The 144,179-nt window shown below is 44.2% G+C and overlaps 1 protein-coding gene and 1 pseudogene across 7 annotated transcripts; one reads left to right on the top strand and one right to left on the bottom strand.

Moving 5' to 3' along the window:
- Positions 1–7,977: 7,977 nt before the first annotated feature.
- LOC147889422 (reticuline oxidase-like) lies at positions 7,978–9,054 on the top strand (annotated as a pseudogene).
- Positions 9,055–31,024: 21,970 nt separating this feature from the next.
- On the bottom strand, positions 31,025–134,819 carry STRS1 (DEA(D/H)-box RNA helicase family protein). Of its 7 annotated transcripts, none has more exons than XR_015542904.1 (14): positions 133,816–134,819; positions 89,427–89,548; positions 89,008–89,115; positions 79,508–79,588; positions 70,945–71,023; positions 66,799–66,884; positions 62,020–62,076; positions 61,828–61,895; positions 60,950–61,018; positions 53,086–53,179; positions 52,740–52,904; positions 52,122–52,214; positions 31,600–31,918; positions 31,025–31,506 (listed from the first exon to the last, which is right to left on the bottom strand). XR_015542904.1 is itself a non-coding variant. In XM_087391637.1 (14 exons), exons 1-14 carry the CDS (start codon positions 134,735–134,737, stop codon positions 31,742–31,744), a joined length of 2,034 nt encoding a protein of 677 aa, XP_087247763.1. In that variant the 5' UTR covers positions 134,738–134,819; the 3' UTR covers positions 31,025–31,741. The 7 variants fall into 7 exon arrangements, 2 of the variants coding, with proteins under 2 accessions (XP_087247763.1, XP_087247764.1); XR_015542906.1 differs by having other exon boundaries at positions 31,025–31,497; XR_015542907.1 differs by having other exon boundaries at positions 31,025–31,443.
- Between the last annotated feature and the right edge of the window lie 9,360 nt (positions 134,820–144,179).

Below are 144,179 nucleotides of genomic sequence, written 5' to 3'. Positions count from 1 at the left end.
CAGTGAACACTTGTGTATCTTTTCTAAAACTCATAAAGTAAATAAGAAATACGAATTGGGAAGAGCTCAAGGGATAGGGAAAAAGAGAGGAATAGATTCTTCTTGGACTGTGCACATCCAACTTGGATCTTTGATCATGCTCTCTCATGTCTTTAATGCCAAAGCTTGCCATGGTTAGATTGGCACTTGAGGGGAAGCTCATCCTACTCTAGGGGGTTCACCTCCAAAATTTTAGTGTACCACGTTAATTCAAAATGCGGGGTATTTTAAGTCCACTTTTGGAAAAAAATTAATAGGTTTATAATAATAGGAGGGGTTTTTAATTCACATCATAGGAAATCATGATGATTGTGAGAGCATTGCAACTGTGAAGACATGGGAGCGAGTTCAAGTTTTCCCTCTACGTTCAGATGGAGTGATAAACAATGGAGAGACAAATGACTCACCACATTTTGGGGAGAGTTTCGATGACCTCACTGACTGTCTGGAAGGGGGGGATAACTTCGCAGTTGTTGCAGCATCTGGTGAGAACGAGGAAGATGACCCATACTTTCTGTTGCAGTGCACAAAACCTATGCACAAGGTTGAGGAAACATTTAACGATAATTGGGGAACAACCTATGAGAAGTGGAATGTAGTAGTCGAATATTTTTTGTACAAAAAAACATCCAAGAGAGGCCGCAATTACTAACTGCTACATAAGAGTCCACAAGAATGTGTGTACTCTCATCTAGTAAGAGCTATTAAGTTCCACATACAACTTGTGCCATAACAAAATAAGGACAAGAGTGTGTTCAAATTGGATTTAGACACGCATGAGTACATCCTGGGGTGTCTTGGAGCGGTGGATGAGGATGACTGAGATAGTACTAAGAAAATGTATGTAGTCTCATTGCAAGGAAACAATATGTCCACTTATCCTAGAAAATGGAATTTGTATGTGAGACTATGCTTCTTTTTAGTATACCCCAAACAACCACCATGCTAGTTTTATTAAATTGTTTTTGTAAATCCCAAACGGTAAATCCCATGCTTGTTTTTAGTATATCCCAACAACCGCCATGTTGGTTTCCCATGATGAATCCACACATTCTACAAATCCATTCTTCTTGTAATAATAGAAGCAAACCACCACGCTAGTGGCTGTTAATATCCTAGTCCAACCAACCACCGCACTGGCAATAACTTATCCTGCACTACTACCATGCTATTCTAAAATTTGTTGAGTAATGCTATACTAAAATAGTGCCCTTTAGACTGTTTATCATTTCGTTAACCGTCAAATTTCATTCCATGCTTGTTTTTAGTATATCCCAACTATCACCACGCTAGTTGCCCATAATGAATTTACACATCCTACAAATCCATTCATCTTGTAATAATAGAAGCAAACCACCATGCTAGTGGTTAATGATATTCTAGTGCAACCAACCATCGTGCTGGCAATAACTTATCCTGCACTACTACTGTGCTATCCCTACACTATTGACATGCTATCTTGAAATTTGTTGCATAGTGCTATACTAAAATAATGCCCTTTAGAGTATTAATCATTTCATTAACCATCAAATTTTATCCCATGCTTGTTTTTAGTATATCCCAACAACCATCGTGCTGGTTTGGCATAACGAATCCACACATCCTACAAATCCATTCATCTTGAACAATAGAAGCAAATGACTTCGCTGGTGGATGTTAATGTCCTAGTACAACTAACCACCGCACTAGCAATAACTTATCCTACACTACCACCAAGCTATCCCTACACTACTGCCATGCTATCCTAAAATTTATTGTAGAGTAATACTAAAAGAGTACCCTTTAGACTCGTTATCATTAATCGTCAAATTTTAACCACCGAGCTACTTAAAACATTTAAGTACTAACATGGAAGCAGGTCAATACAAAATCAGGTTTTACGAGCACCATGAGAAAGTCCACAAGTCCAAGAAATATCTGCAAGATTTTTATTGTTTCAAAATACAATGACATTTTGCAGCTCAAGGAAATTCCAAACTCCCAACTATCTTAACATGGTTGTGTTCTACAATAAAAGAGCTTCAAATGTCTTTATACCTTGAAATTTGGGTAACACATGAAAAAGTTACATTAATTTGAAAGAAGATGGGTTTTCATATTTCAGTGTATTTTTTGTTTTACCCCCCTTCATCCAAAAGACCCCCCCCTTGGGCCTCACATATTATGAAAAATATGTACAAATCTTAAAATCTTGCATATTCTTCAAGGTATGTATCTTATATTTTGTGGGGAGGGGGACATGAAATTTTCATATTTCTCCCTTGCATATTTGAATTTTTTAAAGGAAAAAACCAGTGTAACATCTATTTCAGGTACGTAACATTAGTACCCATTTTAAGATTCCCTCAAAACCCGTGCCCTTTGTATTTTTATGAATTTAGTGAATTCACTCACAAACAAGGCAAAGTAACACTTCTACCTTGTTGCTCAAGTGTATCTCAGGTAAAGGTTGGAAGCAACTATATCTTTTTATGTGTGCTATTGATATGGTGCATAGTCTCCTTATTTGTCCTTTGCATTGTGCACAAACACAGAAGACTCGTTGATGGAGATTTTCTCTACTAGTCTCTTCTTCGGATTCCAATGAGCTTGAAGACATCTACAAAGGTTAGGCTTACTCATTACAACACTATGTTATTGCATTATTCATACATGATGACAAAACATACAAAAAATGGATCCTATCGATTATAATTTTTGGCAATGCTTTGTTTCGTTGATATTTCTCTCAAAAACTTCTGTGGAAATTTACCAAAGTCGATATTTCCATCAATAAATACGTTAATAAACTTTTCTATGGACAAGATTTTGTACAACGCATTTTGTGATCCAAAAAATGTTAAGGTGCCTCATAAAACCGATGAGAGCTCCTTATCATATACTAATAGAGTTTGAAGTAGATAGTGTAGCATTACGACATAGCATTATTGAGCATCGAGGTAGTTTTTTGTACACCCATGCATGATGCATGGTCACAAACATGGAAATATGGCCTCTTGACCATGCAAATGGTGATCGATGGTCATGATACCTTGTATTGTTCTTAAATTAGTTTTTTTTAAGGACCGTGATAAGTATCATGGACATTGGATCCCATTCGCATGCCTAGAAGACCATCGAGGCACTTTTTCATATGCCCATATGTGATACATGGGGAAAAGCATGGAAATATGGCTTCTTGACCATGGAGCTGGTACCCGATGGACATGATACTTTTCTTGAGTCTTGAAGTAGGTTATTTTAAGGACCTTGCAAAGTATCATGGCCATCGAGTCCCATTTGCATGCCTAGAATGCCATCAAGGCATTTTTTTGTACGCCCATGCATGATGCCTGGGCAAAAACAAGGAAATATAGCTTCTTGACCATGCAAATGGTATCTAGTATGGCCATGATACTTTTCATAGTCCTTAAAGTAGGTGATTTTAAGGCTCATGCAAAGTATCATGGCCATCAAGAACTATTTTTATGCTTAGAAGACCACTGAGGCCTTTTTTTCATGCACCTGCATGATACATTTTTTTCCTCCACTTGCATGATACATGGGCAAAAACATGGAAATATGCCTTCTTGACCATGAAAATGTTACACTATGGGCATGATAGTTTGAAAGGGACTTATAGTATTTGAGTGTAATTACCATGCAAAGTATCATTTCCATGGGGTCCCATTTGCATTCCTAGAAGACCACTGAGGCATTTTTCCCTGCATACATGTGTGATACATGGATAAAAACATGGAAATATAGCTTCTTGATCATGCAATGATACCCTATGGGCATAACACTTTGCACAGGCCTTAGAGTGGGTAAATTTGAGGCCCATAAAAGTATCATGTCCATTAGGTCCCACTTGCATGCCTAGAATACCTCCGAGGTATTTTTTTATATGCCCATGTGAGGCATGGGCAAAACCATGGAAATATGGCTTCTTGACCATGAAATGATACCCGACGGCCATGATAATTTGCATGGGCATTAAATTAGGTGATTTTGAGTATTATAAAAAGTATCATGGCCATTGGGTCCCATTTGCATGCCTAGAAGACCACCGAGGCATTTGTTTATACACACATGCGTGATGCATGGGAAAAAACATGCAAATATGGCTTCTTGACCATGCAAATGGTACCCTATGGGCATGATAATTTGAAAAAGACCTGAAGTAGGTGATTTTGAGGCCTATACAAAGTATCATGGCCATCAGAATCCATTTGCATGCCTAGAAGACCATCGAGGCATTTTTTGTATGCCCATGCATGATGCATGGGCAAAAACATTGAAATATGGCTCCTTGACCATGCAAATGGTACCCTATGGGCATGATACTTTGAAAGTGCCTTAGAGAATATGAGTTTGAGTCCAAGTAACATGGCCATCGGATCCCATTTGCATGCCTAGAATGCCATCAAGGCTTTTTTCCCCTGCACATGCGTGTTGCATGGTGAAAAAGAACCCTTTAAAAGATGTTTTTTTCCTACGCCAAATTCAACAATACTACTAGCACGAATATTTTTACCATCACGAATTAGAGCCCTACCAGATTTCATCACATTTTTCCCATGGCTGCCGAACATGGTCATGGAAAACCAACATCATGGACCCACATGTTCCCAATGCAATTAAAACGGGATATGGGCCGTAAAATAATGTTCCTAGGTTTTAAACCTTCACAATCCATCTCACGTTATCATCTTTTTAACTCTACCAATAATTGGAACAAGACAAGCATTAAAATTTTGGGCCCAAATTAAGAAACTTTCAAAATTAATGTATCAGATTTTTGACACTAATATCAACGCTTTTTTGGATGCTAATTTCGATGCTAATATCAATGTTGTGGGGAGCTAAAATCACAGTCTTGAATTGCATTGATTTCATTCATCTCTTGCAACCCCCCACAACCTTCAACCACCTCCATACCTCTCCACAACTTTGGAGCACCTTCAGACCTTGCAAGCACCTCTTCTTCAAACTTATATATATACATGATATGTCGCTTTTGTTTTGTTTTGTCAGGTTTTTCTTTCCTTTCCCCTTCCCCTTCCTCTTTCCCTTCTAGGCTTCCCCTTTTCTTCCCTTTTCCCCTTTCCCTTCCCTTTCCCTTTCCTTCCCCTTCCTTCCCTTTTCCCTTCCCCTTTCCTTTTTCCCCTTCTCCCTTCTCTTTTCTCCTTTTCCTTCTCCCTTCTCTGTTCTCTTTTCTCCAATTTCTTCTCTCCTCTCTTTTCTCCAATTTCTTCTCTCTTCTCTTTCCCTTCCCTTTCCCTTTCCTCCCCTTTCCCTTGCCCTTCCCATCCCCTCTGCCTTCCCTTTCCCTTTCCTTCCCTTGCCCTTTCCCTTTCCTTCCCCTTCCCATTCTTGTTCTCTTCTCTTTTCTCCCTTTCCTTTCCCCTTCTCCCTTCTCTTTTCTTCTTTCCCTTCTCCTTTCTCTCTTCTCTTTTCTCCAACTTCTTCTCCTTAGTTTTTCTCTTCTCCTTCTCCTTCCCTTCTCCCTCTCTTTTCCCCCTTCCATTTGCAATGCCTTAAGTATTTGCAATGCCTTAAGTATTTGCAAATGAGACTGGGTAGGTTGTATGCATTGTTTCTTCCTTCTACACAAAGCTTCATGATAAATCTCTATGCTTATGTTTTTCAAATAAAAGCTTGAAGCATATGCATAAAGCTTTAAATCTTTAAGCATATGCATATGCTCTAGGGGTCAATATTTATGATGAGAAGGAAACTTGTGTGCAAGTTTTTTTGGGGCAGGGGGAATGTTGCAGTGAACACTATGCTAAAGTGGGGGAGCCTTCACCATTGTGCTCCGTGGAACCTTTTCCCTGCATCGCACATGATATTTCATCTTGTTGTAGACATTGACCTTTAGAGCACAATAAGATGGAAACTTGTGTGCAGTTTTTATGGGGCAAGACTTCCAGGGAACACAATGTTGAAGTGGCCCGAGCCTTCACCATTGTGCTCCCTAGAATCTTTGCCCTAACAAAAAAATTATTGCTTACAAGTTGCCTTCCCATTATAAACCTCTACATCTACGCTCCTTTTTCCCTTCATGGCAAGCGGAGAATGTTTCCTTGTTTAAATAGAATGCATTCCAAATTTTAAATGTAATGTACCATTTGATTTCGTGAAGGATTGCTAGTGGAGGATCGAGTGAAGGGGTCATATCTCCAATACTACTACCTCATGCAATAGTATGCAGAAAGCTCACAGTTTTACTGGCGCAACTGTCTCCCAACCATAGAGTTAGACTTCTACCTGAGATTGAGGAGGAAAGATAGCAAGCTCATAGCAAGTGTTGGGCCTACTGGCCTCTATAGAAATCTCCCAAGCTAGCACTAGATCTAGGGAGAGACACAGTGAGCATCGGTGTACATGCTCTGCCTCTGGTATAGTCAATGCCAATGGGGGAAGACAAGCTGACTCCCAAGTTTCCACCACCCTCCACTATGAGGTTAATAGGGGAGTTTGAAACAATCATGGATTCTATAGGTACTCGCTATTGAATTCAAGAGGGTGGTAATGGACTTTTGCAAGCAGTCATAGAAGAAAAAGGATTATATCATTCAACATTGAAGGGGGAGTTCCTAAGAAGATCGAGTTTGACAATCACTGGATGACAAGTAATGTTAGGAAATGAAAATGGGCCGGGAGTGTAAGAATGAGGAGTATAGATATATGTGTATGATAATAGTACAGAAGCTCTGATGAACTTGCTCGTAAAGAGAGGGGAATTTATGCATTACCTTGAAGATGTCAGGAATTTGAAATTTTGTTTGTAAGAGTTTTACAGAGTTTGCCTCACTTTAAAGCTATAGGTAAATTTTAGGACTTTTTAAAGGGAACCCTAAAATTGGGTAACCTAATATGCAAGATTAATTGTAATATCTCTAAATGGTAGAAATAGGAAAACTATTTGGATCATGTTGTCCCTTCTAACATTGAAGCAAGGTTTCATTCCTCATGTATGAGACCTTTTAGATGGACTAGTGGGAAAATAACACAAACTTTTTGAAAACCATATACATGGTTTTCTTTTGCAAGTTTAAACTCTTTTCTTTTCATGGAGATGTGACTCAGACTTTTTGAGAAAGGGAAGATTTTTTAGAACAGCAAAAATAATCTTTTTGAGAAGACAAAAGGAGGTAGCATGAGAGAGAGATCCTAGGGAGGCCTTGAAAGATCCTATAGCCAAGCGCACCCATGAGCCATTTTTCTTTTTCGAAAAGATTGACTCATGATATTTTTGGATCGTAGTTAGGGTGACAATGTAGGCAACACGTAACCAGTGTAAGTCTCATGCCATTGATCATAAAGGTGTCATTGATTGATGTTTGACCTTGGATCTTCCTTGTATCTTCCATTGCTCTTCACCTATCTAGATGAAAAGGAACCTTCCAACGATGATCATAAAACCAAGATAGAGGGCCGAGTTTGTGTTTTAAACTTTGGATTATATGGTAAGGTTCACAAACATCCACCCATTTCTAGCTGTGTATTGGTTGTTCCAATAGCTTTCTGCCAAGTAGGAAAGGACACCTACTATGCCCTTCACAAGCACGCTTATGGGTGGCCTATGTGGCATCCTAGAGGCTGACAATTTTGTTCGTCTGACAATCTAGGGTCACCCAAGAAATAAAGATGAGCTATCTACCCATTTTCTGCCAATGAGCTAAGAGGATATGGCGGGAATCTTTGTAGAAGATATTGTTTGGGGTGGGTGTGAATGTGACATGCCCAAAAACGAGAGAAAGGGGTGTGAATTCGCCACGCCCAAAAGCCATAGAAAGTGAATCCAAGAACAAAGTGTCCTAGCCTAAGGCCAAATGTCAAGGAGATGGGTACACCTTATGGGCTACAAGGTTGCACTTTACAAAGGCAGCACTCGAAGGTTGATTGCATGCAACTCATCCTCATCCCTCACTCTTTTGGTTGCCTCCTATTCTTTTTGCTGTTTTGATGACCCTCACATTTCTCCTCCTCCATCCTCCCATGCTCTAATTCGCTAATCTCATTTACAGCTTTCCTATGACTCTCAACATGGCCTCTAATTCTCTTCTCATTGTCTTCCTCATTGTTTTGTTTTGTCTCGCCTCTACCTTTCACGTCGATGCAACTCCCACTACTGTAGACAACTTGTCCAGATGCCTGATCAAGAAGGGTGTCCTCAATTTCACCACCCTCAACTCCAACCCCGATGTTGCCTTCATCAGCCTGCTCAATTTCTCTTTGCAGAACTTGCGGTTCACTGAAGCTGGAGTCGCCAAGCCCGTTGCCATCGTCCTTCCAGGTTCAGCAACGACGGTGCAGCATGCTTGGTCATGCATCCCCAGAAATTGGGGCCTGCACGTGTGGAGTGGAGGCCACAGCTACGAAGGCTTGTCTTCTACTGCCAACGTACCGTTCATTATCCTTGACCTACTGTTTTTACATGCTATCACCATGGATTTGGCCACAAAAACAGCATGGGTGGAAGCAAGAGCGACGGTGGGCGAGATTTACTCCACCATATCCCAGGAAACATCTTCCTATGGATTTTGGCGGGAAGGTGCGCAACCATAAGGGTCAATGGTCATTTAAGCGACGGTGGTTATGGAGCGCTATCTCGAAAATATGGTGTTACTACAGATAATGTTATTGAGGCACACCTTTTGAATGCAAATGGCAGTCTGTTGAAGAGGGTGAGCGTCACAGATAAGGATCTCTTCTGGGCTCTCCGTGGAGGAGGTGCAGGAAGCTAGGGGATTATAGTGTCCTAGAAGATCAAACTTGTTCCAGTGCCCCCCACGGTGACCACATTCAGCCTGTCGAAATCTGGTAAACAGCTTATCATGGATCTCGTCTACCACTGGCAAAGTGTAGGTCCAATGGCTGCAGAGGGACTCTTCAGCGAGGTGTACATGGTGGCCGTTAATGAATCAGGAGTTAGAATCAGGAGTTATGGACATCGTAGCATCATTCGACGGGCAATTTTTACGAAGCAAAGCAGTCAATGACTATGGAAAGTTGCTCACAAAGTGAAATAGTGCATAATAGTGGCACAGGGTCCCTTGCATAGTTAGCAAGTTGCTCGAATGTGCATATGGAAAGCAGACAATGCAATAATGTGCCTCGTTTGAATCTATCCGTTAAGCATGGTTCAAATCCCACATTGGAAAAAATCCATGGCCTCTGTGGCCAAAGCTAGGATGGGTTTCACAATGCCTAATTATGATGCTATGCGTAATAGCATGCTGGATGCCTACTATAATGGGATGCCAGAGGAGAAGCAACAAGTTGTTTATGACGGCATTGAAAAAAATAGCTTACACCATCGCAACTGACGGATGGAAGAGTGTTAGCAAGAGGCCCTTGATCAATGTCATGGTTGTGATATTCAAAGGCAAGGCCTTCCATCAATCAATTAATATGAGCAGTGAAGCCAAGACCGAAGAATTCATTGCCGAGAAACTAAGCAAGTGTATTGAAGATATTGGCCCCAACAATGTCATTCAACTCATTATTGATAATGCCAAGAATTTCTAAAAGGCTAGAAAAATAATAAATCATAGATATCGGCATATTTGGGTATTGCCATGCTCGTGCCAGTGCCTCGATCTTGTCTTGGAGGATTGGTACAAAACACCTGAGACCTAGTTCTTAAAAGTCACTATGGATGAGGCTCGAAAAGCGGTGCTATACTTTCTTAACCATGAGCAATTACTTGGTATATTGGTAGAATGGGATATGTTGTTCTTACTAACTACCCTGTGGGAGAGTGTGGAGGCATGACTATCTTGGCTAGGAGTTTGGTATGCATGCAATGTGGGGGTTAAAGGTCACTGTGCCTTTACCCCGGTTATGTACAATACTCAAACACATATATAAATGAATGAAAAAGAAGATTAGGGTGGTTCTCTGCACCCACCAAAACTTGTGTGGCTCTCTGTCTCTCTCTCTCCTTCTTCCATTCTTGCTTCCGTTGAGAGCACTCTCAACTGGTATCAGAGCCCGGGTGATCTAGCTGAGCGTGCGTGAATGCTTGAAGCTCAGCAGCTCTGTGGGAGGAAGGAGAAGCTCGGTGGAAAGCTTTGGGGGTGACTTTACTTGCATCTGAGTGTGCAGAGACCTTGGAGGAACCTTTGGAAAAGTCACTTTGGCTTTGCGAAGTGGTTTTGAGAGCCTGTTAAGAGTTTTCAAAGAAAAAGTCGTTTTTTGAGCTTTTCCCTGTTCCGTTCGACGACAGAGACTCCATATTGACTTGTAGAGGCAACTATTGCTTGCTTTTGGTGTCCACTTCACTTTAGGAGCTTGGAAACACCTTCATTCTTGAATCTGGGATCATTTCATTCGATTTCTGACTCACTGTGTCAGTTTCTGCGTTTTTTGCCCAGGTGTTGGAACTCAAGTTTGGAGCAACCATTTGCAGATCTGTCAGTTCCGGTGGACTCAGGAGGTCCTAAAACTTCTATGTTGCTCATCATTCGCACTCCGGTGGAGTTTACAAACAGCTCTGTTTCCAAAAACGTTTTTCAGTCCGTGTGTTGGACCCAGTGATTGAGACCACGGTTTCTAAAACCGTCTGTCCCATTGCGTTCCGAACGCCCAAAAACCCCTACCTATCAGTTCTTGCGCAATTCGGTGGAGGATTTTCAGAGTTATAGATCTCTGTGTATTCGATTTCGTCTCTCTGTTATGCATTTTTCATTCTAAGGTTTTGAAACCTTAGATTTATGCCACATGGCAGTGGATAAGTATTGACTCCCATTTCTCACTCATCGGTTGGGATTTTGGAGTTCTGGCAGAAGAGAGATATTTGCAGATTTTCTTGCTGAGTCCGATTATGCAATGGCGCTCATGTTTTGAGGCATCTCAGGTTCTATTTTCAGTAGCGCTCATTACCGTGGGACTATGATTTCTTGAGCATATCTTATGCAGATCACTCTGGTTGCAGTTTGAGCAGTGTGCCCTCATTCGTGGTATGCATTGGGTTGCAGTGGATGATTTATAGGCCATTTGGATGCATTGCGGTCCTTGTTGGATGCGCTGATAGGCCCAAATTGCCTTGTGGGATGCTATTTTTTATGGACGCTTTGCACATGGATGCTATTTTATGCTGAGGGACAGCTTTGACACATTGCTGGTGATGCACTGATAGTGCTATGCTCTCTTGGATGAGATATTATTGATGCATATGCCAGTGGACGGTGTTTATGCTTGAGTCATTTGGCACTTATTGGCATTTTCTTTTGGGCCAGATTTGCTCATATGGATGCATAGTATATGCACATGAGTCAGATGCATCTTTTGATGCTTTGAGCTTTGAGTTTTGGTGACATTTCACTCTATTGTGGCATACACATTTGGGTGCACCTGGTATTTGGTGTGATTCTCTCTTGCAGGCACTAGCATTTGGGATTTTGTTTCATTTGCATCATGGCATCCTCTTCCATGTCTGAAAAGGAGTTTTTCAACATTAAAAAGTTTGATGGGACAAACTTTTCTTTGTGGAAAGAACAAATAAGGGATGTGCTTATTCAAAAGAAGCAGATTAAACCCTTGGCAGGGATTGAAGCTAAGCCTGCAAATATGTCTGAGGATGATTGGAATGAGTTGGATGCATTAGCAAAGTCTACTATTAGACTTCATCTTGCAGAGTCAGTTTATTTCACAGTAGTAAATGAGCAGACTACTGAAGATTTGTGGAAGAAACTGTGTGCCACTTATGAAAAGGAAACAGCCTCTAATAAAGTTTACCTCATGAAGAGGTTGTTTGAGCTGCAGATAAAGGAAGGGGTCTCCATTGCTTCTCACTTGAATGAATTCAATATTATTTTCAGCCAGCTTCAGGCTCAGAAGATGAATTTTGATGCGGAGACTAAGGCAATATTTCTCTTATGTTCATTGCCATCCTCAGGGGATACCTTTCGTACAGCTGTCAGTAACTCTGCACCTGGTGGAGTACTGAAATTTGATGATGTTGTGGGTAGCTTGTTGGCCGAGGAGATTAGACGGAAGTCTATGGACGGCAACAAGCAGGATGCAGCCTTAAATGTGCAAAGGGGTAGATCACAGTTCAGGGGGAAGTCACAAGAAAGAGGGAAGTCTCGTAGCAAATCCAGGGCACGGAACATTGAGTGTTACCATTGTGGCAAGAAGGGCCATATGAAAAAGGATTGCTACAAGCTGAAAAGAGAGCAAAAGGATAAGAAAAAGAATGCAAATTGGGGTGCAAATCAAAAGGAAGAGAGTCCAAGGAAGGACAAAGGAAAAGTGAAGATCGAGGAGATCAATGCAGTCACACATGATAGTGACAATGACGTTCTCTTCATGTCTAGTTTATCTGCAGAGTTGCTTACCACTTCAGATGATGCATATTCCCAGGATTGAATTTTGGATTCTGGTGCTTCATTCCATGTTACTCCCCATAGGGAATGGTTCTCCACTTATGATAATGGAAAGACAGGTTGTGTGCATCTTGGAAATGACTATGCATGTGACATAGTGGGAGCAGGTGACATAAAGTTTTCTTTTGCAAATGGGTCTGCATTTTTTTTGAAACATGTGAGACATGTGCCTAAGCTGACCAAGAGTCTTATTTCAGTGGGTCAGCTAGATGATGCTGGTTTTCACACCACTTTTGGCTTTCAAAGTTGGAAAATTCAGAAGGGCTCTATGCTTTTGGCCAGGGGTGCCAAGTGTGGGACTTTGTATCCCTTACATGTATCAGGGGTATTTGATCATGTTGTTGCAATAACCAAGCAGCCAAGCACTTCTTTGTGGCATTGCAGGTTGGGGCACATGAGCCAGAATGGAATGAAACTCTTATGCCGTTTGGGTTATGTACCGCATTTGAGTTTCTCTGATTTTGAATTCTGTGAGCATTGTCTCTATGGGAAGCAGACTAAATCAGCCCATAAAAGAAGGGGAAAGAAAGAGTTTGAAATGCTTGATTTGGTGCATTCAGACGTATGTGGTCCCATGCCTACACGGTCATTAGGCGGGGCTGAATACTATGTGACATTCATTGATGATGCAACTAGGAAAGTGTGGGCTTATGCTATAGCTCGGAAGAGTGATGTGTTCCAGGTATTTCAGAAATGGCTGGCCTTAGTTAAGAATCAGTCAGGTAGAACGCTTAAATGCCTACGGACTGACAATGATGGAGAGTATCTCTCTCATGACTTTCAGCATTTCTGTGATACACGTGGGATTAAGAGGGAGCTCACATCCCCTCGTACTCCAGAGCAAAATCCACTTGCAGAAAAGATGAACCGTACCATTCAAGAAAGATTGCAATGCATGCTTTCCAATGCAAGTCTTTCTAGTGGTTTTTGGGCTGAGGCAATGAAGACTGCAGTGCATGTGATCAATAAATCACCTAGTAAGAGTTTGGATGGTGGTATTCCTGAAGAGGCATGGAGTGGCAAGAAGCCCTCTTACTCTCATTTGCGTATATTTGGGTGTGAGGCATATGCACATGTGCCAAAAGAGCTTCAAAAGAAGCTAGATCCTAAGTCTAGGAAATCCATCTTTCTGGGTTATGGTGAAAGTGGAGAGATGGGCTATCGTCTCTGGGATCTAGAAGCAAAGAAGATCATACGCAGCCATGATGTGGTCTTCAATGAGAAGAAGATGCATAAGGCACCCATGAGGGATGTGGAAATGAGGAGAATCACTTTCCAGGATGTGAATCCACCTACATATGTTGATAGACAGCAAGCTGTCCATGCACCAAATATGCAAGAAATGGTACCACCAAGTACTCCCACAGGTATACAATCAAGGGTAGATGATGGATCATCTATTGGTGGAAATGATGAACCAAATGTGACTGATATGCAAATGGGACAGCAAGCTGAAATGCCCTTGAGAAGATCATCTAGAGTGTCTAGACCGCCTGATAGGTTTGTTCCAGGGGTAGACTATGTGATGCTTACTGATTGTGGGGAGCCTTCTTGCTATAGAGAGGCTATGATGCGTGAGGATCAACGCAAGTGGGAGTATGCTATGCAATCAGAGATGAGTTCACTTATGAAGAATAAGACTTGGGACTTGGTTTCTTTGCCACATGGAAAGAAAGCATTGCCATGTAAATGGGTCTACAAAATGAAGGTCACAGGTGATGATGTGCCTAGGTACAAGGCCCGTTTGGTTGCTAAAGGGTTCAAGCAAGAGAAGGGTGTGGACTTTGATGAGATATTCTCTCCGGTTGTGAAGATGACCACACTTAGATGCATGCTTGGACTAGTGGCAGCAGAGGATATGGAGCTTATGCAGATGGATGTCAAGACAGCTTTCTTGCATGGGGATTTGCATGAGGAAATTTACATGGTGCAGCCGGAAGGCTTTGAAGAAAAGGGCAAAGAGCATTTAGTTTGCAAGCTGAAGAAGAGTCTCTATGGTTTTAAGCAAGCGCCTAGAGAATGGTATCAGAAGTTTGATGCTTTCATTCGGTCCCAGGGTTTTAGAAGGAGTGAAATTGATCACTGCCTCTACACTAAAAGGGCTAAGGATAGTAGCCTGATAATCCTGGCACTATATGTGGATGATATGCTATTGGCTAGCAAGAATACTTATGAGCTAGATGCATTAAAGGCCAAGTTGCATGAGGCCTTTGATATGAAGGATTTGGGACTTACAGGTCATATTCTTGGTATGCGCATCACGCGTAATCGGAGTAGGAAACTCCTTTGGCTTTCACAAAAAGAGTATGTTACAAAAGTATTGCAGCGTTTCAATATGGAGGGAGGGAAGACAGTGAGTACTCCATTGCCTCCATATGTGAAACTGAGTCATACAGATAGTCCCAAATCAGATGAGGAAAGGGCCATGATGGCCAAGGTTCCTTATGCATCAGCGGTTGGGAGTCTTATGTATGCTATGATAGCTACTAGACCAGACATTGCATTTGCAGTGGGAGTTGTTAGCCGGTATATGGCTAATCCAGGAAAGAGGCATTGGGAGGCAGTTAAGTGCATCATGAGGTACATGAAGGGTACCAAGGAGATGTGCATTTGCTTTGGTAAAGGAGACATGCGTGTACTTGGGTACACAGATTCAGACTATGCAGGGCATGTGGATAGTAGGAGATCCACTTCTGGTTATGTGTTCACCTTTGCAGGTGGTGCAGTCTCGTGGATGTCTTGCGCACAGAAGTGCGTTGCTTTGTCTAGCACAGAGGCTGAGTATGTTGCAGCCACAGAGGGTTGCAAGGAGGCTATATGGCTTGATCGGCTAGTGGGAGATTTGGGGATTCATACAAGTGTACCGACATTGCATAGTGATTCCATGAGTGCTATTCAGCTAGCACGGAATCCGGTCTTTCATGCAAAGACTAAACACATTGAGGTCAGGTACCATTTCATCAGGGAGGTACTTGAGGACAAGCGCATAGAGCTTGTCAAGGTTCATACAGATGATAACCCTGCAGATATGCTGACAAAGAGTCTACCTAGTCAGCGGTTTGAGTCTTGTCGTATATTGATGGGCATTGGATAGTATGCTCACTGGTTGTTCTCCCTTAAAGGCACATTGTCCTTTAAGTGGGAGGTTGTGGGGGTTAAAGGTCACTGTGCCTTTACCCCGGTTATGTACAATACTCAAACACATATATAAATGAATGAAAAAGAAGATTAGGGTGGTTCTCTGCACCCACCAAAACTTGTGTGGCTCTCTGTCTCTCTCTCTCCTTCTTCCATTCTTGCTTCCGTTGAGAGCACTCTCATGCAAGAGGTGTTTCATAGTGTTGAGGGATGCTTTGTGGCCAATCCTATCAGCCTTTATGCTCCCAATGGAGCAAGGTCTCAAGGTCAATGTTGGGATGCTTTGAAAAAATCTATGTTTGATACCTTTTGGATAATTGGGGGTTTCTGGAATATGGTGGCAGACGAGGGAATAGGTCTCATGCATGCTCAAGGGTGATGGGAAGAGAAAAGGAGAGTGGGAGAGCCTATGTATGGATTGGGGCCTAATAGATTGCATAGAATTGGATAGATAATTTTTTTCTCATTTCTTCTAGAATAATAAGAGAAGAGGGGATCAATTCCGAGCTGCTAGAATCAATAGGTTCTACTGCTCCCATGAAGGATGGTGATTGAAAGCCCCGATGAGGGGTGAATATCTAAGGCCGACAGCCATCTTCGATCATGTTCCAATGCTTTGGTCGATTTTAATTCCATTATTGAGTGGGAGGTCTTTAGATATACCTTTCAAGGTGGATATCAAGTGGTCGTTGAATGAAGAGTTTGATAAGCATATTAAGCTTACATGGTGGAAATGCACTGGTTCGGTATAAAATCCTCATGCTAGGTGGGATGCAGGGGTCAGAGGAATCCATATCTTTGCCAAGAACTGGACTAAGCATGAAAATTCAAAGTCTTGTTGGGAGGAGGGACATTTAGAATGGGCTAGGGAATGCCTTAGCAAAGATATTCTGTGTGCCCCTAAGGACCCTTTTCTTTCAGTGTTGGTGGTCGAATGTGAGGAAGCTATGAAGGCGATGGAGTTGTTGAACGCTAGGAGAGCTCGAATTCTGAGTAGGCAGTGTTGGTCAAATGTGGGTGACTACCAGAGCAAAATTAATTCTCTTTCCAAGTAGTAAGAAGGAAATATGTTTGGGATAATATTGACAGGGTGCAAGATCAATAAAGAAATATTATCACTCACTTTTGGAAAACAGCCGATGTGTTTAAATGGGAATTCGTTGTGGTGGTAAGCTCTCCTTTTACTGAGGATATAGTGTGGAAGGGGAAGATGTCTCGGTCCCTAGCCTCTGTCAAGGTCATGGTTTCTTTAGAGGACAGGATGAGGATTGCAAGACCGTTCACTATGTCGAAATTCTAGGATGCATTACTACAGATGAAGAAGGATCGCTCTCCTAGCCCAGATGGCTTCATAGTTGAATTCTTTCTACACTTCTAGGACCTTACTAAATTTTATATCGTCAACATGGCTAATGAGGCTATGGAATTGGGTTCATTGACTGCTGATGTTAATTTCGGTTTGTTAAAGTTGTTTCCCAAGAGGCAAGTGAGGCTAAGGGTGGGTGATTGGCGGGCCAATCACCATATTGAACACTTCATATAAAACCAATTCAAAGGCCATAGCTATGAGGATTCAAGGTATATGCATGCAGTCGGTCGATAGCGAATAAAATGGCTTCATCAACAAATGCAAGGATATCTGCGAAAATATCATGAATGTTTCTACTTTACTAAATTATGCATGTACCTCAGGGCAAAAGTGCATTCTTTTTGGGTTCAGTTTTGACAAAGCATCTAATCATGTCTCTCGGGAGTTCATTTGTGTAATCTTGGATCACCTAGGGTTTGGTTCTACTTTTGTTAAAATGGTGCGTGCCCTCTTTGGGGAGGCTTTTGCAATCCTTTACCTTAATGGTGGTGTGGTGGGGTAATGTTTGCCTTTGTAGATGTGTTAGGCAAGGATGCCCATTGGCTACCCTTTTGTTCACTCTTTGTACTATGCCACTGATGTCCTTGATAAAGGAGGGGTTACAACAAGGTGTTTGCAAGGGGGTTGCTCCCCCCTCTGGGACCCAATTCAGCATGGGGATGTTTGTTGCTGATGATCTTGTGGTCTTCTATTTTGAGTCTAAAGAGTGTGGATGCCTGATTTTGGGCTATTCCATGTTACTGTGATATATTTGGCTCAGTTTGCAATTTAACCAAGACTTTTGCTATCAGGGTCACTTTGGACACTTTACCAAAGTGGGCTGTTGATTTGCCTGTTAAGTAGGTCACTCATGTTAGAAGGTATCATTAAGCACCTTGGGACCAACTCAAGTTGCCCAGGCTCCTGGGAGGTCTCTCTCTCCCTAACATTGGGATAAGGAATGCTTGCTTACAGTCGAAATGGCTTCCCAAGTTTTTCAAGGTCCGTCCCCTTGGATTGAAGTGGTCAGATACTTTGTAGAGAGGTGTGGGGGAAAAGGAATAGAACGTTGGAATGGTCTTTCTTGCCATGACAAGATTGTTTCATGGTCCCTTTGAAGATTTATGATTTTGATATAATCTCTAGATTGGTCTCTGTTTGGAAGCAATGTGTGGGTCTTCTCAATTGGAAGGGAAGATTGAGGCTCCATGGGGTGACTCCAGTCTACTAGTATACACATGTGGGGGTCTACCATTTTCTTTTAATGGCGAGCCCTTAGCTCTTTTGGACCTTAAACAGTCGAGATATCTTCACAAAAAAGGAGTTAGGTACATGAACCAAATTTGGGATATGAAGGAGGCTTTTTGGAAACCTCTCGAACAGGTCAAGCTGGAATATGGGTTGTCGGGCATGGATACCAAATTCTTATCAAGGGTGGTTGTTTTGGTGCCACAAAGCTGGTCGACCAACTCGATCCCCTCGACTCATTGGAAGGTGAATTGCAGGACTCTGTGTGTACCAACCTTTGCAAGCTCACTGCTGCAAGGCGAGCCTATATGGAGTTATTGAGGAAGAGGCTTGTTGGGCATGATTTAACTTGAGATGGAATTTGCATAGAGGAAATGGCTGGTGGAAGAAACACTTCGGGGAAATCTGGAAAAAGCACATGCCAAGTAAACTGAGCTTCTTATTATGGAAAACAATGCTTGGGCTGCCGGTGCACTGCCAGACTCTCTCAATGGATGTTGGTTAGTCCTATGTATGATGTTTGTGGTTCGGTGATAGAGAACATCAAGCATCTCTTTTGGTTATGCTCTCTTGTTAGGGAGGTTTAGAGGCAGGTGGAGCTGGTGGTGGTGGAGTGCTGGGTTGATGGGAGCATTCTCTCTTCATTCAAATTGGAAACTTGCTCTATTGGGGGAAGCTTGTAATTTGCCTTCTACACTAGTCAGCTGTTAGTCTGTTTGACGATGTAGTTTGACAAAAATACTTTGATTTTTAGGCGTATGACCCCAATTGGGGCCAGGGTTGATGCTATTCGAAGGGAACTCCGATTGATATTGCTCATGATGGCACACTATTGACGAGAAAGGATTCCTTGTTGGGATCCCAGTTTGATTTCAGTCCTTAAGGTTTTATAGGTCTCAGCGGTCAGCTGCTTTGATAATGTAGGCTACGGGTGGGTTGTCCTTATAGTTAGCAAGCCTTTTGTACACTAGTCTTTTTTCTTTTTGGGCTCGACAAACCTCGTTAATACAAGCCACTTTGTTTTGTTAACAAAACAAAAAAAGCTTTGCAAGTGGGTAAGAATCCCATCAATTTGAAATTAGTCAGATTTCATGCCCTCTCAACAACAATGGTTGAAGAGATGGAAAAGACCAAATGCTACCACTTCCAGAATATCAAACAACCCCCCCCCCCCTTTTTTGAGTCTCAATGAACCTAACCTATCGCTCTTAAATAATCCTCCCTCTCACCGCTTCCTTCACCTCCGCTCCACGCTCAGCTCTCCTTTGTCCCGCCTCTCCTCTCTGCTCAGCTCAACCCTCCCTCCCCCACTCAAATCTCCCTTCCTCCTCCACCCTCTTCCTCTCCTCATTCCTCCCCTAATCTCCCTCCATCCTCTCCCTCCGCTCAGCCCTCCACTGCACTCTCCCTCTCCCTCCCCCTCTCTCTCACTCCCTCCCTATGCTCACCCCTCCCCTCTCCCGCTCCCTCCCCCTCTCTACCTCTCTCTGCCTCCCCTCACCCCCTGCCTCATATACTCATTGAGGGTGGCACATCGAAGCTTCTGGAATCGAACATTTGTGATTTTCCCTTACGCTATTTTGCCGTTGCTGGCTTACATTAATCAATTAACTCAAATCTACCTTACTTTAATCAAATATTGCATCCCTCGCCACGACACAAATTAATTAATGCTACTTTTTACCAATTGGAAGGTCCTATTAAAAGACTATTCGCATGAGGGAGTTCACAACTGAAGCTTGTGGTGCTTTTGAGTAGCACAAAATAAATTATATGGATTTTTGAGTTTGTTTCCTTCAATCGATTCCACAACTATCTAGAAGGGATCAAATTGCTAAAAGCACCTCTCGTACGAGAAGTCGAGGATGGCAATCAAGCCTCTCACTCCTTCTAGCTCTTACGTTTCACCTTTGAGATATCTTTTTGATATTATTGAACTAATAGTCTTGACATTAATAGTCAATTAGCCATGAAGAGTTATCAAGGCAACGATAATGTGCCTAACCTATAGGTGTATCTATGTGAATTCTTGGTGGTTTGTGAGCAAGCTGCACAAAAGTTACCACTTTTCAACTATTGAGTTGTCAAAATAGGCAAGAACCAAAAGACTTGCCTCTTAGCATTCAAGAGATAGTGAAATGGCACATCACCTTGATTGTAAAGTCTTACCAATTTGGTGGTGGAACTCCTAAACCCTCTCATCAAAGAGAGTTTCATGAGTGAATCAATTTCTCTCTTGCAAAAACGTGTGAGGGTAGAATAGATTGTTAACGCTAGTGCGGCATCATGACGTCAGGAAAATTTTTGGTGAGAGTGCAGGTTTACGCAAAATTCAAAATTTTACTTAGGAGTGTGCCACGGTGTTCAGCTTGATTGAGTCACAAAAGCCTCTTACATTCCATGAGAGCATGGACCAATTCGATTTACTGGGCATGGATGTTTCTTCCCTAAAATACGTGCTATCCTTAAGAAAGTAATGGTGGGAAAATTGAGTTTTGCTCTCAAAACTTTAACAATTACTTTATGACGTGTTCAATAGAATCAAGGGTCTCCAATCCCCTACTGCAGTAGTAGCCTGGTTCTTGGGTTATTAGTCTCCTTGGTAAGACCATCTCAATCCCAAGCCTCATTGGCCATTGCAATAGAGTCATCTTTCAGCATGTCTTAGAATTCATGAATTCAAGGAGCCTATCCCGTTTCCATAGCCCTCATGCCCCATATCACCAGAACCCATTCACAAGGAGGCCTCGACATAGTATCTCATGATCCAACATGTAGAGAACAAGATCCTTGGCTCTTGACATAAACTCAACCATCCAGAAGTGTGTGCACTGAATTAATCCAAAATAGCCTTGGCCCTCTTATATAGGACATATCCCACTACAAACAGCATCCCATGCTAAATATAGCCAACTGGCCCTTTGCTATTGCCCAATTTCTCTAGACCCGTGTTAAGCCTGCTTTTCTTAATTTTAGATCCCCCTAACCTTGTTGAATTAAGTTTGCCAATACGAGGCTTAGTATCTAAGTACATAAGATACTTCTCGTCTATAGCCAATTGGCCTTTTGCTATTGCCCAAGTCATGTAGACCCACGTTAGCGTGCTTCTCTTAGTCTTAGGGCCCCCAAACCCTATTGGATTAAGTCTGTTAATCCAATGATTAGCATCCAAGCACACAACATACTGCTCCTAAAATGCCACTCAACCATTCCCACAACCAAACCCACACAAAAACAAAACTGTCCATCTGTCTCAGGGTGGTAAACAGTGCTAGGTATGAGGAGAGTACCCACGGCTGTGAATAACTCCTGCCAAAAGTGACCCATAAATTTTGCATCTCGGTCACTAACAATTTCCTAAGGGACTCCATGCTGCTTAAAAACATGCTCAATAAATTTCCAAGCAACCTGTGATGCTAAATACCAAGTCTTAGTGGATATGAAGTGAGCCTATTTTGTCATTCTATCCACCACTACATAAATGCTATCCCATCCCCCCTCCGTAGAAGGAGCCCCTGTGATGAAATCCATAGCTATGTAACTCCATTTGCCGTCTAGAATAGGTAATCGTTGTAAAAGACCTGGATGTAGCTGGTCGTCCACCTTATTCTGTTCACAAGTTAAGCATTCAGTGACATATTGAACCACATCCCACCACATGCCATCCCAACTGAACCTCTATTTGATCTTTTCATATGTCTTATTGATACCCACATGTCCTGCCATAGGAGATCAGTGAATTTCGTGCAAAGATAGCAATCTATACTTCAAGTCCAGCACAAGATAAATTATGTCCTTGTAGTACAACAAATCATTATGTAGCTTAAATCAAGCATGCCCTTGGCTTGAAGGCTCCTGTAACTCCAAATATATGGAAGCTGCCTTTGCATTCTGCATATATTCTTCTTGGATCCCATGAATCCACTCCTAATAGATGGTGGAAATGGCACATAAACTACAAGCCCACATTCTAGACAAGGCATTGGCAAGCACATTTTCTTTCCCCTTCTTATACTCAATGTCAAAATCATAGGTTTGAACTGCAACCAACCACCTCTTCTGCTTCATGGACAAATTGCACTGCGTAAAAAATTACTTGAGTGTCCTATGATCTCATTTAACTTTAATCTTTCCACCATATAGGTAGTGGTGCCATTTCTCGAAAGCATGTAGGATAGCCAACATTTCTTATCATAAACATGATAGTTCAATTCCTTGCCCTCAAACATGATAATTCATTTCTTATCATAAACATGATAGTTTAATTCCTTGGCCTCCAAATTTCTGCTCTCGAAAGCAATAACTCCATGCTCTTGTCTTAAAAGAGCCCCCAGGACTTGCATCTGTCTCTACAATGAAGGGTCGTGAGAAATTCGAGCATACAAGTATAGGTGTATTACTCAAGGCATCTTTGATGTGCTCACAACTAAGTTGTGCTTCTTGTGCCCACGTGAAAGTATCCTTTTTCATCAAGCCATTGAGAGGGGCTACCCTATTGGCAAAATGTTCAATAAATCTTCTATTAAAAGAAGCAAGACCCAAAAGGCCTCTGAGTTAGGTGAGATTATGTGGCTGTGGCCACTCCCTTATGCATTTGGTTAGATCCACCCAAATTCCATCCATGCTAACAATATGACTAAGCCACTCAACCTCTTCTGCCCTGAAAGTGCACTTGCTGGCTTTAGCATAAAGGTGATGCAACCTCAGAAGTTCCAACACCTACTTGACATGACTTAAGTGTTCTCACTTATCTTGGTTGTAAATGAGGATGTCATCCAAAAATACCAACACACATTTTTAAAGAAGGGGCTGCAAAATCTTGTTCATGAGTGCTTGGAGAGTAGCTAGTGCATTGGTCAATCCAAAAGGCATCACTTTAAACTCATATAAACCTCTCTCTGTGCGAAAGGATATATTGTGCTCATCTCCGTGTTTCATTATGACTTGATGGTAGCCTTAATCTCAAATCAATCTTAGTGAAAATTTGAGCACCGTTGAGTTCAACCAACAGGTCATCTATCCTAGGGATCAGAAACCTGTTCTTGATAGTAGCCTTATTCAAGTGTCTGTAGTCAATGCACATGCGATATGAGCCATCTTTTTTCTTTACTAAGACTACTGGGGATACAAAAGGAGAAGTGCTATGAGAGATAAAATTCTTGTCTAGCAATTCTCGCACATTTGTTGCCACTTCTTCTCATTCTATCTTAGAAAGACAGTACGGGGCCTTATTAATTGGCTTGCTACCCCGCTCCAAGACTATGGCATGAGGGGCAACAGTGAAGGCATATCAACAAACACATCAACAAATTCTGAGAGCAACTTCTGCATATCACAATCCTCAACACGAGGAAATATGCCCTCCTTATATATTGACACCTTCAACGCATAGATGGCACACTTCCTCTTGAGCTCTCTGGCCAACGGCCTTGCTGAAATAACCTGTAATTTAGGATTGCAATACCATGCAATACCAACTTACTCAGTTCGTGGCAACCACAGATGGCACAAATTTTAAAATTCATGATGTACTTTATGTACCTGAAATCAAGAAGAATTTTCTTTCAATGTCATCTCTCAATAAAAATGGATTTCAGATTGTCTTTGAAGATGACAAGTGTGCAATTCGAGATAGGTAAGATGATTATGCCTTGAGAATATCTGGCACGCTGTTTCGGGGTCTTTTTCAACCTGATGTTTTTTAGAAATGATCAAATGATGCACTTACAATGCCCACACCCACTACTGCTATGCACAATGCGGAGTTATGGCATGCTAAATATGGCATATGAGTTATGGCAAATTTGATGTGGATGCTTTGCCTCCTTTGGAGTCACCTCCTCCTCATGCCTATGAAGGGTGCATACTTGTGAAGATGCGCAAGATGATGCAGTACAAGCTATTCGAAAATTATAGCTTATTCATAGTGATGTATATGATCCCATGAGAACTCTTGCATTGGGTGGTTCTCTCTATTATGTCACATTTAGTGATGACTAGTAAATTATACTTGGGTCTATGGTTAAAAGAAAAAATCATATGTGTTTAAGCATTTTCGATACTTAGTGGCAAAGGTTGAGAATAAAACAAGCCTCATGGTTCAAATTCTACGCACAGATAGAGGGAGGGAGTATATGTCTCATGAATAAGGCTTATTTGAAAGAGAACCGCATCACATAGGCTTATAGTGAGGCTTACCCCTAAAATGGCAAAGCTTAGCGAAAGAATAAAACTCTTATGGAGATGGATAGATGCATGCTCACAAGTAAAAAATTACTTCACCGATTTTGGCTTGAGGGTCTCATGTGTGCCAACTACATTTTGAATCGGGCTCCCGCTAAGGCTTTGAAAACAAAGACTCCTTATGAAGTTTGGCATCGAAGAAAGCCTTCACTGGAACATTTTCATATCTTTGGATGTGTTACATATGCCCAGGTATCTATTGAGTTTCGACATAAGCTGTCAAACAAGGCAATTAAATGCATATTTGTTGGATATAGTGCAAAGAGCAAAGGTTACTGTCTCTACAATCCTGCTTTACGCAAAATTTTTATCAACAGAGATGTAATCTTTTCAAATAATTCAACACATACACAAGCTGAATTTAATGTGCCCACTTCTTCTACATCGGATGATGTTTTTGAGGGATTAATACCCATTGCCTTGGGTTCTACTTTCAATATCCCCACTGAAAATCAGAATTTACAACAAGCTCCTCATGTTCCACATGCCCCGATTCAACCACCCGGTGATTTAGTTCGTGCACATATAGTGAAAGATGCTGTCGGGCAAGAGATGCTGTCGGCGAAATCAATTCTCAATTGGTTGTTCCAAACTCTCAGGGAGAGTAAGCTTGATGCTCCTTTACCTAGCAGAACTCCTAGTGCAGCAAGGCACGAAAGAGAGGGGACTTTCTGTTGAATCATCTTATTCAAGTACTCTTCTTAATGACGAAGAGCCTGATACTTTTGGAAAAGCTAAGGATAATGTGCATCAAATGAATGACATGCAAGATAGTTGCAGTCCGTTGAGAAAAATCAGACCTAGAATCTTGTGGATTTGCCACCAAGAAAGAATGCCGTAGGTACCAAATGGATTTTCAAAGTAAAAAGAAAGTCAAATGGGTCCATTGACATGTACAAGGCACGACTGGTTGCAAAAGGCTATGCTCAAAAGGGCACTAATTATGAAGAGACATTTGCTTCTACTACCAACTAAAACCAGATCCAAGCATACTCACCGGTACAATACTGAACAGATGCATACCCATACGTCGGCCCATCATAGATGACTCAGCATGCGTAGAAGCAAAAAACCATGGGCCATAAGGTAGCCAAATATCCATCAAGAAAGTGCGCTTTGGCACAAAAAGGCATCACCCAAATCAATATAATCCCCACGCTATGGCGCATGCAAGCGTCCAAAAAATGGGTGTTCATATGCTGACGTGCATTAGCCATAAACCCTTTGCGGAGGCCCAAAAACTCACCATGGCGAATTCTAGGCATCGTTGACGATGGAGCACCACTCAAAATTCTCTCTTACAAATGGCACTGAGTGTGCTGAAGGTACGTGCGAATGAAGCTTGAGAGGCAACACTTGAAGACGCAATCTGTAGGCGTTTGTGAAACAGGCTTGAGAAAGGGCTCTGATACCAATGCAATGAAGGGAGTAGAATTGGTCAACGGCCAGAGATGGCAGAAAAGGGGAAGAGAGAAGAAAGAGAGAGGAGGGAAAGGGGTAGAGGGAGAAGACGAGAGAAAAAGGGGAGTGAGGGGAAGAGAGAGAAAGAGAGATTGGGAGAGAGTGTACGCAGCACGTAGGAGAGAGATAGAAGTAGATAGGATTAGATGTCACATCCAAAAGCATACAATAAAGCGTGGATGGGGACTTATATAGTCCCTCCACATTTTCCACCTAAAAGGCCTCTAAAAGGCCTCTAAATTGCCCCTTCATTATAATTAACAGCTCTGCAGCACACATGACATATGATCCCCTTACATTTCAGGACATGATAGACCAGTCGACTTTACCAACCATCCATGGGACAGGGTAAGCCGACTTATTTCTGTGATAACAAGGAAATATACTCTATGCAATATATAATAGGACGAGGTACTATGTGTCCCAATAAATATGATAAACATATGCAAATAGCATGTATGAACTAAGTAAACATCTCTTCCAACTTGAGACTTTATACAGACCAAAGAAGCCCTTCCAATCAATGTTTACACCAGCATGTATTGTGATTGGATCATTTTAAACTATCGCCAGATTTTGTTGAACAAACCATTTTTACTGCATTTGTGTGCAGTAGGATTTCATCCTTCCACGCAAATAACCAAAAGGTATAAAATAATATTTCATAAGCAGAAACAACATAGGAATACAAAATCAGTAAGAAAACAATACGTCTGTGCTCAACAGATAATAGCATCTCGTACGCAAGAGAAAAGCAGATAGTATGGAGAATCAAAATTTTGATTACTATAAAACTGATACAATAGATGACGCTGCCTCCCAGCTGTGCGCTCCTATGAGAGAAGATTCGATGGCGTGCTGAAAACAATAGAGGACAAACTGGATGCTAAGGAATCAAGGTTGCTGTAGCTAGTGATGAAATGGGCTTCACGGGCTTGCTCTTATATAGCCACCAGTCGTAGTCGATTAGACCCATCTGGGTAACCAATTCAGACCATCCAAAATGACCGACTGAGGGTCGGTCCCGAAATAGGCCACCAACCACACAATAGAACCGGTGCACAAAATAGATCAACAAACCTACGATTACTGTTCGGCTCAAAGCCATCCAAGATCATCTGAGGCTCCAAACGAGCCCCGCAACCCAAGAGTGGGCTATCCCGAGAAATGCTCCGCTTACCCTCAGTGCGGTCAGTCATGGGATGCCTTCCCGCACTTGCATGTACCCTAGTTGGCAATGTGCCAACCCTATCTGAAATCGTCCAACTATCAGGTCACACATGGCCCCCATCTGGTGTCCAAACCAAGACCTACCGGATAACCGAGCTACTCAAAATGCCTTCTCCTCATATGAGAGGCTTACAAGTAGAGTTACCTGGTTCCCGCGTAGTTACACGAGAGTGAAGCATTGATATCTAACACCCCCCTCAATGTCCACCCGCAAGTGAACTTACTTTTTCGGCCCAATGTCAAGTCGATGAAGATGCCTCTCCAACAAGTCTCTTCCAAGAGCCTTCGTGAAGATGTCCGCACCATTCTCTGTAATCGGACAGTACACCAAGTCGACCTCTCCATCCATGATGAGCTCGCGTACAAAGTGATATTGAATCTCAATGTGTTTTGTGCGAGCGTGAAACACAGGGTTCTTTGCAATCGCCATGCAACTCTGATTGTCACATGATAACTGCGTAGGCTTTTGTTCTGCACTGCACCCATGTCCCTTAAAATCCTCCTCAACCACACTATCTCGCAAGAAGCAAAGCATACTGATTTGTACTCAACCTCGATATAAGAAAGTAACTGTGGGTTGCTTCTTGTTGACCCATGACACAGCTCCAGAATCAAGTGAGAAACAATAACCTATCACTGATATCCTGCTGTCCACGTCTCCTGCCCGATCTGAGTCACAGAATCCGGTCAAGATTTTATCCTTGGTATAGGTGATGCCATAATCAAGTGTGCCTTTGATGTATTTCAGCACCCGCATTCCTACCCTCCAATGATTCTCCCGAGACTTATTGAAAAACTTACTTAGTACACCAGTCGTAAAGTTGATGTCCGACCACATGTTGCACAAGTAAATTAAACTGCCCACAAGCCTTCTGTACTTCGCTTCGTCCACCAATGGTGTTTGAGAGCTTCACGTTAACCTCCATAGGGGTGCCAACTGTCTTGCACTCAACCATGCTAAATGCCTTCAGTATCTTCCCAGCATACTTCAGCTGTGAGATGATCTATTTTGACTCTTGCCAAACTTCAATCCCCAAACAGAAATGCATCAATCCAAGGTCTGTCATTTCAAACTCTCTTCCTAGCAAATGCTTTGTCTGCGAGATCTTCTCTTCATGGTTCCCTGTTATGACAAGGTCGTCCACATAAAGGACCACGATCATACACCTGCCTCCTCCTCTAAAGATATACAAATTTGCATCAGATGGGCTCCTCCTAAACCCGTTTTATAGAAAGTAGGCATCAATTCGCTCGTACCACGCTCGTGAGACCTATTTCAGTCCGTAAAGTGCCTTCTTCAGTTTATAGACTTTACCTTCTGAACCGAGGATTACAAAACTTGGTGGTTTCACATATATCTCGTCCTTAAGATCTCCATTCAAAAAGGCGAATTTTACATCCATTTGAAACCCGGACCAACTTCCTTAGGCAGCGAAAGCCAAAACACTACAAATTGTGGTTAGTCAAGCTGTGGGAGCAAAAGTATCATGATAATCAAAACCATGTACCTGTGTGAATCCTTTTGCCACGAGCCGAGCCTTGTACTTCTCCGTGTTGTCAGACTTGTACTTAGTCTTGTACACCCACTTGGTGCCGATTACCTTGTGTTTTCGTGATCGATCCACAAGGTCCCAAGTGTTGATCTTCATTATGAAACCATACTCCGACTGCATAGCCTCCATCCACCTATCATCATGTGTCTCTTCAAGACACTTGGGTTCATCAGCACGAATCATCTCTGTCATCAAAGCATAGTTGACCAAGTGTTCCTACGTCCTTTGCTCCTGTAATCTCTTGGACCCGCAGTGTTCGGATGGTTTCTCCTCAATGGCTGGAGGTTCTCTGTCATCCAAAAGTTGCTTTACCCACTTCGGGAATGACCGTTGCCGTTGTGGTTCTGCATGCTCTTCTTCCTTTTCTTTATCTTGAATCCTCCCAAGCACCGTTGAGGGAGTTCGGTCTGCTGTTGGTGGTTGTACTAGATGGATATCCTGATCCTGGTTGTCTAAAAAGGAAGCATCCTCCTCCAATTGATGCGGATGTTCTGAGAAGACCACATCGCGACTTACTATTACCTTCTTGGTAACAGGGTTATAGAGACGATAACCCTTCGCCTCTTCACTGTAGCCCAAGAAAATACATTTTCGGTTCTTCGGTTCCCATTTGGTCCTGTTAGCATCGGAGACATGCACAAAAGTCACCTCCAAAAACTCTGAAATGTGCAACTGAAGACAAAGTCCTGCAGTGCAGTCATCTCATTCATAGCCTTCGTGTAGCTACGATTCAGAATATAAACTGCCGTGTTATGCTTCAGCCTAGAAAGTCTTTGGCAAATCTTTTCCTTTCATCATACTCCTGCCCATTTCACAGAGGACGTGCACCTTGCGCTCTACTACTCTATTTTGCTGTGATGTATGTAGCGGGGGTTTCTGCCTCTTGATCCCGTGACTTTTGCGGTAACTTTCGAATTCACTTGATGTGAACTCTCCACCTCTGTCTGATCTCAACTTCTTCACCTTCCTCCCTGATTCTTTCTCGACCATTACATGCCATTCTTTAAACTTACTAAAAGCCTCATCTTTAGTCTTCACGAAGTATCCATATCCTTCTACTGTAGTCGTCGATCATAGTAGAAACCACCCAAAGCTTCCGTCTCCATCTTTTCGTAAAAGTCCATGTGAACGAGCTCTAGAGGAGCCTTTGCCTTGCTGACCTCTTTAGAAAAGAGCTACCAATGCTGCCTGCCCATCATGCAAGCTTCACATACATCGGACAGATCTGCCATCATTCCACTTTTATGCATCTCCTTTAAAGAACTAAGGTTTAGATGACCAAACCTCTCATGCCACAGCTTAGTGTTCTTCACATCGGCTCGAGCACTGAAAGCTGAGAGTTCGTAGATATTGCACCGTGTACCTTTACAAACGACCTTCCCTTGGCGATCCAAAATCTGTGCGCCATTCTTATCGAATTGAACTTTGAGGTCCCGATCCGTGATCGCAGAAACGGACAACAAGTTCCTCTTGATATCTGACACATAAAGAGCATCGGACAACTGTTTTACAACTCCATCTGATTTAACAGATTCTCGTACGCAAGAGAGAAAAGCAGATAGTATGGAGAATCAAAATTTTGATTACTGTAAAACTAATACAATAGATGACGCTACCTCCCAACCGTGCGCTCCTGTGAGAGAAGCTTTGATGGCGTGCTAGAAACAGTAGAGGACGGATACTGGATGCTAAGGAATCAAGGTTGCTGTAGCCAGTCATGAAATGGGCTTCACGGGCTTGCTCTTATATAGCCACCAGTCGTAGTCGGTTAGACTCAATTGGGTGATCGACCCAGTCCGCCCAAAACGACCGACTGGGGATCGGTCTTGAAAATGGCTACCGACCACACGATAGAACCAGTGCGCAAAATAGAGCAACTAACCTACGGTTACCATTCATCCCAGAGCCATCCGGAATCATCTGAGGCTCCAAACGGGCCCCGCAACCCAAGAGTGGGTTGCCCCGAGAAATGCTTCGTCTACCCTCACTGCGGTCAATCATGGGATGCCTTCCCGCACTTGCATGTAGCCTAGTTGGCGGTGTGCCAACTCTATCTGAAGCCGTCCAGCCATCATGTCACACATGGCCCCCATCTGGCATCCAAACCAGGACCTACCGGATAACCGAGCTACTCAAAATGCCTTCTCCTCATATGGGGGGCTTACAAGTAGAGTTAGCTGGTTCTCGCGTAGTTACACGAGAGTGGAGCATTGATATCTAACAAAATCTTCAACCCATTTTACATTAAGATTAGAAGATAAAGATGCCTATAGATCAGGATGAACCTCCTACTGCATCTGATCTAGTAATACAAACACAAAAGGAAGTCTCTATTCATGTAAGACACGCATTCTCCAACCCACAAAATTAATGGAGCATGACAATTAAAATTACTTGGCATAAACAGTATGTATCTTGTTGTTGACTGCCAATCTTGTAACACATTGTAAAATTCAAAAGGTTACCCAGAAATCTGGTCATGCATGTCTGTAGAACAATAGCACAAAACATTTAAAACAGGATAAAATCTTACTAGGCTGACGACCATACACAGACGTAAATATACAAGCGATATGCTTGAGGGGGGCTAGTCTCCAATATTCCCGGTTGCAAATGGATACAAAGGACAAAAATGTTTAAAGTCATTCATACAGCATCCATTTCACATTCTGAGAATAAACCTGTCTTTTATCAAGGATAGGTCTTGAAGATATGCCACCAAACCTGGAACTCTCTCTAACCAATGGAAACTAGACAAATATCATTATAAATACCTTGACTTTAAGGGTCAAAGAATTAGCTCCTGCATTGTACAGTTCGCCACAATGAATCTAACCAATGAAGACCGAACTTGAGGCTGCAAACACTGCAATAAATTATAATTACAAAACTTTAGGTTGATAAGGAAGGAGATATGAGGGCTCGAGCAATCATTGAGGTTTCCCGAAGCATCTACTACCTTTATAAATACCTCGACTTTAAAGGGGAAAGAATTAGCTCCCGCGATGTACAGTTCATGTGAGTTCTCCATTTCCTACATGTAAAAGAAAGTCTGGCAGCAGGGCCCCTGGCTCAGCACACTATCAAGGCACAAGCATTGTTTACTCATTGTCCGAGTCAAAAGTGATCTTGGTTGCCTTAGGAGCATCAGCCCCTGGCTCAGCACACTATCAAGGCACAAGCATTGTTTACTCATTGTCCGAGTCAAAAGTGATCTTGGTTGCCTTAGGAGCATCAGCTGCAACCTCCTTGAAGTGAGCTCCATAAAGTTTAGATTCCTGGAGAACCATAACACAATAATAATAGATTTCAAGCATCCCTCAAAATTTAACATGACAACCTCAGATAGTCAATGCATTGTACTTTGCAATCTTCATAAGATGGATAAAAGATTGACTATACAAGTGTCTTCATTTAATAACTGTCTGAAATTAAATAACAAGGCTCTCCTTTTCTGAGTGAACCAGAGCCAAAGGAAAAACATCAATTATCACATGTTTGAGAGATCAAGATGATGGAGGGAGCACTGAATGCCTTCATCTATTTGCATGCAATGAATGCCCAAATAATAATGTAACAACCCCCAATCTGACATCTCAAATGAAGCTTCGAAACCATTCTTGAATTCTGCAATTTCAATTCACTTGTGCCTGTGAGCAGCATATTATCCACATACTAGATGACTATCAGCAAATACTTCTTGACATAAAGCACTATTCTATAGACCTTGACTGGTCAAATATGTATGAATTTTCTCATAATACTTGTTTTCAGCCAAAAAAGTGCCTTATGCAGCTTGCAAACTGTGTCTTCTTGACCAGGCATCTAAAAACCAATAGGTTTTTCGTTTTTTTCCAATGAAGAGCCTTCTATTAAGTATGAAAGAAACCTCGAGCAAAGCTCACATCATGCAAGACATGAGAAACAAAACACCTTAAGTGGGCGAAAAACATGCTCATCATAGAGCGCTAGAGAAGCACCAAGGTTGAGGCTGAAAGTGCCACCTCGACCCTATGGTGGACTCCGAGAAAAGCGGGGAGCCACTCCACTACTTAACAAAACTATACTCATGGTAGAAGCTGCCCGAGAAGGCCCCTACATGCTCACCCAAATGGCCATCAAGGTGTGTACAGTATTTGACCAAATACTAGCCAAATCAAGGTGTGTAGAAGCTGCCCGAGAAGGCCCCTACATGCTCACCCAAATGGCCATCAAGGTGTGTACAATAACGGGTGTATCTGAGAGCGATGTTGTTGTCCTACCCTATCTTCTCTCTCTGCCATGATTGCTATCCATGTAAAAGAAATAAACAATATTAGATCATTAATATGTTTTTAGCAATTCAAGACCATGTCATCGATATGTCTTCAAAAAACAATGTACGTGCACTAGGCCTCGAGACAGAGCAACCATCCAATCGTCTTGCTTCCTGTTGACATAATTGGATGGTTATAGACATGGCAATCTACCTATGGAAACATGCATGGGATGGTAAGTTGCCATTTCCCATGTCCCGCTCTCTCCCGAGTAAGCATCTATCTACACTATGACCATTTGCGACATCATGCTTTGTACGTGAATGCCCGTATTTCACACACACTAGTGGAGACGTCTACCTGACATAAGTTTAGACATACCTAATATATCTAACCAAGGTTTAGTTAATTATTATGAAAATAAAGTATTACAATCTACAATGCAATGCAGGTTATAATATGCCATGAATTGTGTCTTATTAGTAACTAAAAAAGTGTGGTCCATAATAATCTCTTGCATGTAATTTGCGGGTTGATACAAGCTGGCAATTGCAAGCTACATCACAATCGGCTAGACTTTCAACGGGTTGTTATCAGCTAGCAAAATCGAGCCATAACCGACCAAAGTCAAGTAATTCTCTTTTCCTAATAAATAATTACAAATGATAATATATTGTCTAATATTTTACATCCATGTGTGAGTAGTTATAGGTCATCGTATGCGGACCATCCACAGGCATATGTGACATAGATATTTTGTATACATATGCGATTAGCTACGAGTCGGCATACACGGCCTCCCCACTGGCATGTAGATACTTTCTTTCAAAAACATCTACATTTGTTACTATTTTTAAAAACTATATAGCTTATGACTACACTAAACATATGATTTTTACAACAAGTTTATGAATACTAAAAACTATACAGTTTGTGGCTATCAAAAATATAATGGCGATCAGCTACAATGTGGTGGGCAAACTGTGAGGATTGTTGAACAGATTGCCAGGATCAACTCGGCCTTTGATCTTCACAAGTCGGTCGAAGTTGTGCACAAAATAGTTGGGGCCTGCATTGGCTCATCGCCAAGATCAAGATCGATATAGTTCACCTAGGCAGCCCTGGGAGCCTGCGAGATGTAATCGATCATGTAGCTATACAATCCCCTCAACCATGAAATCAATGCTGCATCGGGCGACCCTGTATCATTGCTCCAAGAGGCTTGGTATTGAATCCCAAACAGATTGCCAGCTCTGTGAGGAAACGTGATTGCATCTGAGCTTATGCTGTTCATCACCCCTCCATAGGCGTCAAAGATTATCCATCCCCTCGTGTTCTGCTCCAAGATCGGGAATGCTCCTGCTAGAGCTTGCTTGGACATCGCTGCTTTCACGTAGTCTGATTTTGCTTTCACGTAGTTTTTGCCCCCCTGTCTCCTGTTTGTCAGGGCGCTAGGACTCAACACGCCGGCCATATTCGCTGTGGTTTGTATCCACGTCCCCCCCTTGCAATCTGCAATAGTTAAGCCCATCTCTGGATATATTTCTTTCAATAGGGCATGTCTAGGTCTGTAAGCAAGGCCAGGAACATCATCCAAAGAGCATAAATGTCGTCAAAACAGAAAGAGCCCAAGAAGCGTCATGGTTCTCATGAAAGACCTAAGGCCCCCAAAAAGAGAGAGCCAAGCCACAAAACCCCAAGTCATGAAGAAGAGACAAGGAACAAAAGTATTCAAAATAGAAGAATCTTTTCACGGTTCCTGTCCTAGCAAAAAAGGTCTCCTGACCGCCAGCTTGCACAACAAGACCCTGCCCTGCAAGTCTAGCTCAATGATATTGAGGACCCGTTCCCATCTGGGGAAGATGGAAGTCTCCCAAGCCACCCTTGCTTTGGTGTCTCACAAAATGGCATTTTTGATGTCCCAAGAAATAAAAGAGAGAACATATTAAGTTCTGACTTCGGTCAAAGGCTCTTGGCTTCAGTCAAAGAGTATTCGCTGCAGTCAAGAAGAGTAAACTGTTTACCCATGTGCAGGATGGGGACACCCCCAGTGGAGTACGATTAGTCAAGCGCAAAAGTATGCATGTTTTTTGCTAACAAATAATAGCTAGACATGTTTTAATTGTGACAAGGGATTGGAGAGTGGTAGACTTCTTCTTGTTTTAAGGGGAAAAGCACAAAAAGTAGAGAAAAGCAGATATGGAGTGCCCATCTTTGGGGGGGAAGCACATGTCAAGGGGGCGAGCAGCCTAAAAGAGGGGCCACGAGGCTAAAAGCACAGAGATTGCCTACTTGGTGAAGAAAGCTATTGCTTTCTACGAAAAGTTGTCTGGTTTTCGCTAAGAGTTGGCTCCAACTTTTTGGGCAAGCCTAGCTTTTTGGTTGTGTCAAGCTTATAAATTAGAGAGCAATCATGCTCCTTGTATTCATGCGACGAGGAGCGTAGGCAGCGGTGTAGAGACAGAGACGTGATGGCTGCAGTTTACAGAGATGGCAAGCTGATCATTCGAGAGAGGGCAGCAAAAGGAGAACGAGATGCAGGAGAAGGGGACAGCACATGACGGTGTCTAAACAACAATGGGGCGAGTATGCAAAACAAATTGAGGATGGCAGTGTGGAATTGTAATGGCAACCTCTGGTCTGTTGACCCAAGGGGGTTCTTGGAGACATACAATAACACATATGTGATCCTCTACACCGAGACACATGAGAGCCCAGAGAGAGGGCTACCCACACTGACAGGATACACATGGGAGTCTACCCATAGGAGAGAGCTGAGGAGGGATAGTGGGATACGAGGATCCGGAGGTGTGGCTGTTCTCTTCAGATCAAATCTGAGGCCACTCCTCTCTGTGATACGAAGGGAGAAGCATGCACGGCACATGTGGATTCATGTTCAGTTACCAGACACATGGCCGACCTTCATTGCAGTGTGTTACTTTCCCCCAGACACGGTATCTTATGCGCAAGAGGTCACCACTGACTGGCAGAGCTAGGGATCGTGAGGCACTCGGCAGATGAAGATGCACCAGTGACAACATACGGGGGCTATACATGACTTGATCATATATAGCGGTCTCCGAAGATGGCCATCTTCAGCGGGCTCACCTGTTTCCCACATGGAGGGGGGAGTAGTACGGTAGACTACCTGCTCGGTCCACTAGCCTTTGCCCCTCGAATACATGATTTATTGTGCCACCCCACTCATATCTTACCTTCTGTATAGCGGTCGCCACGCCAACCATGAGGAGGGCCACCCCACCACCCACTCGCGTTCAGATCCATTTTGACCGTGCTCGACCTGGTGTACGTGACCCACCTGGCTTCTAAGCTTCCAATACTACTTGGAGATGGGATAGACCTCGCACATGCAGCACACACCCTTATATCGGTGATACAGGATGTTACCACCATATCCTTTCCCATGACACGCTCTACACGTGTTCAAGATGGGAAGATGCCCCAAAACCATATCATCCTCAGCAAAGGGAAAGCAGAAACATCTAGAGGCTTTGGAGATGTTCTGCAGAGAGAGACACTTGACAGTTAACCTTGGGAAGACCAAGGTTATGATCTTCAACACCTCGCGAGCACTGTCCCGTCACCATAGTTTTACATACCATGGCGAGCCTGTGGAGATATTGCAATCTTACACATATTTGGGGATAGAGTTCACCGGACCATGTTTCACGATGATCCATGCGGGTATGGCACGACTCACACGAGGACGGAGTGCTCTAGCCCAACTAGAGAGGCAATGCTTCCAAGCACACTTCCAAGACCCCCCGACGAAGGGTTGGCTTTTTGACACGCTAGTGAGACCGACTGCCATGTATGCAACACCTTTCTGGGGGAGTGACTCTTCAGCGACAGAGTGGAAGAGATTTGAGGGCTTCACCATGACCCCTCTCCGGGTCGATGCCATCTTTCAAACGGTGGCATTCCTCCACAGAGTCTGAGCCTTACCCCAGTGGAGACCACTGAGGTTAGCAGAGTCCTCCAGGAGAATAGCAGAGAGCGGTATTGATACAGCATGGTACGCACAGATATCCACATGGTTTGGTGGTCACGACATTCAGATGGACAAAATTTCCCTCTTTCAATACAATCTAGACGCACCACCCGAGATTATACAACGAGATGAGATCAACGGTAGTTCTCTAGCAAGATCCAGTTCTACCATGACTACTTCCTGAGGATCTCAAAGCACATCCTTGTCATCAGACCTCAGTATCTCGAGGACAAAAAGTCTCACATGCACTGAGGATTGCCATTGGTCACTGTTACGAGTCTCATCACATCAATTAAGGATTGAGGCAAGGAGAGTTGCAAGCATACCCAGAGAGGAAAGGACTTGCACCAAGCATACCCAGAGAGGAAAGGACTTGCACACTATGCAAGATGGAGGAGATCAAGATGAAGGAGCATTTTCTGTGTCTGCCCAGTCTATTATGAAATCCAGGGACAATATCACTGCCTCTTTCAGGAGGGACATGGCTTCCGTCCTTTCACACGGCTCATGCATTTTCACGATCACGTCTGTGTTGGGCTCTACCTGATTGAGATGCGTCGACAGAGAGACACATTGATGCGACAAACCACAGAGCAGCATGGACTGATGCCACAGGTCACCGAGATTGACAGATCAAAGACTTTTGTTACAAACCTCTATGCATCTGACTCAGCTGCCGGTGTGACTGAGGGAGAGGAGCTTGATGAGACGAGAGCATCATGGATTAGCAGTAGGATTGTCCACCATGATGCTATCAAACGAGGGACACACACCCCACGTGCGACACGGAGAGAGACCAAAGCATGCACGATCAAGGCCCAGTCTATCTCAGCCCTTCTCAGAGTTGACCGCCAGAGACGAGGCATCACCCTTGACATAGCCCACCGGATCCAGAGATCGAGGAGACCACGCCCTCCCCCACGTCGTAAGATAGCTCGACAAACACAGATACAGGAGCTCCTCACATCTCATCAGAGAGCCACAAGGTGACCTGGATATGTGGAACCTGAGCATGTACAAGGAGTGCTAGCCCTGAGCACCTGACACTCTTCTGTTATTTTGCTACTCTAGTATTTTGTTCACTAGTTTAGCACTTTAGCTTTCAGTTTTCAGCAAGGGTCTTAGTGAACCCTTTGCTGCAGCCCTCATTGTCTTGTATGAGTTACCTTTTGGTTTTGCACTTTGTCTCATAGGCCCGCGAGGCCTCTTGCAGACGTTAATACATCTCTCTCTCTCTCTCTCTCTCTCTCTCTCTCTCTCTCATTCGAGTGCTTTTTCTACCTTTCAAGCCATTTCTCTTCCATCGCCTGAATTTCAGTTTCAACTAGAGTGTACACTAACAAATCGAATTGGCCATAGCAAGTGTGAATTATAGAATATCAGCAAGTTTTCAGTTCCGCAGAGTTATAGTCTCTGTCGAACCATCTAGACCACTCCATTAAAAATTCCTTATAGGCCTTTTCAGTCGAGTTACGCAAGGCCTTTTAAGCCGAGTGATGCAATCCCTAGAGTGGCACTGATGAGCAAATAGACCATGCTCTGGCAAGCAGCACCCACTTAACAACCACCACCATCGAAGCGAGGCCAAGTTTGATTAAACTTCAAAATAGGAGTTTTCTCCTTAGACTCTCCAGCGCAAGACCAAATTGCTGCGAAGGAGAGATCCCCACACCAACCTAGCAGCCCAAGCACTTGACAAAGATAATCCATGTGAAACCAAAATCAGCCCCCAATATGAAGTGTCCTCATCGTGAATGTGTTAGAATTATTATCATATTCTAGGCAGTGGCCAATGTAATGTAATAGTTGGGTTAGGGGCACTTTTCCCTTTTCCCCCTAACCATAGTCTAATCCCTAACTACGGTTAGTGATTAGATAGGGTTTTGTCACCTTAGACAAAACCAGCTCACTCTCTCTTGCTCACTCTTGCTCTCTCATTGTTTTCTCACATTTGGTATCAGAGCAGCTCTCCTTGCCGAACCTGCTCCTTGCTTCCGTACTTGCTCTCTGCTCCCTGCACTAAGCTCCCGTCCGTATAACTCCAGCCCACAACCTTCTATCCGTACAGTCCGTATGATTGTACGGATCCGTACTGCATGCCCCGTACCAGCCTGCGCCCCCACCCCATACAAGTTCTGGTGCAGCATTCGTCTGTACACTTCGACGTCCGTACGACATACGGACTGACAGTCCGTACTAATCCATCGTACTACGCCTGTACAACTCTTGCACCACCATTCCGTACAACGCCGTCCGCATTCCATACAACTTCTGTTGGAGCGCCATACAATCCATACCTGGACGTCGTTTGTACTGTCAATGTACCTGCATCCTGTACAGGCCGCCGTACAACAGCTAACAGCTCATCCGTACTTCAAGGCAGTAATTTTCTGTACAAGTGTACGGATTCCATCTGTACAGGCGGTACTGCCCGTACAGCTGTACTTCACCATACTGACAGTTCTGTACTGTCAGTCCGTACAACTTGGAGGCATTAGTACCTTGAGCAGCTTTCTTTTGCAGGGGCATTTTGAAAGGCGCTTTTGTCACGCATTTGTGCATTTGAGCCATTTTTTGGCTATAAAATTTGGGGCATTTTGAATTTTTGGGCAGACATTGCAATTGGTTTGCAGGTGTTGAACAAATTTGGGGCTTTTGCAATTACACTGGATGCAGGCAGAGTGCAAATTGTGCAACATTTGGGGCTTTCAGACCTTTTGTCCTCTTTTGTATGCAATTTCCCACAAGAAATTGGAGCTTTTGCATTTGGGTCGCAATTTTGCAGGTAAAAGAGCATTTTGAAAGTTTGCAAGCAGTTCTGGACTCAATACGAGTCAATTTGCAGACTTTTTGCAGATTCTATTTGCAGATTTTTGAGCATTCGGCAGAGCATTGTGGTGCATTTTGAGCCTTTGATAGGCTGTGACAGTATTTGTCACTGTGGGCAGATTTTCTCTGGCAGATTTTACTTGTGCATTTTGCATCCCAGGAAGGGGTTTTACTTATTCAATTTGCTATATTTTTTATTTTATCTGGCAAAAATGGCTCAAAACAACCCCAATGAGGTGTTCGGAGTCCTCACACACGAGAATAAGTTGGATGGCACCAACTACTCCTTGTGGAGTTTTATGGTTCGCAACATCTTGGTTGGCAGACATCTTTGGGATTAGGTCAATGGAGATGAAGCAAGACCAAATATAGTGGCCACACCTGTCACTCCTACAGCTGGAGGCAAGGGTAGAGGTCAAAATGCAGCACAAGTAGTTGGAGCTGCCGCTCCAGGAGCTCCCACAGCAGAGCATAAAAGATGGGATTCTAGAGATGCACAAGCTCTATCAGTGATTTCTCTCTCTCTCAAGAGGTTCATTATACCTCACATTCGGTCATGCAAGACATCAAAGGCAGCTTGGGAGATATTAGAGAGTATGTTTGCAGCAAGAAATGATGCCAGAGTTTCCTTTCTAAAGCGAGAGCTTTCTCATACGCATATGGATAAGCAAGATTCCATGAATACTCACCTCACAAAGCTTCAAGATTTGAGGGAGCAACTGCTGAATATTGATGAAGTCATTCCGGATTTAGAGATGATTACCACCACTCTGAATTCTCTTCCTGAATCCTATCTTGGTTTCCACACCTCGCTGAATTTGTCATTGAGGGGGGGCAGCAATCCTCTCTCCTTTCACAAGTTGGTAGGACTTTTGTTGTAGGAGGAGCAAACACGAAGAAATATGGCAACCCAAGCTCGCGAGCATGCCATGCTTTCCAAGTTTAAGCCCAAAGGAAAAGGGCAGCAAAAGCAACATGCCAATCAACCCACACATCAGCATAAAACTGATTCAGGACAGCCCTCTTATAAGGCTAAGGGTGATGCAGATAAGCAGAAAAAGAAGGGCATTTGCCACTACTGCAAGAAGCCAGCTCATTATATTGGAGAATGCAAGAAGCGCATAGCTAAAGAGAAGAAAAGGGATTCGGGTATGGATGTGTCAGATGCATCAGCTCCTCATTCACATGATGGGGGATATGTTACAGCCAACTTTGTGGAAGAGCACTATGCCTTTCTGTCTTGCACTTCAGATTTTTCAGTGGGTAGTTTAGATGCTACAGCCACTAATGATGATGATCCCTATGCTTTCTTGACTTGCAGTTATGATCCTTCAAAGGATGCATGCTCTTTCAGTGTCAATGAGACACTGAATACTTGGTATTTTAACAGTGGTGCTTCAAAGCACATCACTTCTAAGAAGAGCCTGTTTGCATCTCTGCATCCTCCACCTACTGAAAAGAAGGTGACTTGTTGAAATAATTCTTCTTATTCAGTGTGTGGAGTAGGGGACATTATTCTCACATCCACTGATAGCACAGATTTCAGAATTTCATATGTTCTCTATGTGCCAGGCATAAAGAAGGATTTGCTTTCAGTGTCCTCTCTTAATAGAGGAGGATTTCAGGTTGTAATTCATGATGCTAAGTGTGTAGTCAAAGACAAAGAGAATGACTATGCTTTGATGTTGTCTGGCACTTTGTATCGGGGTCTTTTTTAGCTTGATTTATATGAGAAAAGATACGATCTTGCATTATCAGTGAGCACTCCCACTGCTGCGATGCAGAATGCAAAGTTATGGCATGCCAGGTATGGGCACATGAGCTATGGCAGCTTAATGACACTTTAGAAGCATGCTATGGTTGATGCATTGCCTCCGTTGGAGTCACCTCCTCCTCATGCATTTGAGGGTTGCCTCCTTGGCAAGATGCATAGATTTTCTTTCAAGAAGGATGGCGCAGTGAAAGCTACACGTAAATTACAGTTTATTCACAGTGATGTCTGCGGTCCCATGAGGACACTTGCTTTTGAGGGTTATCTTTATCATGTTACATTCATAGATGACTTCACCAACTACACTTGGGTCTATGGTCTTAAGGCAAAATCAGAAGTGTTTATGCATTTCAAACACTTTGTGGCTATGGTTGAGAATGAGATAGGACTCAAGGTACAGACACTTCACAAAGATAGAGGGGGGGAGTACATGTCTCATGAGTTTGAGGCATTTCTGAAGGAGAAAGGCATTACACATCAGCTTACAGTGAGGCTTACACCTCAACACAATGGCAAATCTGAGCGCAAGAATCGCACTCTTATGAAAATGGATAGATGCATGCTTACCAGTAAAAAGTTGCCTCACAGGTTTTGGCTTGAAGGCCTCATCTGTGCCAACTATGTTTTGAATCGGGCTCCCACAAAGGCTTTAAAGATAATCACTCCCTATGAGGTATGGCATATTGTCAAATAAGGCACTTAATGCATTTTTGTGGGGTATAGTTCACAAAGCAAAGGCTATCGTCTCTACAATCCTGCTTCACGCAAGATTTTTGTGAGTAGAGATGTTATTTTCTCTGAAAATTCAGCACATACACATGCTGAATTTCAGATTCCAACTTCTTCAGATGATGTTTTTGAGGGGATGCTTCCAATAGCATTTGGTTCCCTGGCTGAGGTTCATGCTGAAAATCAGAATTTACAGCAACCTCCCCCTGATCCACATGCCCCGATTTAACCACAGGTTGATTTTGTACCTCCACAGGGTGTGGATGAAGTTGTCAAGCAAGAAATTCAAGAGATACATGCAGCCAAAACAGTTCCGAATTGGTTGCTACAGACTCTCAGAGAGAGTAGGCTGGAGGCCCCATTGCCCCATTGCACGCAGGGGGGGGCTCTTTTAGTTGAGACAGCTTATGCAAGGACTCTTCTTGATGAAGAGGAGCCTGACTCTTTTGAAGAAGCAAAGGATAATGTGCATTGGATGTATGCCATGCACAATGAGTTACAGTCCATTGAGAAAAATCAGACTTGGGATGTTGTGGATTTGCCACTAGGTAAGCATGCCATTGGTACCAAGTGGGTTTTCAAGGTGAAAAGGAAGCCAGATGGGTCCATTGATAGGTACAAGGCAAGGCTGGTTGCCAAAGGCTATGCACAGAAGAAAGGCATAGATTATGAGGAGACTTTTGCTCCTACATCCCGAATGACCACCATACGGTCAATTATTGAAATGGCTGCAAATTTTGTTTGGAATGTCCATCAGTTCGACATAAAAACAGCTTTCCTTAATAGGGACTTGCAGGAAGAGGTTTATGTCAAACAACCTACTGGATTTGAACTTTCTAGCAATGCACTTCAGCTTTGCAAGCTTAACAAAGCTTTATATGGGCTGAAACAAGCCCCACGTGCATGGTATGCCAAGATTGATGCATTCCTGGCAAGCAAGGGGTTACATAATAGTCCCACGGAAAGCACCCTTTACATCAAGAAGGATGGGGGGGATATTTTGGTTATCATTCTTTAGGTAGATGACATGCTGCTCACAGGGTCCAATGAGGATATAATTGCAAATTTCAAAGTTGAGTTGAAAGCTGAATTTGACATAACAGATTTAGGCATGTTAAATTTTTATTTGGGGAGCCAATTTATACAAGACAAGCGTGGCATCGTTATGTCTCAATCCAAGCATGTGCAGAAGCTCTTGAATAGGTTCAACATGCATGATTGTAAGCCTATAGCCACTCCCATGGAGCCGGGGCTGAAGCTTACTATGTATGATGCAAGTGAATCAATGGATCTCACACTTTACAGCTAGGCTGTTGGATGCCTCATCTACTTGTGCAATACACGGCCCGATATTCAGTATGCAATATCTCAGGTGAGCAGATATATGTACAACCCAAAGACAACACATTGGCAGGCTGTAAAACGCATCTTCCGTTATTTGCAAGGCACGTAGTCTTTTGGCTTGATGTTCCCCAGGGGGGGTGACTTGCAGATGCATGCTTACAATGATTCAAATTGGGCTGGAGACTATGATACCATGCACTCCACTAGTGGTAATTGTTTCTTTTTGCGCAAAGCTTGCATTTCTTAGCTGAGCAAGAAGCAATCTACAGTGACTACTTCCTCATGTGAAGCTGAGTACAGGGCAGCTTTCACAGCAACAGTTGAGTGTGTATGGGTGCGACGTTTGTTCGCTGATCTTCGTCTCTTATTGGAGGGTCCTTCTCCAATTCTCAATGATAGTCAGAGTGCTATAGCAGTGGCAAAGAATCATGTGTTTCATGCTCACACGAAGCACATTGAGGTTCATTATCATTATGTCAGAGAGAAGTTGCATGCAGGGGAGATCAGTATGATCTATGTGTCAACACATGACAATGTTGCAGACATCTTCACCAAAGCACTTCCACGTGAGAACTTTGAGGAATTTCACAGTGCCCTAAACTTACCTCCTTTTGGTGATTGATCACTACCTTGTACACCACATTGGCAATGCAGGGGGGTGTTTGAATTATTATCATATTCTAGGCAGTAACCAATGTAATGTAATAAGTGGGTTAGGAGCACTTTTCCCTCTTAGAGGTTTTTCCCCCTAACCACAGTGTAATCCCTAACTCTGGTTAGTGATTAGATAGGGTTTTCTCACTTAGACAAAACCCCTCATCTCTTTCTTGTACTTTACTTCATTCAAGGGTTGCCAGGGCTTCTTTTCTTGGGCTGATCAAAGATGTTCTTGTCATTGAGTCTAGTCTCAGAAGTCCGGAAGTCTAAAGTCATCAAAAAGGTTTTGGCCAAAGTTTTGATTGCACTAAGCATCAATCGATAAATACAGCTGGCTTGCCAGTTGGGGGGTGCACCTTATTCACACCCAATCGGTTGTCGTGTACTCTCTTCCTTTATTTCTCGTTTATCATGTGTGCACATGGACCTATGTATGGTTGATGTTATAATTGAAATTGTGACATTTGTACCTAGGGTGGACTACCTTAGGCTGTTTGGCTATAGAGCCTATGCATATATGCTAGTCAGTTGAGAAGCAGGCTAGTCTCTAGATGATAAGTGAATTTTTGCTGTCTACAGCAGTGAGGGCAGAGCTTACCGCCGTCATAACTTTTGGTCTCCTGCTTTGGGCACTAGGGGAGAAACTTGCATTTCAGGTTCAAATTCCTTGTGGTTGGACATGGTATCATCTCACCTGAGTCACAATTTTCAAGGCCTTGATTGGGCGTCTGTTCTTAATTTGTGCTACATGCACTGTTGTCTCCATCCAAAATCTGTGTGGCAACCTTCTCCCTTTGATCATGCATTTGTCTATTTCCATCAAAGACCTATTTTTCATCTCAGCAACACCATTTTCGTAAGGTGTATATGGGGCTATACATTGATACATAATCCCTCTCTCCCTCAAGAAATCTCTGAAAGCATTTGACATAATTCCCCCCCTATCTCTCCTCAATGTCTACACTTTGCACCTAGACTCATTTTCAGCCATAGCCACAAACTCCTTAAAGCACTGAGAGACATCTAGTTTTCTTCTAAGGCATATACCCATGAGGAGCTCAAAAAATCATTCTATGAAGGCAACAAAATACAAATGATGACCAAAACATGGTGTCCTCATAAGACGCACACATCATTGTGCATGAGCTGCAATTCTTCAGCTCTAGCAGGTCCCATCATTCCTTGCATCTTCCTGCAATAATGGCTTTTACCTTTATTTTGGGTTGACCTGCATTTCTAAACTTTCTTTGATGGTTTAGCTGAATCAAGTCTTGAACTGAGAGCCACCACAATCAAGCCTTTAGCCAAGGTTCGATCCCCATCATGCACATCAGCATACATTTTCCCTTGTCTGTACTTCCTTAAACATCCAACAACTCTCAGTCTTTACCAGTGAGACAGGCTGGAACCCACCAAGGTTGAGGTGCGATAGGATCCCCAATCTCCACAATAAAGAAGATACATGGTGTAACTTATGAAAACAGTCTGACCCAAATATCAGGATTTTGTTCTAAGGGAAACTCTAAAAGTCAAAGGGGAAGAATGATCTTGGGAGAAGAAGCTTAGAGATTTTATCTCCAAACTTGTAATATGTGACACGATGATTGGCATGGCTACCCACCGAATATTTCATCTACTAAATCCTTCAAGACCAAAGTCTGCAATAATTCTACCTTTGGGAGAAAGGATGCACCCAGCTGACAGTATATATGGTTGATCCCAGTGCGCGCACCTTAAGTGTGATTCAAAGCGTACAAGGCGTTTTGGAACACTTCAAATCAAAGGGTGCACTCTTATGTTTTCCCTCTCTCTTTAAATAAGAACTTTTTTTTTTTGCTTATTGCTTTCTGGGTGTTGCGGTTTTTTGTACCTCTGGTGGGTTTTTCCTTGAAACTGGAGTATTCCTTCCACCCTCCGCTCTGCTGGAGATCTCAAGTCTTGCCTCTCTCACAACTCTGTCAGCCACTTGTCTCTCAGCCCTTAGTCATCCCCCTCCCACAACTCCTTGCACCCTCTCATGCTACATTTCAGGAGTGTCCTGAAATCCTGGATGCTTATGAGGAAGCATTTCAGTTGCGGACAACCGAATGAAAGACGGAGGGAATGTCATCCTGCTTCAACATGTATCCACTTGCTTGGTACTATTTCTTTTTGTTTTTCAATAGTATGCTTATTATGTTTTCCTTCTGTTCAGTTACGGACAATGGGGACTAGGTCTAGCATTTGAGGGTGGACCCCCTTGCTTGGGGTTATGGGCATTAGTGACCCACAAGAGTGATGGCCTCTCTTTGAGAGGGACATCTAGAAACCACACCCCACCTGAGTACCCAAACATGGGACCAATCAAATGCACAGATTGCATACCGACCTAGGAACCATTCAAGATAATGTTCCCTGAGCTTTGGGTGTGGGCCTGGCAGCATGCCAGGAGTAATGGAGATACAAGATAAGACGACAAACAAATGACCTCAGTATGGCTCAATTATGACCTTAGAGTACGTCAAAAGATAGTCTAAGCTGTTAGGAACCCGTGGGTGCGATCAGAATTAAATTCTGACAACTTTAAAATTTTAGGGTTTTTGGGAGTGACGTGGCAGCTGACACGTGGCAGACTGCCACATGGAATCTGAGCTGGCAGGTCAGTCCACCTGTCCCACACATGTGGCAGCATGCATGGCAAGTGGCAGGGCATGCAGGCCAAGTGTTTGGCCCCAAATCTGGTAGATTTGGGGCAGGTGGTGGGCTGTCCTCTTTGGGACTGCAGCCCACCAAAAATCTGGGACAAGTGTCCACCTTCCACTCTAGGCCTAGGGGGGGGGCTGAGCCTATAAAAGAAGGCCTCTCCCCTTCATTCCACACATGAAAATTTCGTCACTTTTCTTCTCCCTCCTTTTGGATGATGCAACAGAACCTCTCCAGCTCCTTGGGTGCAGCCAGCTTCTCCTCAGGCCATTCTCTCACCTCAGCAGCACTTTCTCTCTCTACAACAGCACATTCTCTCTCTACAGTTCCAGCCCCTCCTCTCCAGAAATCTGCCCCCTCTCAGCTCTTCTGGAACAGCAGCAGAATCCTCTCTCCTTCACCTAGCCTGGAGCAGCCACAGCCCCTTTCTCTCTCCTGCTGCAGTCTTTCTCTCTCTACTGCAGAATTTCTCTCTCTACTGTTCCAGCCCATTTCCCTTGCAGAAATATGCCTTTCTGTGCACCTCTGGAACAGCAGCAGCTCCTCTCTTACATCTCCTCCCTTGGGATCAGCATTGGTACTCTCTCTCTACAGCTATCACTCCATAAAAGCTTTCTCTCTCTAGCCTACAGCCTGTTTTTCTAAGCTGTTCTCATTCCAGCCCCATTTCCACACTCTCCTCACCCAAGGTAGCTTCAGAGGCATCAAGGACTTCATCTACAAAAGGGTCAAGTCACGAAGGGAGCCTGTATTGTCAAGTTTATCTCATTTACAGCACTATTTCATGTTGTTTCTACTATCTTTCTAGAAACTAGTGTTTGTCTCTAATGTTGGATGTAAGTGGTGATTGTTGCAGGCTTCTTCCTTGTGGATTGGGCAAGCCAAGAGCTGAAACTTGAGCTTGGAGTCCTCCTTTTTGTTGTCTACCTTGTACATATGCTCTTGAGTCTTGTATCTAGGTCCTAGGTTTTCACTGAGTTCATCAGTTTGGAAGGTGCATTGCACCTTGGTCTTGTATCTCCATTTTCAAGAATAAAGTGAGCCTGGATAAGGGGGGGGGGCCGTCTTGGCCCCTCAATCATATTGCATTTTCCAATTATGTCACTTTGTGTTTAAGCTGTATAAGTCTTAATTCCAGCTTAATTGCAAACTCTTAAGTTCAAGTATATGTGTTTGGCAACTCGCAATCATCTCATTCAGATGCCTCTGCAAAATCCGTTGTCTGAATTGATAGAAAGCACCGAGTAGTTTACATTGGTATCAGAGCTTAGGCAGTGGTCCTGTACTCTGTGCTTTCTCTTGTTGAGTCTCTCCTTCATTGAGTCATCTTGTCATCATGGCAGCCAATGGACCTGACCCTCCTCCTAACCTGCATGAGTTGAGTGCTCTCTTGGCAAACATTGCTCAACAGGTTCAAGTGTTGGAAAGCAACCAAGCAGAAATTCATGACATAGGGCCCCAATCCCAAGGAAGAAGCCGTGCGGACAACACCAACTCCAACAAGGAGGGAAGATCATCCTCTTCTTCCCCTCCTCGAGGTAGACGGCGTCATCGGAGTCCATCTCCTTCGAGACGTCCACGGAGACAAAGGTATGCAAAGCATAAGGTACCTCTTGGAGATAAGCTCTTCAAGTTTACCAAGTACAAGGGAGAGGACAAGCCCGAGGTCTTGCTGGCCTGGATCCGAGACCTCGAGTATTTCTTTGAGGGGGACAACTACGAAGACAAGGCGAAGATCCGGTTTGCCGTCCTACACATGCAAGACCGTGCTTCACTCTGGTGGGCAGCTATGGTCAACACTGGAAAAGCTCCTTTCGAAATTGTATATGGTAGATCTTTACCAACTCCACTCATGCAAACAAAAGAGAATCTTTGCCGCTGATCAATTCGTGGAGGATTATGACTCTGCTTATGCCATAGTTCGAGCAGCCATTCAAAAGGCACAGGAGAAACAAAGAGCAGCTGCAAATAAAAGACGGAGGGCGTGTGCAGTGAAAGAAGGCCAATGGGTCTTATTGAAATTTGAGAAAGCCCGATTAAAAACCAAAGTGGGCAAAAAGCGCATCTACTTCAAGCTATCCTTTCGATATTATGGTCCTTTTCAGGTGTTGCAGGTAATAAATGATGTCTCAGTCCGATTGAGACTTCCAGAGCATTGGAAGATCCACAATGTCTTCCACGTAAGCTTGGTGAAACCCTTCATTGGGGAACCACCTCAAGAGCCCACACTGGACGATGCACCTGAAGTAGAGGACACTGAGATCTTGTTGATCCCCGAGCAAATTATTTTGCATAACTTCACTACGGGACGTCGAGGCACGACTCGCAAAATGTACCTTTTGAAGTTCAGAGGGCTCCCATCCACCGATGCCCAATGGGTGGACAGAGCTACATTTCAGGAGTGTCCTGAAATCCTGGATGCTTATGAGGAAGCATTTCAGTTGCGGACAACCGAATGAAAGACGGAGGGAATGTCATCCTGCTTCAACATGTATCCACTTGCTTGGTACTATTTCTTTTTGTTTTTCAATAGTATGCTTATTATGTTTTCCTTCTGTTCAGTTACGGACAATGGGGACTAGGTCTAGCATTTGAGGGTGGACCCCCTTGCTTGGGGTTATGGGCATTAGTGACCCACAAGAGTGATGGCCTCTCTTTGAGAGGGACATCTAGAAACCACACCCCACCTGAGTACCCAAACATGGGACCAATCAAATGCACAGATTGCATACCGACCTAGGAACCATTCAAGATAATGTTCCCTGAGCTTTGGGTGTGGGCCTGGCAGCATGCCAAGAGTAATGGAGATACAAGATAAGACGACAAACAAATGAGCTCAGTATGGCTCAATTATGACCTTAGAGTACGTCAAAAGATAGTCTAAGCTGTTAGGAACCCGTGGGTGCGATCAGAATTAAATTCTGACAACTTTAAAATTTTAGGGTTTTTGGGAGTGACGTGGCAGCTGACACGTGGCAGACTGCCACATGGAATCTGAGCTGGCAGGTCAGTCCACCTGTCCCACACATGTGGCAGCATGCATGGCAAGTGGCAGGGCATGCAGGCCAAGTGTTTGGCCCCAAATCTGGTAGATTTGGGGCAGGTGGTGGGCTGTCCTCTTTGGGACTGCAGCCCACTAAAAATCTGGGACAAGTGTCCACCTTCCACTCTAGGCCTAGGGGGGGGGCTGAGCCTATAAAAGAAGGCCTCTCCCCTTCATTCCACACATGAAAATTTCGTCACTTTTCTTCTCCCTCCTTTTGGATGATGCAGCAGAACCTCTCCAGCTGCTTGGGTGCAGCCAGCTTCTCCCCAGGCCATTCTCTCACCTCAGCAGCACTTTCTCTCTCTACAACAGCACATTCTCTCTCTACAATTCCAGCCCCTCCTCTCCAAAAATCTGCCCCCTCTCAGCTCTTCTGGAACAGCAGCAGCATCCTCTCTCCTTCACCTAGCCTGGAGCAGCCACAGCCGCTTTTTCTCTCCTGCTGCAGTCTTTCTCTCTCTACTGCAGAATTTCTCTCTCTACTGTTCCAGCCCATTTCCCTTGCAGAAATATGCCTTTCTGTGCACCTCTGGAACAGCAGCAGCTCCTCTCTTACATCTCCTCCCTTGGGATCAGCATTGGTACTCTCTCTCTACAGCTATCACTCCATAAAAGCTTTCTCTCTCTAGCCTACAGCCTGTTTTTCTAAGCTGTTCTCATTCCAGCCCCATTTCCACACTCTCCTCACCCAAGGTAGCTTCAGAGGCATCAAGGACTTCATCTACAAAAGGGTCAAGTCACGAAGGGAGCCTGTATTGTCAAGTTTATCTCATTTACAGCACTATTTCATGTTGTTTCTACTATCTTTCTAGAAACTAGTGTTTGTCTCTAATGTTGGATGTAAGTGGTGATTGTTGCAGGCTTCTTCCTTGTGGATTGGGCAAGCCAAGAGCTGAAACTTGAGCTTGGAGTCCTCCTTTTTGTTGTCTACCTTGTACATATGCTCTTGAGTCTTGTATCTAGGTCCTAGGTTTTCACTGAGTTCATCAGTTTGGAAGGTGCATTGCACCTTGGTCTTGTATCTCCATTTTCAAGAATAAAGTGAGCCTGGATAAGGGGGGGGGGCCGTCTTGGCCCCTCAATCATATTGCATTTTCCAATTATGTCACTTTGTGTTTAAGCTGTATAAGTCTTAATTCCAGCTTAATTGCAAACTCTTAAGTTCAAGTATATGTGTTTGGCAACTCGCAATCATCTCATTCAAATGCCTCTGCAAAATCCGTTGTCTGAATTGATAGAAAGCACCGAGTAGTTTACAAAAATTCTGAAAAAGAAATCTTCCAAAGCTCACACCTAACAAGCCTTGTATGCTACACACCTAGAGACTTGTACAACTATGATACAACAGACAACTTAAATAATCGCATAGATCCTCCCTGATATTTATCTCAAAGTGTGGAGAAATCAATCAATGCTCGGAACAAGAAATTGTGATACTTCGAAAAACCTCATAGCAATCATGGCTATGCCTTGTAGATTCAGGTGAAAAATGCCAAAAGTTTTTCACTAAACCTGTGAAAGACAAATTCCAAGTTCAATGAAGTGCAGCCATCCCAATCCACTTGGGACTTAGGAATGAATTACTAACAAAAGTCTTACAATGCTTTGAATATGTGAGCTTGTACATGATATTGTTTAGGAAAGGTATCCTCTGAGTCAAGGAAACTTCATCAGATTGTCTGAAAGGGGAACCATGCTACAGACAAAATGCTTATGCTTTACCTTGTCGAAGTTTTATGGACACCTATCTAATCATAAGGGGAAAAGTGTTACGGTCCCAAGCCTCCTCCTAGCCACCCTCGGAGTTCCTTATTCCCCAAGTAATATATGAGGCCCCTCCCCATAGAAAGCATTATAAACCTTCTCACTTCGACAGCCCACTTGTATATGAGATAAACTCATGTGGCCCGTTAGCCAATTGTCACCCCTTAAAGCTGAGGGTCGTTTGTCCCTTTCACAAGTTCAAAATACATTAGATAAAAAAGTGAAATCATTTGTAAATAAAGTAAACTAAGTTCTAACGCTTCCACAAACAAAAAGAGGCAAGCTGCAGATGTTCTACAAACACTGATTAAACAAATACCTTCTTTTTAACTGAGGATAAACAAAAAGAGGCAAGTTGCATATGTTCTACAAACACTGATTAAACAAATACCTTCTTTTTAACTGAGGTTCCAAACTTTGAAAGCTCATGGGGCACAGTCTGTCCTGCTTCCTTTAACACATTCACAAGCTCTCCAGCCCTGGCCTGTGATCAGAAATGAAGAAAAACATCACATCCTCATTTGGGAATCCGGATGGTCTTGTAAATCAATCACCTTAGAGCCTAACCATAAATATGTGCTCATTTTTGTTAAGAATCCTGTTTTGTAACATTCACTAGAGTGGGAAAATGGTGAGTGGGGGTAGAGACACATGGGCACATGGGTCTTATGAGATGGTTGACATGGCTTCTCTTTGGAATCCTTCTTTGACTGCCTGCATGTGCGGGATCTTGATTATCCTACTTTTTTGTTATATAATGAGATCTTTTGACATTGTAGCTACATGGCCCTTTCTTGGGGACTAATCTTTATAATGTAATGACAAATAGGTTTCATCCAAAAAAAAATGAGCATGCGCGATCATGCGTGATTTTCTTCCTCAACTAGGGGCTTATCTTCGTGCTTGTTTTCCCGGGATCTTTATGTCCCAAATCTGAAATAATTAGAATCATGCAGTATGTATCCCTCAAACACTAGAACATTGAGTAAGAAATTGTTAGCTTCAAGACCTTGTCTGCCTGAGTGAAGAAAGTATGTGCAATTCCACTCTTTCCTGCACGACCTGTCCGTCCAATACGGTGCACATAATCCTCTGTGGTCAAGGGGAAACTGTAGTTGATTACATATTCTACATCCGGAATATCCAGGCCTCTTGCTGCTACATCTGTAGCGATCTACAGCCACAAAAGACATTTCAGAGCGTATTGTATCTAAAAATTTATGGCAAGTAACCAGTAAATATTTAAAGTCATGTCAAAGAAAAAAACTGCAACATTTACTGTTTCACCCTGAATCATGCACTAATATTATTTTTTAAGGCTTGGGTCTAATTTAAAGCTGGAATAAAGAAACTACCAGAAGAGGGCAGCTTCCATCTTTGAATGATGTCACTGCTTTAGTGCGATCAAATTGCCCCTTGTCTCCATGGACAGCGCAAACCTTCCACCCTCTGCATAATCACACATGTTAGTACATTGCTGTTTTATAGCCTTCTGAATAGCACAAAAATAATGATTTAAAAGACTTCACACCCAGACAGCAATGAATATATGAGGGACTTAACCTATAAACCAAGAACAATCTGGAAATGGAGGTCGCCAATTCAGGAAAATATGGTATCAGACTGAGAAGCCAGTAAAAAACACAGCCAACTAAAGAAAGAGACGTTCAATCTGTTCAATTTATTCAAAAGAATATTTCATTTCAACCTCCTAAGAAGCCCCTTAGGACATCACTTACAGCTAAGTTAAAAGCACCCTTATATTCAACCTTCTCAACAACCTAAACTTGGGATCAGCAAACATTTCATTGAAACCTGTGAGGAAGACCGTTTGTGAGAAGTTCATTGAAACATTTCATCCATCATGTTCTATTGCACCAGCTCCTTTATTGCTAGTACAAGGGCCTTTTCAAGGTTAGGAAGACCATTTGTGAGAAGTTCTTGAATCTAAGGCTTCTTATTTCTTTATAGTGTGAGAAAAGCACAGGGTAGATAGCCTTGAGTTGTAAAAGTGAGCTTAAGCTTCTCTCTTGATTTCTTAGTGCATTTACAAGCAACTGCCATTGTGGCTTCATCAATTTCGTGAATCACAACCAACCTGCACACATTATATGAGAGACACTTTTAAGTGCAAAAAAAAAATAAGGTCCTGTTTGGTACTAGGGGATTGATTTGTGGCTTGCCTTGATGTCCTATTTCTTAGTTGTGGCCGGGATCAAATCTTGGGTATGGAGTAGTGGGCAACCAGCTTCCATGCAACATCATGCTGTGATCTTAGCTCCCTGAGGATTACACACTCTCCCATGCCATTGGGATTCTAATTTCAAGGAGTCCCTAATTCCTAGCTCATATTTTTCAGAGTATTAAGTTTGGCACTTCTCTTAGGTATTTCCTTTCACATTTCAAATTTTGGAAAGAGGTGAAGCTACGAAATGTTCAGCTGATCCCAATTTTAGTTTATGTAGTGGAAAACATAGGTGCTGCAACCTAGGTATAAGTGATAACGATTTTAGTTTTGCTAGGATTACAGACTCTTGTCATGCCCTTGGGATTCTAATTTCAAGAGCAATCCCAAACTTTTAGGTTTTATTCTTTGAGAGTATGAGTTTGGACTTCCATTTCCTTCTCCCTTGCTTCATTTTGCTTCTTCAAGAAGCATAAATGTGGTTTCCGTTCAAATGGTTGGCAGACTCATGCCGTGAAATTGTTTCCTAAGCCTTGTGAAGGTTGCTTTCTCCCTCCTTGGCGTTGATTGTGGAATTTGGATGTTTTGAAAGAGAGAGTACTTCTCATGGTGTAATCAAGCTAGAATATCTTATAAACTGAAAGAGGAAATGGCCTTCTATAGCAAGGAGTTTAACCCCTTCATTGTTGAAAAAGATCAAAACCACCTCCAAGATGGAATCATGATGTGCGAAAGGCAGCACAATATCAGTTAGTTTCATAATCCAAAAGTGGGACACTTCTAGTGAAGACGTAAAAGCCAAAAGAGCACCTTCAAGCTTGCAGCAGTTACAAGCACTTAAGCACATCAGCAAGGACTCTCTCTCTCTCTCTCTCTCTCTCTCTCTCTCTCTCTCTCTCTCTCTCTCGGAGCATTTCATATTCAGATGTCCTGGTTACTATGAGATCCGAGGGCGTTTCTACTGCCTCTTCAGAGATAGTTATGGGGTTTTGGCCCGTTTCCTCTCCTACCCAAACCAGCGATGTTTGGCTGGTTTCATTCATGAGGTGCTCAGACACCGCGCTAGGATACTCCGAGCACAGAGACAGGAGCAGACTTCTCCCTCGACTGATACTTCTCAGAGCTCTATCACAGAGTTCTTTCAGCCAGATCACATAGACCCCCACGAGGCGAGACCTCGACATGACCATGACCAGCCTGTGACCTGACAACTCAGACAGAAGGTTGACTCACAGATCATACTTGGGGACATCCCCTCCTTGTTTAGCGTCAGAGCCCAACCGACGGGAGTCACAGTGGCCCTGGTTAAACGCATAGCTACGACCAAGAGACGTACCAGGACTGCTCCCTTCGGGAGGCAATAGCGCTCTATTGCTGACTTCATGCCTCCACTTCCTCAGCCTCATCCATCCTGATGTCTTGCTGCTAATGATGATGATGATGATGATGATGGTTATGATGATGTCGACGATGATGCTGAGATTCATTGATATATACAGTCGAGATATGACTATGTTGTACTTAGGATTTAGTACTGCCATTTCGCATTTTTTGCATTATGCATTGGTGTGAATGCTCGTTTAGTAGCTCCACTACCACAACTCATTGTATCAGGTTTTTCACAATCTCATAGACCCATCGGTCTTCTGAAGACTTTAATAAACTCTCTCTCTCTCTCTCTCTCTCTCTCTCTCTCTCTCTCTATATATATATATATATATATATATATATTGTTTTGTGGATTTCCGCAAGGCGTTTGACACAATGCCAAGGGCCCAACTCATCAAACGTCTACAGGAGTTGGGATATGACTAGGAGATCACTTGTGCAATCAAGGCACTTTATGAGAGTCTCACGTCAGGTCCGAATAGGTGCGGGTGGACAAACGAGATCCTGAGCACCATCGGGGTCAAACAAGGTTGTCCGTTATCACCAACCACGTTCAGCCTCTACATGGATGAGCCAGATCATCCGAGAGAATCTCCTACAGCTACACACATTTAGGACTTGGTTAGCACCCCGGGAGCTTCCAATCAAGCTCAGCTTCTACAAAGACCTATACCTGCGGATCACAATGAGGGCTTCATTGATCCACCACAAGATGCACACCGATCCACCTTGAGGATATCGATCGGACGGGTCCATGTCTCATCGCACCGCTTTCCCATTGAGAGAGGTCGAGCACAGGGCATACCAAGAGAGGGCTGCATCTACACTCTATGTGATCACCCGGAGATCGAGTCAGAGGAGCACTCAACTTTCAAATGCCCCGTGTACTATGAGATCAAAGGTCGCTATCATTGCCTCTTCAGGGATGGTTAATGAGTCCATAGTGTATCTCTCAATAGAACCCTTGCCTTACATGAATATTCTCCATTGTTGCTCTCGTTTTTCGAGGCCCTGCATTGTTCGCTCCTCCCCAAGGCCTTCAATGCAGTCAGGTCCACAGCTCTAGCCGTTTGTCTTCTAGACACTTTTTTGGAAGGCACTGCTACTTCCAATTCTCTGCCCTCCTTGTCTATGTTCGCTTTCCTCAAAGAGTGGGAGGGGACTAGTAGGTAGGTATTCAATGCCCTTTTCATCCCACCCTCTAGATTTTGGGCTCGAGGTCCTGTGTCCTGGAGCCGTGCCAAACCCCAGATCAAAGATGCTTGGCAGCTTTCATTCACGAGAGGTCATCCGACACAAGGAGCCATTGCTCCGAACACGTAGACGAGATCAGGGTACGCAGTCTCAGAGCGTGATTACTAAGTTTTTCCAGCCAAATGGGACCGACAACAAGATCTACAAAGACGGCAGATGCAAGGACCCGAGCTAAAGATATGACAGAGTCACTAACAGACTGAGGCACAAATCTTATTAGGATACCTCCCCTCCATGCTCACTATACTAGAGACACGACCCACAGAGATGACAATGGCGCTTGTTCGCCACCACAAAGCCATTGCCAAAGAGACCACGGCGGGCCATGCATGCCGACAACCGCTAGTGTCCAATCACAGGTTTTATGCCACCACAGCAAGCTCACAGGGCGACGCCGGAGCTTTTCTCCTTATGTATTGGAGCCATTATGATCATGATTATTTCTTTTTGTACTCATCATGGGTGTTAATGCCTACCACCACTCAGATCATTGTATCAGGTTACTTTTTAGTCTCATAGACCCTTTGGTCTTCCGAAGACTTCTAATAAACTTTCTTTCTTTCTTGTTGTATTTAAGATTTAGTACTGACATTCTGCACATTTTGCATTTGCATTGGTGTGGATGCTCGTTTAGTAGCTCCACCACCACAGCTCGTTTGTACCAGGTTTTTCAAGGTCTCATAGACCCATCTGTCTTCCGAAGCCCATCTGTCTTCCGAAGACTTTAATTAACTTTCTTTCTTTCTCCCTCTCTCATTCGAGACAGGCCCACGCACAGCTCAGGTTACTCACATGACATAGAACACATGACATAGAGTTTTTCATCAATAGTTCCCTCATGGGGAGTGTGATAGACAAGGTTGCCCACGTTTGACGTACGGAACGGTCTATACGGTCCGTACGACCTCGTACGGTCGACTATTTTTGGCCTGCCATATATGGAGGCCTAAGTAAAGCCGATGGCATTTGAGAAAGCTCTTTTTTATTAGGGATTGGCGCCACGTGGAGCCACATCAACGCTTCAAATCCTCTCTCTCTTTCTCCCTCTCTCATTGCTAATTTCTTCCGATTCTTCCCTTCAAATCCTCTCTCTCTCTCCCTCTTTCTCCCTCTCTCCCTCTTTCTCTCTCTCACAGCTTTCTACCCCCTTTTCCATGCTGCACATTCAATTCGTCTTCTTTTTCGATCTCGGGCAGGCCTTATGAATGATATTCATCTTGTTTTAGGAATTTGGGCTGATTAGGGTTTGTGAATATGAACGTTTTTGGGGAATTTGGGCTGATTAGGGTTTGCGAATATGACCGTTTTTTGCCCATTTTCTGCCCGTTTTTTGACCCGTTAGGACCAATCTCTCCACCAAAATTTAGGGTGATTTAAGCTTGTGTTGGGATTGTATCTCTTCTCGGTATGTTTGCAAACATGACTGTGTTCCGAGCTAAAGGAATTTCCAAGCAGCTCTGCCGGTTTCATCACGTTTCTTGTGCCTCCAAGGAGGATGGCTGGACCTTCAATTCACAAGACAGGAATCATTGGTATTGATCATTAGAAATCATGACTCAGGACTTCCCGTTGTTTCATGGCACGCCGGGCGAGGACACCGAAAATTTCATGAAACAGTTGGAAATTACTTGTTTAATCAAGAATCGGCAAGACTCAGCATTCATGCTATGGATTTTTACATATCGTGTGCAAGATGAAGCTAGGATATGGTTTCATGCATATGAAGCCACCCAAGCGGGAAATAACCCACCAGTAGAGGTAACATTTGAATTGACAAGGAGGGTAGAAGATCCGAATACGTTGTGGCATGAAATACAGAATTTCATGCAAAAAGGTATTCATACATCATGAGTTCAGTCATTGATGGGATCGATGGTGCATGTCACTAGGGAATGAGCGGCCACCAATGCAAGGCCATGGCCAAGAGACCACAGCGGGCCACGCATACTAGCATCTATCAGTGTTCCATCACAGGTTTTATGCCACCATAGCAGCCTCACACGATGTCGCCTCCTTCTCGGGATTGATGCCTCATCTTGGAGAGCTTTCCTCTCTATGTATTGATGTTGTTTATGATCATGATTATGGACTTTTTCTTTTTTGTATTCATCATGGGTGTTGATGTCCGCCTAACAGCTCCACCCCTCAGATCATTGTATCAAGTTTCTTTTAGTCTCATAGAACCTTTGGTCTTACAAAGACTTGAAATACTCTCTCTCTCTCTCTCTCTCTCTCTCTCTCTCTCTCTCTCTACATGTGTGTGTATATATTTATATATTTATATATATTTATTTATTTATATTTATTTATATCTATATATGCATCTGAGTCATCTACCGGGGAGGCTGAGGGAGAGGAGCTTGATGAGATGAGAGCATCATTGGATTAGCAATGAGAGTCTCCACCACGATACTGCCAAACGCAAGGCATACACTCCACATGCTACACAGAGAGTGACCAGAGCACGCACGATTGAGGTCCGGTCTATTTCAGCCCTCCTCAGAGGAGCCCACCAGAGACGAGGCGTCACCCTTGACGTAGCCCATCGGATGCAGAGATCGAGGAGACCACGCCCTCCACTGCATCGAGAGACAACTCGACAGACACAGATATGAGAGCTCACATCCCATCAGAGGGCCACCAAGATACCTAGATATATGCAACTTGGGTGTGTACTAGAAGCGTTAGCTCTGAGCACCTGATACTCTTGCTATTTTGCTACTCTGCTAATTTGCTCACTAGTTTAGCACTTAAGCTTTCAGCAAGGGCCTTAGTGAGCCCTTTGCGTCAGCCCATAGCGGCTTGTATGAGCTACTTTTTGGTTTTGTACTTTGTCTCATAGGCCCACAAGGCCTCTTGGAGACGTTGATATATCTTTCTTTCTTTCTTTCTTTTCTCTCATTCGGCCTGTTTAAGTCACAACTTGCTAAGATCTAAACGAGCTCTCATTCCTACATCTTGAGACACCCTTTGTCTTCCCTTCTACTTCATCATGGCCTCATCTACACCTTCTGATGGTACTAAAGTACCCGCCAACAAAGATAGTCTAATGCTCATATACTTCCTTCTGCCAAAAGACTAAAGAAGACCTAAATGCTATAACTATTCTTCGTCAAAAATTAGCGTGGCATCTTGATCTTATGCAGGACATTGCCTTGGACCATCTAAGTACTATCTCAATGCCATCGATGCTAAGAACCATCGATTATAAAACAATGATAGCCCTCAAAAAAATTCATTGCCTATGCTTAGAGATAGAATAAATAGGCTTAATACATTATACGATTAAGACTGGCATAGACTAAGAAAGTTTTCCACAATTTTGTCTCTAATTACGTTCAAATGAAAGACAACAATTGCCCACTGCTTTATTAGAATTGATGAGGTAGACATCGGATTCTATGCTATCTTAAAAGCTAAAGCCTAAAAACAAATATATTGTTGAAGAGAAAAGGAAAAAACAAACTCCAAACTATACCATACCTCCTAGTACATTTCTTTAAGTGTGTGAAGGCTATTGTGCACCACCTACTAAATTTTGGGGCTTTTAAGGAACAACATTCAAACATAACTAACACAATTCTCAAATCACTATCCTAGTTCAATATATTTTCATGTCATGCAATGTACATGCGTGTATCTAGAATGCACAATTGTTGACTTATCGCATAGGAATCAAATGGCAATAATTTAAGTATACCAAAAAATCAGCATTCAATTTTTAAAAGTCATCAAATAGAGAAAAATGCATGTCCATCGAAAAAATTCACCGTGGTTCAATTCCCAATAGTCATGTATAGCAATAAAACCTGATAGCGGGACGCTTTTGACAAAATGACAACAGACTTGAGCAGAATGTGAATTCACTCATTACACTAATTACACTATGATTATGTGGCATTGACAAAGTTAAAACAGACTTGAGCAGAATGTAAATTCACTCATATTACACTTATTACACTCTGATTATGTAATACTGTCAATTGAAGACAGATAATCCATGTTTCTTACTCGAGAAAGACAATGCGCTAGAGAATTGAAGCTTTTCAATGGATTTTATGCAACGAAGACAATTGAGAGGGAATGTGGTTTGAAGGTCCAATGTTTTGAATCTTTTATCTTGTGTATTATCGAGCCCATACCCTAATCAATCTCTAGAGAATAACATAAGAGGAAATTCCAAGAGCTTGCATGAAGCAGAAAGACCCTAGATACATTCATCGTAGACCAAATTTAAATAAAAGTATGCAAAATCGGTGGTCTTTTATTTAGCATGATAGAATATTTGCAACAGCCAAGTAAAACATTGTGCTCAAGCTCACAACAAAACCCACATTCTCTGCTTTCCGTGATGTACCTTTGGAAACATTCCCAAAGCCTTAATTACTCACTTCTTTTGCAGCATATTCTCGACACGCACCGCCTCCTTTTTATATAAGACAAAAACAAGGACCCGATTCCTACAAAATCACTTTTAGGTCAGAAAAAACAATAAAACAAAAAATTACTCTTCATGTACAGCTATTGATGATATAGAACTTGCACAAGTTCAGACCTGGATTTGTACAACTTATCCCTTTCATTTCTGACCTTAAATTCGAAGACTATATAACACTGAAATTTTCATGTTCATTTCTGACCAAATGATTAACACAATCGCACAGAATTTAGACATCAGGAGCAGAAGCTGTACAGTGACAAACTTATGAGTAGAGGAGCAGACTCAAATATTTTGAGCAGAGATTGTCAATGTAACCACCAAAAGAGGACAAAAAGATATTTCCCCTTAATCTTCCCTCACCTTTTTCAATTTGCAGATTCGAAAGATCCTTGTAACATAATCTATTTCTGACCTTAAATTCGAAGACTATAACACTGAAATTTTCATGTTCATTTCTGACCATATGATTAACACAATCGCACAGAATTTAGACATCAGGAGCAGAAGCTGTACAATGAAAAACTCTGCCCTCACCTTTTTCAATTTGCAGATTTGAAAAATCCCTGTAACATAATCTATTATGTCCTCCCTTTCACAACCTCAAGTGCGATGCTGAGTTGTTTCACAATTGCTTAGCATGGCGATTTGCTAATGTTTCCTTTACCGTGTTGAAATAGTTCATAAAAATTCATTCTAAAGCTATTCTGACTTTCTTGCGTTGAAGGATCAAAGAGGCCGCAGTAGCTATAAGTCTACCACACTCCCTGCCTAAGCATTCCTACAGTTATGTGGGATTTCTTTTTTTGAAGAAGAAGAATAAGAACACACCTTTCAGACTTATGGTACTGTTTTAGTAAATCCACAAGCCGTGCATCCCGTGCTGTATGTTCTATAACCTGCACATACAAAGGGATACTAATTTCAGTCACACTGCTTCTTTCAGCTGATCTCCTTTGTTTCATGTGAAACATATAACTGCCCCTCCAAACCATATTCAAAAGCATAGACAAAAAGACTGACCTCTATTATTTGAGTTACCGCATGATTTGCAGCCAAATCTTGTGAACCCACAACTACCTGCAAGTTTGTCGCAGGGAAACAAGAACCAATCAGCTCCTTTGCACCTTTCAGCCTTCCAAAAGCACTTGAAATCATAAGAGCAGATTTCGAGCTTGGTATTACCCGTACCCTACGAAACCTAACCCTGTTACTCTTATATTACTAATGTTTATTTGGTCTACTTAATTTTTAAAATTTTTAAAGTTCCCCTCCAACCCCCTCTGTTCCTTTTTTTCTCCTTTTTCCCCCTTTGTTAATTAAATTTCTTCATTATTCACCTATTTCTCACTAATTGTTGTCTCTCTCTTTTACATTTTTCTCTAAATCCTCCAAGCAATTTTATTCAGTTACTTGGAATTCTCATAGTAATTTTTACCTCTAAATTCTCATAGTGCTACTAGCTACCACAAAAAAACCCCCCTACATGTGCAAACCCCTACGAAATATAGTAATGAGAACAAGCACAGGCCCAATTACAACATTCAGTCTTGTAACCCTTATATATCATTGGTCTCAAGCATTCTTCCAGCCATGCCAATTCAGTTCGTACATCTGGCTCTCAACGGAAAGGATGTTCATATATTGACCTTTTCTAAGGAAAAATGTCAAAATCTTCGAGATCAGGATGGTTTCATGCTGGGACAGCGGTTCTGGCCTGCACAAGTATGGCGCTTGGAAGGGGGGGGGGGGGGGGGGGGGGGCTGCTTCTTGTACACGACACGCATTGGGCGTCATCTTCGATTGGAGGTTACAGCCTGGACTCCCTTCCAGATTTCGGTCACGCTTATGGACCAGTCATAGACCACAGAAGATTTCATACTTCTTCAAGATGGTGGCCTATGGAGGTTTGCCCATTGGTCCGTGACTGGAGCAAATGCGCGTAGATTGTAATGCCTCTACCGGCATGAATAGAGATATGGAGACAATCCCGCATTGTCTTTGGAGCTACCCCGCAGCACAAAGGATTTGGATGAGTGCCTTCCGGATTGTTGCTAAGACATAGAGTATGCAGCAGTCCGTCACTTGGGGGATGGCTGCTTGCATTAAGGAGGGTGGTCACGCCTTCTCCATCGATCCAACATCTTCACTAACAGGATCCAAGGGAAGTGGGTCTTTAGAGTGGAAGCACATGACGCAGCATCTCCCTCCCAATAGCACCATACACCACATCACCAGAGGATAGATTATGGGAGACGGTGTCCAGCATCACTACTTGAAACATCTGGGTCACATGCTACAATTTTGTGATGGGAGGCCACTATATTCCCCCATCAACCAACCTAGCTGCCAACTAGCAGGACATTATCTACACTGTTGGTGCCATCTAAGAGCGTGGGATGTCAAGATCTTGAACGGCAGCTCAAGGTGAGTGCATTGGCCTGCATGCACCTACTATTTACAAAGTGATACATTCACTGGATGTATAGTCATCCACCCTGGATGCTAGCCCCTTTTTCAAAGATTCCCTACCCAATGAGCTCGGTTCCTTGAAAACAGGCTACTTGACAACCACTTGTTTTTCTAGCATTTCTTCCACGATCAGCAACCCACGGATGCTTGATTTGTATGGTTCGTTTTTTTTCAAGCATTAATAGAAGTTATTTCCTGTTTTTCCTCTTTTTCTTTCTCTGTAGGGTGGGGGGGGGGGGGGGGCCTTGAATTCTTTGAAACCTTAGAAGAGGGACCCCCTTGAATTCTTTGAAACCTTACCTCTAAGCATGAATGTTATCTCCTGGATAGGCGGAATAACGGCTCTACTGGGAGCAACAACATCCAATCACACTAAAGTGCTCAAGGTGTATTTGGCAAGCATGTCACTTCTTGAACATCAAATCCTCAAGCAAAATCAAGAACAAAAATATCATATCATATCATATGCTATCTACTATCTGGAGCAAGCTGATAGCTGGAACTGGAACTGTGGTGGCTCGTCTATGAGCCAAACCCAAACCCGGCACTGTGGTGGCTCGTCTATGAGCAGTGACAAGGCCACCCATTGTCAAGGCAACTATTTGCCAGGGAATCTGACACAACCGATGAATCTGAGTCTGTCTGGCTGCCTCATACTGCGGTGTCGGAGGGGGGTGTGGTCTCCTCGATCTTTGAACCTGCTGAGCTATGTTCAGAGTGACCCCTCGTCTCGGGCGGTCTCCTCTGAGCAAAGCTGTGATAGGGCAAACCTCAATCGAGTGTGCTCTCGATGCTCTTTGTGTCGTGGGTGGCCTTTGCAATCCTCTCTCGGTAATCCAGACTACCCACATAGCAGCTAGCTCATCCTCCTCCATCCACTGTGTCCTGGAGCTATGTGGCGTGCCGCTATGTGTGGCCAACCTCTACATCTTGTAGTGTGATCGCCTCCTGCTCCTCTCTGACCTGTCGTAGCACGGTCTCCTTGTGTTGACACATCTCAAGCAGATAGAACCCAATGCAGACCTGGTCGTGGAAATGGATTGATCATGATATTGGGCCGAAGCCACTCCCATCCTGATAGAGACAGTGGTATCCTCCCCGGATCTCGTAATAGGCTGGGCAGGTCCAAAGAAAGTGTTCCTTTAGAAACATTCTCTCTCCAATTTGGCCGCAGCACCTTGTCCCCATGTGAGTCGTGCCTAGGCTGCATGTGTCATAGTAAAAAGGGGTCCTGTGCAGATTGCTCCGAAATATGTGTATGAATACACTATCTCCACTGGCTCAGTTCGATAAGTAAAACTGAGTCGTCGGATTACTGCATGTGAGGTGTTGAAGACCATAGGCGATATGGAAGGCCAAGTATGAGTGATCAGCTCCGAGTGGGGGGGGAAAGGGAAGGGGGGGGGGGCTATGGAGAAGTCATGTATCCGTGAGACAAAGTCTAGTGGGCCTAGTAGATAGTCCACTGTACTAGATCCACCACATGTGGGATTCAAGTGAGTCTCCTAGAAGATGGCCATCTGTGAAGGCCATTAAAGATGATCAGGTCGTGGATTGCCCTCAACTCAAGCAGATGTTATCCATATCATGTCAACTGTGGGGCATTCCGGGACTATGTGTGCGTCTCTATCATCATCTGAGAAGTCAAGTAGGCCCACCTGTCTATTTCATGTCCGTGCATTAAAGTCCCCGAGCAGGAGAGTGTCTCCCTCTCTGGAAAACTCCGTAATGTCATCATGGATCGTCTCATATGGGCTGTGTCCATCTATAGTGCCCTCTCGTGCATAGGATGACCTGTCTGGAGGAAAGTAGCACACTGCAATGAAGATGGGCCGAGTATCTGGGAGCTGAACTCATATCCACATGTGTCGTGCACGCTCCTCTCTCTGAACCATTGATATGAGTGGTCTCAATTGTGATCTTAAAAGGACAGCCACTCCACTGGAGCCTCGAACTCTGCTATCTCTTCTCTGAGCTGATTCCCATGTGTATCCAATCACTCTGGGCAGCCCTCGCTCCGGACTCTCGTGTGTTTCGGTGTAGAAAATCGCATCTCTATCATTATATGTCTCCAAGAACCCCCTGGGTCAGACCATATATGCCATTACAAGCAAGCTGAAAAGGTGGAGCTACCTAAACGAGCATCAACACCCGTGCAAAATGCTATATAGTCATATCAGAATCATCATCTACAGCATCACTATCATCCTCATCATCAAATCATCTATCATCTGAATACAAAGTGAAAGATGCTCTAGTATCACAGCTAAGGTCCCCATCTCCCCCCCGTCAAGGGTGATGAGGGAGTAAGGAGCATGAAATCAGAAATAGAATGCTGCCGGTTACCTGTGGGTGCGGCCTTGTGCCGTGTCCTAGTCATGGTTCTACGTCTAGCAAGGGCTACAGTGACCCATGTCGATCACGTTCCAACTTTGAACAAGGAGGGAATGTCCCCAAGTGTAATATGTGCGTCAACCCTCTGCTTGAGCTGTCATGTCATTGGCTTTGGGTCATACTCGTGTCGGAGGCCCACGGGGTGGGAGTCTATATGGCCCAGCTGGAAAAACTCAGTGATCATGCTCTGAGGAGAGTCTACCAAGGTGTGGGAGGATCCTCTCATATTCCAAATCTAGTTTACATATTAAAAACCAAATCCAAATAGCAATCTCAACTTGTGAAACCTATACGTTCAATTACTAATCCCTTGACATTGTGAAAGAAAGGCATTTGAAGATCATGATCAAAAAGACATTTTATGATTAGCTTGGTGTGACAATAAGTTTCTGTAGTAAGGAACTTCGTAACAGGTTTCATGAAAAACCTTCATTAAAGGATCAATAATGTCCTAGCACAAGATATCCTATTTGAAATCTCAAAGGAACCAAAAATGAATTTTAGCAAAAATCATAGTACAAACTTAGTGTCTTGTGAGAAAGTACGAATTTCACATATAATCTCAATCATTACATTGTCCAAAGGCCATAAGCATAATCAAGCCAACCATCACCTAAGTAAATATTTATTTGCAAATTCTGACACTATAAGAACTCGCACCACAATGATCCTACATACTCCTTGGAGTGTTAATGTAGATGGAGCACCACATGCATTCAAGGCCACACAAATAATGCATCAAAACCCACTAAATGATTTCAAAAGCAATACATGAATATGACTTCGATTATAAAAGGCTTTAATTGTTTCTCTAAGAACTAGGAATATCGCTATCAAAACGAAGGATTGAGTAAGCATTAAATCAATGCTTACTCTCGAGACTTTTACTTCAAACCAAAGCAGACAATGCCACGTTCAGATAAGCAAACAACACACCTTGATAGGATTGTCTCGCATAAATTCTTTGGACAAATCGTGAACTATTGAAGGCCATGTTGCACTAAACATGATCATTTGTCGACCTGTGCAAGAACAAATAATCATCAACACACACACATAATGGTAGCCGATTTCAATGAACAAAACAAGAAGGTTGTATAGGAGCCAAAACATTACAAGCAACAAGGAGTTTACCCTCGCCCCAGCTTGGTGAGAGAAAAGAATTATTTCACATAGCCACAAGCCATTTCGAAAGTATTTGCAATTTTCCCACTTTAAAAATACTCACACACATATTTGAAACCCAAACTCCTTGACTTTTCAATTGATCCTTCCAACTTATTCCTTGCCCCCAAGATATAGTCATCCTAGAGACCAAAGAAGGCTATCAACACCTCAAAATACAAAAGGATTATTGCCTATACAATCCAAACTACCAAAACATAAGCTAATCCCCTTCGGTGCAGCAGCTCTCTGTCGCTCTTTGCCTCTCCCTTAGCTCCGCCAAGAGAAGGCTGCCTGAGGCAGCCAATAAGGGACGGATAGGAAGGAGAGGCTGGAGGGGTCTGCGACGCAGCCTAGAGGGCTGTGAAATTGCTAGGGGAGGAGGCGGTAGAGGGGGAGGGGGGGCGGGCAGGGGGAGGAGGGAGGAGCTGAGGGAGAGGGAGAGGGAAGGGATGCGGCATTGCACCTCTACCCTCTGCTAGCTGCCCGGTGCAGCTTTAGGCTGCTCGGTAGCTCTCTCCTCCTCTACTGCATTGCACAGCCTTCTAAGCTGCTACGCGGCCCCCCTCCTCTTCTTGGCTGCTTTTCGCAGCCTCTACATGCTTCCACGCAGCCCCCTTCCTCCTTCCTTTGAGCTCCCTCCTCCCTTGCTGTATTTTGCAGCCTATTCAGGCTGCTAGGCAGCTCTCCTCAGCTCTTGGGAAGCCTCTAGCTCTTGTTAAGCAACTAGCAATCCCCAATTTCTGGGGCAAACATACCAGCTTGCAGGCCAGCCAAAAGGTCAGCCAGCAGGGCCAAACAAGTGGCCAGAAAGGCCAGAAATGGCCGAGCAAAATCAGGCCAACCAGCTGGTCTGGCCGACCAGAACTGGCCGGCCCAGCTGGCAGGCCCACCGACCAGCTGGCCGACCAGCTAGGTCAGGCCTATAAAGGCACTAGCCCCCCACACTCTCAGGACAGGACAGGACCTGCAGCTGCTCCTCATCTCCTCCATCCTTTGCTGCAGCCCTGCCTGCTCCAGTTCTGCTTTCTGCCCCCTCCTGCTCCAGATCTGCTCCTCTGCCCTCCTGCTCCAGATCTGCTCCTCTGCTCTCCTGCTCCAGATCTGCCCCTTCTGCTCCAGATCTGCTCTTCTGCTCCAAATCTGCTCCTTTTTCTTCATCATGTTGCTATTCCAGATAGCCTGAAGGTTCCTTCCTCAAAGCATGCTGGTTTTCAGCCATTTCCTAGGGCAACTCCAGCCCTTCTTCATCTTCGTCATCATCGAGCTACACAGAGGACTGCATTTTACTCCCTCTGCTGCTATCTTTTCTATTGTTTCTCTACATGGAATCATCTTTCTAATTCACCTCAGCCACGGTCCTTGAGACACGATGGCTTGAGGTTCTTGTATTCAGTTTTTCATATTACCGACAGGCACTATGTTTTCTGAGTTCCGTTCTTCAGTTGTGTCTGAGTATTGTCTATTTTTTGATCACTCCACTGCAAACCCTATCGTTTCTCTATAGCTCTCTCCCTCTTACCCTTCCTAAACTTCTCTTTTCTCCCCTCTGCATAGCGACGGACAGATCTTGGTTGGTGTTCGAGTCGGCCTTTCACATTCGATTATCAAATGGAACCCCATTCAGGAAATCTTCATCTGCTTCCACCAGCCGCTATTTTTTCAAAAGATGAGCTACTACAACCCAAAAGAGATGTGGAGTTTGAGAGCGCTACTACTCTATTCGCACGCATCCATGGGTCCCACCCATCTAGATCTCAAGCTAGGGACTGGACGCTTGCTGCTCTTCACCCAAACCTTATTCCAGGCCTCTCAGATGTTCGACCTTTGGGGCGAGGTTTTTTCTAGGTGGCTTTTGATTCTCCAAAGGCTGCGAGTTCTGTGCTGAGCGCTAATCACCAACAAGGCGCAATTCCCTGCAACTCGAGAAATCCATGATGTCCAGATGTAGGGCTACGTAGGGTGAGGTCTCAACCTCGTCATCGTAGCAGGTTTGTAGCAAGGTGTGAGGTCTTAATAGGGAAAATAACAAGCAACGATGAGGAGGTCATGTGGAGAGGTACGTCGGATTCTAATCCAAAGAAATCTGAATGTGCACAGAGAACATCCCAATGAGAGATGACCTATACGACATTGTCACTCCTCCTGCCCAACAAACTCCACTTGTCTCCCTTAGTTGCAGGAAACGTCCAAAAAAGTGAGGAAACCCCGTTTCCTAACGTTTCCAAAATTGCGGCGTTTCCGAAACTTGGAAACTTTTTGGAAATGCCTAATCTACAAGTGAACCAGAAGAAAGCCGACAAGGACAAGTATTAACATGAGATGATGGCAGGCTCTTGCATTATCATGGTGGGTGCATAGCGAAGGCTTTAGTAACACAAGACTAATCCATCAATGCACAATACAAATCGCATCTTCAAGGATCATCTGCTCCATGCCCTCCAAGAATCCAATTGCTCACCTTGCGCACACGTCTAGCTTATATGTTGCATGTTTTGTTTTCACAAATGTTTCAAAACTACCACATTTCCTGCATGGAAACGTTTCATGCAACATAGTTATCTCCTGAGTCTTGTCTCAATATGTTGTCTCTCATGTGTATCCACAAACTACAGATCAAGGGCGCTCTGGGCTCTGATGAATCTTGGTGTAGAAAACTATAGCTCATCCATGATATGACTCCGAGAAACATTCATGGGTCTAACTGCAACATACCATGACAATTCCAAACCGTGCTAGCCAGGGTCTCGATGCTTTGAATCCATAGACCCCATCCCCCTATGCAGGTGGGACTCCCCATATACTTGTTGGCAACCTATCAAAAGCCGCCAATCTTGAACCACTGCCATTTACCCTATGAGATCCCATATTTCTAGGAAGGTATGCCTCTCCTCTACCTACAAGTTCGTGAGGTCCTCATCCATATGGATCTCGGGGGGTCCCATAGAACTGTTTACCTACGCAATGATATAGGCTTGCATGTCTCTAGTCGAATGACAAGAGGCTTCTCCTAAGTGGAGTAACCCCCCTATGCATCATGTGCCATCAATCCCATGCTCTAGCACTCCCAGATGGAAGCCACGAAGCTGGACACATCATCGATGGCATTAGTGGAGTTATGCCTGCCTCAAGAATGGTGACCGAAACAATGGCTTCGTAGGCTCCCGTTTCACAGTCGATTGCATGGTGGCTATCTGCACATCTGCTACCGGCCCACTGGTCGCAGTTATCACCAATTGATGAGATACGCCAGCAGGCTGAAAGCTCGTTGCAGAGCTATCACAGTCCTAACCAAGGCTGTGGATATATTTGTCTTGCCTAACCTCTCCTGCACGGAGGCAGCAAATATCCTTGAGAACCTATTCTTAGACCTCCATGGGGGGTGGAATATGTTGTGGCTGATAAGGATAGAGTAGGGAAGCTGATGGCTCATAGTGAGGAGGTGGGAACTTAGCGGTGGGCAGAGAGGGCATGATGAGGGGCTGCGTGAGGGCAATAGGAGATAGAGGCAAAGGAGTGCAGATGACAGGACTGGGCCGGGTGAGGAGACAGGCTGAGGTGAACCTGACAATATAGGCGCGAAAGGGTGGCTGACTAAGGGGTACAGGCAATGAGAAAGTAAGGGGAACAAAAGGGGGCAAGGGAAACATTTCTCTTATGCAGTGGCTTCTTGAGTAAATTCCGCAAGCAATCAATAACAACTCAAAGAAGATATACCTATAATAAACCCTAATTAATATATAGCCCCTTTTTTCATGCAATAAAATCAGCCAGCATCACTCAATGACAAGGGCAAGTTTATGGATTGATAGAACTTCAATCAAAACTCAAGAAACTGCATCTCAAAACACTCCAATCATTGCCATGCTGTTTCTTGCAAAGATAAGGCATAGATACCAAGAAAAATTTAGATCATACTTTTTGATGTTTGACCAACAAGTGCTCGAACTACATGTTCAAAGCCAAGGTCAAGCATTCGATCTGCTTCATCCAATACCTGTAAAAAGAGTTTTCACATGAAAGAATGTAATCATCAGTTTATAGCATAATTCAAGCACCAGAAACCAAGTAACGCTACGTTGCATATTCACGTCTCTTCTCCCTCGCCTGGACATTTAAATTGTTTAAACAAAAATCTAAAGTGAGTGCAGCCACTTTGAAGAATTTCAGTGCCTACAGAATAATTAGACTTGGTAATCAAAAGAATAAATGATACTTCTTTATAAGCAGTGCGACGTGGTTGATGCATCTTATATCACCAAAATCACCATCATATTAATATACCAAACCAGTTCACGTGTCACCTATATGTTTACAAAATATAGTGAAGTAAAAGGTGACTTCCATGTGAGAGTGTTAAATGTTTACACTTGACAGTAGCAGCAACGAATATATTTCTCAATGAAAGCCATGCATCTATATGCTTTTTCTTAGCTCTATGTTGCGTGTGCTGCGTCTCCTTCTCTGCATCTGTTCATCTCTCTCGTAGCCTCTCGTAGCCTCTCCGCCCCCCTCCCGTAGCCTCTCTGCCACGCTCCCCCTCCCGTAGCCTCCCCGCCCCCCCTCCGATAGCCTCTCCGCCACCCCTCTCGTAGCCTCTCCGCTCCCTCCTTCGTAGCCTCTCTCTGCGCTCCCCCTCCCGTAGCCTCTCTGCGCCCCCCCCCCCCTTCCTGTAGTCTCTCCGCCCCTTCTCCCGTAGTCTCTCCTAGCTGGGCTGAACCCCCAGCCCAACTAGGGGGTTAGCTCAGCCAAGGGATAACAGGAGATATGGCCAGCAAAGCATGGCCCAGCCTACCTTCCTCCTCTTCACATTCTCTCTAACCCCGAGTTGAGCTAAACCCCCAACCCAACTATGGATTGGCCTACCCTCTCCTCCAAGTCCCCCTCAACCCCCTCAACTCCTTCAACATCCATCAAGACTCGGTACTCTACAGTTGCAGCCATGACATCCTCTCCATACGCATGGAATTACCAACAAGAAGGCTCAAAACGGCCCATCCTCTGGCAATAGGATCAGATTTTTTATCTGCAGCAGGCAGTGAGAGAGCTACGATTGGAGCTAGCAGAAGTAAAGGCCCGACTTCACATCTTGGAAGGGCCTGGTAAGCAAGCAGTAATTGATGAGGCTGTAAAATCTTGTAAGGATTCCCCCCCTACCCCGCAGCTAGTCTCTACAGTCAAAGATCTTGTTCACACGGAAGTACAAACTCCTAGGAAGGAAGTGTTTGTGGAATAGGGGGGCTCCCAAAAGATTGGTACAAAGAGGAGGATACATATAGTGAAAGATTGACAAAGATCAAATCAAGTTTGCCCAACATCGAATGGGTGAATGATGATGAGCAGGATGATGACGACTCCAAGCCAGCTTCTATTTTGCACTATAGAGGTCAATCCTTACACTGAAGTCAAAAGATAGGTGGATCAAGCTTCTTCGACAATCTTACAAGCTGAAGGGCACCAAAGTATGGATAGCAGAGGAGCTTACACAAAATCAACTCAAGATTAAGGCAACTGAATTAGCTAAAGTCAGGGCTGCCAGAAAGGATGGAAAATGGGCAGTTTACCATGAAGGGGTAGCACTAATCAAAGATTTTAAATCAAAACCAAAAGACTCTCAGTCTTAAACTGATGTATGGCTGTTTACTCTCCAGAATATCATGTAGGTACTCTAAATAATTGGGGTTGCTTTTTGCACTCCTTGGGAGCTGCCATGTGCCCTCCCTAAAGCAAATGTACTAGAGGGTTTCTTGCTGTCCCATAGACCTTTTGGTCTCCAGTGGACGTTAATAGACTTTTTTTCTAGCATAGTACTAAAGCTGAGGAAGAGCAGTTTTGCAATATAAATGTGTGAAATTGTTGTAAATACATACCATTTCTTGTCCTCAAGTGCAATACGCAGCAAGTATTAGCACACCATATGCTTATACGTTTGTACATATGATCATAGAGGTACATGAATATATACGGCACTTTTGGGCCAGCCCTAGGGCACAGATTTCAAAAATCACAGCCCCGATTCACATGTTTTGTAGAAACACTTTGGCCAAAAACATTTCCAAACTTTCTATTGCAAAAAACATTCTTTGACATGAATATGCTTGGAAACTATTGCTTTTACAATGGTCCTCATGACCTGCCTACGAAACACAATTATGCTTTCTTTGAGAATCGACCTAAAAGGCATGTACAACATTGCCATTTTTGTATGAAGCAAACTGTACTCGCAAACAAGGCTGCTTTGGCCTGCAAATTTCACAATGAAAGGCATCAAAATTTTCATCTTCTGTCAAAAATTTCAAGCATGTATAGCAATGCAATTTCTCCATAAAATTTGGTCGTATCTCGAACAAAGGCTGCTCTAGTGTGTAAATGTCACACGCCTTGTTTCCTTTGAAACTTGTTTCGAGAAACGATTTTGGTGATTATGTTTCTTAGATGTGCACAAATTAGTATGTAGATAGTGGAAACTGCAACAAACATGACAGCAATAGCGTATGGGTGGGGCTTTTTGAATCCCCTTTGTAAAGATTCATAAAAAACTCGACAATGTAGCAGGCACATGATCAGGTTGCACAGCTGTGAACGCTCTGGCTTCGCTACGTCATGTTGAGGTGACCAAGAGCTGAGGATAGAGGTCAGCTAAAGCGTGTGAAAGTTCCTTGGCTCTAGGCAAATCAGTTTTGGAGCTTCTAGCAGCCCTGGCAGCTCTCAAAAATCCCGCGGACTCCTCTAGTGGTCAAAATCCAGCAAGGCAATTTGTTAGAACAAACCTGGGGCACCTTCCCAGCTTGTGACTTGCCTCCCTCTGTCTTCCTATGGTCCCAAAAACTCTTCCTGCCCTGGAATCGTCTCTGTCCCAGCTCTTTCCAAGCCCCAAAACATTATCGACCTCAGCTTGCAGGTGTCCGTACATTCTGTACACAGTGCTGACATCATCCGCCATCAGTTCCGTACTGTTCCTTGCTAGAGATGCTGCACAATTATGCCTTCTCTGTCCGTGGTTAGCCTCTGGACCTTGCTGCCTCAGATCTGCCCACATGGAGAAGCTTCCTTTGCCATGTCCACTCCTCCTTCTGCTGCCCACATGGCAGCCCATGTGCTGCCCATGTGGCAGCCCCATGTCTCAATCTGGTATCCTAAGGTCCAACGCCCCCCCCTCCCCCCCAAACCCCCGATGCACTCCTTATTTGTGGGTTCACAAGTGAGGAGGTGCCTTTGGAGATGTGAGACTCGCCCATAATAATGCTTAATACTTAGGGGAAGAATAAATGCTAGTGGTAAGAGAGTAAGAACTATAGCTACAAAGACAACGGGCTCGGTCGAATGCTCCAAGCGAAGAATGAGAAATGAGGAATGAGGGATGCTTGGGGGCCTTATATAGGCTGTTTTTCTCTCAAAGTGTATCAATCCGGGCTGGTCAAAGTCGCTTGTTAACCAGGTCAGTCGAAAGTCAAAGCTTTGAATTTATACGCAAGAGTCAACTTTGCATATATGACATCCTCACGAGTATCCTAGAGTCTAAATTCGTGCTGTAAGCTCTAGGCTACAGCCTTCTTGATTTCTAGTGAATACACAGCATACAACATAGGCTAATAATAAACAAGTATACATAAAAGCTAGATAACTTTAGATCATACATGGCTCACTTTCAGATCGTAAATGTCCGTTTATCTGCGCCTGCATGCATGCGCGCGCACACGTATATACATATGCAGAAACAAATATAGTTGTCTATATATGTATATGTATATATGTAGGTGGCTCTCTCTCTCTCTCTCAGTGCTTACTCCACCTACCACGATATACGCTTTGATCGGGATCACTCACCTTCTTACTCTGGCCGTCTGTACATACTTCTCGCTTATATTGACTTCATACCCCTTTTAGAGGATCATGCTGCCCTTGTCACCCGCTCACTACACGACGCTGCCATTCACGCTTTTCCCCACACCACCCGCTCCACCCGCCCACCACCCCTGGAACCGTACCTTGTAATAGTTGGTACGATGATGAGTGTAAGGCCTCACGCCGTCAACTCAGATTCGAAACCAAAAATAGTCTTCCGAGCGCACCAGATACGCTACGTGAATACCGTAGACTGGTATATGGATGAAGAAACTAGACTTCGTTCGTCGAAACGAGGAGGAGCTACTGAACATTTTGTTTAGTAACAACTCTAAGGACTTCTGGCAAAGATTTCTAGAAGGACGGTCCCCTCCGCCACTCACTGACACCCAGATCTGGTTTGATTATGCATGCACACTTTATGACATCCCAAATCAGCCAGTCCCTAGCCTCTCACACATGCCTCGTCCCACATCCTACACCCTCTTCACTAGAGGAGGGGTAAAGGATGCTATAATGAAACTTCATAATGGCCGAGCGAAGGATCATGAGGGACTATGTATGCACTGCGTTCATTGCATATGGGATTAACCTCCTAGCCCCGATCTTAGCAAAGCTTTTTAATGAAGCGGTTTGTTGGGGATTTCCACACACTTGGACCATTAACACTATCTCACCCATCCACAAGGCAGGGGATCCCATGAGCCCGGAGAACTACTGGACCATTATGATTGGACATGTCATGTCCAAGATTTATGCATCAATACTTGACTCCGAGGTTAGCAGACTTGCAGAGTGTCGAGGACTCAGAGCAGCAAGACAGGCCGGATTCCGACGTGATCATGGAACCATGGATCACATTCTAACGCTCAGATGTATCATCGAGGAGGCGAGGTCACGAAAGCAGAGGGTTTATTGTTGCTTTGTGGATTTTCGCAAGGCATTTGACACAGTCCCGAGAGCCCGCCTCATACGGCGCCTACAGGACTTGGGTTATGACCAAGAGATCGTTTGGGCTATCATGGCACTTTACGAGAGAGTTTCTGGCAGAGTTCGAGTAGGATCCGGATGGACAGACGAGATCATGAGTACCATTGGGGTCAAACAAGGGTGTCCTTTATCGCCTACCTTGTTTGGCCTCTACATTGACGAGCTTGAGACAGTGATGCAGACACAGGGGGGTGTAGGTTGCTCTCTTGCGGGCACGCTGATCCAGATTTTGCTCTATGCAGATGACATGGCTCTCTTGTCTTCCTCAGCAGAGGGGCTTCAGAGACACCTAGACGCACTACACTCCTTTTGTGAGTCTCATGATTTGAAGGTCAACCTGGGGAAAACCAAGGTCATGATCTTCAATACATCTCGAGCCATCATGCGTCAGGAGCAATTCACATTTGCGGGGTCATCTGTTCAGATAGTTTCATCATACACTTATCTTGGGGTTATCTTCTCCGGACCAAGCTTCACTATGAGACCCGCGATGCAGGCACGCTTGAGTAGAGGGTATGCCTCATTGGCCAGGCTAGAGAGGCAGTGCTTCCGCTCACACTTTTAGGATCCACGCACCAAGGGGTTGCTTTTTGACTCCTTGGCTCGCCCAGTGGGGATGTACGGCAGTCCTTGTTGGGGGCCAGACTTGTCGGATACAGAGTGGGCCCGTGTGGAGCGGCTACAGGTTCTCATGCTATCACAGATGATTCATGGTAAGTCATCTATTCCTCACCAGATCATTCAGGCTGAGTTTGGGTCACCCCCTTTACAGCTAGATGATGCATTTCAGGTCATCACATATCTGTACCGAGTTAGGGAATATGGGGATTATACCTCGGGGCGTAGCAGGCTACCATGGATAGCTCTATCCTCTTCTATGGCACTTGCAACAGGAGGAGATCAGAGGTGCTGGTATGCACGTATAGAGAGATGGTTTGAGCGACTGGGGCTCCACATGGATAGACTACCTCCCTTCCAGTATAGCATGGATGCTCCGTTCTCTCCCCTCTTATCACACGAGGTCAACCAAGTTATCCGTGAGGATCTACTACAACTACACACTTTTCGGACCTGGTTGGAACCGAGTGAACTCCCAGTGAAGCTTAGCTTCTACAGAGATCACTTCTTACATATCACAGCGGAGGGTTTCATTGACCCACCAGGATACACACAGATTCACCTACCCCACTCGATGAGGATCTCTCTTGGGCAGTTCCAGAACTCTTCACACAGACTTCGCATCGACAGCGGCAGAGCAGAGCGACTACCCAGGGAGCGGCGCATATGCACACTATGTGACATACAGGAGGTTGAGACAGAGGAGCATTTCATCTTCAGGTGTCCTGTGTACTATGAGATCCGAAGACATTTCCACTACCTCTTCAAAGATAGTTATGGGATTTTAGCCCATTTCCTCTCCTACCCAGACCAGCGGTGTTTGGCAGGTTTCATTCATGAGGCACTTAGACACCGCGAGAGAATACTCCGAGCACGGAGACAGGAGCAGACTTCTTCCTCGATTGATCCCTCTCGGAGCTCTATCATGGAGTTCTTTCAGCTAGATCACATGGACCCCAACGAGACGAGGCCTCAACATGACTGTGACCCGGAGCCCGTGACCCAACAGCTCAGACAGAGGGTCGACACACAGATCACACTTAGAGACATCCCCTCCTTGTTTAGAGTTGGAGCCCGACCGACGAGGGTCACAGTAGCCCTGGTTAGACGCAGAGCTACGACCTGGAGACGTGCCAGGACCGCACCTCTGAGTGGCCGACAGCACTCTATTGCCAACTTCATGCCTCCACAGCCTCATCCATCCTGATATCTTGCTGTTGCTGGGGATTATGATGATATTGATGATGATGCTGAGATTGATATATAGTCGACCATCGACATGACTATGTTGTACTTAGGACTTAGTACTACCATTCTGCATTTTTTGCATTTTGCATTTTGCATTGGTATGGACGCTCGTTTAGTAGCTCCACTACCACAGCTCGTTGTATCAGGATTTTCGCAGTCTCATAGACCCATCGGTCTTCCGAAGACTCTAATAAACTTTCTTTCTTTCTTTCTCTCTCTCTCTCTCTCTCTCTCTCTCTCTCTCTCTCATGATTGCAGGCACACCGACACTAGGAACTAGAAAATTCGAAATGTATTGTTTGATGCATATGTAGTGCAGACAGTATTATATGGAGTGGAAGTATGGGGAGGCAGCATTTCAGCCTCTACATGGAATGATATTGAGAAAATGCAAAAAGCTTTCTTAAGGAGACACCTTGGTGTCAAACCCACTACTCCATACTCAATACTTCTGTTGGAAACGGGAAGGAGACCGATTGAATTTCATGCATTGATCAGAGTTATGCAATACCTAATAGAGGTGCAGCAAATGCAACCTAATAGGCTGCCTCATAAAGCATGGAATGCCAACACAAAGCTTCAAAAGAACTACAAAAGTAAGGTCATGTGCGCAACCGACATAAGAAAATGGTTCAGCAGATGGAAAGTGGAAGCATATTTGACCATGCCGCCTGAAAAGGTCAACATGCAAGAGTTTCAACTGTCTTTACTGAGCACTTTGCGGAATCACTGGTTGACAAGTGAAAAGAGGGTAAAGCTGGAATATTACCGAGACAACATAAATCCCACATGTTGGTCTACATACATGTCCATAGAGACTCATGCTCAGTCTTATATTAGCACACCTATCCCCCTTCTATATCGCAGAAACATCCACAGGTTCTGTACCAGATCTCATACATTTGCCATTGAGCAGGGAGCTTGGATACACCAGCCCAGACATGCTAGAGTCTGTACCCTTTGTGACATGCAGACAGTTGAGACGGAAGCACATGTAGCTCTACAGTGCCCCCGATATGCACATATCAGGGAGGACTACCAGCAGATACTGGGGGACTCCGCTCAGTTGACATCAGTTCTCTTCATTGCCTCTCCGGCAGCATTGGGATCTTTTGTCACTCGTCTTTTTACCTGTCGTCAGGAACTCATAGACTCCTGACCCCTCTCCTTGAGGAGACTCTTTTTACATTGTATCGAGACGGGTCCGATGGGTGATTTTTTGGCCCCCCGAGGACGCTAATAAATTCTACTTCTACTTCTCTCTCTCTCTCTCTCTCTCTCTCTCTCTCTCTCTCTCTCTCTCTCTCTCTATGCACACACATATGCATGCATGTCATTCTTCTTCCTTCCCAAAATTACTGCTTCACAAGTGCTTCTGAAAAAGAGAAGCGTTTGTTCTTGTTACACGAGTCAAAGTTTAAGATCTACTAAGGCACATGTCACTGCTTGGTGGTTACAGGAAGTGGGAATTATGTGAGTTTGCAAGAGGCAAGGGGGGGGAACGCACACACACACACACACACAAGCATAAAAAAGCCATTCTAAGATATATTAAGAGGGGAGAGTGGCAATTAGGTAGCAAATATTACTAACAAAACTAAGGAATCTATCTCACATCCATATTGTAACGGCACATTAACGATTAGCCTATCTGTTTTACTACAATATTAGATTAGGGCATTTTGCAGAACTGTCCACGAATAAATTTTTGGCAGAGAACATGGCAAAGCTTTACTATACTTGCATAACTCAAATGGCATATAAACTTCAGATATCTTACCACATAGGAAACATTCTGGAGGGAGCAGAGACCCTCTTCCATCAGGTCTTGCAGACGGCCTGGAGTAGCCACAACCACTGCCTGTCCAAAAACTTGCCATTTGGTCATCCTCAACCAGAGAAAACATTGTAATCAAATTGTTTTAAGCAGGATCACAATGTCAGCTAGAATCTGTCAACTACATGAATGGACTTCAAACTAAAACCAGCTCTGCAAGTGATTTATGTTGTAATCCTTTGCTGACCAAAACGGCGAGATAAACTCGTTAAGAAAAACTCTGTATCTTTTTCAATAAACATGAAGAACGCCATTATATTGTGAAAACATTACAGGAGCAAGCTGGATTCCAAGAGTGAAAAGTGCATTATTGTTAGTATGCAAAAGAACCCAAGCCTCTACAATCCTGCAACTCACAAAATGCTTGCCTCCCATGATGTGGTGTTGGGTTAAGAAGGAAAGCATGCAACATGCTATTTTGGTCATGAATAGTTAAATGAAAAGACAGTTGGGTTTGCACTTATATCAAATGGAAGTCAACTCTGTCTTCTTGAATGGTGATGTACGGTAAGAAGTTTACATAAAGCAGCTAGAAGGGTTCATGCAGAGAAACCTGAATATTTCTACTGCCATTTGCTAAAAGCAATAATAAGTTCTCAAGCAAGCCCCAAAGGCTTAAAATAGCAAGATTGACATGTATTTCAGGCAACAAGGTTTCACAAAGAGTTAGCTTAATCATGGAGTGTATGTAAGGAGGAACGCACGCTTATTACAATCTATGTAGCAGCCTCATCATGGCTAGCAACAGCAATACGTTAATCAAAGATATCAAAGTCAATCTATGCAAGTAGACTGAGATGCATGATCTCAGTTTACTGCACTATATTTTGTGTGTTGGATTGAGCTTAATGACAATAGGACTGAGATGCATGATCTCAGTTTACTGCACTATATTTTGTGTGTTGGATTGAGCTTAATGACTGAGAGGGAAAGGTAGAGGGAGTGGAACGATGAAGACAGAGAGAGAGAGGGGGAGACACAAAAGTGTGGGTGTGAAGTGTTGAGCCACACCACAAACTCATAGGTTTTATTAGGATTAGGCTTTCACCCTATGACTGTCTTAAGGCAGTCATAGGTGTCATAACTTTAACAAAAGGGTGGCAATGTGCCTTTACCCCAACAACCTCCCACCTAAAGGCCAATGTGCCTAAAGGGGAGAAAAGAATAAAAAATTACAGCAATATACAGTTACTGTATACAAGACCATAAAATAAGAGTGGTCTCATCCTAATCCCATGATGTGGCGACAATGTGCAAACCGCTCTGTAGGCAAGCTCTTAGTGAGCAAATCTGCAGGATTATCATCAGTATGCACCTTCACAAGCTCAAGTTGCTTGTCTTCCAGTACCTCCCTGATGAAATGATATTTCACATCTATGTGCTTGGTCTTTTGATGAAAGACCGGATTCTTTGCCAACATGATAGCACTCTGACTATCACAATGCAAAACTGGCATATCTCCTGTAATGCCCAAATCTCCCACCAGCCGAGTAAGCCATATTGCTTCCTTGCAAGCCTCAGTGGCTGCAACATATTCAGCTTCAGTGGTTGACAGTGCAACGCATTTCTGCAACCGAGACACCCATGATATAGCACCTCCTGCAAATGTGAAAATATAACCGGTAGTAGACTTCCGGTTATCTGCATTCCCTGCATAGTCTGAATCTATAAAACCATGCACCAATGCATCCTGCCTACCATAGCATATGCACAAGTCTTTGGTACCCTTGAGATACCTCAAGACACCTTTCACTGCTTCCCAGTGCCGCTTGCCTGGATTTGCCATATACCTACTGATGACTCCCACCGCAAAAGCAATATCCGGACGAGTGGCAACCATGGCATACATCAAAGAACCAACTGCAGATGCATACGGAACCTTGGCCATTTCAGCCTTATCATCATCTGATCTGGGGCTGTCCTTACTGCTGAGTTTTAAATGTGGAGGCAACGGGGTACTAATAGACTTCCCCCCCTCCATTTTAAACCTCTGCGGTACTTTGTCAATGTACTCCTTCTGTGACAGAAACAAAAGTCCCTTGGACCTGTCACGAATAATCCGCATGCCAAGAATATGGTTTGCATCACCCAAGTCTTTCATGTCAAAAGACTTATGCAGTTGTTTCTTCAAAGCACTAATCTCCTGCTGAGATTTGCTGGCAATCAGCATGTCATCCACATATAGAATGAGTAGCATCAAACTGCCATCCTTTGCCCGTTTGGTGTACAAGCAATGATCGGTTTCACACCTATGATATCCTTGGGACTGCATGAAGGCATCAAACTTCTTGTACCATTCTCTTGGCGCCTGCTTGAGTCCATACAAGCTCCTCTTGAGCTTACACACAAGCTGCTCTTTCCCTTTAACAGCATATCCCTCTGGCTGACTCAAGTAGATCTCATCATGGAGATCTCCGTGAAGAAAAGCAGTCTTCACATCCATCTGACATAAATCCATGTCCTCATGAGCAACAAGAGCTAACACTGCTTTCAAAGTAGTCATCTTGACGACAGGGGAAAAGATCTCATCAAAGTCAATGCCCTTCTCCTGCTTAAATCCCTTGGCAACCAATCTGGCCTTATACCTCGGTAAAGCATTTGAATCCACTTTGACTTTGTAAACCCATTTGCATGGCAAAACCTTTCTGCCTGCAGGTAGCTGCACCAAGTCCCATGTATCATTTTGAAGTAGGGAGTCCATTTCTGACTGCATGGCTTTCTCCCACTTCCTTTTCTCTGTTCTTCCCATAGCTTCCTTGAAGCTAGAAGGCTCACCACAATCTGTCAGCATGATAAAATCAGCCACACTATTGGCTCCTGGAACAAACCTGTCAGGAGGCCGTTGTACACAGGTGCTCCTCCTAACAAAATGTTCCGGATTAGGCTGCTGTCTAGCCTGTTCGTCATGCATGACGGGTGGCTGTACCACCATATTTGGCTGTTCTACAGCCCCATTTGCTGGCATATCCAGTGGTGCATCATTGGCAAAATTGTCTGGCTGATTTTCAGCCTGTATACCTTCTTGAACAGGGTTATCTACAGCAGCCTGCTGCTGCATATTAATGGGCATTCTTTGCTGTCCGACATCATCATAAACAACCCTCCTGTATTCCACAGGTTGCACGGGTTCTTTGTGTACACTATCCTCTTTAAAGATGACATCATCGCTGCGTATAATCTTCCGTTTGACGGGATCCCATAACCTGTACCCCATTTCACCTTCGTCACCATAACCCATAAAGATGCATCTGAAAGACTTTGGCTCCAGTTTGGTGCGTAGTTCTTTGCGTATATGAGCAAAGCACTCGCAGCCAAACACACGTAAGTGCTTTATATGAAGGTGGCTTGCCAGACCACACCTCCTCTGGCACTTTCAACTCCAAAGCCTTGTTCGGCGACCTGTTAATTATGTGAACTGCTGTTTGCACGGCTTCTGCCCAAAAGCCATGGGGCAATGCAGCATAAGACAACATACATCGAACCTTCTCCTGAATAGTTCGATTCATCCGCTCACTCACACCATTTTGAGATGCATTATGAGGGGCTGTGAGTTCCTGTTTAATGCCCTTAGCTTCGCAAAACTGTACAAAAGCATGTGACACATACTCACCCCCATTATCGGATCTGAGGCATTTCAGCCTGCGACCTGTCCAATTCTCAACCTGAGCGACAAACTTCTTGAAAGCATCTAAGGCATCGCTCTTATGCTTCAAGAAATAGACCCACACTTTGCGTGTGGCATCATCAATAAAAGTAATGAAATACTTTGCACCCCCTAGTGATAGCTGTGGCATCTCACACAAATCAGTGTGCACTAGATCAAGTGGTGCTCTATTTTTTAAAGTTCTCCTCTTATGAGGAGTCATAGAATGCTTGCCAAATATGCAATGATCACAAGTAGGAAAATCTGAAAATGAAAGAGACGGCAGATAACCCAAACGTGACAGTTCTTGCATTCCTTTAACGGACATGTGTCCCAACCGGCTATGCCACAATGAAACCTTTGGCAGCTCGGTTATGGCAACAACATGATTACCTACACTGGAAACATAAAGAGGGTACAAGGTATCACTCTTATAACCCTCAACCACTACACCCCGGCCATCAGTCATCACCCATTTGGAATCCCCAAATGTGGTGTGGTAACCACTGTCATCCAACAAGCCAGTGCTAATCAGATTTTTCTTGATTTGTGGCACATGGCGAACACCATCAAGCATAAATATGCGTCCATACACATGATTAATATTTTGGTCACCTGTTGCGTGGGCAGCATCTTCTTGAGGGTGGTTGATGCTTCACATGCCGGCCTGCACATCACCGAAGAGCGGATGATGTCTGCACATCAATTGCCAATTTGGAGGACAGACATTGTGTGCCTGGAGCTTCATGTAGAGATGTCGACGATGGTGGTGGCTATCCCTGCGAAATGCCCAAGAGATGCAATGCAAAAAATGCAGAGAAGGTCACAAGAGGAGTGCCCTTGCAAGGGAATTGTTCACTTCCTCAAGTGCCTGAATTACAAGTATGATCAGCAGAAGTAAGAACACTGTGAAGCTCGAGAGAATAAGCCACCCCCTCTCACCGCCGAAAGGTGGAGGAAAAACAAAGGTAAAGAACAAATATCTCCAGCATCTCGATTCTTCCAAAGGAAGAGGTCATAGCTGAACAGTGAGCCAGTGTGTGCCCAATCTTGGACCTCAGGAGAGAGGAGTCTATCCCCGCCTCCATGAATGTAGAAGATTCGAAACAACAGTCATCAAGACACATCTGAACAGAAAGGGTCCCTCCTAGGGAGAACTTGTAGATCCTGGAAGTCGATGCCAATGGAGATCTGGTAGAGGTGAAGGATCATGACCTCCTTGTTCGAAGGAATGGGGAGTGTCAAGCCTGAAACCGAAAAGGGAGGGAGGGATGGGAGTAGAAGATGGAGGTTGGAAAGGGAGGGATGGGAGTAGAAGATGGAGTTTAGAAAGGGAGGGAGGGATGGGAGTAGAAGATGGAGTTCTCTCCCGTAGTGCGCAGCGGAATGAAGAGGAAACTGATATGTTCATAGGAATGATGCTCCCCGTACCTATGGCCTCCATGAAGAAGCAGGATCTTTAGATCACCAGAGATCTGGGGTCTTTAGATCACCAGAGATCTGGGGTCTTTAGATCACCATGGCTCTGATACCATATAGAGAAACGATAGGGTTTGCAGTGGAGCGATCAAAAATAGACGATACTCAGACACAACTGAAGAACGGAACTCAGAAAACATAGTGCATGTTTGGTAATATGAAAAACTGAATACAAGAACCTCAAGCTGTCGTGTCTCAAGGACCGTGGCTAAGGCGAATCAGAAAGATGATTCCATGTAGAGGAACTGTAGAAAAGATAGCAGCAGAGGGAGCGAAACGCAGTCCTCCGTGAAGCTCGATGATGACAAAGATGATGAAGAAAAGGAGCTCATCTCGCTGTAGATTTGGAGGTGTATGAGCAGCAGAGGATGAGGAGATGTGGAAGCTTGTCAGGAAGCAGTCAGGAGCAGATCTGGAGCAGCAGCTGAAGGTCCAGGGCTAGATCTAGAGGAGAGGAATAGAGAGACAGAGGAGTTGGGGCAGAACTGGAGCAGAGGAGACAGAGAATGAGTTGGGGCAGGCTTAATAGCCAGTTCTGGAGCAGGAGGGGCTGCAGCAAAGGATGGAGGTGGTGAGGAGCAGCTGCAGGTCCTGTCACTGAGAGTGAGGGGATAGGAAGTCTTTTATAGGCCTGACCCAGGAGGTCGGCCAACTGGTCGGCCAGTTCCTAGGTCGGTGGGCTGGCCAGCTGGTCGGCCAGTTCTGGTCGGCCAATTCTGGTCGGCCAGTTATGGTCGGCCATTTTTGGCCTTTCTGGCCACTTGTTTGGCCCTGCTGGCTCTCCTTTTGGCTGGCCTGTTTGGTGCCTTTTGTGCCTTTGGCTGGCCTTAATGCCCCTAAATTGGGGATTGTAGTTGCTTAACAAGTCATCTCCGACAATGGCTCCAATTGCAAGAGAATGGGAAGTCTCCTTGAGGAGTAGTATCCCACGATTGTATGGACTCCTTATGCTTCACGCTACCTTGACTTGATGATGGAGGGTATTGGAAAGCTGCCTTGAGTGTCTGTTGTGGTCGAAAAAGCAATGCAATTAGTGACTTACATCACTTGTGAGCCACATGCACTGGCCCTATTTAGAAGAGAGTGCAAGTGGGAGCTTGTGAGACCCTCGAAGACACGCTTTGGCTATATTTTCTTGGTTCTTAGCAAGTATGTAATTCTCTCTTGAAAATTATTTCCTAGCTCTTATATTCGTTTGTAATTCTCTCTTGAAAATTTCTTCGTCACCAAGGGCTTACAAGGGGGTTTATTTTAATAGGCTGGTTAAGACCAAAGAGAGCCTTCGTCAAATGATGGCCGATTCAGATTGGCTGGACTGGAATGATTCGAGATAACCTGCTGGACAGAATGTAGAGGGGACTATCTTCGACAATCAATTTTGGCAGGAAGCCCTTTCCATTCAAATGTCCTTTGAGCCCTGTGGATCCCCCACCGAGACTGGCTACCTGGGATAGAAGACACCTTGAATGTGCTGCTTCGACTCCCTACCCCTTGCTGAACCTCACAATCTCAAGGAAATTGTTTTTTTTACAAGTCCTGGTGCCTAGAATACTCTCTGAATAACTACATCCATCCTAGCTACTGAGTACAGAAGCAAGAAATGTTGGCTCTAGAGATGGTGGGCATGCATAAAAGACATCACATCATGGATACCCATCGTTATGCTAACTACTATCTTTACTCTTTGTGTTAGGGCCTTGCAATCACCAAAATACCCCCTTGTACAAGTGTCAATCCTCAATAAAGAAGGCAAACGTCTTACTCCTCACTGAAGGGCTAGGTTGAGGCTATGAAACTGTACATGGCTGAGGTTGTACAGTCTGCTTTGAGTCTTAGGCTAACGAGCCCATGAGAAGAGAAGTTATGGGGACTACATGGGCTGTTGCTGAAGGACTGACTGCTACTAGTGGTCCATGGCTTGTGGCTACCCCTAGAGCTATGGGGACTGTTGTGACTGAAGTTGCTAGAGCTGCTAAGGCTCCTAGAACTGCTGCTTGGCTGGCTGGTACTGATGCATCTACGAGAGCCGATGGAGCTGCTGCAGGAGACGTGCTGCTGACCTATTCCTTACATGATGCCAGCATCCAGTTTTGCACGCATACCACTAGATCCACCCGCCCACCACCCATTGGATCAATCCCCTTAAATAGCTGGTATGATGATAAGAGTAAGACCTGCTGCTGGAACTGGAGGTGAAGCTAATGTTGGAGCTGCTGCTGAAATGGGCTGGAGATGCCCCTTTATTAGAACCAGGGCTACTGCTAGGCTGACTCAATCTGTGGCCTGCAGAGTGCTACAGACTGACCCAATTATCTGTCAGGCTGTCAACCCTGCCAAATATGTGACCCGAAGGAGTCTGCAGGGCCCTGACCAACCCCGACCTGCCACATGGCAGGCAAGTACCTACTTGACAGAGGCAGGGGGCACGTTCTGCAGCGATCAGCCGCCGTACAGGCTAACATCAGCCTCTCCCTGTCCTATATGACCTGCTGTTATGGGCTGCCTGGCTGCAGGGCTTCCATGTGGGCAGCCATGCATGAGCTCCACATGCCCATGATACAGCTGCAAGCATGGACTTTGATGACCTAAGCTCCCTTGTCCTAGAGGAGGAATTTGTTCTTATCTCTAAGGGGAAGGTCAAGATTCCTTCAGGTGCCACTACAGGTGCTTCTTCAGGTGGAGGAGAAGCCTGCGACAGTGCACAAGAAGAAGCCGACCAAGTATTACAAATGCAATAAACGAGGCATTTGGCTAGAGATTGCAAGTCCAAGAAGAAATCTAAGGGTCGGGACTCAGAGTCGGATTCCTCTTCTCAGTCTGGAGCTTCCAAGGCAGCTATTGCCAAGACTACCCAGGTCCTGCCACGGGTTACAGGCAAGGAGGACTTGTGGGAGGTGTGTGGGCTGTTTCTGGTCCTAATCAGTTGAATCCTAGCAGGCAACGTAATAGGGTCGAGCTATGGGTCAGATGAGTTCAAGGTTCATTGCTTTGTGGCACAAAGACTACGGATCTGGTGAGTACTGACGTTCAAAGTCTGGAGTTCCATTCGTGATGAGTTCACTGGAGGATATAGGTCGTCGTGTGTACAACAGACCATTATACCCCACTGAAAATTCAGTGCGACTGGCAGCTGGCTTGGGAAATCACAATTGAAGTAGATTCCTTCTCTGTTCGAGGTGGCATTCTGGTTCGAGGATCCAGGTTATTTGGTGCTATCACCGAGGTGAATCCAGTATACCAGTGCTGTAGGGTCCATGGTTGCATCTTCATCGCCTTCTTTCTTCAGATTATCTGCTCACCATGAGCTGAAAAGGAGGGTGTTGGAGTTATGCACATCCAATAGTGAGTGAGGGCTCTTTTGTGGTTGTGCTGGCCCTTATTCAGGTGAGGATAGACTATGTTTGGATGCATTTTCCAAGGCTGCTGGAAGGGCTGAATGGCCCAGCCTCTAGGGCTGGTTAGCCAGGCCATTTATGGCCCAGACCCTAGTCAGCTCACACCGACTTGGAGGTCATGTCAACCGACCAGCCTGGTCGGTCGACTGACCCTGGGATCGGCCTATGTGCTGCTCCTAGGTCGGCCTGTGTAGAAGGCTATATATAGCCTTGCCTACTCCATTGTATGACACCACTTCTGGAGCATCTTGCCTACTCCATTGTATGACACCACTTCTGGAGCATCTCTCTCCTCCTCTTTGGTTGCATTCCCCTGCTAAGAGACAGTTGCCATTGCCTCTATCAGTGCAGATTCTCTCTCTCTCTATTGCATGCTTCTGTACTGCACTCCACTCTTACAGATGGCAGCATGGTGACTAGAGCAGACAGGGTACTTAGGTCACATAAGCACAACTTATACAAAGATTGTTTATTGGATACTCTCGAAAACCCAGAAGCAAAGGGCAACACTTAGTCATGTTGAGGACTAGAGAAGTAGTCAAAAATTACATCCGTATCTCTTGCAGCAAGTTACAACTACTCATGAAAAACAACTTGGATATATTTCGCAAAACTGGGATGTAACCAGTCTAACAGATCCAGAAATACTCGATAGAGGTTAGACAAACAGAACAAAAAAGAGATAATACAGAAGGGGAAGAGACAAGATATATAACATGTCAATATACACTACTGACTACATACAAGTCAATATACACTACTGACTGACTATATACAAGTCAATACACACTACTGACTGACCCTTGTTTTAACCTGCCTCTCAGATGTAAGCTGCTATCATGTAAAGTAAATTAAACAATTACTCTTGGTGACTTTTCAAATAGTTATAGTTCAAAGAGTTTAAAGACTTGACATCCTGGACTCACCACTCCAGCCTTCAAGGCAGCAATTTGAGGCTTCTTGGAAGTTCCTCCGTACAGACATGCAGTTCTGATTCCACAAGGACGCCCTGCCTCAACGAGAACGTCTGAAATCTGATGAATCAGTTAAAAATACAAGTTCTGTAAGGGCTGCTCAATTCCAGTGACATAAATTTTTTTTTAAACCTACACATGGCAAGGTGGACGACAGCAACAGGGACCCACTTTTTTGCAAGGCAATGGATAGCAAACAGGAGAGCCCACCTGTCTCTCAATGAGAGGAATTTGCATAGACCAATGCATTTTGTCTTTTAGGTGGCAATGCTCAATCTAAAAGTACAATGTACTTATAATGCAAATAAACAAATTTTGAATACTAAACCAGCCCACTAACTGAAAAATCTTAAATCTTATTACATGCATACTTGTTGGGCCAGCTCCCTTGTAGGAGAGAGAACTAGGCACACTGGATTTTTTTGCTTTAATGTCTTTCCACTTCTTTTGAGAACATGTAACAACGCAGGCAACCCAAACGCCAAAGTCTTCCCTACACAAAAGAAATTGTCTTGGATTAGTCGCACACTAGGAGCACACCCAAAAAAGAAAGGAATCTTAACACAACCTGAACATGCGTATCATACATTGAAAAAAAAATGCATAATGGGCTGATTAAGAGTGGTCCAAATGGAACATATACAAACAGTAGAAAAGTGAAATTTGAGTATAATTCAAACATATAGCTATTAAAGCACCCTTTTGTATATCAAGAAGAAGACTGAGCAAAGGAGAAATCATGAAGTGCATGTGTTTGTGAAGTTGCATGCGTGGTCATGCAAGGGTATAGTAATGGTGCATGCTAGATTGAGGGCAGCATGTGCATGCAAAGCACCTTTCCTCAGTGTTTTGTTCCAACCCAACATCAAACTGGTACCATCCATGTCTTGGTCCATGATTCTTTGCACAATAAGATCCTTGTGGCTCCACATAGATACCCATTGGTGGAAATCCCCTGGAATAATACAGTTACCCCCATTGGACTTCCAAGGGCATAATAATCCTCCCTTGATCTTTCAAATCCCACGTCTACACCTTCCAGCATTGTCCGAGTGGGCCTGTCTAGAGAGGCCTCCTGATTACCTCCACTGATCAGCAAATCAGACCTATAAAAGTCTTTGTCACTGGCCTCAAGGTCAATCTTGCAACAAGCCACTGCAATGAGAAATATCCCCTTGTCTATACATAGGCTTTCACCCTCCATTCTTCAACAACTGATGATTCCTATACAAAGAACCATCCCATGTAGCAAGCTCGATAGATCTCAAAAGCACCCTCATTATGACTCTAAAGACATGCTCCTCTTGGTGTTTCTAGATATCTCATCGAACAGCTTCATCTAAGCCTCTTTTTGAGGCAACAATGGGCCCAATTTCTCACACGTGATTGGTCTTGATAGTTCGCCAATTGTAAGAGTTATCACCAACCCTCAATAGTTCTTTGGAACCTTGTTGACCGGTAAAATGTCCACCTCATGACCAATTGCTGCCAATTGATTCCTGAGAATCTTCACTTTTGCAAGGAAGCCATGGGCTGCCTCTCCTTCCTCATCATTCCGTCTCATAGAGATCCTTCAAGGTCTCCCATGAGGTGAAACCACCTGAAGAAGGCCATCGATTAATACCATTGTATGTAATGAGATCATACATCCTACCCATATCCAAAAGAGCATGTCCATATGAAGTGACCGGAGACCGCCTATCAGTGGAGAGTCGCATCATACCTATGTCATCTAAGTCAATGTCCGGCAGCAAAATAGCATCGTCTCAGAAGTCAAGGAGTAGGACCTGGCATACACCTCTCCAAACGAGAAGGAATTCTCTCCGGCTAGAGAAATCTAAAATGTCTTGATAAAGGGCTAAATATGGTGACGTGTCATCCTCCTCACGGACATCTCGAGCAAAATGAGATGTCTCAAGTGGAAAGTAGCAAACTGCAACCAATAGGTAGTGGCTGGCCATACGTCGGATCCAAACCTGGAGAAATCTGAAGTGTATGCTCTCTATTGAGATCGCTATCTCTATAAGCTATCTCCCACGGTAGTGGTTGCCCTGAACTCTGGTGTGACTCTATGTAGAAGACTATGTCTCGTCCTGTGTAAGACTCCGAGAAGTTCCCTAGCTCTGACCATAGTTCCCAATGGTACAAGATAGGGTCTTGGTGTCCTAAGTCTCATAGACCCCGCCTCTCGTACAACTACCCCATTCCCCCTCCTTGTCGGCCATGTCCCGCTGTTGGATTAAGATGTGTCTCTCCTCAACCTGTAGGGGGTGTCAGATCCTCGTCCATGCAAATCCATGGGTAGTCCCACAAGACTGATCTATGAAGTAGGGCTAATAGCCGAGCGTGAGCGTCTCGGAAGCGTATGATAAGGGGCTGTGTAAGAAATCCTAGATTTACTATTATTAGAAATGTGCTAAGGAGCAGAAAGGAGACTAAAGAGAGCAGAGAACAAGGAATAGTTGTATTGCTTGAGTGTCTGGAGTGTGTCATCCATACAATTAGGCCTCTCTTATATAGAGAGTGAAGAGCCACACATTTAAAGGTGTGTGTTCCCAAAAGGTAGGTGCATGAAAGGGTGTGTACCCCTTATGAAGGGTGTGACCCTTGATGTGAGACTACATTACAATAATACAAGTAGCAGTCCTCTTCATATGAATATGTCTCTTGTGAATGGTTGTGTCTCAAGGGAAGTGTCCCGTCGAAAAGGACATACCCTTCCACAAGTGTCCATTCATCCCACCATCGATATATCTAATGAATAAGAAAAGGAAATACTCACAAATCGTGATATCCCCTCCCACTCAAAATGAAACCCTGGTGGAGAAAATGAGCCGGTATAGAAAATATGATAGTAATTTCTTAAAATATTTATGTGATATGTCAGGGTACTTTTGCATGTCTTCGTGAGATTGCCAAGTAGCACCAGAACACACCATAAGTACAAGGAATTCCGTGATAAATCAATGTAAATCTCTCATTGTCGATGGTCCAGAATACGTTCAAGAATAAGGAGCACATAATCATCTTCACTTTTTGGAACATAGTCACCTGAAGGAGGAACTACTTCATCCCCTGGAATATATGTCTTGGCAACCGAGTCAATTCCCATGAGATAATGTTTCCATGAGCGATAGGCATGAATAATAGCTGGATATCTGGTTTGGATATCAAAATGTTTATGGCTTGCAAAAGTAATGATTCTGCCTTCTTGCATCAAGATTGCTCTTGTAGCTATGTCGGAAGCGTCATTTGTGACCTCAAACGGAAGGTTTAGGTCAGCAATAGCCATAATAAGCGTGGTAGTAAGTGCTTGCTTGAGCTCTTGGAAACTATACTCTGTTTCAAGAAGCCACTAAAATACTGCCGTGCTTTTCGATAATTCGGACATAGATGCAATCTCAGAAAACTGGTAGACCTTTGTATGGTAGAAGTTTGCCAAACTGAGAAAAGAGCGGACATCATGAACGTTCTTTGGAGTCGGCAGTTTCGGATTACCTCAACCTTCTTGAAATCCACACAAATGCCTTGAGCAGAAATGAGACATCCCAAATATTCGAGTTGGGTTTTGCAGAACTCACTTTTCTCAACATTGGTGTAGAGAGAATTGGCGTGGAGAACTTCGAAAACTTGTTGTAGATGTTATTTGTGCTCATTTAAGGATATGCTGAAGACGAGGATGTCATTCAGGTAAACGATGACCAACTTGTCTAGGAAAGGCTTGAAGATATCAATCATGAATGTCATGAATGTGACCGAGGCATTGTTTAACCCAAAAGGCATGACCAAATATTCATAGTGTCTGTACTTTGTGCGAAAAGATGTCTTGTACTCATCGCCTTCTCATATTCGGATTTGACGATAACCAGAGCAAAGATCAATCTTTGAAAAGTGTGTTGCATGTAGAAGTTGATCAAAGAGGTCATCGATGCGAGGCAATGGGTACTTGTGTTGAATGGTGAGCTTATTGAGGGCTCGGTAGTCGATGCAAAGGCCTGAAGATATCAATCATGAATGTCATGAAATGTGACCGAGGCATTGTTTAACCCAAAAGGCATGACCAAATATTCATAGTGTCTGTACTTTGTGCGAAAAGATGTCTTATACTCATCGCCTTCTCGTATTCGGATTTGACGATAACCAGAGCAAAGATCAATCTTTGAAAAGTGTGTTGCATGTAGAAGTTGATCAAAGAGGTCATCGATGCGAGGCAATGGGTACTTGTGTTGAATGGTGAGCTTATTGAGGGCTCGGTAGTCGATGCAAAGGCGCATAGACTTCTTCTTTTCCACAAGTAGTGCAGGAGAACCGAAAGGGCTACGACTAGGCCGATGTAATGAAGGGGAAAAAGGCCCAAGTTAGAGGCCCTTTTGAGGCCCTTTAGGTGGAAAATGTGGAGGGACTATTAAGTCCCCATCCACCCCCTACTAGGTACCTTTTGATGTGACATCTAATCCTTTATACTCCCTCCTCCTTCCTCCTACGTGCTGCCTACTCTCTCTCCCAATCTCTCTCTATCTCTCTTCCTCTCACTCTCCCTCTCTCTCTCTCTTACTCTCCCTCTACCCCTTCCTCTCCTCTTCCCCTACATCTTTCTCCCTCCTACCAATTCTACTCCTTTCTCTAATCTTCCCTCCCCCCCTTTCATTGCATTGGTATCAGAGCTCCGACTCTAGCACCTTAGCTTCCCCTTCACCTTTCACTCCGAATCTGGATAACTATTACGCCAACTGTGTGAAGACCATAGCCAACGCAAGGTGTTGGTAGACAACCAGGCCCAAAACGTGCAAACGTGACTGGCAAGGAATGGCTGGTCATTTCTCGTGGTGTTGATGATTGTTTGGAAAGCACGTAAGCTCTATCTTGCAACTGTTGGCCATGCTATGGAATGGAGGGCTTTCAGAATGGAGGGCTTTCTCAAACAAAGTCTCCTCGCAGTAGACAGAAGTTGATTTTCCAATCGCTTGCTACATGCATCCCGACATGTTCTGCATGGTGCAACCTAGCTCCGTGCCCCATTCACCTCCCCCACACCGATATGCCTCTCCAACGCCAACGTTGAGCCCTGGGCAAGGATGATACCAACTCCCTCTTCCGATGCGTGAGGACATCGCTGGAATGAATCGAACCACACTTACAACAGCCAACGTCGCCCATTCCCTCTCCAACACTGTCGCCCGTCTCTTGATCTACGCCCGTGCCGCCATGACGCCACTTTCTCCCACCTTAGACTAAGGTCTAAGGTCTTAACTAGGGTTTCTAACTAGGGTTAGTCCTATAAGTCAAGTTGGGCTGGTTAGGTTTAGTTAGTAGGGTGGGTTAGGTTAGTAGATTGGGTTACGTTAGGTTTAGACAGCTAGGTTTAGTTAGTTGGGTCGGTTAGGTAACTGGGGTTAGTTAGTAGGCTAGGTTAGTGGTTAAAGTAACCAAGGTTGAGCTAGGTCTTACTGGGGTTAAGTTTTACTAAACAAACGGGTCTTACCAGTCTTTTGGTTAGAAGTCTTCAGTATCCTAGGTGACTTAGAAAAAAAAAAACTCAAAATTTCCCAGCCTCTTTTAGGGGCTTTCCACAGCCCTATTTTGGCTCATTCGAGCCCCGTTTCAAAGCTTCTTCGACGAACTTTCTTCTGAACCTCTCCATCCGCCTTCTTTTGTGGTTCTACACACTACATCAAGTGCTCATTACAATAGGGTTTTGTTGTCTTTTTCTCCGATTACACTTCATCTCCTTGCCTGCATTCGAGCTTCTCCCTCAAGGGCAGCCACCATGCCACCCAAATGTGCCCCATGGGATACATTGCATGATAGTGATGAGGCTGCTCAACATGAGCAATTGCCTTCCAAAGTGGATGCATCGATTGGTGGTACAGAGATTTCTGCAACTCAGCCTCTCTCTCCTGTATCTCGCGAAGCACTGCCAGCGCAGCCACAGTTTTTGGATACCCTTGCTTCTATGCTCCAAGGTGTCATCCACCAGATGGGACAGGAGTTCAGCCACCAGCTTACCACGGCCATGGCTCTTGCCCAGATGGGACAGCAGCTCGAGCAGCAAATTGATCAGGCTATGCAGGACAAGGGCAAGCAACCCGCACCCCAACAAGGGGACCACTCAAACGGTAAGGATGTTTTGTCTGCTCCACGCAGGGGTTTTATGGCAGATGCCCGCCGTGCCTATGAGCATCAATCTTCTAGACCGTTGCATGTACCCGAGCATGGGGATTATCTGGACTTAGATGATGCATTTTTTGTGCCACAGAGCACCTTATTGCAGGATCTTAGGCCATCTTTTGGCTCACAGCTTTCTGCATCTATGCAGGCGAGCCGTCTCTCTTGGGCCGACCCGTTCGTGTGCATCCGGTTAGTGCTCCTTTCACCATACCAGCGAGTATGCCTAGAGCTGGCCTTGGTTTATATGGCAGCCCACACCCCTGGGAGAGAGGTCAGTCCTCTTCTCAGCCCTTTGGTATGCCATCATTTCTCAGAGATGCATTTAGCAGAGAGACCCAGCCAGGGGTTCATGCACCTATCGCTCCGCCAACGAGCACATATAGGCAAGCGCAGCCAGTGCATCAGATGGCAACAACTACTACGCAGCAGGGGGTTAGTGGTGGGTAGTAAGCCACTTTTGATTAAATGCGTTCATATAAGGCCCTACCAGAGGCCATCAAACTTGAGATGTCCTCCTCCGATTAGTTGAACCTCAAGCGTGACGATGCCCACAGTTCCGGAGGTTACACACACAAGAATTATGCAGCCAAGGATATCAAGGACAAACTCACAATGCATAAGTTCAAAGGGGACACTCGCACACCTAATGAGCTGGAGAAGTGGCTTACGAAGTTGGAAGATTATTTCCGCTTCTACCCAAAGTAGGATGAGAATCGCATAATCTTTGCGGGTATGCACATGCAAGACTATGCACATACTTGGTGGCGTTATATGAGGGACTCGCCTCAGAGGCCAGCCACATGAAAAGAGTTCAAGGAGTTGATGATCACCACATTTGTATCCCCGCTCATACTGGAGCAATATTTGGCTGACTTCTATGCATTATCGTAGACTAGTACTGTCCAAGAGTACTTGCAGCATTTTTGGAGACTTTCCTTGTTTGTATAGGACGTTTCTGAGAGAGGGAAGTTGCTGCGTTTCATCCAAGAATTGAATCCTTCTCTCACTGCAGAGGTGAAGGCACATAACCCTCAAACAATTGAGCATGCAGCCCAATTGGCAGAGGTATTTGAGCCCAAATATGCAAGCAAGTATATGATGACAGCGGGCAGCACATATGGGAATGCAAATGAGGCTGAGAAGAAGCCTAAGGTGACTGATTGGCATGAAAGAAAATCAGCAGCAACACCATTTCCGAGGTTTCCCACTGTTACAAGCAGCAAGATGCCTTCCATACAGGTAATTTGATGCTAAGCCGGGAGCTAAGCCAAGTGTTGGAAATGAAAATTCAGAATTTAAACAACACACCAGGGCATGGACAGGCAATCTGAGACTTTGGATGCCACTCATGATGATTCAGAGGGTGCATAGGTCGTGGAAGAAGCTCCAAATGTTGGAGCCACGAAGGGGGCTGATTTCCCCTTTGATCCCGGTGATGCTAATGAACATAATAGGCATGGTATACAATCCGATGACACTCAGCCCACATGTAACATGCGAGGCCAACGGCCTAGAGTCTTTCATGTGGAGCATCAGGTTGCCATGCCTTTTCTTGTCCTGGGCTGCGATTGGGTAAAATCTTTGAGTAAAATCAGCATGGATTTAAATGCCCTATCACTCAGCTATGTCCACAAGGGTAGAACTGTAGCATTGCATGGCATTGCCACTCCTAAATTGCAGGCCAAAGAGCTCAGGAAGGAGCATGCCCTCTACGCATTGAATGTGTCAATATCTCATGGGGGTAGCATTCCACGTGTTGAGGATTGTGATATGCACCAGTTGCTATCGAAGTTTGCTGATGTATTTGCCGATATGCCATCCCAATTGCCTCCCAAGAGTGATGTGGATCATGTTCTAGAGCCTGGCAGTAAGCCCATAAACAAAGCCCTCTCAAAGGTTGAGCGGGAGGAAGTGGTAGTACAGGTGCGGGAATTGCTTGAGAAGAACTTCGTCTCTCATAGCACTTCTCCTTTTGCCTCCTTGGTGCTTCTGGTGAAGAAGAAGGATGGATCGTACCGCATGTGCAATGATTACAGGGATCTAAATAAGGTACTATCAAGAACAGGTTTCCAATCCCTAGGATAGATAGCCTGTTGGATGAACTCAAGGACGCTCGGTTTTTCACGAAGATAGATTTGAGGTCTGGTTACCATCAAATCAAGGTAAAAGAAGGAGATGAGCACAAGATGGCCTTCCGCACAGAACGACGCTTGTATGAATTCAAGGTGATGCCTTTTGGATTGACTAATGCACCGGCCACCTTCCAGGCACTGATGAACAAGATATTGCAGCCACTTCTTTTCAAATACGTGCTAGTTTTCTTTGATGATATCCTCATTTACAATAAGAATAGACAAGAGCATATTAAGCATGTGAAGCAAGTGTTGGAAATTTTAAGGATGCATCAGTTTTATGCAAAAGCCAGCAAATGCACTTTTATGGCAAAGGAGGTTGAATACCTTGGACATATTGTGAGTAGACATGGCATTCGGGTGGATCCCGCAAAGGTGAAATGCATCAAAGATTGGCCACAGCCACAAAATCCCACCCAATTGAGAGGAATTTTGGGTCTTGCTTCCTTCTATAGGCGCTTTATTCGCAAATTTGCCAAGAGGGCAGCTCCTCCTTTTCAAATACGTGCTAGTTTTCTTTGATGATATCCTCATTTACAGCAAGGATAGACGAGCACATTAAGCATGTGAAGCAAGTGTTGGAAATTTTGAGGATGCATCAACTTTATGCAAAAGCTAGCAAATGCACTTTTATGGCAAAGGAGGTTGAGTACCTGGGACATATTGTGAGTAGACGTGGCATTCAAGTGGATCCCGCAAAGGTGAAAAGCATCAAAAATTGGCCACAGCCACAAAATCGCACCCAGTTGAGAGGAATTTTGGTCTTGCTTCCTTCTATAGGCGCTTTATTCGCAAATTTGCAAAGAGGCAGCTCCTCTTACTGACCTCTTGAAGAAGGAAGCTTTTGGGAGGTCAAAGGAGGCACAACACAGCTTTGAAGACCTGAAATTTGCTCACTCATGCACCTGTCTTGGTATGCCCTAATTTTTCGTGTCTATTCATTGTGGAGGCAGATGCCAGTGGCCAAGGATTGGGGGGCTATTCTAAGGCAGGAACACGGGGTAATAGCCTTTGAAAGCAGGAAGTTTGATGCCAAAGAACTCAACTACCATGTTTATGATCAGGAGATGCTGGCTATCTTGCATGCTTTCAAGAAATGGCACCACTGTCTATACGGAAGTAAAATTAAGGTGAAAACAGATCAGATTCTTCCTCACCCAGCCAAATTTTTCATATAAGCAGAAGCGGTGGTTGGCTGCAGTCCAATCCTATGATTTTGACATTGAGTACAAAAAAGGAAAGGAAAATGTGGTTGCAGATGCCTTGTCCAAGATGTGGGCTTGCAATTTGTATGCTATCTCTACCATATATCAAGACTGGATTCATGGCATTCAGGAGGAGTATATGCAGAATTCTAAGGCAACTCCCATATTTTCAGATTTGCATAAGCCTTCTAGTCAAGGTCATCCAAATTTCAAACTGCATAATGGGCTGTTGTGGTGCCAACACAGGATTTATTTAGTACCAGACTCAAAATACCGCCAGTTGATTTTACACGAAATGCACTCCTCTCCCATGGCTGGACATGCAGGTATCACTAAAACATATGAAAGAATCAAGCAGAGCTTTACCTGGGAAGGCATGTGGAGAGATGTGGTTAATATGTAGCTGAATGCTTGCCTTGCCAATAGAATAAAGTGAACAGCAAATTACCCACAGGTCTCTTGCAGCCATTACCCATTCCAAAGGGCAAATGGACACACATAGCAATGGATTTCATCACAGGATTGCCTTCTAGAGAGAGGGGATGGGACAGCATTTTTGTTGTGGTGGATAGAATAACAAAACAGGCCCATTTCATACCCACTAAGACCCAGTATTCAGCATCACAGGTTGCTTGGCAATTCGTTGAGCATGTCTTTAAGCATCATGATTTCCCTTAGGAAATTGTCAGTGACAAAGATGCAAAATTTATGGGTCACTTTTGGCAGGAGATATTTACAGCAGTGGGTACTCTACTCACACCTAGCACTGCTTACCATCTTGAGACTGATTGACAGTCGGAAAGGGTGAACAAATGGGTGGAGGAATATTTGAGACACTTTTGTCATGATACTCAAAAGTCTTGGGATAAATGGTTGGCACTTGCTGAATTTTGCTACAACAGTACCAAGCATCTCTCCATTGGCATGAGCCCATTTGAGGCAATGTACGGATGCAAGGTCGGGATGCCTTCAATTGCTGACATGGCTGTGAAAAATCAGCAAGCACAGAATGACTTGGATGCCCTTCTGCAGTTGGCAAAAAAGAATATGCAGGATGCCCAAGCCAAGCAGAAGAAAGATGCGGATGAACACAAGAGATACTTGTCTTTCAAAGAGGGAGATTATGAGCATTTGTGTCTCCATAAGAACCATTATGCCTCGCTGAAAGGTAATACCAACACAAAGCTTGCTTATAGGTATTACAGTCCTTACACGATTATCCGCAAGGTTGGAGAGGTAGCATATCACTTGGAGCTACCCAATACCTCCAAGATCCATGATGTTTCCCATGTGTCTTTGCTGAAACCACATGTTGGACAGCATGTTCTTCCTGAGTTGCCACCTATGGATGAAGAGGGCCACATCCTCTATGTTCCGGAGTGCATCGTGGGTTTCAAAGACCGTGTGCTCCGAAACAAGGTCTACGTAGAGTGTCTTATCAAGTGGCGGGGACTCCCTGAGGATGAAAATTCATGGCTGCCAGAAAGCATTGTCCAAGACCACCCCTATCTCCTACCGGATTGATTAGTAGTTGCTATTTGGTGCACTTTTTGGACAGCCATGCTGTGAAATTTTGAGGGTTTATTCTATGGGAAGGGATGGTTGTAATGAAGAGGAAAAAGGGGTAAGTTAGAGGCCCTTTTGAGGCCCTTTAAGTGGAAAATGTGGAGGGACTATATAAGTCCCCATCCACCCCCTACTATGTACCTTTTAATGTGACATCTAATCCTATCTACTCCCTCCTCCTTCCTCCTACGTGAGAGACACATTGATGCGACAGACCAGAGAGCAGCATGGACTGATGCCACAGGTCACCATCGATAGATCACAGACTTCTGTGCATCAGAATCCGCTGCCAGTGTAGCTGAGGGAGAGGAGCTTGATGAGATGAGAGCATCATGGATCAGTAGCAGGACTGTCCACCAGGATGCGGTCAGACGAGTGGCACTCTTCATGTACGACACAGAGAGAGCCTTGAGTACACACGATCAAGGTCCGGCGGCCTATCTCATCCCTTCTCAGAGGTGACTACCAGAGACGAGGCATCACGCTTGACGTAGCCCACCAGATCCAGAGATCGAGGAGACCACGCCCTCCCCCCATCGCAAGACAGCTCAACAGACACAAATACGAGAGCTTCTCACATCTCATTAGAGTGCCACCAAGTTATATGGAACCTAAGCATGTACTAAAAGTGCTAGCCCTGAGCGCCTGACACGCTTATGTTACTTTGCTACTCTAGTGTCTTGCTTTGCTCACTAGATGAGCATGTTAGTATGTTAGCTTTTGCTTTCAGTTTTTCAATCTTCTCAGTTTTCAGCTCTCAGCAAGGGTCTTAGTGAACCCTTTGCTTCAGCCCTTAGTGGCTTGTATGAGGTACTTCTTGGGTTCGCACTTTGTCTCATAGGCCCACGAGGCCTCTCACAAACGTTAATATATCTTTCTTTCTTTCTCTCCCAATCTCTCTCTATCCCTCTTCCCCTCACTCTTCCTCTCTCTCTCCCTCTCTCTTACTCTCCCTCTACCCTTTCTTCTCCTCCTCCCCTTCATCTCTCTCCCTCCTACCAATTCTACTCCTTCCTCTAATCTGCCCTCCCCCCCTTTCATTGCAATCGAGTGTGGCCTAGTTCTGTCACCAGTCTTTGGATTTCTTCATTTTGTGTGAAAGAAGTGCACAAAGTGGTTTTGACAATGGATTACTCCTAAGAATAAGGTCGATTGGATGATCCACTGGTCGTCGAGGTGGTAACTACTTTGGCAAATCCTGATAAGGCTAGAAATGGGTTGGTTGAGGTACTAAGGACCATCTTTTTTCCGTGTCTCCTCTATTGCCGTAACCACAAGGCACACTTTTAGCTTGTCCTTTACAAACCCACTTCTTATTGTAAGTGACACGTCCCAGCACTCCTGAAACCCCTGATCTGCAAAACAACCACACACAACATCAGAACTGAGCAGGCTGCTCACCACCCAACCGTGACATCTACGGGATGTGATCCCGAATCAGAAGATGTCCCCTCCGAGCCACGAGCTGAGCTACTGGCACGAACTCCCAATCAGATCCCAACCAGACTGGTGTCCCATACCACCAGGTGGCGTTGTGAAGCCCTGGATCTGCCACTGGGCCTTGGGCTACGCTAAGATGCAGGCGCGCGTCCGCGACACAATCCAGGATCAGACCTAGCATCTGGAAACGAGACTTGCTCCCAACTGCACACTGAGAACTGAACCCCCTGGGCCTCTTTTATAGACTCGGGCCCCGGCGCCAAAAATAGCGAAGACCTATAAATAGTTCGTACCCTTGCCACTCAACCCGAGAATCAAGCCTGCCTAGCTCTAAGCCTCCCCAGGCTAACCTGAGCTAGTTCTGTGTACCTAGTAGACGTCAGATACCAATCCGTGCACATGACAAAGAATCTAGCCATTTTTGTCAAACGGTCGACTATGACCCAAATAGAGTCATGACCCTTGCGCGTTCGAGGCAAAACAGTAATAAAATCCATGGAAATACTTTCCCATTTATTACCTGGAATCTGTAATGGCTGTAATAAGCCCCCGCTTCTAAGGCGTTCAGCCTTAGTAACCTGACAAACCCGGCAACCTACTACATAGTTCTCTATAAATGCACGCATCTTAGGCCAATAAAAGGTATGCTTCACAAGAGACAGAGTCCTATGTATACCTGGATGTCCCGCACTAGGAGCATCATGACACTCCCAGAGAATCTTGGATTTAAGGTCCAGAACATCAGGCACACAAATCTTTTCATTTCGGAACAGCAAGCCGTTCCTAATCATCCACTGACCTCCCGCCGCCTGTATCCTAGGTGGCACAATCCCTGAGTCCTGGTCAACCATGGAGCTCCCATCCTGGACTCTCTGCCAATAAGAACTGAAATGACTATCAGTTGCGTATAGCCCTCTCAAGGATTGAAATAGGTCTGAGGATATTTCCGTAAATGACAAAGCATTTACAAACTTAACTCGACTTAAGGCATCCGCTACACTATTCAACGAACCCTTACGATAACGTATTTCGAAATCAAAATCCTGCATTAGCTCTGCCCATCTAGCTTTCCTTCCTCTCAATTCTGATCCATCACACACATACTTAATTGACTGGTGATCAGTCAATACAAGGAACTTTGAACCATACAAGTAGTGTCTCCAAACCTTGAGAGCATACACTACTGCATAAAGTTCCTTCTCAAGTGTGGGCCAACGATACTGGGTGTCGTCTAGCTTCTTACTCTCAAAAGCTACAGGTCTGCCCTCTTGGAATAGAGCTGCCCCAATCGCATAATCACTCGCATCGGCCTCTAAAACATAAGGCCGGGTAGGATCGGGTAATGCAAGAACGGGTGCTTCCTTGATAGAAAACTTCAAGGTTTCAAAAGCCTTGTTCATTGCATCATTCCAAGGGATCGGCTGAGTAGACCTGCGTCCACGACCTTTCAATATGTTGGTCAAGGGTGCCGTGATATGTGAATAATCACGCACTGACTTCCGAAGAAATACCGTAAATCCTAGGAAAGAACGAAGTTGTTTCACAGTCTGAGGGATAGGCCATTCTAAAACCTTCTGGATACGATCCAGATCAATGCTAATACCTTCAGAAGAAATCTTATGTCCTAAGTAAATGATCTCCTTCATAAAGAAGTCACATTTACTCATCTTGGCATAAAGCTTATGCTGTCTTAGAACAAGTAAGACAACCCGAAGGTGTCCTATATGATCCTCAAGCGTTTTACTATATACCAAGATATCATCTAAGAACTATTAACGCCTCGCTACACTCAGAAAGACAGTAATTGTACTTTCATAAGCTCTCCCTCACTCCCTCTCTCTGAGAATGCGCTAGGGCCCAGGACAAATTGTCGGGCTGGACCCCCCCGAAGGTCTTTATTCATAGCAGAAAAACTGTTACAGACATTCAGCATAGAGCTGTCTCGTAAGTCTCTCCCTCTTCAAAACGTGAAAAGAAATCTTTTTTTTTTTACAAGGGCTTCAAGCCCCATTCAAATTGGCAACATGCCACTTGTCTACAATCTAGACTAACTCTTATTACAAGCCACTTAGGGCCATTCTGGAGTCTTCAAAGCTCTCGGTCACACGAACCGCTTCCTAGGTGCTTGTCAGGCTCCCATTTCGCTTAGGAAAAATAATCCTTGCCAGTACCTGCAACAATTAATTAAAGCGCACCACCATGGTACCCATTAATTGTTAGCGCTTTGCATGCAAATAACACACTGTGGACTAATCCTAGTCACGGTGGGCGTCCCCACTGAACACATGTGCACATCTAAACAAATATATATATATATAAATAAATATATATATATTTTCTCTGGTTGACCGAGGTCAACACTCTTGATTATAATTAAAGAGCTTCGGCCAAAGGTCAAGGCGCTTTAATTATAGCCAAGTCTCTCCAACTGAGGTTGGCACATCTTGGTTAACCAAGGTTAACCCCTCTTGGCGCGTGCCAAGTAATGTTGACCGAAGTCAACATTCTCTGACCGCAGTCAGGTTTACTTGACTGGAGTCAAGTATCTTTGACCGTAGTCAATCCTTTGACCATTAAAATGACTCTTTGACCGTAATTAACACATATAAAACTCTTTAATTAAGATCAAATAAATGGTCAACTGTACTTTGACTTAGGATATTTACATTGTGGTGACATCCCCTCGGCTTCTATTCAGTTGACCTCAACTGAAAAGCTTCCTTGTAAACATCCAAAAGCTGTGGATGATCGGATAACATGTCTTCGTCCATCCACTTGGCATCTAATGCCGTATAATTCTTGAATTTTACAAGATACCTGTAAAATTCCTTACCCTGAGGGCCTTTACGTACAGTATGGTACACAATTTGCTCTGGCTGAAGGACTTCCTCCAGCTCATCCACTTCTGGTGGATCCACTGATACTGGTTCTGTAGGCTCTGGTCCTTGAAATTTCTTTAGAAGACTCACATGGAATGCATTGTGAATCCTCCAATGCTCTGGCAATGCTAATCTGTATGCAACCTCATTTATTCTTTCTGTAACCCTGAAAGGGCCATAGTATCTGGGAGATAACTTTGCATACACTTTCTGTTTGCCTTTAAACTTGCGGAGCCTAGCTTTTTCAAACCTCAAAAGTATCCAGTCCCCTTCCTTGAGATCTAGCTGTCTCCTATGTTTATCTGCAGCCCTTTTATGTTTCTCTTGAGACCTTTCAATTGCTGTCCGGACTTGGCTGTAAGCTGTCTGGAGGTCTCTTACAAACTGATCAGCTGCAAATATTTCATCTTTAGTCCTCAATATAGGTGGCAAAATCACCTTCCCATATATGACTTCAAAAGGGGCTTTCCCTGTAGAGCTATGTACTGTATTATTGTAAGCAAACTCTACCAAGGGTAGGTACTTTTCCCAGTCTGAACTCTGGTCACCCACGTAGCATTTTAGCATATCCAAAATGGTAGAATTTGCTACTTCACTTTGACCATCTGTCTGGGGATGGAAAGAAGAAGAAAAATTCAGATTCGTCCCCATGTTATCAAATAAAGCTCTCCAGAATAGACTGGTCATTCTGGGATCTCGATCACTAACAATGGACTTAGGCATACCATGATGTTTAAAGATCTGTGCCATGAACAGCTTAGCCATATGATCTGCCTTTATGGTTTTGCGAACCGGAATGAAATGAGCTTGCTTGCTGAATCTATCAATGATAGTCCAAATCCCATCATTCCCTGACTTTGATCTCGGCAAATCAAAAATAAAGTCCATTGTAATATTTTCCCATGGTGCCTGAGGCACGGGAAGAGGCATAAGTAGGCCAGGTGCCTTCTGTCTATCATACTTCATTTTTTGACACGTAAGGCATTCAGTAACAAACTGATGTATATCTTTCCGCATTCCTGGCCAAAAGAAATACCTCTCTAGTGCTAGAGTTGTTGCTGTAATTCCTCTGTGTCCAGCATAGGGAGGTGCATGGCATTCCCCCAAAATCTTTTTCCTCATCTCCTGGGTGATGCATAGGCAATCATCTTTCATTAAATACCCATCTTTCAGGGAATAGTGACTGGTAGATTGTCCTTCTTGCATCAGCTGTAAAATTTCACCAAAATCAGAATCATGAGCATATTGTTCCCTCATGCCTTCCAGGTCCTGATGATATGCAATAGTTACATTATTGACCTGGGGTCTTCGGGACAAGGCATCTGCCACTCTGTTCCGAATTCCTGGAGTATGGACAATCTGAAAATGATACATTGACAGCATATTTGCCCATTTCATATGCTTCTCTGAAAGCGTGGTCTGAGTCAAAAAGTATTTCAGACTTTGGTGATATGTTTTGACAGTAAAATCTGCACCCAGAAGATAATGTTTCCAGGTATGGATAGCATGAATTACAGCCAATAACTCTTTCTCATAGATTCCTAAATATCTTTCCGCATCCCGAAGTCGTCTGCTTTCATAGGCTACTACATGACCATTCTGATGCAATGCAGCCCCAACACATTCTCCACAAGCATCACAATCAACATCAAAAGACTGATAAAGATCCGGGACTACCAGAATAGGCTCCGTAGTCAACTTTTCCTTGAGTGTATTGAATGCTTTCTTCTGTGATAATCCCCAGGTGAAGGCTGCATTTTTCTTAGTAAGGTCATGTAATGGAGCTGCGATATCAGCAAAATGTCTGATAAATCTTCTGTAGTAAGAACACAAGCCTAAAAAGCTTCGAACTTCATGCACAGTTTTCAGCTCTGGCCATTCCTGAATGGCACGGATCTTCGCTGGATCCATTTGTATCCCATTCTTGGATATTATATGCCCCAGATAGTGGATTTCTTCCAGGAAGAATTCACTTTTCTTGCTGTTTGCATAGAGCTTATGATTTCTCAGCTCTTGAAACACTATAGCAAGATGTTCTCTGTGGTCTTCCTCTGTCTTAGAAAAAACTAAGATATCGTCAAAGAAAGTACCCGTAAAATGCCTGTACTTCCGGAAGATGCGATCCATCATTCTATTGAATGTGGCTGGAGCATTTGTCAACCCAAAAGGCATCACTAAGTATTCATACAACCCGAATGTTGTGCGGAATGCTGTCTTATGCACATCCTGAGGCTGTATCCTCACTTGGTGGTAGCCACTCTTTAAGTCTATCCTGCTGAAAACTGAAGCTCCATTTAACTGATCCAAGACATCATCAATACGCGGAATAGGGAATCTATTCTTGATGGTCATTTTGTTCAGTGCGCGATAATCAACACACATACGGAATGAACCATCTTTCTTCTGTACTAACAGTACAGGGGAACAAAAAGGAGACGAGCTGGGCTGAATCAAGCCTTTGGACAGCAAGTCCTGTACCTGAGCCATAATCTCCTCTCTCTGAGTCGCACTGACTCTATAAGGGGGTCTGTTTGGTGGCTCACTACCAGGCATTAACTCTATCTGATGATCTTCTGGTCTCTCTGGGGGTAACTCCCCTGGCAAAACATCAGAAAAGCAATCTTTAAAGTTTACCAAAAACTGAAACTTATCTTTGTCTGCATCATTCATTTCAGCATGCATATCAGTCTCTTTTTCTTTTACAAAAACCATGTACGCAGAAATTGCAGACTTTATTGCTTTACCGCATGAAACATCAGATACAATGGGGATAGTGTCCCCTTTATTCCTGGCAATTACACGCTGATTTTTCCCCCTATGCACAAATTCCAGCACTCTTTCAGGAAGAGTCAACTTCACTGCCTTGCGGTGAAACCAAGGCATCCCCAAAACTACATCATAATGTTTCAGTGGAGAAATGAAGAAGTCTTCCTGATCCACATAACTCTGAACATGTAGACGGAGCTTCCCTATCAAGGGAGTAACTGGCACAGGGTTCCCACAAAACATTTGATCGGCATCCAAAGCCCTGCCTAACTCTTCCGTCTTTATTCCCAGCCTCAGGGCTAGATCCTCTGATATGAAATTATCAGTAGCCCCTGGATCAAATAAAATTAGCGCTTGCTGGTCTCTAACTTTGCCCCATGATAGCAGCAATTCTCGTTCTTCTGGGTTCAAAGCATGACCCAGTATATCAGGAATACCCCCCGCCATTGGCTTTCGCGGTCCTCGTGGCTTCTCTGCCTCTTTTCCCTTCGATGATGAAGGCTTTTCTGGGCACTGGGCAGCCACATGCCCCTCTTTACCGCACCTGAAGCATTTCCCATCTCTACGGAATTCCGCTATCTGTTCAGGGGTGAATATAGATTTGCCCTTATAGGTCTTTGAGAACTGAGTACCCCTCGGCTTCTGAGGCTGAAACCCTTTCTTTTCAGCCTTAGGGGACTCTTTCTTTTCTGATTTTATAAAATCAGATTTCTTTTTATCAGCACGTCCTGCATGCAAGGATGGCACTGTAGATGGATCTTGTAGCGGTACAAGACTCGCTACTGAGGCTGAATGCATAAGATCTTGAATATTCTTTGCCCCCAAAGCATTCACTACTGCCTGAATTCTTGGAGTGAGACCTGCTCTGTACTTCCTCATCTGGGTGCCTTTGGAGATCTTTTTGAACGGTGCAACCTGCAAATAAGCATCCCAGAACTTTTGGTTGTACCCGTCCACTGTATCTCCTGCATCCATGTGCAAGCTGTCCCAGTCTTGAAGAACATGGTCTCTAAACTGTTTAGGCATGAACTGCTGGTAGAAGGCTTTCTTGAAGCCCTTCCACTTTCTTGGGGCTGATCCATCTGTGGTCAGTGCACTCCACCATGCACTAGCCGTTGCTGTTAAGTGTAGGCTGACCATTCTTAACTTGGAGGATTCTGAAAATTTCTCAGTACCGAATGCAGCATCAAACTGTCTGATAAACTGCAATGCTTTGTCTGTATGACCATACTGTCCATTGTAGGTCATAAACTTAACAGATTTTCCTCCCTCTTTAAATTCCCTGGTCGCTTTGGAAGACTTTCTCTTCCCAGACTTCTCGTGTTTCCTTCTTTTCCTGGATGGTTTATCTGATAAGGAAGAAGAAGACACAGAAGTCGAACTCGAGGTAGACGGTGATAGACTAGGAGATCGGTGATGACGCCTCGATCTCTTTTTACTATGGGACCGTCTCCTATGAGATCTATGAGATCTCTCTCTCTCAGACTGTACACGAGAGTGTGCCTCTGGCATTGGCACGTCATATACTGGATTAGGCATAGCTTCTGCTGGAAACAAATGCTGAGCCCTGGGATCCCTTTTAAGATTTTCCAGCTCTTGTATACGAGTGCGTACCATTTGTTCAAATTCTTGTTGAGTTTGTGGCACATTCCTCTGTCTTGGATGCACATCCCTATCTTGAGAATCCCACTGGATAGGTGATTGATCCATATTCTGAGATCTGCAGATTTTTTTCTCACACTGTGCAAGTAACTAATGCACACTACCTTTGCTTTTCCAACAGAAAAGGTACCTCAACAAGAGGTGTTTTGCATTCACAATCTATGCCAGTACTGGCTGTCAGTTTAAGGCATATACCCACACAGTTGCCAAAGCATTATCAACTATATTGCCCTTTTCTGGCTGCTGCAGATGGCTTCAAAAGGCATCTGTTTTTCCCTCTTTTTACTGCTCAAAGGCATGCATACTCCTTTTTCTGCAAATCTCTGTTTTCTCTGCTTTTCTCTGGTTTTCTGCTACTTTTCTGACAGTAAAAGTCTGACAGGCAAGTGAAAATTGATAGCCAAAACTGTCTCTGCAACTGTCTTTTTTTTTCTTTTTTCTTTTTTTTTTTTGTGAACAGTAACTGGATAAAGTAACGGGCTGGTTACACTAACCAGATCAGTTCTGTTCTGGTCTGGTTACATTGACAGACTAGTTAGTCTGTAACTTGGCCACTAACTTAACCAAACTGGTTAACTGCACCAGTCCAGTCTGGTTAGGCTGTCCTCTGACCAAATCCCTGACCAGGGTCAGCTAACTGCAGTTAGTTTGAATAAGGTCACACTAACCACAGGTCTGCCAGCCTGGCTGCCACGTGTCAGAGTGCCACGTCAGTTCTGAGCTGGATGCCACGTGTACTGCCACGTCATCAGCCTGCACATGCTGCCACGTCAGCATTCACACGTGTCTGCCACGTCAGCTCTGTGCATGCCACATGTACACCTGTGCCACGTCATCTGCCCTGCTGGTTGCCACGTAAGCCTAAGGTTAAACCTTGGCTGGCAAAAATCAGGATTCTTCGAGCACGCCCGTCAGCGTCGCGCACGTCCGTCAGTGTCGCGCACGTCCGTCTTCAGGATCTGCTCCTTCGCGCGTCTTGCATACGAGACCACGCCAGCAACACAGGCTCAAATTTATCTTCCCGTGCTCATTTTCTCTGATTCACCTCGACGCTTCTTCTGCGCCATTATTTCATTCAGCTGGACAACAAGCAATACAACCGAAACGGGGTGTTCACGGCCTTCCTTGCTTGTAAAAATTGGGTGTGTCTGGTCGCTGGTGGAAGAAGATATGACAGCCAATCATCCGCTACCAACAATCCACACCTACGTGAAAATTCACGGACTCTTTCAGACTGCCGTCACAGGAGAAAGCTTCCGTCAATACGGTGGAGAGCGTCACCCATCCGTAGCCTCAGGGCTTCATTCTCGCCAGTCTCAGACGGGGACTTTCACCCGTACCAGCACTTACCAACAAGTCTTCTCCCAACCGACCGGTGTAATATCTTCCGATCACTCAGAGACTTCATATCCTGGAGCTTCGTTGGATCGTCACAGTTTAAAGAAGCTGTGAAACCATGCTCTGATACCAATATTAACGCCTCACTACACTCAGAAAGACAGTAATTGTACTTTCATAAGCTCTCCCTCACTCCCTCTCTCTGAGAATGCGCTAGGGCCCAGGACAAATTGTCGGGCTGGACCCCCCCGAAGGTCTTTATTCATAGCAGAAAAACTGTTACAGACATTCAGCATAGAGCTGTCTCGTAAGTCTCTCCCTCTTCAAAACGTGAAAAGAAATCTTTTTTTTTTACAAGGGCTTCAAGCCCCATTCAAATTGGCAACATGCCACTTGTCTACAATCTAGACTAACTCTTATTACAAGCCACTTAGGGCCATTCTGGAGTCTTCAAAGCTCTCGGTCACACGAACCGCTTCCTAGGTGCTTGTCAGGCTCCCATTTCGCTTAGGAAAAATAATCCTTGCCAGTACCTGCAACAATTAATTAAAGCGCACCACCATGGTACCCATTAATTGTTAGCGCTTTGCATGCAAATAACACACTGTGGACTAATCCTAGTCACGGTGGGCGTCCCCACTGAACACATGTGCACATCTAAACAAATATATATATATATAAATAAATATATATATATTTTCTCTGGTTGACCGAGGTCAACACTCTTGATTATAATTAAAGAGCTTCGGCCAAAGGTCAAGGCGCTTTAATTATAGCCAAGTCTCTCCAACCGAGGTTGGCACATCTTGGTTAACCGAGGTTAACCCCTCTTGGCGCGTGCCAAGTAATGTTGACCGAAGTCAACATTCTCTGACCGCAGTCAGGTTTACTTGACTGGAGTCAAGTATCTTTGACCGTAGTCAATCCTTTGACCATTAAAATGACTCTTTGACCGTAATTAACACATATAAAACTCTTTAATTAAGATCAAATAAATGGTCAACTGTACTTTGACTTAGGATATTTACATTGTGGTGACAGAACACTACAACAAATTTGCCCAGAAAATCCCTGAACAAATCGTTCATCATCTGCTGAAAAGTAGCAGGAGCATTGGTCAAACCAAAAGGTAATACGAGGAACTCGTAATGACCATACCTAGTCCGGAATGCGGTCCTATCTATGTGTGTAGCATAGATACGGATTTGGTGATAACCCGTACGCAAATCAATCTTAGTGAAATACTTCGCTCCGGCCAAACGGTCTATCAAATCATCAGAACGAGGTAAAGGATAATTGTAACTTTATTTAATCGTTTATAATCTATACACATTCTCCAGGAAGAATCTTTTTTCTTTCTCAAGAGGACAGGTGCACCCCAAGGTGATTTACTTGGGCGGATATAGCCCATATTCAGGTAATCCTGAAGCTGGATAGCTAACTCATCCTCCTCTACCTGGCTCATCCTATAAGGTGGTACACTGATAGGTTGAGCCCCTGGGACTAAGTCTATGCGATGATCTATTGCCCGTTCTGGAGGTAAACCTTCCGGCAGTTGAGCTGGGAATACATCCTTAAAATTATCTAAGAACATTCTCAATTCCCGGTGTTCAAACACACTTAATTCATTCTTGTTAATGACGAAAACAACAAATGAAGAAAGTGGAATCAAAACACACTGATAGACATCATAATGAGAATTGTTTAATATATTTCGAAGCTGCATCGCAGATACAATAGGCCCCTGAGAAGGGGGAATTTGATCACACTGAATACAAAATTGGGTGTCCTTGTCTACAAAAGAAAGCGTATGCTTTGTCCATCCGATTTGAATATTGTGGATTTTAAACCACTCTATCCCGATCAACAAGTCTACATGCTCCAGATGCATAACATAACATGTGAGAGCTCCCGTGTAGGCCTGAATCCGGATAGGAAGCGCTTCAACCTTGCGATCCCAAAACTGCTTCCTAGCTGGAAGCTGCACCTCGTAGGTGTGGTCGCTAGGTACTGTGGACAGCCCCATCTTCTGCACAAATTTGTAATTAACAAAATTGTGAGAGCTGCCCGGATCAAAGAGAATGTGAACCTGTTGGTCCCTAACTTCTCCATAAACTCGGAAAAGATCATGGGAACCAAACAACGAAGTATTAAAGGTACAATTACAAGAAAGGGGGCAGGTAATGACATTTACTGAAATACCTGTCATCGTGACTTGGTTGGCTCCCTTCGCTGCGGTACGTGGACCCGCCTGGAGCTTCGGTCCTAGCACCAATTTTTGGTTCTTCCGCTTAGGACACTCATTCTTTGTGTGGCCCCGCTCCTCGCAATAAAAACATCGGCCTTCTTTCTTGAGCCTGAGAGTGCGAAGGAAACGGGCCTTACCATTCTTCGCAGGAGTTAAGCTTTTCCTGGAGGCGTTGTCCGTAGACTTTGTCTCCCCAATACCAGTCGCATGCTGAAAGAACTTGCGTTTGTTCTTTCCACTCGTTTCGGTAACTGTGGTTGCCTTGGTACCGGCCATGGTATCATCATATATGGGCGCATATGTCATGGCCTCCTGCAATGTTGTGCACTTGTTATTCTTAATCTGTAACTTATAGGAGTCTGGCAAACCATCCACGAAAAAACCTAACAGGGTTACAGGATCCATTTTAGTGGCCCTGGTTTGCAGATCCCTAAATCTTTGAAGATAAACTTCAAAAGTTAAATTCAATTTTGACATATCGAGGGCCTTGAGCTTGCCGATGATATCGTAGTCATCTTCCTTCTTCAGGAACTCCTTCCTAAAGATACCCTCAAATTCTGTCCAAGTATCAGGCTTAGGGTGGAGTTCTTTCCACCAAAGCAAGGCTTTACCTGACATAAACCCTGCTACAAGCTGAATCTTTTTCTCGTCTGGATAGGGGTGAAATTGGAAGTGTACTTGCCACTTGTGCAACCAAGTGTCAACTACCTCCTTTGTTCTTGATTTTTGGTCACCTGGAAAGGGATCCGGAGTGATATTCGGGCCTAGCACGGAAGCCATGGCATCCACATACGTGAGTGCCTGAACCGTGCTAGCCAGAAGAGTCAAAGTTGCTTGTATCCCTTGGAGTTGCTATGTCAACCCCGATTGATTAGCATTGACCTGCTCAAATTTACCATCAAGAGCAGTCGTAAACTCACTGAAGGCTTTCTTAGTTATCAGGTCGTCATAGAGACCTTGATCATCCTCTCCCACTGGAGTGTAATCTAAGTCCTGCTCTCCCATGGTGAACTCGGGATTTTGAGCATCAGACATGGCTGAAATCTGATTGGATTACAAACGGAGAGAAATAACTGACTGAAACGAAGCACAGAGGAAGATGGAACAGAAGAAAACCGTCCCAGATGAAGCTGACGGAAGGAGATGCTGAAATCTGGCAATTCGGAAGACCACGAGTCCTGGAGCCTCCCCGAACCCGCTAACCGGATGCGCAGGCTGCAGTAGAAGCTGTGCGGACTGCTGACGTGGCCTGTACGGCTGCTGACGCAGGCCGTACGGTGGCTGCAGGTGCTGGCGCAGCCTCTGTTTGAAGTAGCAGCAGGTATAGGAGCAGGCGGAACAGTCCGTACAGGCTGTACGGCTGTCGCTGGAGCTGTACGGACTGGTACGGAAGCTGCGGGAGCTGTGCAGGGCTGACGCAGGCAAGGACTGATGCAGGGGAGCTGATCGAAACAAGGCGCAGGCTGTACGGACGAGGCTGACTGGGCACGAAACTCGAGGTAGGGGCTCGAAACTCAAGGATGCTTGTGGTAGCCTAGCACCCAGCCCCCACCTATATAGGGTGCAAGGCTGCCTTATTTGGAAGCTAGGCTTCCAAAAAAAGCTGAGCCCCCCTCCAGCTTTGGAGGGGTGCTTTTTCGAAAAAAGCACCTGAGCCCCTCCAGCTTTGGAGGGGTGCTTTTTTCAGAAAAAACACCTTCCTCCCGCACAGGCTGCACGCAGCCCTAGGCGCAGGCTGTTCGCAGCCTGTTGCGCAGGCTGTGGACAGCCTATTGCGCTGGCTGTGGACAGCCTATTACACAGGCTGTCCCGCCTCTACTGCCTCGCCTACTGCGCCCCTTCCTAAGCTCCGCATCCCTTCGTCCCTTGCAGTCTTTTTCCTGCACATCGCTCCTTCTTTTCTGCTCTCTTTCTCCTCCCTCTAAACTTCTCTCCGTAGCCTTCAGAAATTTCGATTCTATCTCACTCCTCTTCTTCTTCCTTTTCCAGATATCTCTTCACCCCTTCTACCCCAGGTAGTCAGCAAAAACGCAGCAGGAAATCTCGAATTTTAGGGCATACCTGGAAGAGAAATCCGTCAAAATTCTCGCATCAGAAGTTCCTACCTCAAGAGTTGGCTCTGATACCAACTGACACGTCCCAGCACTCCTGAAACCCCTGATCTGCAAAACAACCACACACAACATCAGAACTGAGCAGGCTGCTCACCACCCAACCGTGACATCTACGGGATGTGATCCCGAATCAGAAGATGTCCCCTCCGAGCCACGAGCTGAGCTACTGGCACGAACTCCCAATCAGATCCCAACCAGCCTGGTGTCCCATACCACCAGGTGGCGTTGTGAAGCCCTGGATCTGCCACTGGGCCTTGGGCTACGCTAAGATGCAGGCGCGCGTCCGCGACACAATCCAAGATCAGACCTAGCACCTGGGAACGAGACTTGCTCCCAACTGCACACTGAGAACTGAACCCCCTGGGCCTCTTTTATAGACTCGGGCCCCGGCGCCAAAAATAGCGAAGACCTATAAATAGTTCGTACCCTTGCCACTCAACCCGAGAATCAAGCCTGCCTAGCTCTAAGCCTCCCCAGGCTAACCTGAGCTAGTTCTGTGTACCTAGTACACGTCAAATACCAATCCGTGCACATGACAGTAAGGCGGAGGCAGCTGGTGTTGAAGGAGCGTCCATGGAGCCAATTATATCGATAAGTTTTTCCAGTTGGGCAAATTGAATTGTATGGCTGCGGAAACTAAATGATGGGCCATAGTCATAGAGCCACTGTTGTCTAAGGATGACATTGTACCGGGAAAGGGGCATTATGTCAAATTTCAACTTGTCTATATATTGTTGGATGCGAAAGGACAGGTTTTTGACCCAGGTGTTGCACAAGAAGGTTGTTCCATTAGCAAGTTCGATCTGTTAGTCCTGGGTACTAGGACTAGTTGTCGACCGAGTCGTTCAACCATAGAACTAGATAGGAAGTTATGAGAACAGCCAATGTCGATAAGGATAGTAACCGATGTTCCACGGATTAATCCTTGGACGCAGAGTACTTGAGTGCTCAAGGAAGGTTCGGGGTTGCACGCAAGGCTCATATAAATGGTCCACTCAGACAATTTTGCCTTTCCTATCTTGTGCAGAAGTAGCATCTTCAAACTGGGAAGTGCTAGATTCCATATTTGAATTTTTCTTGGGTCTTTTTGGGCAGTCGAACCATATATGGTCGCCACAACAGATGATACAAAGTCCTTTTGTGCTGGAGCAGTTCTTCTTGCCTGAGGCCGCACCTTTGTGTTGCTAATGATGGTCGTTGCTTTGCAAAGAGAAAGAGGCACGATCCTTAGAGAAAGTGGTTTTGAGAACCAACATAAGCTTTTTGGGATTTGTTGGGATCTTGAGACTATTGAAAACCTTGATTACCCAATTGTTTTATGAACTTTGAGTTATGCTAAGGGCAAGGACCCTTGGTTGAAGTAGAGTTCTGTGATTTGTTAGAACCCTGCTTCTCTGTATTTTGGAAATCTGTAATGCGCTCTACATGAGCAATAGCGCCAACAATGGCAATGATGTTTGATTTTAGGACGTCAATGCGTACAAGGGATTGAGGCCTGAGATGAAGCGATCATCATCAGCCAAACCATCTATCTCTAGCGCCAATGTGGCAAACTAGGTGATGTAGGAAGACAGGGAGCCAATTTGCTCTAACTGTAGAAGTTTTGAGCGTGCTTGGAAGTCCGCATTGGCAAGTATAAACTACTTACGAAGCACGTGTTCAAAACGTTCCCAGGTTAGCACAATTTTACGGTCCTTTAAGCGATGTTGCCACCAAAGAAATGCTGTATCCTTGAGGAGGGAGGCAGCCAATGCAATTCTTCTTGTCTTCAGTGAGGTCCACAATGTCAAAATACATGCGCATTTTGGCGACCACTAATCAATTGTTCGGTGATCCCGTTGACCAGTGTAGGCTTCCGGTAATTTTATGTCGAGTTTTTTTGTTTTTGAAGCTTGACGTAAACGGTAGAGGGCATGAAGTTCAATGTTTTCTACCTCTGGTGGAATCGGATCCACAGTCATCGGGTAGCACGGCATATCCTCTGGGTGCGAGCCACTGTGAGAATCATGAAGTTGCTAGACTTTCTATACCAGGTTGGAAATGCTGTCCTGAAGTTGAGCAATCTAAAGTTGAAGTAGTGCTTCGCCATGTAGAGTTGCTTCATGAGATTTGTTAGAATTCAGTTCGCTAACACCACTAGAGAGGCTTAACGCAAGCAGTCCTGAAGTTGAGAAATCTAAAGTTGAAGTAGTGCTTCGCCATGTAGAGTTGCTTCATGAGATTTGTTAGGATTCAGTTCGCTAACACCACTGGAGAGGCTTAACGCAAGCACTTCGACATGTCTCAGGTTCCTGTGAGGAGAGCACGACACCATATCTTGAGGAAGGTCCGGGCTGCTCCCTAAAATTTCTCATGGTGGATGGGGCAGGGAAGGCAGGATGGAACCACCCGTGGAAATCTGGCAAAGGGGGTCCTGAAAAGGTAATATAGGTGAAGCCAAAGTGGGTGTTACTGCTCTTGAGAGAATCAGCATCAGCTGCAGAGTCCACAGATCCAAAAGAGGGTACGGAGCTGCTGTCGAAAGAGAGGAGAGGGAGAGCCTTCAGAATGGAAATATTGTCCTAGGGAAGGGAAACTCTGCTCGGGAGGATATCTGGGAGCTGAAGATGGTGGAGAGCACCCTAGTGATGCTGGAGCTGAGGGGTGAAAGTCTCCAATGGTGGACAACGAGCTCATGGGGAATATCGGGTTTTGGGTATCGGCGTGTCTCATAAAACACAACCTGGACCGTGCAGAGAAAGTAGTGAAGTTGAGGTGCCTCACGCAATAGGTAAAGGAATGTGGTCCAAATCGGCAAATGGGCACGTGATACAAAAGACCCACATTGCAAATACCCCCGGTATAGGCTGGTTGGGAATCTGAACACGATGCTGAGTGATTGGAGATGCCCCAAGTGTACGTAAGGGATGTTGGGGGGGATTACCAGGGTGATCCATTCCTTAATGAGGGGGTGTTCATTTGCTGTAATTTTGTGGAAGGAAAGACAACAAATGTGTTGACAGAACGTCCTAAGGAAGGAAAGAGGCCACCTAGCACCAATTATTGTCTGCCAATATGTTGCTGAAAGTCGTGTTCCAGCAGTGAGATCCGGGCTGGAGAGTGTACAATATCAATTGCAAATTAGAGGGTGTCCTGATGTCGAGGTAGTTAAGGACACATTTCAGGCTCCAAACTTCAAAATTGGGGTTTGCTGTCCTGTGTAGGCCAAAGACCACTTCTGGAGGCTGTTTGCAGCGAGCAGAGGCGCACAAGGGCAGTCGGTTGATAGGCCAGAGAGCAAGTCAAGGAACGATAACAGGTGCGCTAGGCTAGAGCTTGTTAGAAACTGAAATTCAGGACGAAAATCAGGGCGAAATACATAGCAACTGTGGGCACTGAAAACAGGCGCAATTCCTAACAGGAAGAGGCGACTGGCATGCTATGAATTTGGCAGATCAAATTGCGCTGTTGGAGGCTGTTTGCCAGGCGCAAGACAGGCGCAATTAGGGAGGGCAAAAGATTGGTTGATTGCAGGGTGTGAGTGCAGAAGATTTACATCAGAATTGTAGGCAGTTGGCGTGTGGATGGTAGAGGCAAACGTGCTGGTACCTGGCACGATTTGGAGACATCTGCAGGCGAGGCAATCAAACAGGGAATCATGGCTGATTGTGGGCAGGATATGGCACAACAAATGCCGTGATTTCCATGCTGAAATCTGGTCATGATTTAGGTGCCCTTGTAATTGCATTGGCCATTTTGGATGTTTGGGAGTAGGCTTGAATCAAGGTCTAGGGACCTTGGGTGAAGGGGTTGGGTATACTTTTTGGGTGCCCTTGGTACCCTTCAAATTAGGCTGGTGCTTGGTATGAAATGGTGTGTCCATTCAAAGGTGTGTGACCCTTGGAATGTGGATGTCTCTTCGTGAAGGGCTGTGTTCCTTCAATGGTTGTGAATTTTCCCAAACGGGTGGGACCCTAGGTATGATGGGGTGTCCCTTCACTGTCACGATCTGTGACGTATTCCTTTCTCTCTTTCTAGACTTATGGATGGTTTGATGAATGGACACTTGTGGAAGGGTATGCCCTTTCGACGGGACACTTCCTAAGAGGCACAACTCTTGCCCTTTCGACGGGACACTTCTTAATGAGGCACAACCCTTCACAAGAGACATTCTAATGAAGAGACATTCCTATTGTAATGTACCCTCTCGTCAAGGGTCACACCCTTCACAAGGGGTACACACCTCTTCATGCACATACCCTTTGGAGTACACACCTTTTCATGTGTGACTCTTCACTCTCTATATAAGAGAGGCCCAATTGTATGGATGACAATCACATCCACCCTACAGACATTCAAGCAATACAAATATTCCTTGTTCTCTGCTATCTCAGTCTCTTTTCTGTTCCTTAGCACAGTTCTAAATATAGTAAATCTAGGATTTCTTACAGTGGTATTAGAGCAAAATTCGCTCCTGCCTGTAGGAAATGCCCCCCACCTTCTAGCGCTGATCTGATACATTTTTGCCGCTAGAAGGACATCCGTGCACATTGTGCATGGAAGAGATGGAGAGGATGAGCGTAAAATTTTTAAACGCCTAAAGTCATCCTGGCCTCTCCATCTCCCTCACATCACAAGTTGATGTGAATGGACACGACCAAAATCGTGTCCTTTCAGGTGCTTGGGCTGTCCCAAAACCAAGGGACACACCTTTTCCACCATGGGACACACCTTTTGGTGACGAGTCTCAACTCCTCACTCATGGGACATACCCCATCATGGGCAAAGGGACATACCTATTCATGCAGGGTCGCATCCCTTTTAACAATAGGGACATATCCCCTCATGAACAGGTGCACCTATTCCAAGGGTCACACCCCTTCGAATAGGCACACCTCCTAGGCCCCAAGTACCTACAAAAGGGTACCTAGAGGGGTAAAAAAGGGGACAAAAATTTAACCCATCCCCTACCCCTAGGTTTTCCCTAACTACCCTAGGGTTAACTAAACCCCCAAATTAATTTGGGGCAAATAACCCATTAGGCAGCCCAACAAATCGTCGCAGCATTTTCCCCACAAAACTGCAACGTACGAATTCCTGGTCAGCCAGCCTGCGCAACACCTGCGTCAGCCGTACGGATTTTCCGTACCAGCCTACGTCAACCGTACGGACGTCCGTACCTGCGCCATCACGACCAAACCTGTGTCATCACGGCCGTACCCTCCTGCGCCATCTCGTCCGTACCCTTCTGCGCCTCTTCGCAGCCAGCCGTACGCTTGCGCAATCAGCCGTACTTCCCTGCGCAGGAAGTCCGTACATTTTGTACGATTTTTCGCTGCCTGCCGTACAGGCCGTACAGCCTGTCCCGTACACGCCGTACGGACAGCACAGATCCTTCAGTCTGCTGCCCTCTCCTTGTTTCACCATTTTCCCCTGCCAAACAGCACCAGTTGCCACATTTCTCGCAATGAAGACAGCCCGTTGACAGCCCAAGTAAAGACTTCACTTCTGTTGGTTACGGCAGTTGAGGAGACACCAACAAAGGATCCTCCTGAATACCTCAACCAACCTTTTTTCCAGCCTTACCTGGATCTTTTTCCACAGGAATTGCCAAAGCAGTTACCACCTCGACGACCAGTGGATCACCCAATCGAACTTATTCCCGGCAGTAATCCACCGTCGAAACCTCCTTATCGGGTTTCTCACACTCAAAATGAAGAAATCCAAAGACAGGTCACCGAACTACTCGACAAAGGTCACATTCGGCCCAGTCGCAGCCCTTTCGGATCTCCTGTACTACTTGTGGAAAAAAAGAACAAGTCTATGCACCTCTGCATCGACTATCGAGCCCTCAACAAGCTCACTATCAAAAACAAGTATCCATTGCCTCGCATTGATGACCTCTTCGATCAACTTCTACATGCAACACAATTCTCAAAGATTGATCTTCGTTCAGGTTATCATCAAATTCGCATACGAGAAGGTGATGAATACAAGACAGCTTTTCGAACAAAGTATGGACACTATGAATGTTTGGTCATGCCTTTTGGGTTAAACAATGCCCCGGCCACATTCATGACATTAATGAACGACATCTTCAGGCCTTTTCTCGATAAGTTCGTCATCGTTTACCTCGATGACATCCTCGTTTTCAGCAGATCCCTACATGAGCACAAACAACATCTTCACCAAGTTTTTGAAGTTCTCCGCGCAAATTCTCTCTACATCAACATTGAGAAGAGTGAGTTCTTCAAGACCCAACTTGAATATTTGGGACATGTTATTTCCGCTCAAGGCATCTCTGTGGATCCCAAGAAGGTCGAGGTAATCCGAAACTGGCCTACTCCTAAGAATGTTCATGATGTCCGCTCTTTTCTCGGATTGGCAAACTTTTACCATACAAAGGTCTATCAGTTTTCCGAAATCGCAGCTCCTATGTCCGAATTATTAAAAAGCACAGCAATTTTTCAGTGGCTTCCCGAAACAGAGTATAGTTTCCAACAACTCAAGCAAGCACTCACTACCACACCAGTTATGGCTATTGCTGACCCAAATCTTCCATTTGAGGTCATGACCGATGCTTCCGACATCGCTACAGGAGCAGTCTTGATGCAAGAAGGCAGAGTTATTGCTTTTGACAGCCATAAACATTCTGATATCCAAACCCGATATCCGGTCTATGATAAGGAGTTTCTTGCTGTGGTACATGCTTATCGCTCTTGGAAACATTATCTCATGGGTGCCGACTCTGTGGTCAAAACAGACCATCACTCTTTAAAGTACATCTTTACTCAGCCAGTCATGAATGCTCGACAAGCACGCTGGGTTGAGTTTCTGGCCAACTTTCACATGACCATTGAGTACATACCAGGACTACGCAATGTAGTTGCAGATGCTCTCAGCAGGTTACCTCTAGCATCAGCCATGGTAATCTCTACATTATCTGTGGATGTTCCGAATTCATTCAAAGGAAAGTATTTCAATGATAAAGACTTCGGCACCGCAGTACAGGTTCTTTCCAAAGATCAACCTTCGACTTCCGAACAAAAGATTTTCTCATCCTATTCCTATACGGACGACCTTTTGTATTATCAAGATCGCGTCTGTGTACCACATGACAAGGATGTTCGACGTCTTTTGTTAAAAGAGCATCATGTAGTTCCTTATGCTGCCCATCCAGGCATCAATAAGACTTATCGGTTACTCAGTGCAACATACTACTGGCCTCAGATGAAAAGAGATGTCATCAACATGGTTACATCTTGCATATCGTGTCAACAAATGAAAGCAAGTCGACGACTTCCAACAGGACTTCTTCAGCCTCTTCCAGTTCCAACTGAAAGGTGGGAAAGTATTTCCATGGATTTCATAACAACACTACCACGATCTTCCCGAGGTAATACTCAGATTATGGTAATTGTTGATCGCTTGTCCAAAATGGCACACTTTGTTGCTTGCAAAAGTAGTGCACAGGCTCCGGACATAGCCAAACTTTTCATACAACACATCTTCTGACACCATGGATTAAAGAATATCATATCCGACAGAGATCCTAAGTTTACCAGTCACTTTTGGATTTCACTGTTCGAATCTTTGGGTACAACTCTACTATTCAGTTCAGCTTACCACCCAGAATCAGATGGCCAGACTGAAAGAGTCAACCAAGTTCTGGAAGAAATGCTTCGACATTATGTTCAGTCACGCCTCACAGCCTGGGAAGAGTATCTACCACTCCTTGAGTTTGCTTATAATAACTCTTTCCATAGCGCCATCAGCATGACTCCATTCCAAGCAGCTTATGGACACACTCCGATTGTACCAACAAATTTTGTACTTCAACATCGAGTGGCCCTAGCTGATCAACTGGTTCAAGAAATGCAAGACATTCTACTACAAGTCAGGGATCATATGCGAAAAGCGCAAGAGCGGTATCAACGGTCTGCCAACAAACATAGACGTCACCTGGAATTTAACACTGGTGACATGGTGCTATTATTTGTAGCCCCACATCGCTATAAGACGGTTAAGTCTGTGTTTCCTAAGTTGCGACCAAGATACTATGGACCTTTCCGGATCGTCAAGAAAAATTCACCTTTAAGTTATAAATTGGAATTACCACCATCATGGGGTAAAATCCATCCAACATTTCATATTTCTTGGCTAAAGACGTACATTCCAGGCAATGAAGCAGTTCCTCCTGCAGGTGATTATGTCCCAGAAATCGAAGACGATTATGTTCTCCTTATTCCTGAGCGTATTCTGGACCATCGACAGCGAGAGACTCGACATCGCCTTATCACAGAATTCCTTGTTCTTTGGCGAGATCTGGACGACTCCGACGCTGCTTGGCAGTCTGATGAAGACTTACAGCAGTACCCTGATCTTTTACAGCAGTATTTTCAGAATTTACAATGATATTTTCTACATCAGTTCATTATCTCCACCAGGGTCTTCTTTTGAGTGGGAGGGGATGTCACGATCTGTGACGTATTCCTTTCTCTCTTTCTAGACTTATGGATGGTTTGATGAATGGACACTTGTGGAAGGGTATGCCCTTTCGACGGGACACTTCCTAAGAGGCACAACTCTTGCCCTTTCGACGGGACACTTCTTAATGAGGCACAACCCTTCACAAGAGACATTCTAATGAAGAGACATTCCTATTGTAATGTACCCTCTCGTCAAGGGTCACACCCTTCACAAGGGGTACACACCTCTTCATGCACATACCCTTTGGAGTACACACCTTTTCATGTGTGACTCTTCACTCTCTATATAAGAGAGGCCCAATTGTATGGATGACAATCACATCCACCCTACAGACATTCAAGCAATACAAATATTCCTTGTTCTCTGCTATCTCAGTCTCTTTTCTGTTCCTTAGCACAGTTCTAAATATAGTAAATCTAGGATTTCTTACATTCACGTGAGAGAAAACTCTCAAGTGAAGAGGTTGTGACCCTTCAAAAAAAAAGAATGCGTGCTTTGGTGAAATGTTGTGACTTTTCACGCCATGAGGTGCCCCTTGAGTGAAGAGGTAGGACTCTTCATGACAAGGTACTTCCGTTGGGCGAAAAGGTGTGTCCCTTGGTCTGGGACAGCCCAAGCACTCGAAGGCACACGAGTCTGGTCGTGTCCATTCACATCCTAGTGATGTGAGGGGGATAGAGAGGCCACTAAAATGTTATGTGGGGTAGCGGGTGAAAATTGTATCCCTACATCTCTCCATCTCTTCCATGCAATAGTGTGTGGAACACTTCCTAGTGTAGGTTGAGGTATCACAATAGGTGCTAGAAAGCGAGGGACATTTCCTACAAGCAGGAGCGAAATTTGCCCTGATACCACTGTAAGCAATCCTACATTTACTATTATCAGAAATGTGCTAAGGAGCAGAAAGGACACTAAAGATAGCAGAAAACAAGGAATGGTTGTATTGCTTGAGTGTGTGGAGTGTGTCATCCATACAATTGGGCCTCTCTTATATAGAGAGTGAAGAGCCACACATTTAAAGGAATGAGTTCCCAAAAGGTATGTGCATGAAGAGGGGTGTACCCCTTGTGAAGGGTGTGACCCTTGATGAGAGCGTACATTATAATAATACAAGTAGTAGTCCTCTTCATATGAATCTCTCTCTTGTGAAGGGTTGTTGTCATCCTGCTTCAACATGTATCCACTTGCTTGGTACTATTTCTTTTTGTTTTTCAATAGTATGCTTATTAAGAAATGAAATGTTTTCCTTCTGTTCAGTTACGGACAATGGGGACTAGGTCTAGCATTTGAGGGTGGACCCCCTTGCTTGGGGTTATGGGCATTAGTGACCCACAAGAGTGATGGCCTCTCTTTGAGAGGAACATCTAGGAACCACACCCCACCTGAGTACCCAAACATGGGACCAATCAAATGCACAGATTGCATACCGACCTAGGAACCATTCAAGAGAATGTTCCCTGAGCTTTGGGTGTGGGCCTGGCAAGCATGCCAAGAGTAATGGAGATACAAGATAAGACGACAAACAAATGAGCTCAGTATGGCTCAGTTATGACTTTAGAGTGCGTCAATAGATAGTCTAAGCTGTTAGGAACCCGTGGGTGCGATCAGAATTAAATTCTGACAACTTTGAAATTTTAGGGTTTTTGGGAGTGACGTGGCAGCTGACACGTGGCAGACTGCCACATGGAATCTGAGCTGGCAGGTCAGTCCACCTGTCCCACACATGTGGCAGCATGCATGGCAAGTGGCAGGGCATGCAGGCCAAGTGTTTGGCCCCAAATCTGGTAGATTTGGGGCAGGTTGTGGGCTGTCCTCTTTGGGACTGCAGCCCACCAAAAATCTGGGACAAGTGTCCACCTTCCACTCTAGGCCTAGGGGGGGGGCTGAGCCTATAAAAGAAGGCCTCTCCCCTTCATTCCACACATGAAAATTTCGTCACTTTTCTTCTCCCTCCTTTTGGATGATGCAGCAGAACCTCTCCAGCTCCTTGGGTGCAGCCAGCTTCTCCCCAGGCCATTCTCTCACCTCAGCAGCACTTTCTCTCTCTACAACAGCACATTCTCTCTCTACAGTTCCAGCCCCTCCTCTCCAGAAATCTGCCCCCTCTCAGCTCTTCTAGAACAGCAGCAGCATCCTCTCTCCTTCACCTAGCCTGGAGCAGCCACAGCCCCTTTTTCTCTCCTGCTGCAGTCTTTCTCTCTCTACTGCAAAATTTCTCTCTCTACTGTTCCAGCCCATTTCCCTTGTAGAAATCTGCTTTTCTGTGCACCTCTGGAACAGCAGCAGCTCCTCTCTTACATCTCCTCCCTTGGGATCAGCATTGGCACTCTCTCTACAGCTATCACTCCATAAAAGCTTTCTCTCTCTAGCCTACAGGCTGTTTTTCCAAGCTGTTCTCATTCCAGCCCCATTTCCACACTCTCCTCACCCAAGGTAGCTTCAGAGGCATCAAGGACTTCATCTACAAAAGGGTCAAGTCACGAAGGGAGCCTATATTGTCAAGTTTATCTCATTTACAGCACTATTTCATGTTGTTTCTACTATCTTTCTAGAAACTAGTGCTTGTCTCTAATGTTGGATGTAAGTGGTGATTGTTGCAGGCTTCTTCCTTGTGGATTGGGCAAGCCAAGAGCTGAAACTTGAGCTTGGAATCCTCCTTTTTGTTGTCTACCTTGTACATATGCTCTTGAGTCTTGTATCTAGGTCCTAGGTTTTCACTGAGTTCATCAGTTTGGAAGGTGCGTTGCACCTTGGTCTTGTATCTCCATTTTCAAGAATAAAGTGAGCCTGGATAAGGGGGGGGGGCCGTCTTGGCCCCTCAATCATATTGCATTCTCCAATGATGTCACTTTGTGTTTAAGCTGTATAAGTCTTAATTCCAGCTTAATTGCAAACTCTTAAGTTCAAGTATATGTGTTTGGCAACTCGCAATCATCTCATTCAAATGCCTCTGCAAAATCCGTTGTTTGAATTGATAGAAAGCACCGAGTAGTTTACATTGGTATCAGAGCTTAGGCAGTGGTCCTGTACTCTGTGCTTTCTCTTGTTGAGTCTCTCCTTCATTGAGTCATCTTGTCATCATGGCAGCCAATGGACCTGACCCTCCTCCTAACTTGCATGAGTTGAGTGCTCTCTTGGCAAACATTGCTCAACAGGTTCAAGTGCTGGAAAGCAACCAAGCAGAAACTCATGACACAAGGGCCCAATCCCAAGGAAGAGGCCGTGCGGACAACACCAACTCCAACAAGGAGGGAAGATCATCCTCTTCTTCCCCTCCTCGAGGTAGACGGCGTCATCGGAGTCCATCTCCTTCGAGACGTCCACGGAGACGAAGGTATGCAAAGCATAAGGTAACTCTTGGAGATAAGCTCTTCAAGTTTACCAAGTACAAGGGAGAGGACAAGCCCGAGGTCTTGCTGGCCTGGATCCGAGACCTCGAGTATTTCTTTGAGGGGGACGAGTACGAAGACAAGGCGAAGATCCGGTTTGCCGTCCTGCACATGCAAGACCGTGCTTCACTCTGGTGGGCAGCTATGGTCAACACTGGACAGCAAGCCCACACCTGGAAGCACTTCAAGAAGAACTTGATGAGGCACTTCCTGCCTAAGGAGTTTAAGAGAGATACAATGGTACAGTGGGACATCCTCCGCCAACGCCAAGAAGAGAAAGTCAGTGAGTATGTTGATCGTTTTTGGGATACTTTGTTAAAAGTTCAAGCATTCAGTAGGAAGGATAAAAAAGAGCAGCAAAGGAAGTTCTTTGCTGGCCTACGGTATATCGTTCAGCATGAGGTGGACATTGCCACTCCTACTTCTCTCGAAGACACCATCAACATCGCCTTGAAGGTGGAGAAGAAACAATCTTTCTCCAACAAGCGGAATGGCAGCAACAACAAGCGAAAGTCCCAGGGAACCTCTTCCAAGGAACAAAAGGGTAAGGAGACAGCAAAGGATGCACCAAAGAGCAAAAGTCAGCCAGCCAGCCTCCTTCGAAGAAAGCAGCCCGCAGTTTCAGCTCATTGTCTCCACAACAGAAGCAAAAGTATTACTCCGAAGGGCGGTGTTTCAAGTGTGGCGATCGAGGCCACAACTTCTACGAATGCCCTCAAGCTGCCAAAAACAGCAGCAGCAAAGACGCAGCCCTCAAAAAGTCAGTTTTGGTAGTTAACAAGGTGGAAGCACCTCCAGAAAAGGGAGCTGTAAACGACACCCATAGTTTGTTGAAAACATGGGGTCAGGTAAAGGATCAATCCGCTTTGTTTTTGTTCGATAGTGGAGCTACTCACAACTTTATTTCTCATGAGATGGCACAGAACCTCGGGATAGCCCCAGAGGATAAAGGAGAAGCCTTGGAGGCAACTGCAGCCTTCAAGAACCAAGAAGAGAAGGTGTACCCCATCATCGGCAAGCTTCGGGTACACATCCAGGGATACTTGGATCATCTACCCTTCATGGTGGCACCACTTCAAGGATCAAATGTAATTCTCGGCATGCCCTGGCATAAGCAAGTCAACCCCCGAATCGATTATGTGAAGAATATTTTAACCCTCCAACATAAGGGTAGAGATGTGAGCATTACAGCGGGAGTTTCAGGAAACACCATTCCTATGGTAAGTCATGCACGATCTCCCAATTTGCTTAAGAAAGGAGTATGTTCTTTTCTAGTGTTTGTACGCGATAAGCAACCAAGTGAAGAAAAGTCAGATCCTCTCACAAAAGAAAGATTAGATTTCCTTCAGGAATTCTCTAGTTGCTTCTCTCAGGAACTTCCTAGTCACCTCCCTCCTGAGAGACCAGAGGATCACAAAATTGACATAGTTCCAGGGTCTTCACCTCCAAATAGACCCCCATATAGAGTTAGTCAATCTCAACAAGATGAAATCTTCAAGCAAGTCCAAGAACTCTTGGACAAGGGATTGATCCAACCCAGTAGTTCTTCTTTTTGCTCTCCTGTCTTACTAGTCCAAAAGAAGGATAAAACCTTCAGGATGTGCATAGACTATAGAGCCTTAAACAAACAGACGGTTAAGAATCATTTCCCAATTCCTCGTATAGACGATATCTTTGATCGTTTAGGAGGATTTGAAATTTTCAGCCGCATAGATCTTAAGAGTGGCTACCATCAGGTACGAGTTGTACCTGAGGACATTCATAAAACAGCTTTCCGAACCACATTTGGGTTGTATGAATATATGGTAATGCCATTTGGCCTTACTAATGCCCCAGCCACGTTCAATCGACTGATGGAAAGGTTGTTCAGGAACTATAGACAGTTCACTGCCGTCTTCTTTGATGACATCCTCATTTTCAGCAAGAATGAGGAAGAGCATAAGGAACATCTAAAGATTGTATTTCAAATCTTAGCTGAAAATGCTCTTCACATCAATGAGAAGAAAAGTGAGTTCTTTCTTCCTGAGATTCACTATCTTGGTCACATTATCTCACGAGAAGGTGTCCGTATGGACCCAGCCAAGATACAGACAATTGTAGAGTGGCCTGACTTGAAGAATGCCCATGAGGTAAGGTCTTTTCTAGGCCTATGCTCATATTACCGAAGGTTTATTTGGCATTTTGCTGAACTTGCAGCCCCTCTACATGATCTCACTAAGAAAAATCTGAAGTTCAGATGGACCCAAAAAGAAAAGGACTCTTTTAATGCTCTAAAGCATGCCCTGACTACAGCTCCTGTACTTATCATTCCTGACTTAAGGAAACCATTCCTAGTAGCAGCTGATGCCAGTGGCGATTGCCTTGGGGCTTCTCTTACCCAGGATGGTCATGCTGTGGCCTTTGAAAGCCGACGGCTAAGAGATGCTGAACTTCATTATGATATCTATGAAAAAGAACTCTTAGCTGTAATTCATGCTCTCAAACTTTGGAAACATTATCTTCTAGGGATAGATTTTCTTGTAAAAACTGATCATGAAAGTCTTAAATATTTTCTAACTCAACCTCTGATCAGAGAGAGACATATGAAATGGTCTACCTTTCTGCAATCATTTCATTTTCAGATACAATATACTCCTGGAAAAGAGAATGTAGTGGCTGATGCCCTTTCTCGTAGACCACGGCTTCACCATATTTCAGTTCCCTATCATGATGAGCTAACAGCCCTCAAAGAATTCTATGAGGGAGATGCTGATTTTGCTCAGCCATGGGCACATTTGAAAGATGGAGGCACCCATCATGCCTACCACATCAGGGATGGCTATTTATTCATGGAGAACAAACTATGTATCACAAAGCAGCTTAGATCTAAAGTGATGGAGGAAAGCCATAACCCACCCTATGCTGGTCATAGGGGTATTGTGGCCACCTTTTCAGCCATGGATAAATTTTTCTACTGGCCTAACATGAAAAAGGACACTGCTGCCTACATTTTAGCTTGTCTCGCATGTCAAAAAGCTAAGTATGAGAGAGGAAAACCCAAGGGTTTACTTCAGCCCCTACCCATTCCTGAGAGACCATGGGAACACATCACCATGGACTTCATTACAGGCATTCCCAGGACCAATCAAAATCATGACATGATTTGGGTGATAGTAGATCGATTCAGCAAGCAAGCCCACTTCATTCCTTGCAGAAAGAATCTCAAGGCACCTGAAGCTGCCCATTTATTTATTAGACACATCTTTAGACACCACGGCATGCCCAAGTCTATAGTATCAGATAGAGACTCAAAGTTCACTAGTAACTTCTGGCAGGCTTTGTTTGAGAACCTTGGAACTCTTCTAAGTTTCTCCTCAGCTTTTCATCCTCAAACGGATGGCCAAACTGAAGTTACGAATAGTACACTCTTGGATTTGCTGAAATTTTATGTGCATGACCAGCCTTTTGGGAGAAATTCCTTCCTCTTGTGGAGTTTGCTTATAACAACACAATTCATTCCTCCACTGGAAAAGCTCCTTTCGAAATTGTATATGGTAGATCTTTACCAACTCCACTCATGCAAACAAAAGAGAAAATCTTTGCCGCTGATCAATTCGTGGAGGATTATGACTCTGCTTATGCCACAGTTCGAGCAGCCATTCAAAAGGCACAGGAGAAACAAAGAGCAGCTGCAAATAAAAGACGAAGGGCGTTTGCAGTGAAAGAAGGCCAATGGGTCTTATTGAAATTTGAGAAAGCCCGGTTAAAAACCAAAGTGGGCAAAAAGCGCATCTACTTCAAGCTATCCTTTCGATATTATGGTCCTTTTCAGGTGTTGCAGGTAATAAATGATGTCTCAGTCCGATTCAGACTTCCAGAGCATTGGAAGATCCACAATGTCTTCCATGTAAGCTTGGTGAAACCCTTCATTGGGGAACCACCTCAAGAGCCCACACTGGACGATGCACCTGAAGTAGAGGACACTGAGATCTTGTTGATCCCAGAGCAAATTATTTTGCATAACTTCACTACGGGACGTCGAGGCACGACTCGCCAAATGTACATTTTGAAGTTCAGAGGACTCCCATCCACCGATGCCCAATGGGTGGACAGAGCTACATTTCAGGAGTGTCCTGAAATCCTGGATGCTTATGAGGAAGCATTTCAGTTGCGGACAACCGAATGAAAGACGGAGGGAATGTCATCCTGCTTCAACATGTATCCACTTGCTTGGTACTATTTCTTTTTGTTTTTCAATAGTATGCTAATTAAGAAATGAAATGTTTTCCTTCTGTTCAGTTACGGACAATGGGGACTAGGTCTAGCATTTGAGGGTGGACCCCCTTGCTTGGGGTTATGGGCATTAGTGACCCACAAGAGTGATGGCCTCTCTTTGAGAGGAACATCTAGGAACCACACCCCACCTGAGTACCCAAACATGGGACCAATCAAATGCACAGATTGCATACCGACCTAGGAACCATTCAAGAGAATGTTCCCTGAGCTTTGGGTGTGGGCCTGGCAGCATGCCAAGAGTAATGGAGATACAAGATAAGACGACAAACAAATGAGCTCAGTATGGCTCAGTTATGACTTTAGAGTGCGTCAATAGATAGTCTAAGCTGTTAGGAACCCGTGGGTGCGATCAGAATTAAATTCTGACAACTTTGAAATTTTAGGGTTTTTGGGAGTGACGTGGCAGCTGACACGTGGCAGACTGCCACATGGAATCTGAGCTGGCAGGTCAGTCCACTGTCCCACACATGTGGCAGCATGCATGGCAAGTGGCAGGGCATGCAGGCCAAGTGTTTGGCCCCAAATCTGGTAGATTTGGGGCAGGTTGTGGGCTGTCCTCTTTGGGACTGCAGCCCACCAAAAATCTGGGACAAGTGTCCACCTTCCACTCTAGGCCTAGGGGGGGGGCTGAGCCTATAAAAGAAGGCCTCTCCCCTTCATTCCACACATGAAAATTTCGTCACTTTTCTTCTCCCTCCTTTTGGATGATGCAGCAGAACCTCTCCAGCTCCTTGGGTGCAGCCAGCTTCTCCCCAGGCCATTCTCTCACCTCAGCAGCACTTTCTCTCTCTACAACAGCACATTCTCTCTCTACAGTTCCAGCCCCTCCTCTCCAGAAATCTGCCCCCTCTCAGCTCTTCTAGAACAGCAGCAGCATCCTCTCTCCTTCACCTAGCCTGGAGCAGCCACAGCCCCTTTTTCTCTCCTGCTGCAGTCTTTCTCTCTCTACTGCAAAATTTCTCTCTCTACTGTTCCAGCCCATTTCCCTTGTAGAAATCTGCTTTTCTGTGCACCTCTGGAACAGCAGCAGCTCCTCTCTTACATCTCCTCCCTTGGGATCAGCATTGGCACTCTCTCTACAGCTATCACTCCATAAAAGCTTTCTCTCTCTAGCCTACAGGCTGTTTTTCCAAGCTGTTCTCATTCCAGCCCCATTTCCACACTCTCCTCACCCAAGGTAGCTTCAGAGGCATCAAGGACTTCATCTACAAAAGGGTCAAGTCACGAAGGGAGCCTATATTGTCAAGTTTATCTCATTTACAGCACTATTTCATGTTGTTTCTACTATCTTTCTAGAAACTAGTGCTTGTCTCTAATGTTGGATGTAAGTGGTGATTGTTGCAGGCTTCTTCCTTGTGGATTGGGCAAGCCAAGAGCTGAAACTTGAGCTTGGAATCCTCCTTTTTGTTGTCTACCTTGTACATATGCTCTTGAGTCTTGTATCTAGGTCCTAGGTTTTCACTGAGTTCATCAGTTTGGAAGGTGCGTTGCACCTTGGTCTTGTATCTCCATTTTCAAGAATATAGTGAGCCTGGATAAGGGGGGGGGGCCGTCTTGGCCCCTCAATCATATTGCATTCTCCAATGATGTCACTTTGTGTTTAAGCTGTATAAGTCTTAATTCCAGCTTAATTGCAAACTCTTAAGTTCAAGTATATGTGTTTGGCAACTCGCAATCATCTCATTCAAATGCCTCTGCAAAATCCGTTGTTTGAATTGATAGAAAGCACCGAGTAGTTTACAGTTGTGCCTCAAGTGCATCCCACCATCCATAGATCTAATGTATAAGGAAAGGAAATATGTCACAGATCGTGACAGGCTGCTCGGGGTTGGAATCTCTCACCACCCGCCAGGCTCTCTCATTCGGGTGCTCTGCAACACCTACGGTAGTAGCCACGAAAGTGGTCACATCGTCCATCGATGTAGCCACTGTGCGAGAGATCCCATTTGCTAGAGTTCAATTAGAACACTTCCATTTGTAAATATAGAGGATAATTAAATTAGAATATTTCCTTAGGTGTATACAAATTTTTCCAAATCCTTACACAATGGTGTCCTTTTTCACCACTAAACTTGACCTTGCTTACACAAAAAGCTTTAAAAGATAAGTTTGAAGTGCTTGTCAAAAGGGAACTCAGATGAATATAATGGTGACTTAGCCATATGAATCATTCACAACTTGCCCCTAGACTTGCCCCCCTTTAAAATTGCACTTGTGACTTTTTCTCTTCATGGAATTTGTTATGCTTCCTTTGCATTCCATTACAAAACGCACCAACTTAACTCCCACTTTAGCAGTTGCAGGACACACAACTATTTCAACAAGATTAACGTTCATCAAAATAATTGGCCCCTACTCCAGCATGGTCCTTATGAAGCCAATATTGTGGAATATGGCACTAGCCTGCCGAATAAAATGGTTCAGACAGCAGGTTGCATTTTTTGAAGACATGTGCTAGTATGTTCAGCAGGTTGCATTTTTTGAAGAAATGTGCTATAGGTGCTGAGTATGTTCAGCAGGTTATATCGAGTCAGGGCCAATCTAAGTCTAAATTAGGAGGCCACCTTGCTAATTTGCTCTTCAATACTCGTGTAAAATGGCCTTGTGCTGATGTCTTCCGTTTCCTCTGATGTTCTGCAATCTAAATTGTGGTAGGCCATGATTAAGGTTTAAGATCTTAAGCTTTGAGTCACGTCTCTTTGAGATACGATAGACCTTTTTTATCACATATTGTGAATCCAAGTGAAAAGCTAGGACGAGTATAGGATTGAACAGTTTGGACTCTTAAATCAAGGTTGTGAGAGCCACTATGCACTCCTGTGACATTTCAGCAAAATACAACCTGTGTGTCTTGCTTCATCGAACTACAGAGCTGCCGCTAGCTTAAGTTACTACAGTGAAGCTCCAGGGTCCGAACTTTCCAAAAAAACAAAATCCAACCTTCACCCAAGGGTCTGAAGATGACAATTTTAGGGGGAACATCTTGTTGAATTTAGCATTTTCTTGAGATTGCTCAATTTAAACAAATCACTTCAGGAAATGGGCTCTTCGATACACCATCCTTACACATCATTACATTGGGCTAAAAATACCAGATTCCCGTCCTTACCTGAGCCGGTTGCGGCAATGCCAATGAGATCGCGTCCCTCCAACAGAAACGGCCATGCATGCGCTTGAATGGGTGAAGGTTTCTCGAAGTCCTTGCAACAAATCAGCAACTCCTGCGGCAAATCTACTTCCGCGAACGTTTCCAAAGGCTTAAACTTTCCATCTTGAGAACCAAATCCGGAAACCGTCACTGGCGAATGCCCATCATCTCGTATGTTTCTATTAGCCGAGAAATGAGAGTTAAGCTTTCCATCGGCAGGAGCTGCAGCGGACTGCGAAGCACTACGTCGTTGTCTTTCCTGTATGTCTGCCTCCTTTTTTTCTTTCTGCTGCGAGTTTTGATTGCTTCCATTAAGAAAACCTCCGTTGTGCTGCGAAGTCCCATTTCGCTCCAGTCCTACCGAATCCAGCTCGCAACTTGTTTCGTTCGGTTTCCTCTTTTTTTCCCCTTTCTTTCTAGCCATGCCTTCATCATTTGCGCGTCGTACATCGTCGTCCAGCGTATTCCCAGACGAAACCAGCTCGTCATTTTTTCCAGACTTCTTTCTTTTCTTTTCCTTTATCTTCCCAGCCATGATTTGGTCGTGTGCGCCCCCAGTATCCACGTCCCCTTGACCACCAAAATCGTCTTCCTGCGCTTGACCAGAGGAACCCAACAACTCACCGTCACTTCTGAGAGTTTTATCTTTCTTTCTCTTTTTGTTCTTAGCCAATACTTCACGATGCCCGGAATGGTCTACCAGAGCTTCACCAGACGAAATCAACTCGCCGTCAATTCTACTCTTCATCTTTTTCTTGTTGGCAACTGTGGGATCATGTGCAGGAAAAGCAAGGTGGGAGGCACCTCCGAGGCGCCTGGAACTGTCCTCCGAATGTTGGGGAGAGCAAGGATTCTGGGTTCTTCTTCCATTCTGATTCTCCATTGTTTTGAGAGGCTTGAAGTCGCTCTTACTAGTGGAGGAGGAGTATGAGACTAGCGGCTTCTGTTTAATTCAAACACACCAAAACCACAAGAAAAGCTATTCTAAACCCTTAGGGCTGCACTTTGGGTTTTGATGCACAATTTTTGGCACGCACTTTCGTGAACTTCTTAGGCTCGGTTCACCCACCCGCCCCAAGAGTAACTCCATGATGGCCATAGTTCACACCATTAGGTGGTCATCACGTTGCTAATTTATGTCATTGGTTTAGCAGACGGTTGGTGGAGATGGAATCGGCCAATCATGTAGCGATTGGAGTAAGCAACCTTCATGGGTCGGACACAAATCTATTGTGTCAGTGCCCTGCCCCTCGCCCTCCTATTGGGCCACCTAGGACATCAACCCATGTTTTGGAGGATGGTAGGCGAGTGGTGTGAACCCAGCCTTATTGATGGCTCATTTTGAAAGCTAAATCTATTTTGTCGGATTTTATTTCATCCACCTAGTTTCCTTTAAATGTTTGTCGTGTTAAGGGGCTTCCTTTAAATGTTTCCGGCGTGATGAATGATGTTCATCTTTTTTCCCTTGTTTGGTGGATGTTAGTGCCTCACACAAAAATACAAGCACTCAAAACAAAACAAAACAAAAAAATTTGGCACTTAGATTAGAAAGAGCCACTTTGGTTGATGCATGATTTTTCGACATTGCAAATATTGACTCGTATGACTTGTACAAAAAGCAAAATGCAATGTTGATCAAGCTCCAAGCCGCACAATAAGCTCTCATAGACTTTAAGAGCATCAATCTTCAAGGTGAGTGTTCGTAAAATAGGCTAGATTGACCTAGGAATACACCTTAATCCTCAGAATTCTCCAGGTGCCAAGGGCTTCGAGTGTGCAAGTGTGTCCTTCCGGTTCGAAAACAATGGATAATTTTCAATATGATAAGTGATGATGCTTGGTGAATAAAACACAAGCAAGGCATTGCCTCTCTCCATTGAATAAATGGAAGCTGATTTAAGAGGAGAAACAATGCCTACCTTCCCAACCTTAGTTTGAAGACCACAAGGAAAGGCAACAAAAGGTGTACCTTGGTTGTTCTCTCCTTATATCTAGTTTGGGCAATTAGCTGAGGCAAAGATAAATGATGCTCTCATCTTTTACATAGATGAATTGCATTCAAGAGGCCCATCCATAGAATCTGTATTCGTTGTGCGGTTCATGTATTGTTCTTATTTTGTTGTGTAAGTATAGTGTACACTAGGGAGTGGTCACACCAATATATGTAGTAGGCTCCTTGTTTATTTTGTGTTTTGAATGTATTTTTTATCCAAATATGTTCAAGGGTGGGGAGCCGTGAATTGTTTGATTAGTTGCTCCATGTTGTGATACTCCATGAATTGTCGGAGTTTTGCCATGCTTGGACTATGTTTATTGTAGTCAATGTTGAAGTCACTTACTATGTAAGTTGGAATGTCAAGTTTAATTGCACCCATAAAAATCTCAAGTGAATCAATCTAGGTCATTTATAAACATTGGTTGTTACAATTTTTTGCAAGTCAAGGGAGTGGAATGTTGTTAGCAAGCACTCAACACCTTCGTCGTGGAAGAATTTTTGATGTTCAAGCGTCAGGTTGTTCTTGTAATATGTTGCTATTCCTAACCCTTTTTTACCACAAGCATGTCGAAAGGCCACAATGCTTGTTTTCAAGGCTGTTGTTTTATGCATTTCTTGCAAGTAGAGGATTGTTGCAACAACGATGTTGTTGGACGAAAGGATTTAGCTTGGTGCAAGTGGAAGGATCTTATGTTGAGTGATTGCAAAGGAGAGGTTGGGCTCTTAGCCTTTCATCTTGTTTGTGCCTTCCAACATCATGCTTTCCGAAATTTGTATAGATCCACCCAATAGATCTTGGACAACAAAATTTGTTTTTTTTCTTGCATTTCTAGCATGTATTGGTCTTGGCAACAAAGGATTCTTTACACCTTGACCTTGAAGTGCATTTACAATAACATTATATATAGCTAAGTTCCACTAACGCAAGCAACATCACATGCATGGATAACTTCTTATGGGTCTACAATATTCCCTAAATGAATTGCAATCTCTTGCAATATTGCATGTCGCAATGCACATTGACAAGCATCCCTGAGAATGGAAATGAATACTCTCTTCTTCACTACTCTTTACAGCATAATGTTTGTGAAACATCAACTGAATATGAGGGCTATGTCTGCTTATTCCTCCCAGCCACGGTTTCCAGTGTTCTTCTCTCGTAAGTCTCCTTTCCTTTCTCATCATCCTGAAGATCACTCTCTGGAAACCTCCCCCAAGGCCAATGCTTGCAATGTGGCCTCCTCTTTTGGTGTCATGTGTCCCACAAGGGACCTTACCCTTCTAGCCCCCTCATGGGCTCTCCTTTGTACCTCTTAATTAATGTCTAGGCCTAGGTGTGACCCTGGACCCAAACCTTCTAGGCCTCATAGTATGCAAGCATCATCAAGCCCTCTGGTTTCCCACCTAACCACCTAACCACAATCACAATACATGGTTCCGGGATTATGGCTGATGTAACATTCCCTTCCCCTTAAGAATGGTTTACGTCCTCGAAAACAAAATTGTGAAACCTCCTCTGGAGACTGCTTACCCTTTCCCATATTGAACTCTCTTCAGATCTATCTTTCCACTTAACCAGACATTTTGGCCATATAGTATGTCGCGTTCTTTTTTCTTGTCTATTTAAAAAAAATTTTGGTTCATGTGGTAAAGATGCAGGTTCAATGAGTTCAACTAGGACTTCATTTCCAATGAGATTATCATCATCTCTCCTAATTTTCTTTTTAGCCTACTAACATGAAAAACTGGATGTACTCTACATCCCTTAGGCAAGGCTAATTTGTAAGCAAGTTTTCCAATTCTCTTAAGTATTGTGAATGGTCCACAATATCTAGGAGACAACTTCGGACATTTACCTGTCTTTAGAGATTCTAAAGATTCAAGTACCTTAAGGTAGACTTTCTCATTTACTTCAAACTCCAACTTTCTACGGTGGGGGTTTGCATAGCTTCGTGCTCTATCCTGAGCTCTTCTTATGCTATTTTTAGCTAACTTAAGCATTTGATTCATATCCTCAAGAAAGTCTTTGACTGCTTGAACCTTCTCTTTTTCAAGTCCCACTGTCATTGGGGCTCTTGGTTGAAATCCATACATCATCATGAATGGACTAAAACATGTAGGTAAATGTTTGGCACTGTTATATGCAAATTCTAATATGGGCAGATATTGTTTCCAATTAGTTTGCCGGTTACTTACATATGCTCGAAGCATATCCTCAATGATCTGATTGACCCTTTCAATTTGACCATCACTCTGTGGATTATCCGTGGTGCTCGTATTCAATGAAGTTTCCAACCTCTTAAACACAGCCCTCCAAAAATGGCTGTTAAATTTGCTATCTCGGTCACTAACAATACCAACTGGTAGCCCATACAGTCTATAGATATGCTTCACAAATAGCCTAGCTAATTCTGGAGTTTTAACATCTTCACTGACAGGAATAAAATGAGCCATCTTGGTCAACCGATCCACAATTACCCACACAGAGTTGTGCCCCCTCTGTATCCTAGGTAACCCCATAATGAAATCCATGGAGATGCTTTCCCATTTGCTAGATGGAATCTCCAATGGGTGTAGGAGACCTCCTACCTTAAGGCGTTCAGCCTTATTGACCTGGCATTTTTGGCACTTCAATACATAATCTTGGACGTCCTTACATATTTAAGGCCAAAAGAATTGTCTTTTCAGAAGCACATATGTCTTCTGAATTCCTAGGTATCCAACACTCGGACTATCATGACATTCAAAAAGGATTTGGCGCCTAATGTCATTATCATCTGGGACACATACTCTACCCTTGTAGAGCAGGTAGCCATCTTCAGTAGTATATTTTTTCTACTTAAGTCCTTTATCACCAACCTATGGTGTGTCGCCATTTCCATGCGACTCCTCAGTGAAAGCATCTCGATTACTTTGATCCCTATCTTTAATTGCTTTCCATATTTCAGAGAAGTGAGGATCAAACTCACATTTCCCCTTTAAGGACTCTAGGAAATCATTCTGAAATTGAGTAAAACTCAATTCATTAACAATTGGCATTCGGTTAAGAGAGTCTACTACCACATTGAACTTCCCTTTCCTATATGTCAATTGTATATCAAACTCTTGCATTAACTCAGCCATCTAGCTTTTCTACCTTTAAGCTCTGGCTAATTACAAATCCACTTAATGCTCTCCTGATCAAAGATGATCTCAAATTTTGCACCATATAAGTAGTGCCTCCACTTTTTTAAAGCATAGACTATATATAGCATGTAGTTCCTTCTCATATGTCGAGTAATTCCGTTGGGCATGATCTAACTTTTTGCTTTCAAAAGCCACTGGTCGACCTTTTTGTATAAGTACCACCCCAACAGCAAAATCACTGGCATCTGTCTCAACCATGAATGGTTCATTGGGATCCACTACTTTTAAGACAAGAGCTACCGCTATAGCTACCTTTAATTTTTCAAAACTTCTCTTTTGAGGTTCATCCCATATGAAGATGCTTCCGTTCCCCTTAAGCTAGTCCGTCATTGGAACATCAATCCTAGCGTAATCTTGGATGAATCTCCTATAGAATCCTGACAAACCTAAGAATATTTGTAATTCTTCTAAATTTAGAGGATTTGGCCATTCCAATATGGCCCTTACTTTGTCAAGGTCCATACATACCCCTTCTTGGGATATTATATGTCCCAAGTATTTCACTTCTTTTGTAAAAAATTCACATTTAGATTCTTTAGCAAAGAGTGAATTATCCCTAAGCAGCTGGAACACTTTCTGCAAATGTTCCAAATGCTTTTTCCTAGTTTTACTATAAATAAGGATATCATCTAAAAGTACTACAGCAAATTTCCCTAGATACGACCTTAAGACACTATTCATAAGTGTCATGAAAGTTGTTGGAGCATTTGTTAATCCAAATGGCATTATTTTAAATTGATGATGCCCATATCTAGTACGAAATGATGTCTTAGAGACATCCTCTTCCCTAAATTCGTACTTGGTGATATCCTGATCTTAAATCAATTTTAGTAAAGTCTTTTGCCCCTTGCACTTGATCAAAGAGCTCATCAATGCGAGGCATAGAATACTTATTTTTTATGGTGATTTTATTTAGTGCTCGGTAATCTATGCATAAACGCATAGTACCATCCTTTTTCTTTACCAGTAAAACTGGTGCAGAACAAGGTGAGTTACTTGTTTGGATTCGGCCCTCCCTAAGATATTCCGTTAACTGTCTTTTAAACTCACGTTCCTCCATTTGACTAAGCCTATACGGGGGTTTACAAACAGGGGTAGATCCATGAATTAAATCTATTTTATGATCTACTTCTCTCTCAGGAGGTAAACCATCAGGTAAATCAGACGGAAAAACATCTTTAAATTCAAACATTAAATCATTGAAAGAAGATTTATACTTTTTAACATTATCAAAAACAACATTACTTCTTTCCGATGCAAAAGACATAAAATCACCAATAAAAGTAAGTTCACAAATATATACCTTGCATTCTTCTTGGTGTAGAAGTCGTTCCAATTCCATCGAACAAATAAGAGGAGAGTTAGGCACATCATGTTCTCCTTGAATCTGGAAGACCCTACCCTCTTTTTCAAACATAATGGAGTTATTAAGATAACTCCTCTGTAAGCTATGCCCAAGACTATACAGGCATTCTCGACCAAGTACTACATCTGTTCGGTCGAGATGCATGATTTGGAAATCCAAGGCATCCTGATAGCCTTGAATATCCACCTCTACACCATATATCATGGTGTCCCAAACTTTTTTATCACTGCCCTTTGCCAAAGAGACCACATATTTATGGGCACTAGGACTCTCAAGCAATTTAAATTTCTTAACTAATGAGTAGTTCAAGAAATTATGTGTTGCACTATCATCGACCATCACTCTTACTCTTTGCCCCTTAATTTTTCCATGCATCCTCATTAAATCATGAGGACCAAAGGTGGGTTGCCACATTGTCGATGATAGACATCACATGTGGGTGCTATCCTCATGAGAGACCTCTACCTTAGTGTACTTTTCAGTATCATTAAGCGGCAACACTTGCACCGCATGTACTTGTCTTTGTGGGAGGTCTATTTGGGGCTTTAGCTCCCGTTGGTTTATTTTTAGGGTAGTTCCAAGCAGCATGTCTTTGCCCAAACATTTGAAGCAAAGATTTTCTTGCCTGGCCCTTTCATAATCCTCTTTCTTCAAGAGAGGATAATTTTGTGTTTGAGGTTCCTTAGGTGATGCCTCCTGCTTAAAGTGCCCCTTCCTTTTCAAATTGGGAAATTTATTGAACTTTGGAACAAAACCTGTTTGCTCTGAAGTTCCAACTTTGAATTTCCCGGTCATATCATCATATATTTGGGCATACTTAATGGCTTCCTCGAAGGTTTTAGGAGAATTTCTTTTCACCTCAACCTTATAAGTGTCTTTGAGACCTCTCACGAAACCCCTTATCTTTTGGAATTCATCAATTCCCTTCAACTTAAGGACTGCCTCCCTATAGTTCACTATGTATTGGACTGGAGTGTTTTTACCCATAGTGCAATTATCCCAAGCCTCCCATGCTCTTTCTGATTCATTTTCTGATAAAAGCTCTTTTAGGAAGGCTTATTCAAACTCAGTCCAATATCTAGGAATTCTATCACTCTCCCTGAGGCTCATCCACCATTTATAGGCTTTATTTCCAAGGGAAAGACTTGCTTCCATGACTTGATTTTCAGGAGGTGTATTCCTGAGTCGGTGGAAGTCTTGCCATTTTTGCAAGAACGTACTAATCGCATCTTTATTACGCTCTTTTTCTTCCCCATTGAAAATTGGTGGTTTTAAGTCCTTAAGGATGTTCAAGGTTTCTCTAAGTTGAGAGGTGGACCTCTCAACTTGATTAGGAGGAATTGGTGATTTTTCAATAATAGATACCAATTGAGAATCGGCTATCTTAGTTATAGCTTTAGCTAGGGTTTTTAGTGTTTCACTGCTCCTAGTTGTGTTTCTATATTTTGCTTTCGAGTCCTCTCACACTTTTAATTCTTGATCTCTCTCCCCGATCCCACTCTCCTTTATACTCTTTGCTTCAAACTTTTTGACCCGTTCTTTGATCTTCTTCTTCGAATTTGGCGAGGCTGAGTTTGGAAAGAAGAAGGGGGTGAAAAGACTTTGAAAAGAGAGGGGTATAAAAGAGAAAAATGAGGTGGCTTTTGTCAAAGGTTGAGAAACCTTAGAAGTGATGTCACTTTAAGTAAAGGCAAGGGATAATGTAGCGATGGCCTTTGTGTAGGTTTGAATAAAACTCGATGCACATTCAAATCCTCGCGAGTCAAAAACCGTGGTGGAAATACATTAACTTTGACAAAACTTAGAGATCCATTTCAACTTGCCTTCCAACTAACTGTCCATGACAATCTGTAACGACCTGCCTAATGACGACAGCCACACAGTAGCCTTAGACTATAGCCCTTAGCAATTGAAAAGCTTCAAACTATAATGATTTCTTTAAGTACTGCAACAGTGCAGCGCAAAAGCAAGCATCCAAAAGAGGACACAGTGACTCCTGTGATCGCTCCTTCACACTGAAATTCACAACAATAAAGATGACAGCTCCTGGAGTCCTTCAATCCTTGGACTGAATGTAGAACGAGCACAGTGCCAACAAGGGAAGAGACACTGACTCCCAACTTCCAAGTATATTAACACGCCATGGAATTAACACTAGGGATGGCCGAACAGCAGCATGTAGAGAAGCGAGTGCAGCAAATAAGTTCGTAGTTCTCTACAACTTCAACGCTCCTTTGAGTCTTGACTCCTTGAGTACTACAATGAGTAGTACTTCAGCAGCATCCTCGATTCAGATGCTCAGAGAATAGAGTAGCCTTAGACATTCAACAGACATACGAACTCAACGTCAAATTAGAGCAAGCGAGGGCTCGATTATTCTGATTATTATCAATCCCTCCAGCTCTGATACCAATGAGACATCAACTGAATATGAGGGCTTTGTCTGCTTATTCCTCCCACCAACCACGGTTTCCAGTGTTCTTCTCTTGTAAGTCTGCTTTCCTTTCTCATCATCCTAAAGATCACTCTCTGGAAACCTCCCCCAAGCCCAATGCTTGTTGCAATGTGGCCTCCTCTTTTGGTGCCATGTGTCCCACAAGGACCTTACCCTTCTAGCCCCCTCATGGGCTCTCCTTTGCACCTCTTAATTAATTTCTAGGCCTAGGCGTGACCCTAGACCCAAACCTTCTAGGCCTCATAGTATGCAAGCATTGTCAAGCCCTCTGGTTTCCCGCCTAACCACAATCACAATACATGGTTTCGGGATTATGGCTGATGTAACAGTTTGTTGGATGATTCTCTTCAAATAAACTCCTTCATAAATTCATGCAAAAAGCATGATGACATTAGAAAAAATGCACAACTACATGATTGTAAGTAATGCTTCACAATAACAAAATAGTCCAAAGATACATACCATGTAGCTCGCACCCTACACTTCTTTGCTCCACCACCATATGCCAAGTTCTCCATTGGCTTCATAGCCTTGATCCTATGATTGTATCCAATAGGGGTTCTTTTTACGTTCTCTAATCTCCTAATTAACGTAGCAAGCTATTGCTGAAGGGACCAAGTATTAAGTTCTTCATCACTTGGTTGCATTTAGGAAGAGGCAGGTTATGCGGTTCTTCATCAGACTATAGGTATTGCCTCATCTACCGGATTGGAGAGAGGAAGGGCTGTAACTTGTTGAGGATGAGGTCCAGTAAGAGTATCAATAAGTTTGGGAGGACAATGAGGCACGGGCAGTAGAGGTGGAGGTCCAACAAAAGGACCAGGTCCATTAAGCCCAGGTACTTCGTCAATGGACGACATCTTATCATGCATAAATGTAGGTCAAATTTACATTGTGCTTAGCCCTTTTTGATAGCTTGGAGGCGGTGTTGGTATATGCACAATGCCCACCTCTCATATGTAACCACCAATGTACCATAGTGCCCTTTTTTAAAGCCCCCATTATGAGGAGAACCCATGGTGTGAGCACTGGTTTTGACATGGACATTATAAGGAGAAGCCATGGTGTGAGCACTAGTATAAGGCCCCATTATGAGGAGAAGCCATGGATATTGGTAGGATCCTAGTTTTGACACAAGATGAGGTCTCATGGTGACCGTTTGATGGTTAGGAGATGGCAGAAGGAAAAACGTACTCCTCGAGGGTTGAGGGGCAGCGCCCTTGATCCAGGGGGTTTGGGGGTAATGCCCCCAGTGGCAAGGTCTAAGGTCTGTCGGTAGGCCCCAACCTGTAATAGCATGCACACGAGCATTCATGTGTGAA

Source organism: Dipteris shenzhenensis, chromosome 20 (genome assembly GCF_047967505.1).
Source record: "Dipteris shenzhenensis isolate YYH24624 ecotype China chromosome 20, Dip_SZ_1.0, whole genome shotgun sequence".
Classification (NCBI taxonomy): domain Eukaryota; kingdom Viridiplantae; phylum Streptophyta; class Polypodiopsida; order Gleicheniales; family Dipteridaceae; genus Dipteris; species Dipteris shenzhenensis.
The sequence above is the reverse complement of the archived record's forward strand: the minus strand, read 5'-3'. Positions and strand labels throughout refer to the sequence as shown.

Excerpts from the sequence above, each read along its gene's own strand:
- STRS1 (XM_087391637.1), bottom strand. The coding sequence starts at position 134,737 with ATGGAGAATCAGAATGGAAGAAGAACCCAGAATCCTTGCTCTCCCCAA. Across the intron at positions 61,896-62,019 it reads CGGTAACTCAAATAATAGAG|GTTATAGAACATACAGCACG; the intron begins GTCAGTCTTTTT and ends TTGTATGTGCAG. Across the intron at positions 31,919-52,121 it reads GAACCTCAGTTAAAAAGAAG|GAATCTAAACTTTATGGAGC; the intron begins GTATTTGTTTAA and ends ATGGTTCTCCAG.